The sequence below is a fragment of the Artibeus jamaicensis genome, unplaced genomic scaffold (genome assembly GCF_021234435.1).
Source record: "Artibeus jamaicensis isolate MK-2021 breed Jamaican fruit bat unplaced genomic scaffold, CSHL_Jam_final contig_432, whole genome shotgun sequence".
Lineage (NCBI taxonomy): Eukaryota > Metazoa > Chordata > Mammalia > Chiroptera > Phyllostomidae > Artibeus > Artibeus jamaicensis.
Genome location: NW_026521828.1, coordinates 5647018 through 5765444, shown reverse-complemented (window position 1 = coordinate 5765444; position 118427 = coordinate 5647018). Strand labels below are relative to the sequence as shown.

The 118427-nt window shown below is 49.5% G+C and overlaps 2 protein-coding genes across 5 annotated transcripts; one reads left to right on the top strand and one right to left on the bottom strand.

Moving 5' to 3' along the window:
• Positions 1-56471: 56471 nt before the first annotated feature.
• Positions 56472-59707, top strand: FABP6 (fatty acid binding protein 6). The gene is made up of 4 exons (XM_037128189.2): positions 56472-56538; positions 57618-57793; positions 58292-58381; positions 59654-59707. The coding sequence occupies exons 1-4, from the start codon at positions 56472-56474 to the stop codon at positions 59705-59707; spliced, it is 387 nt and encodes a 128-aa protein (XP_036984084.2).
• A 6726-nt stretch (positions 59708-66433) lies between these two features.
• Positions 66434-114917, bottom strand: CCNJL (cyclin J like). Of its 4 annotated transcripts, none has more exons than XM_037128203.2 (6): positions 114839-114917; positions 113971-114085; positions 88438-88651; positions 71573-71875; positions 69868-70027; positions 66434-68449 (listed from the first exon to the last, which is right to left on the bottom strand). In XM_037128203.2, exons 2-6 carry the CDS (start codon positions 114031-114033, stop codon positions 68026-68028), a joined length of 1164 nt encoding a protein of 387 aa, XP_036984098.2. In that variant the 5' UTR covers positions 114034-114085; positions 114839-114917; the 3' UTR covers positions 66434-68025. The 4 variants fall into 4 exon arrangements, with proteins under 4 accessions (XP_036984098.2, XP_053521921.1, XP_036984097.2 ...); XM_053665946.1 differs by lacking the exon at positions 114839-114917 and adding an exon at positions 114464-114726 and having other exon boundaries at positions 88396-88651; XM_037128202.2 differs by lacking the exon at positions 114839-114917 and adding an exon at positions 114464-114714.
• Between the last annotated feature and the right edge of the window lie 3510 nt (positions 114918-118427).

Sequence of the window (118427 nt, the reverse complement as noted above, 5' to 3'; positions counted from 1 at the left end):
GCGGCTTGATGATTCTTTCAAAGGCGATGGAGGGGAGGGGTAACGAATGCGGGAGGGAAACTGCTTCCCAAGAATCCCTGCGCAGAGGTCCTTAGAATAAATGTTATTTCTAGGCGCGGACGTGCTTGCTGCTCCTTGTGAGCATGACAAGTTTTCTTGGTAAGGACAACTGAAGTTTGAAAATAATTCTACAAACACTTTTTGAAAACAGTTTTTGGTTTCCTTTTATGTCAGCACTGTGTTAGCTGCTGAGGATAAAAAGATGTGCAAGACATTCTCTATAACCTCATGGTAGCCGCTCCAGTCTCACACAAGAAAGGAGTATTTTCTTTGACTTCACTTTCTAGGAAAATGCTAATGAAAAGAGAAGGGACAAAAACACAATGTATTGAACCAAGAATTTTCAACTTTTTTCATCTCATGGCACACACAAACTAATTACTAAAATTCTGAGACACACCAAAAGATATATTTTGCGGCTCTAACAAAAAAAAACTGGTATAATTTTTGATGCACTCCCACCAAATGGCTATTGCTCTGTTGGCTGTTGGCATTTTTTAAAATTTGGCAATCTAAGGGAAAAGAGTGAGTACCTCTGACTGGAACAGTCAGGTGTTGCGTGTTTTAAAATTTCTTGCAGCACGCCAGTTGAAAATCACTCACTGGGGAAAGCTGATCAAAGCTCCAGAGAGCAGTCCGGCCACATCATCCACAATAGCACTACCTGTTCTCTCAAAAATCACTGGGAAACAGCTGCACCTGGTTTCTTCTTTCAGCGATTTTTCTTCCTGGCCCCTCGTATGCCACAGTTACAGAAAGTGCCTCTCTTCAGTGTCGTGAAGCTCCAACTTCTTTATTCTTACTTTAAGTCTCTTGGTTTGTATGTCTGGAAGAAGCTACTGAACTCAGATTGCACCTTAGAGTCAGTGTAATCTCCAGAAGAGGTTGTAGTCATTGAGAATTCCTAACAGGAGGGAGGGGAGAAAAACTGCCAGTATTGAGGAACGTAAAAATAAGATTCTAAAGAATTACAACTAACATGTGAGTACCTACTATGTACCAGGTACTGCACAGACACTTAGGATACATCTCATTTAATCTTTACATCTTTACAGTATTCCTATGAGACAGACTCTATTATTACATACCCATTTTAAAGAAACTGAGGCACAAAGATGGTGCCCAAGCTGACTCAGCTTATAAATTATAGAGTCACAATTTCAGATTGACAATGGAAGGACTGAAAATAGCAAAAAGTAAATATCACCATATGTTCTATTTCAAGCCACAGGACTCAAGAAAAGGCCAGGAGGAAATCCCTGTCAGGGCAGGTTCAGCATCTCCAAGGAAATGAATTTACTGCGTGTCCACTCCGTGCCAGAGATTTTCCCATAAGCTCTCATTTAAAATCCTGTGAGTTAAGTTTTTTTTTCTCTTTTACAGATAAAGAAACTGACCTAAGCCAGGTTAAGGATCTTTTTAAAGGTCACACAGATGGCTAGAACCAAATCCTATCCTAACCCAGGTCTTTCCAAGTGAATGACTGTTTCATTTACTCATTTATTGAAAAGTAATTTATCTCCTGCCAGTCTGAAGTCTACAGTAAACAGACAGGGATCCCACCTTACAGGGTTTTCACCATTGTTACTTTGTATATAGTTCACCATTATCAATTAATTACACATAATATACAGTTTTATGAGACTCCTAGACCCACACTGAGTTCCCACATTGTATAATCTCCAACAGGGAGAAAAATACAGTTCAGATCCTAGGACCTTATTAGCTCTTATAACTGTAATTCATTGCAAGACACTGCAGTGAATTATTTAAAGTAAGGATTTATGGCAAATTGTGGCATACCGAGTCACTCTCCTAAATCATTTCTTCATTCTGCAACTCAAGAGCTTCTCCTAGCCCTCGGTGTACAGATAAAGTGTACCCTCTTCTGCTTGTCTTTCAAGGCCTCCTTGTGTTCTACTCTTTCCAGGTCTGTTTTCTACTACTCTTTGAGCTTCCTATTACTGGAAAGATCTGGTCATAAATTTTTTTCATCCATTTATTCAACAAATAAATATTGAAGGCCTACTGTGTGTCGGTTACTGGGCTAGGGAGGAAGAAGCCGTGCAGAAAAATACCTGAAAGACTTGATACTTGGCCTTCTGGGGCTTATTTTTCTGGTTAGGAAGTTAGAAAATAAGTAAGAAAGAAACAAGATGACTATTGATTGTGAGCAATGCCTTAAAGAAATAAACAGGGTAGGGTGATAGGGAATAGTTGGGGAGGGGAAAAGAATGTCTAGTTTAGATAAGGTGGTCAGAAAAGACTTAACTGAAGACACAACATTTTAGCTAAGATGCAAAAGATAACAGATAAAGAGCCAGCTGCTGACATTGTTTGATGACTATTTGGGTCAAAAGGAATGGCAATTACTGAAGTCCTGAGGCAAAGAGGTCTCATTCCAGGAATGGAAAGGAGACCAGTGTGATTGAAGAAAAACAGCAAGATAAGCAGGTGAGATAAGACTGAAAAGGAAGACAGGAACTAAATAATATTTTTGTACTACAGATACAAAAATAAGAGATGCTGCCCTTCCCCAGCCCCGGGGGGAGTTCTGAATCTAGTGAGAACCAGTTTTCATAAGTGCTGTTGTATCCTGGTCACTTCTGTATTCAGTTTCCACCTGGCCCAGAATCAGCACAGAGAACTTTGGTATTTGTGGCTCGATGGTTAGATGAATGGACGGATAGAGGAGTAGATGGATGGCTAAATGGTGTCTTAATCTGTTCTGGCTGCTAGTACAAAATACCACAGATTTGGTGGTTTATAAACAACAGAAATTAATTTATTTTTTATAAGATTTTATTTATTTAAGCCCTGGCTGGTGTAGCTCAGTGGATTGAGCACGGGCCAGCGAACCAGACAATCGAGGTTCGATTCCCGGTCAGGGCACATTCCTGGGTTGCAGGCCAGTTCCCTGCAGGCCAATTCCCAGCAGGGGACGCACGAAAGGTAACCATACATTGATGTTTCTCTCCCTCTCTCCTTCCTTTTCCCTCTAAAGATAAATAAATAAAATCTTTAAAAAAAGATTTTATTTATTTACTTTTAGAGAGATAGAAATGGAGAAAAAAAGGAGAGAAACATCAGTGTATGAGAGACATACGGATCAGTTGCCTCTCACATGCCCTCAACCAGGGTCCAGCCCACAACCCAGACATGTACCCCAACTGGAATCTGAACTGGCAAACTTTCGGTTCATAGGCCAGTGCTCAGCCCACTGAAACACATCAACCAGGGCAGAAATTTATTTCTTAATGTTCTGGAGGTTGGCAGTGTATGATCAGGGCATCAGCATGGTCAGATGAAGGCCCACTTCCAGGCTGCAGACTTCTCTTTGTATACTCACGTGGCAGAAATGGGAGGAAGCTAGCTAGTTTTCTTGGGTCTCTTTTGGAAAGGTATTAACCTCACTCATGAGGGCCTTGCCCTCATGACCTAATCACCATCCAAGGCCCCTCCTCCTAATACAATTTAGGGGTTAGGATTTCAACATACAAGTTTTGGAGGGACACAAACATTCAGACCATGGCAGATTCCATGGTCGATTGGACAGATCGTTAAAGGGATGGATGGGTGGGTGGGTGGCTGACTGGCTGGCTGGATGGATCGATGGCAGGGAAAAGAAATTCAGCTGACTACTCAAGCACATCCTCAACACTGCAAGCAGACTTTGATCTCAAGCTCTGCAGGCGATGCTACAGTTTGGTGGCTAAAAACTGAGAGAATGGAAATGAATGATCTTGTATGTGACTCCCAGTTGGCCTCTGACATGATCTTAGGCAAGTTGCTTAAACTCAGTTTCCTCATTTATAAAATATCTTAATAATAATAACTAACTTCCTATCAGGTTGGTGGTGGTGTGTGTTTTTAAATTATGTAACATACATAAAGTACTTAACATAGACTCTAAATCATCATAAGTGTAAGTCAATAATTGTTAGTAACCAGATATACAAATTCAGTCTCATCATCCATTGTATCTGGGGTTGATACTCTAGGGCTCTGACTCCCAAAAACCAAATTCATGAAAGACTGAGTAGGCCCTGGCTGGGTAGCTCAATTGGTTAGACAGTTGTCCACATACACCCAGGGTGCAGGTTCAAGCCCCAGTCAGAACACGTAAGAGAATCAACCAATAAACACAGAACTAAGTGGAACAACAAGTTGATGTTTCTCTTTCTCTCCCTTGCTTGTACTCTCTCTCTCTCTCCAGTAAATAAAATGTTTCTTTAAAAAGACTAAGCAAAAGTCCAGGCAATGGGCTGTTGCTTTATAGAGAGGGATAAATATCTCTAATTGTAACTTAGTGAGGTTATGAGGGTTTTTTGCTTTGTTTTGATTTTTAGAGAGAGAGAGAGAGAGGGTCTCTCTGTTTTAAGGCCAGAATCAAGGTGCCAGCAGGGGCTGCAGTCTCACTGAAAGCTTAACTAGAGAAGGGCCCATTTCCAAGCTCAGTCACATGATTCTTGTCAGGATTCCATTCCTTGGTGGCTGTTGGCCAGAGGCTGCCTTCAGCTCCTTGTCACATGTGCCTCACCATAGGACAGTTCACGGGCTGCAGCTTGCTTCAGCAGACCCAGCATGGGAGAAGAGCCAGAGAGAAATAGTGCAAGAAAGAGAGAAGCCACCATCTTTTATAGTCCAATCTCAGAAGGGGTATCCCCTCACTTGCACTGTGTTCTGTTCAGAAACGAGTCACAAGGTCCAGCCCAAACAGAAGGGGAGAACATTATACAAGGGCACAGAGTACCAAGAGATGGGGATAATCACACAGTTAAAGAATGAAAAAATATATAGTTCAGAAATTGCCCCCCAATCCCCACCCCCCACATACTCACCCACAGACTGCTAAATGCCTGATACCTCATACCACCTGCCCCTAGTGACAGATCCTCACTTCAGCCCGGCATGTGGAGAAGGCTATCATATTTCAAAGGTAGATCCCAATATTGAGGACAATCCGTATAAAGAGAGTTGTCACTGATTCAACCCCAGATTAAACCTGATTGGGGTGTTAGATTCTGAACCCCCCTGATTGAACTCACCCCTTCAAACAAATTCTAAGAATGTTTATTTACTTGGTATTCTTCTCAGTTGGGGTCTTCCATCATTTACTTTGGTAGGTATTAGATTATTAGACCCCAAATAAGGACTTTATTTTATTGCTTCCTTAGCATTGTGCTGGGCCAAGTAATAATACCCAATACTGATCAAGCGTTTACTTCATATCATAGAGTATTACATCAATTAAAGCTCACTATATCCCTATGAGGTACATCCCATAATTATCACCAGTACAGATTTAGGAAACTGAGGCACAGAGATGTTAAGCAAGTTGCCCAAGCTCACACAGCAACCAAGTCTAAGTCAGAGAGTAAAACCTATTTGCTCACTGATTACAAAGAGCTCCTGTGACTTCACTGGGAAGACTATCATTTGCTCTGAGAGCATTTAAGTGCAGCCTTCTGAAGAATGGTTGGAAACCTCAGCTAAGGAGATACATGCATTCTGAGAGCCATCCTTGAAAAGCCACACACCCAACATCATTTTGTCAGAGTTGTTTCTGAGTCATCACAGTTCCTCTCTGTTTTGGTTTCCTCATCTGTAACATGGGGATGATAATAACCATCTCTACCTCGAATAGTTGCTGTGGAAGTCACCTTAACTTGGGTCATGACTGTGCAGAAGTAACTATTCTTATCCCACCCAGCAGTCTGGAGGCCTGAATGGGAGCAGGGAGGTGTTCTGGTTCATCCAGTGTAAATTCTGAGCCACAAGCTGAGGTCAGGCACTGGCCTCAGTTTTTACTTCATGGCTGTTCACTTCCAAGTAGGTATTTCACTGCTTTACCCCCAGTTATTTCTCTGACTGCATAGTTGCTACATATGCAAATACAAAAATGACCTGAATATTCACTTGTAAGTTGCTCTGGTTCTTTTTTTTTAAACCAAATTCCTACTTTCTATATTTATATTTGTTCGCTTTAAAAAGAGATTTTTTAAAGAAAGGAATGTGTGTACAGCTATACAAAGAAAGAAGCCCCTTGTTTAATCTTTCTTGTTCGTCACGGGGATCACAGTGCCTGGCATACAGGAGGCCTTCAAAAATGTTTGTAAAATTCATAAGCAAACGACTCAACAAGTGAACAGTTATCTCCAGGGGTTTGGATCACTGCGGGTCTTCTTTTCCCTTTGCCCATCTACATGCCCCAATTTTCCTGATTTTCTCATTTGTGTACAATGAACATGTAGTTCTTAGGGGGAAATGTTTAAATTATTATTATTTTTTTAATTGATTTGAGCCCTGGCTGGTGTAGCTCAGTGGATTGGGCACAGGCCTGTGAATCAAAGGATCGAGGTTCAATTCCCAGTCGGGGCACATGCCTGGGTTGCAGCAGGCCAGTTCCCATCAGGAGACACACGAGAGGCAACCATACACTGATATTTCTCTCCCTCTCTCCTTCCCTTCCCCTCTAAAGATAAATAAAATCTTTTTAAAAAGTTCATTTGAGATTGCATACGCCAGAAACATGGATTTGTTGTTCCACTTATTTGTGCATTTTTTGATTGCTTCTTGTATGTGCCCTGCCCTGAGATCCAACCCTATGGGACTGACGCTGTGACTAACTGAGCTGCCCTACCAGGGCTGTTTAAAGTCTTCATCACATAAATACACAAACAAGTGAATAAAATGGGGCCTGGGTAGTCTTTTTTTTTTTAAGATTTATTAATTAATAAATAAATAGGGGGAGGGGACAGAAAGAGAGAGAGAGAATCATCCATTGATTGCCTCTCTTACACGTCCCACCAGGACCAACGGCAACCCAGGCCTGTGCCCTGACTGGGAAAGGAAAGGGGGACACATCTTTGAGTCACATCTTCTTTGCTGTGGTGTGTTTGCTGGGTGAAGGCAAGCAGCGAGTCCCAGAAGAGTTTTTCAAGGGCTCTAAATGATTCATAAGGAGCTCTTCTCCTGTAGCAGAGGCCAGGGTCCTGGTTTTCTCCATGGCTGGCACGGCATTGGAGGTAGCGCCCCTCCCTCCCCCCCCCCCGCATCATAGTCCCTGAACCCCTACAAATGACCCCCTTCTCTTTGAGTTGGTGCCTCTACCCAAATCCACTCAGCCCACTGCATCCAGGTCTGTGGATGATGATGAAGAAGGAAATAGACAAGGCAATTTACTTGTCGTCCTCTCTTTGTTCCCTTGACCTTGAGGCACTTCACTCAGCAGAGCTCGCTGGTGGGGGAGCCCGGCAGAGTCCCGGAATGAAAGACAAGAGACTTTGGAGGGCTCTGGGAGCCTGCACTCGGCCTCTCCGCTTTGGTCGCCATAGTGACTTCTCTCTGAAGCCTCACCCCTGTGGTTTTTGCTGGATGTTCATTCATAATAAAGCCACCTCTGCGTTTTCCGCCCACTGGGGAACAGAGCACCACATGCATTCACAGTCACGTGGCTGACACACTGGGCCTTTAAAACTGTGCCTGGTGTGTGCACACGTGTTTGTGTGTGTTTGTGGCAAGGCTGGGGGTGGAAATCCTCTGTGGTGCAGAGGGAAAGGTCAGAGCTAGGGAGAAATTGAGATTTCTCTGGTTCTGTTTCCTTGGTTTACAGAGGAGAGGGGTCTTGCCCAAGGTTGCTCAGCCTCTCTAAACGGCAGCCCGACTGGAACACTGGAGCACTCCTGGCCCAGTGCTCACACACCCGACATACAGAGACATGCAGGGCCCACTGATCTTATCCCAGATTTTCTAACATATTGGCCTTTGGTGCTCAGCACTAAAGTCACATTTCCTGGCACTGTCACTCAAGGTTACCAAAATTTATGGTGATCTTGACCTTGACCCCCTAGTGAAAGGCCAGAAGTAGAGCTCCTATAGCAAGACAAAGCACTCCCATTTCTAATACAGATTTGCAAGTAAATTAGCTCATTTAATTCTCAAAATTAGTCTGCAAAGTGACTATTATTCCCTTTTAAACTGAGAAACTGCAGCTTCAGAGTGGTTGAATGCATTGCCTGGGAGTCAAAGGTGAATTTGAGACCTAACTCTACAATTTTCTAATGATAAAGCATGACATATCTCTCATTAGTTTTGGCACTGCCTTCAGATTCAAGGACATCCAGTCTGGTCTGTTTCCCTGCTGTGTGACTTTGGACAAGTTACTTAACTTCTCTGAGTCTCCATTTGTAAAAATAGCATAATAATAGAACCTCTTTCATAGGGTCATTGCAGGGATTAAGTAAAGTAATGTATGTAAATCACTGAGCACTGTGCCTTAATAAGTGGTTTCTATTATTCCAAAATTAGGAGGCATTCTCCTGCTAGGGCTGCTGGTTATCCACAAAAAGAGAAAATCTGCATCCCACTTCCAGTCTGATCCTGAGCCCAAGGCCTTCCTTTGTGTCCGCCTAGGAACTGAGTGCCTGTGGGGGGGGGGGGGGGGAACTGGGGGAGGAGGGGAGACATGCCAAAGAGAGGAAAGTGAATTTCATAGCTTGATTTTGCATTTTTAAAAGATTCAGATTAGGAAAGGGAAGTGTTGTAATCTTTGTCTCTGTAGCTTTGCTGCTCCACCCTCCCAAGCTAGGTGGCCGACAGCCTCCTGCAGTTATTGAACTCGGGAGAGGCACCTGGTCCATATCCAGATGTGTGTAAATATAAAGTGTGCATCAGGCCTTAAAGACTTAGTGGGGGAAAATATTATAAAGTATCTCAATGATCATTTTTATTGGTTACGTGTTGGAATACTTTAAATAAAACACATGATTAGAATTAATGTTTACCCATTAACTTCGATATCTTAAATATAGCTACCAGGAAATTTCCAGGTATGTACGTGGCTCGCCTTGTATATACGAGACTGAACCGGTACAGAACAATCTACTTCCTGCTCGGCTGACCTGTGCATGGCATCTCCCCATGATTCTCTTTCAACTCTCAACAACAATGTTGTTCGGAAGATACTGTTATCTGCATTTTACTCCTGTAGGAGAAGCTTAGCGACACCAGCCCTTCATTTTGCCAAGTAAGGTTGCCAGAAACCACTAATACTATCACTTCATAAAAGTAAGACTGTTTTTAATACTAACAAAATTAAACATTTCAACTAAGTGAAACAGTGCATTGTCCCATACAGCTGTCACCCCATAAAAGCAGCTGGCGTTCCTTTATTTTTTTTAAGATTTTATTTTTTAGAGAGAGGGGAAGCAAGGGAGAAAGAGACAGATGTGCGAGAGAAACATCTATCAGTTACCTCTCCTGTGCCCCAAACTGGGGCCTGGCCCGCAACCCAGGCATGTGCACTGGCTGGGAGGCAAACCGGCGACCCCTTGGCTTTGATGACACCCAACCCACTGAGCCACACCAGTTAGGGCAAGCTGGCATTTTAAGAGCTTATTACTTTTCTAAATCCCATGAGGTTGGTACTATTATGCCCCTATTTAACAGATGAGGAGATTGAGGCTCTAAGAGCCATTTGGCTAATTCAATGGGGGCTATAGGATTTGAACACACATCAGGTGAGGGAAGGAACAAAATTTCCTTTACCCACAAGGTTCTTCTGACTGATAACCAAATAGACATGAGACAGATTAGCAAGAGAAAATAACCAAATGCAATACAGATATATATGTATGGCAACGCCACATACATAAGAGAGTCAGAGACCCCACCTGCAGGGAAAGTTCAGAGGTAGAAAGGGAAATTGAGGTCTATGAGACATCCTGAGCTAGGGATGAGGTAATACACCTTGGGGCTTCAAAGGGTCATGGCAGAATGGTAAGAAGAGCAGATGTTTAGGAAATGAAGTTTGCCCTCCAATACAGTTTAAAAAGTATTGATATCTCTGATAATCTTTTACTGTGGGCAAGATTCCTGATTCAAGGTCCTCTATCAGGGGTGTCCAACCCACTGCTGGCTGCACGCAGCCCAGGATGGCTATGAATGTGGCCCAACACAGAATTGTGAATTTACTTAAAACCTCTTCTTTTGCTCATCAGTTTCCGTTAGTGTTTGTGTATTGAATGTGTGGTCCAAGACAACTCTTCTTTTTCCACTGTGGCCCAGAGATGCCAAAAGGTTGGACACCCCTGCTGGGTAATTAAAGGGAGGGATAGAAGTTTCTCTTGAACCTGAAGCAAAAACTGTCTTTAGCTCAAAGTAGCCTGTATATCACTGAAGCACATCTTGGGGTGGCTCATTCTGGACCCCCATACTGGTAAACTCTAAAGCTTGTTCTGCATCACATCTGCCTCCCCTTAATTGTCGCAGGAAGTGACTGCAGTTTGCATTTGGCTAAAAATTAGATGAGTTTTGAGTTTTTGTGGGGTTCTTTTAAGAATCTCATTATAGATTCATATCCTTTCCTGCCCTGGTCTGTACCTGAATGTGGGAAAAGGTAATCACTGTTGAAGTGACAGGATTACTTAAAAAGAAGCCAAACACATTTGCCTTCATCCTGCAGAAAAATTGAAGAGGAATTTCTATCTAACCAGCCCTTCTCATTTTCCCTTCAAATAGGAAATGTCAGGAAGCTCTGGCTACTCACCCGAGCCCACCAAGAAGGCCCCGGGGCTGCACATCCAGTAAAGGCCAGGCTGTAGTTGGGCTGCCTGCTTCTTCCCCCCTCAGGCCTTCAACTGCATCCTTCCAGGAAGCACCTGAGGCCCTGGGGGACCAGGGACTGCCAGGGGGTTACCACTCCAAGGCAGCCCCTGTACCCCCTGACAGGATTTAGAACCCAGCTCTCCATGCCTGAGTTACAGTTGATTTCGGAGCTCAACCCTTACGGAGGTCTGCCTGACTTGCAAAGCTAAGAGGAAATTGGCTCAGCATTCACCTCCTACTCCAAATTCCAATCCCAAAGTTGCAGATTTGCAGGCCTTGAGGAAGCTGGCATTTTAAAGTCACAAGTATAAGGGGAGGCCATGATAATCCCATCTTTTAGCCAGATTGGGCTTTGTGAATATGAATGTTACTTGCCAGGTGCTTTGCAAACATGCTATCATTTAGTCCTCAAGCAACCTAGAAGGTCATCCATCACACATGTAAGAAAACTGAGGCTACGAGAAGTGAAGTGACTTATTCAACGTCACACAGCTGGTGAAGGCTGAGCTAAAAGCCAACACCAGGACTGTCAGACTCCAAAGCTTAGAACTGTGACCTAGTTTGTTCAAGGTCACATCATAGTAGTAAGTGAGGGAGCCAAAACTCCAATTAAAACAAAAATGAGAAGTCATGCCTTCCCCAGCAAAAACGATGACACCAAACGAGAGCTGAGGGGCGACAGTATGAGCATCCTTTCAGGCACTCAAGCCTCTGCACTTTGATATTTACCTTTTGGAAGCAATTTGATATTACATACAAGGACCTTAGCTTTTTCAATTCTGTTTCTAGGGAAGCAATTTTTTAAAAACTTTATGTATAAAGAAGTTTATCACTACATAATTAAAGGAGAGAAAAAGGAGCAACCTAAATTTCACCAACAGGAATTTGTAAATGGATTTATAATGTGTTCACCCAATGATATATTCTGCAACTTTAAAAAAGTGTTCAACTTTTTAAAAATTTTTATTTGTTTACTTTTAGAGAGAGAGAAGAAGGGAGGGAGAAAGGGAGAGAAACATCAATGTGTGGTTGCCTCTCACGTGGTCCCCACTGGGGGACTTGGCCTGCAACCCAGGCATGTGTCCTGACTGGGAATCAAACTGGCAACCCTTTGGTTCGCAGCCCGCGCTCAATTACTGAGCTACACCAGCCAGGGCTAAAACTGTGTTAAACTTTTGAGAAAAATTTGCATTCACATGAAAAATGTTTATGGCATGCCCTGACTCATGTGACTCAGTGGGTTGAACATCATCTCATAAACCGAAAGGTCACCAGTTTGATTCCCCGTTGGTGCAGGTGCCTGGGTTGCAGGCCAGGTCCCCAGCTGGGGCCTGTGTGAGAGGCAACCAATCAGTGTTTCTCTCCCTCTCTTTCTCCTTCCCTTCCCCTCTCTCTAGAAATAAATAAACAAATAAAGTCTTAAGAAAGAAAGGAAAACGTTTGTAAGTCTAAAAGTGTAGAAAGTACTACAATGGTTAAATGCATATGAAAGTGCATTAATAAAATAATCTCAAATATTAATAAATAATCTCAAATATTAATAATGGTTTTGTTTGAATGTTAGAAATAAAATCCATTGTAGTTTTTCTTCTTTCTATTTTTCTGCAGGATAAAAATTTTCCATAAGGATTTTTTCCCTTTAATGGGTAAATATTGGCCAGTCTAAAGAGTATTCATAAGTGTGTGCTCTGTCTCTGAAAGCTTCTCCAAGAGAAGGAAACCCATAATGAGTAATATCCACATCTTTGGAATAAGAGTAAAGCAGCTCAACGTGGCTAATTTGAGGAGAGAATGACAATTTATCCAGACTCTGCACCTCCCCCTCTCCTATTTACCCCTTCGCCTGTTTCATTTTCTTTTCCCCACCAATTGCTATATGAAATGATAGGTCTTATTTACTTCTCTACTTATGTACTTAATTGCTGTCCAGGGGGTTCCCCTTGCCCCCCATTGTCCATACCCGTGCAGCTAGAACAGTCTCGGGCAGTCAGTGGGCCTCCATAAAGATCTGTAAGAGGAACGAATTCATTCTTGCCGTGACATTCCCCTGAGGCCAAAGTGCTGTTATATTCACTTAAAATCAGCAGCTCAAAGGAGAGGAACTGAGAAGGGAAGGATAGGAAGTTAATTGGACAATATCTCTGATCTAGCTGGCAGCCGGCTTAAGAACTGTTGGCAACTTGCAATGGATCGGGGAGATTCCCATAATAAATCACTCCCATTGCCCACCTTACCAAGAGAACATTCCATTGGTAGCCAAAAGTACTAATAAAAAGAACTATCACATTTGGGGGGTTTACTGCATGCCAAGGGTTTGTGTATTAATATCATTCATCTCCATGATAGCCCTTAGGGTAGATATTCTTTTCTTACTAAAGAAACAGAGTCTCAGAAAGGTTAAAAAACTTGCCCAGATTCACCCAGATGGTTGGTGGTGGAGCCAAGATTCAAAGTGAGAACTCTGTGGTTTTCATTCCTCGCTGCACATGAGAAAATGGAGATTACCAGACCCCACCTCAAGTCACCCCCTCAGGACTTCCCAGAGTGTGGCCCTGGGACATCATGACCTGAACTCCACTAAAAGTTGAAGGCCCGGGCTTAGTTTGGTCTTAACCCAAAACTCACTTTTTTAACCACTCCCTGGTCTTGACTCCAATACTAATCATACTTTGTTACTGCCCCGGAAGGATTTCCTTTTGGTAGAGCCATTCACGGTCTTTGAGAAGGCTTTGGTCCAACGATTAACTTTTAAGATGGGACTTTGCTCTTGAAGTAATGGAAGATGGCAGCACACAGGCTCGGAGGATTCTAAGAGAACAGGTCTCAAAACCCAGATGAGGTACTATCTCCTAGCTCAGGAAAGCCGCCTTTCACTCACCCTGGAGCCCTGTACCCTCCTCCTTGTCTCTGCAGCGTCTCCCTGTTCATCCCTCAGACCACAGTGTCCTGCCTACTCATAGGAACTGGTATCCCCCACACAGCCTTTTCTGTTTATGTGTAGAGTTATCAACTGGTTGTCACCCCTGGCGCTAGCCCAAAAAGAGCAAAGACCAGCCCTTGTTTCACTCATCTCCAAACCTGAGCCCCAGGCCTAGCATGCAGTAAGCACCCAGTAAAAAATACCTCACCTTTGTAGCCCTCCAACTATGTATGGGTCAGGGACTGTGCTGAGCACTTTATATATTTTCACTCACTTAATTCTTAGAACCCTCTAATCCCCATTTCACAGATGAGCAAGCTGAGGTATAGAAAGGTCAAGTGAGCACTTAAGCTTAAAAGGCTCCAATATACCAAGCTAGCCAATAGCAAAGCCCATATTCAAACCCAGGCAGTGGAACTTCAAATTTGAAAGTTTTGATTGAGGGTTTAATTAATAGCCTGTGGAATACACCCCCCCACTGCCACCCACAATTCATCTGTTGGAGACTACAGCTAATGCCTGACCAGATAGGACTGATTGGTGCATCCAGACAGTGTGGCCAGAGCACCAGCCCTGAGAGACGCCAGGTACCCTGGGGAAGAATGGGTTTAGGAGGCTGTCGAGAAGCTGCATTCTGGCTCGCAGTTCTTCCATCTGCTGCGTGGGTTAACCGTTCCTACTGGCAATAGTAATGTGAAGACCCAATGACCTAATGCACACGAAACAACTGGCCCCAATGCATCGTACCTGGCAGTAGGTGTTCCACACATTCGTTTCCTTTCTCTAGTCAGTCTCCCCTTTCTGTCATCAGAGTCTAAAGACGGTTCTAATAAGGCTCTAGCTTTTTCTAAGGAACATTCCCCAGCTGGGATACACAGGCAGCCGCAGCCTTTGCTCACGTGCGCCGGCTCCCTCACCAAGCACTTTCCCCTGCTCTTTCTGGCTCGTCTCTCATCAAAGTCCCTTCGATTTCTCCAGCGTCGCTAGGAGACAGACTTGTGAGGCCTGGCCCTGCATTCCCTGAGGTGGCCAAAGCAGGGCCTTGGAAAGGTGGACACAAGGGGAAGACACAAAGGGCAGAATCAATAGGAAAAAACTGTCCTGAGAATGAGGGCAGAGCTCCTGCCTCTAAAGTTTCCACCCTGCACAGGTTCAAAATTGGAAGATTAATTTTTTAATTGCCAAAATCATTGTAGCTTCCACCACCTCCAAAATAGCTCCCATTATCATCAAATTTGCTATAGTGACCCCCACTCCCACCACATCTGCCACCACCACGACTGTCACCCAAACCACCGCAACCTGGTTCATCCAGGTTACAGCACAGGCTATTATTTGGCAATAAAAAGAAATAAAGCACTGATACCTACTATACCCTGGATTATGCTGACGAAGCCAGTCCCAAAGGACCACATAGTGTATGATTCTGTTTTTGTGAAATGTCCAGGATGGGCGAATGTGCAGAGGCAGCAAGTAGATTGATGGTTGCCTAGGGCTGGGGGGGGGGGGGGAGTGGGAAAGAAATGGTCAGTGACTGCGAATGGGCAGAGATTTCTTTTTGGTATAATGAAAAATATTCTAAAATTGATTTTGGTGATGGTTACTCAGGTCTGTGAAAAGGCACTGAGCTATATACTGTAAATGAATGACTGGTATTTGAATTATATCTCAATAAAACTATTATAAATATAATAAGGTCTGTGCTGCCACATGGCTTCTCAGGGGCTCTGTCAATCACTTAATGAGTATTTATTGAACCCTCCCATGTGCCAGGCACCATTCTGGGCTCTGAGGAGAGTGGTTTACAAGCCAGACAAGGGCCCTGCCTTCATGAGACTAACCATCTAATGAAGGCAGGCAGAAAAAAACAGGCTTTAGAGAGATCATTTCAGATAGTGGTACATGCTTGTAGACAGACTGAATTGGTGGTGGTGGTTTTTTTTTAATCCTCATCCAAATATTTGAGAAAGAGAGGAAGGGAGGGAGACAGAGAAACATCAATGTGAAAGAAATATCAACTGGTTGCCTCCTGTACTTACCCTGACCAGGAATCAAACCAGCAACCTACGTGTGTGCCCTGACCGGGAATCAAACCCGCGATATTTTGGTGTGTGGGATGGTGCGCCAACCAACTGTGCCATCTGGCCAGGGCTTAAACGGATGCTTTAAGTTAGAAAGTGATTGGGTTGAAGGGGGAAGTTAGCTACTTTAAATAAGGTTGCCAAGCAAAGCTTGTGTGCGGAGGTGGCCTTCCGCTGAGTTATTCAGTCATTCATTCATGCATTCATCTATGCAAACAGCCCTTGAGCTTCTGCAGGCACTTTGATAGGAATTCATTTCCCTGCAAACTCAGCTTCAACCAACGCTCTTTCTGAGTGACTAATCTGTTTCCTTGCTCAAGTCAGTGCCCAACTGATTTGTGAGAAATCTCTATGGCATCTTTCCCTTTCTTTGTGGGAGGGAGGAGGTAGCAAAAACTGCTTCCCCTTGGGACGGTAAAGTAAAAATCTTTCAGCAGTTACAGAGAAAATCAGGATATAAAACAAACATTTTCTCAAAGTCAGTGCCACAGACTAAACACATTGGTTTTGTTCAAGCCCCCGGGAATTTCTCCGTATCTTACATAAACCTGGTTGACAAGTGAGAAATGAAGCCCCAGAGGATGAAGCTGTGAGTTGGCCAGGCCATGGCCTTGGCCCGACAATTCCAGTGGGCCCTGGGGTCCAGATTTGGATGGTGCAGACCAGTTCTCTGAGGTTCTTCACAAGCTCGTGGCTTTCCATATGAGACTCTAATCCCAGTCCAGTGATCAGACAGCATTTGATGGCCCAGAGACCCCTGACTCACGAGGGTGCACCACCAATATGAGTGCCACTCAAAGTGGGTATTTCTGAGCTTAACTACAGCAAGCAGCCCCTTTATTGGGATCTGAGGGAGAGGCACAAAAGGCAGACTGACCTCTGGAAACAATGGGAAGAATCTATTGCCCAAATTCTGGCCCTGGTTCTGCCACCAACCAAATCTGTATTTTACTTCAGTCTCATCAGGTCTTTGGGCCTTAGTTTCCCTGTTTCTGAAGCAAGGGGGTCAGACCAGTTCTGGGATGACTAAGACCAGACCTACATTCTGCCATACGTATCCTGTCATGGCAGATGCCACTACCTGATCACGGCACTCTTGGGGAGCAGCCTCGGAATCCTTCTCCACACAGTGTTCTAATCAGGTACTGCCAATGGATCAGAGTTGGCACACGGCTTAGCAGTCGGCAGCCCTGTGCCTGAACTGGGTCATTTCTAAGGGCCCCTCCAGCTCTGATCTCCTGACGCATTTTAGCCTCTAGGCTTGCAATCACAACAGGAGGCCTCCAAGGAATGGTAGGGAAGATATTAGAATCAAAAAGTCCTGGGTTTGAATCCCGGCCATTCTGCTGACTACTTTTGCAATGTTGGGTGACTTAGTTCTCTTTGAAAACAGGATCAGAGTTCCTGACACATAAGGGGTTGTACAAATTAAACGCTTATAAGGTACCTTTTGCTTGCACGTGGGACACAGACACACCAAGCAAATGTGCACACCAAGAAAGAGGTGCGCACTTGCCTTCCATCCTGCTCTGGCTTCCCTCTCTGTCTCACACAACAGACTCGCCCTGACAAGTGGCTTCTGACTTGTGCGGCCTCCCCTCCTCCACAGACTGTCACTTCTGCCAGTGTCAGATTGTTCCCCTCCCTTCCGAAGTTCCCTGGGGCCTGCCCTCATGCCAGGGAACTCAAGCAACCTGGCAGCCCTTTGGATAAGGCAGAAGCTCAAGAGAATCATTAGAGAATGGTGAACTGTAGGCCTCTCCCACCCCATACCTGCTTTCTCCTTCAGCCTCTGCTTAATGACAGCAGCACCAGATGCTGCGTGCAGGTGGGAATGTAGTGTCCTAGAAGCTGGGCTGTTTTTTATGCTCTCGGTATAGGTACCAGGGGCCAGTATGGAGAAAGTTGCTTTATAATTTCTCTAGACCAGAGATGACAAATTCATGGCCCAATTATCACCAACCCCTTCACAGACACCACACCCCATCACTGTGCTGTTGGAGACACTGTAGCCCTCTTCCGCCAAGAGAAAGGCTCAGAGAGAGACCTGGCTGAGCTCACCCCTGCATCCCCTAGCAGCTGGGGAAATGCACAACTCAGTCCTGGAGCCGTAAGCCTGCAGCACCCAGCAGGATCCACCATAAGTGTTCACATAGACATTGCTTTCCTCCTCCCAACCAAGAAGGGGCTTCAGAATTCTCCCCCAGACTGTGCTCCAGCCAGCCATCAGCAATCCTTGAGGACTGGCAGGCGAGAAGAAACATATTTGTCATCTCTAGTCTAAGCTTAATGCGTCATTTTATAGAGTCAGAAACTGAACCCAGAGAAGGAAAGACATTTGCCCAAAGCCACACAGATGAGTTAAAGTCAGAGGCAGGACTAGAATCCTAACCCCTTGACTCTAAAATTGATGCTCTACACTTGTACAGATTTATATTTAAATTAATCAAAGTTAAATAAAACAAACAGCTTAGTTCTTCATTTGCACTTGCCACATCTGAAGTGCTCAATAGCTACATGTGGCTAAGGGTACCACAGATGAATAGCACAGTTTCATCACTGTGGAAAGTTCTACTGGACAGCTCTGGCTTGGACCCACTACTTCATGCTGCCTCTTTATCTTCAACTTCAAAAGTTAGGGCATTGCCTAAACACCTGTACCTCCCTTAGCAACCCATCTGTGGATGGGTGGTGATGGTGAGCAGTGACGTGGGATACGTAAATGTGGATGCTCACAGAAATATCTACAAAGTGCAACCCCCTACTGGGCAACTAGGGACCCAGAGATGGATTCTTCTCCTTAAAAGTCAGTATTTGTAAGGAGAGATGGACACATCGTACTTCGCTTACTCATTCATCCAACAAACCTTTACTGAGTTCAGTCTAGAGCCAGGCACTGAGCTGGGTGCTGGGGACATCAAGGTGAATCAGACACGGTCCTTGCCCTCAGGCTGAACCCCACTGAACTGGGGTTCCGTGGGAGAAACACAAGGTACAGCTTGATGGGGAGCACTCAGCAGGGACCTGAAGAATGTGTGTAATTTCATCAGGTGGCTAAATACTCCAACAACACAAAGGACAAAGAAGGGAGTAGGCACAGGGTGACTCTACCCCCTGGGAGACCTTTGGCAACATCTGCAGACATTTTTGGTTGTCAAAACAAGGGGAATGGAATGCCACTGGCTTCTAGTGGGTAGAGCCCAAGGACACTGCTTGACATCCTATAAGGAACACATGGGACAATTCCCACAGGGTGGAACGGCCCTTCCCAAAATGTCAGTAGAGTCAAGGTGGAGAAACCCTGGGCACTGGAGAGGGGCAGGTCCAGTCTTCAGTCCCACAGGTGTGCGCAGGGAAGATGAACAGGAACACACAGGAAGTAGTGAGCCAGCTGGGAAGACACTGAGGAATCTTAATGCGTTCAGTGTCAGGATTAAATCTGAACGCTAGAAAGGCCCCTTGGTCACTGGGTGAGAAAAGGACTGGAGGGCGCAGAAACTGGGGGAGTCTCGCCAGGCTGTGGGCAGGGTGGCCGCGGAGATGCAGCTGAGAGCTCTGGGGCAGCCGTGGGTCTCAGCGATGGGCTGTAGTAGAAGACACAGCACTTGTCACAACTGTGACTGAGTGACTTGTGTAATCAGCTGCTCACAAATGCTGTTCTTCTCCCCTGACTGTAAACTCCGGAAAGCTAGGGACCACATGTTTTTGGACCCACATCCTGGTCTTGGGCAAATTACTTCTGAGCCTTCCTTTCCGCATCTATAAAGGGCAAATGATACTGATAACCTCCTTCAATTAAATATAAAATTAAATGAAGGATCCAGCAATTCCACTTCTGGGTATTGTTAAAAAAACTAAATGCATCCCAGTAAATTTTAAAGATCTTACCAGCTTTCTTTACTCAATGAATCCGGTGGCAACCAGTCTAGCAGACAGAAGGGGGCTCTGAGAAGTAGTACAAAATGAAAGATTTCTACACGCTGAAGGGAGCGGAAACAAGAAGGCAGTGCGCTGAGCCGGGAGGCAGAGACAGGGTCACTTCGCCTTAGCAGATGGCAGGGGTCTCTAAGGCAGGTGACCTCACTAGTGCTGGTTGCTGATGGGCTGGTGTACGATTCATTCCCAGGAGAGCTAAAACCGTGATTAAGTCCTGGTTTGTGAGATGGGCCTTAACATAAGTGACTCTATTTTGAGCCTGCTGTCTTGTTTTTTAATAATATACACCCCAAATAATTGAAAGCAGAAACCTGGTCAGATATTTGAATCTCCTTGTTCATAGCAACATTGTTCACAAATAGCAAAGAGGTGGAAACAACCCAAAGTCCATCAGTGACAGGAGACAGGCTAGTAAGCCAGGACAAATGGAACAGGGAACCCAAGACAGACAGTTAAATGACAGTTTGCAGCCACCTAGTAAATCCTGTCTTCTCTAAACCAAGGACAGTTAAAAGTAAACCGTTGACACTTCTCCTCCCCAACCAGAGAAGAAATAGCTTAAAATTACCCTACTCAGGGAGAGAGAGGGTGAGAGTGCAGAAATCCAATTAGTGGCATTTGCCAACAACACTCAAGGACAGATGAAGTTAAAGGAATAAATCTCATTGTGGCGCATCAGCATAAAACTGATGAATATTCTACGGAGATCCTCCCCAAGACCTCCCCTAAACCCCTCGGCCCCTGCTCTCTCTCTCAGGAGCCTCGCAGTTCCCTTCCTTCTCCTCTTCCCCCGACAAGGCATGAGTCTCCTAAATTCCGAGGGACCCCAGGAGGCCTGCAACCAGCCAGCAATGGGCAGCAGCAGCTCTTCCCAGGCGAACCCCCGACCCTGCCCCCAAAGCAGCCCAGCCGAGGCTCCTTTCCTCATCTGGTCCCTCTCCTGTCACTTCTTCCAGCCTAGGCCTTTCCTTGTTCCACTGTCCCCAGCTGTAGTAAATGTCCCCTAAAAATCGCCTGGACTCGTACTGTGAAATCTTTCCTGCAGGACTGAGAGCCCACACACTACTGGCCGGCCCTCAGCAGACCTGCTCAGGGCCAGTCAGTCCCCTTTCTGGAAACGGAATGAAGGATCAACAAAATGTGAAGTATACATATAAACAGAATATTATTCAACCTTAACAAGGAAGCACATTTTCGGGCCTGCTACAGTATGGAAAAACCTTGAAAACACCATGCTGAGTGAAATAAGCCAGACACAAAATGACAAATATTGTGTGGTTCTACTCCTATGAGATGCCTAGAATAGCAAATTCATAGAGCTGGAAAATAGAATGGTGGTTACCAGGGGCCACCTGAAAATGGTAAATTTCATGGCTTGTGTAGCTCAGTGGATTTTTTACCACACCAGCAGCAAACAAGGTTACATGAGATCATTGTATAAGGCCTCTTAGCCTAGAGCCCAATGCTCAGTGTTACCACTTTTTTCCTAGCGGTACTTTAAGCAAGAAAGGCACCGAGAGCTAGAGGTGCAGAAGCAGGCAAACCGGCGACTACTGCCTGTGGTCTGCACCGGGGACTGGTTCACAGCTGAGGCAACAACGGCTGAGACTTGGCTGCAGCACCGGAAGGGGGAGCTTGGGGAGGCCACTATGGCAGCGCCTGTGAGCCTGAAACCACCTGGCTACAAATCTCTGGTCGCTGGCGCCACAGGCTTAGCCTGCTTAAACCGAGCTGCAGCTGGGTGGGGTCCACGTGGGTGAGCCCTGCTTTGGAACTGTCTGAGGTCCCATCCTTTGTCCTCACTATCTCTGGGCCTGAGACATTTGCATTTGGTATGCTGACTGCGGACCTGTTCTAGCAGCTGTGAAACCACTGATAGGCTTTCTCTGAAACCCCAGGGGACCCGCAGAGAATAAGTGAGCTTGGCTCTCCCAGCGTTTGTCTAGAGAGAAAATAGCCGGAGCACCTGTTCTTAGAGGCATCGTTGCCATGAGATCGCCTTTGTACTTCCTTTGTATAGATACAATTTTAGAGGAAAGACCTTTAGGAGTCATCTTAGTCTAACCCACTCCAACAAAAGGCCGGGGAAGGAAACAGACTTGGCGTGCAAAGGCTGTGGTTCAAATCTCATCCAGCCACTTCAAAGCTTTGCAACTCAGGCAAGTTATTTAACTTCTGGAAGCCTCGTTCCCTCTCAGTAAAATAAGGATAATAATACATTCCACTTGGAGACCTTCCGAGAATGAAGGCCACAGTGGAGTTGAAACTGGCTGACAGGCCCTGGCCAGGTAGTTCTGTTGGTTAGAGGATCATCCTGATACACCAAGGTTGCGAGTTCGATCCCCAGTCTGGGCACATACAAGAAGCAACCAGTGAATGCATACAGAAGTGGAATAACAAATCCGTGTTTCTCTCTCTTTCTTCCTCCCTCTTTCCCTCTCTTTCTCTCCCATTCTCTATCTCTCTAAAATCAATAAATAAAAAAAAGAAACCGGCTGACAGCTGGCCACCTGAGAGCACTCTCTACACCAGCCTGGTCTCCTCACGCTCCACCCCTTGCCTGGTGCTGTGTTTATCCTCACCGGAGGGTGTTGGCGTGCGGACTTGTGGGTTTCATTCACCCCCTTCCTCCACTAGAGAGTAACTCTGACCTGCTCTGCCAGCAGCTAGGGCTGCACATCACTGATATTTAATAAATGTCTGTAGAATGCATAGCACTCTGGTATCGCTCTGGGCTTAGATCAGGCTTGTTTGTTCAAATGTCACACAACAAATGGCCGCTTTAGGGAAATTACTTCAGTAACTGTTGAGAAGCCATCAGCCTAGGAGAGACATATTTAGCTGTGTGGACGAGAGGTACCCTGTCTCTCCAGGGCCCCGGAGAGTAAATGAAATGAAAGCTTTTTGTACCAGTACCTCCTCTGGTGGAATCCGGGGTCAGGTAGCCCAGGAGAAGTACTAGGGGGCTGAGGGTAAGAGGTAGGAAGAAGGCGGGTGTGAAGTAAGACAGAGAAACAGAGTGGGTGAGGGGAATAAAACTACTCAGAACTGAATTGGCTTTTCTAGGATTTTGAGTTCTTAGAAATTATTGTGTTGAACCAGGGCAGATTAGTAGGCTCTGGGTCCAAACCTATCTTCATCCCTACTGCCTATGTGATCTGGAGTCAGGTTTCTTGCCTCTCTGAGCCTCAGTTTCCTCACCTGTAAAATGGGATGATAATAACACAAGGTACTTTATGAAGTTATCCCATGGTTAAAGGAGAACAATCACATAAAGGTCAGCATAATGCACTGTTGAAATACACTGCTAGGCTCAAGACGGAGCCACTCAGGCAGCGGGGGCCAAGTCAGCAAAACAACACTTAGGTAACTTTCTATCTGAAAATGCTCTGCCTAACTGGAAGTGTAGTATCTCCAGTCAGCCAGTTCCCAAACACCCACCTACCTCTGGGCTCTGTACTTATTTCCTTGTTCCTTATTCATTCTCTCTCTCTTCCTTGCTCCTTATTCTTTACTCTATGACAGTTTCCTTCCTTCCACCCCATTAAAAAATATTTTTTTTGCTGATTTGAGAGAGTGCACGCATGAGAGACAGAGATCAATTGTTTGTTCCACTTATTGATGCATTCATTGGTTGATTCTTTTCTTTTCAAACCCTCACCCAAGGATATGTTTATTGATTTTAGGGAGAGAGGAAGGGAGGGAGGGATGGGGGAAGAGGGAAAGAGAAATATTGATTAGTTGCCTCTTGACCAGGGATTGAACCTGAAACCTAGGTATGTGCCCTGACTGGGGATCAAACCCTCAACCTTCTGGTGTGCAGGGGGCAGACAATGCTCTGACCAATGGCCCCAGGTGGCCAGGGCTCATTGGTTGATTTTTGTATGTGCCCTGCCTGGGGATTGAACCCACAACCTTGTTGTAGTGGGACGATACTCTAACCAACTGAGCTACTCAGCCAGGGCTCCTTCTGCCCCATTTTACAGTCTCTGGATGCTTGAAAATGAAGATTGCTCACTTCATGAAGTATTAAATAGAGATCCTTTATATCACCTAAATTGCCTTCTTTAAGCATTTTTAACAGTGCTCAGCACACGGGAGTGGCTGAATAATTCTTAGCTACACTTTCATCCCAATGAAATACTGAGATCCCGAGTAGAGACAGGACGGCCAGCTGGGGTCAGAGCACAGGCTAGAAGTCATCGCTCTTGGTTCATGCTCCTGGTTCCACTATCTGTTGTGGCTGCTATTTCTTGTCTCCAAGGGCCTCAGGGTCTAAGAGGGGAACCTGAAAGTGTAAAAAATAAACCTCAGGAACATACACGGGTGACCAATGAGGCTTTTGCGCAGTATGGTAGATGACCACTTTGTGACTTCAAGGTCTTCAGAAAGATGCCCTTAACCCAGAATGATGGTGATGAACACAGTTTATGTCTGCAAGACACTGGGTGAATGATTTAAATGAATTATGTCATTTAATCTTCAAAGCAACCCTAGGGAGTAGGTAGGAACTGTCCAGACTCCCATTTTATAGAGATGGAAACTAAGGCCATGAATTTAGTTCAAGGCCATGTTAAGAAAGCTCTAAGCAAAAAAAAAAAGAAAAGAAAAGAAAGAAAGAAAGTTAGTTCTAAGCAGAGCCTTTCTATGCAGCTTCCCCACTCCTTGTCCCACCACAGAATGAAATTCCCATGTTAAAACATCCTGCCTCGGAATCACAGCCTCACCCCCTGCAAAAATTCAAGACTGTATACTAAGCCTTGCCAGCTATGCACACATCAAAATGTGTGAATCTGTTCTCAGTAGTCTCCCAGAGTTGAAAGAACTATGAGCAATAATGAGAGACAATTACTATTGTGTGTTCACTTAACCTTTAAAAAGACCACAAAGTAGGTGCCATTGTTATTCTTGTCTTACATCTGCAGAAACGAGCAGAGAGAGTTTGCGTAGGCGGGCGCGGGAAGGGCACAGCTGATAAATGGGGCAAGGCCTCGAACCGGGGCTGCAGGTAGTCTTGTGAGCCTCACTGCACGGTCCTGCCTTGTGGCTGCCTCCCCTTCCACGTGCTTAATATTGATCTCTCTCCCCAGGCTCAGGTGCTCCTTTTTGAATCTGGAAGAAGCCATAAATACTCTCTCAGACACATAACTGTAATTTTAGGGAGTTCCAAAAGCCTCTGATATTTACCAGAGAACCTCCAAAAGGTCACCTCGACCCAGACTCTCCACCTCTTATCTTCTTCCCTGGACGTCTCCAGCAGTGGCCCTCAGCCTCGCTCAACCATCTTTAAAAGCGGGAGCTTCCTGTCTCCCCAGGCAGCTCGTTCTTCAAACAGCAAGACTCAATAGAAACTTCTTCCCTCCAGGGAGACATCTGCCTCTCGGAGGTCACTGCACAGAGCCTGGAGCCTCAGAGAACAAGTCGGCTCTCAACTCCCAGGCAGCTCTTCAGAGGACAGTGGTTGGTCCATCCCACCCTATCCCACCCGCTGTGATGATCCCATTCCCTCCCTCCTTCCTTCTCGGAAGGCTTCTGAAAGGCAGGGGCCGACCTCTCATCCTGCTGCGGCCTCCTCAGCCAGGGTCTTTTTCTTTTCTTATAAGTTTATTAATTTCAGGAGGGGTGGGGAGAGAGACGTGGATTTGTTGTTCCACTTATTTACGCTGCTTCAGAAAGGATGCCCTGGGCCCCGCCGAGGGCAGGTGTTGCTGAGAGAGCCCGAAGCACAGGTGCAGATACCCGACACTGGACTGTACCTTTCTGGGCCCACACTGTCCTTCTGTAAAATCGGGGGGGATGCAAACCCACAGGCTCACTGGGGCCAAGCCAATGAGAGGAACATCAAGGACTACTCATTCTGCAAAGAGGTAGGTTCTCTTCTGATTTCCTTAAAACCTGCTACCCTCTCAGTCTCTCATTTCCAATTTCTGAAGGCACCATAGAGGCAAGCTAGCCAAAGTAATAAAAATAAAAATGCCAAGGGCGAAGGATAATGGCACTTGGCCTTGATGGAGGAAACCAAAGGGTCCTGTGGCCCCTCCCTGTCCACAGGAGCAGCTAGCTGCAGGATGCCTGCTCTCTGTCTCCCTCGGCGGCTGGGCGGCTGGGCGGCTGACACTCGGCATTGCAGCCAGTGCCATGTGGACAAGCAGGCCGTGTTAACAGATCTTGTGAGCTTTTTAAAGAAGTTGAACACATGAGTTTTTATGTGAAATATCCCAATTTTTAAAATGTTGGCTCAAATTTTTCTTAAACCGTAGGAGGGCCAAATACAACATGTTCTGAACTGTAAGCCGCCAGTCTGCAGTTTCTGGAGTTGGGTGTTCTGAAAGCTCCCTTTCCTCTGGAACACTCTGCAGAAGAAGTGAAGAGGGTAGGAGGAAAGGAGGAAAGGAGGGAAGGAGGGAAGGAAGGGAGGGAGGGAGGGAGGGAGGGAGGGAGGGAGGGAGGGAGGGAGGGAGGGAGGGAGGGAGGAAGGAAGGAAGGAAGGAAGGAAGGAAGGAAGGAAGGAAGGAAGGAAGGAAGGAAGGAAGGAAGGAAGGAAGAAGGCACTACAGGGAAACCTCTCTGAGTCATGAGCCTGCTGGCTGCTCGGTGGGAGACAGGGAGGAAGGCCTGGCCTTTCTGTGCTGTTAGGCTTTGCTTAGGTTAACGACCTCTCCTCTAGCTTCCAGCTTGTACTTGGGAGAAACATAATGGCCCCAGGCCTCAGGAGTGTCTTAGCAGGTCTGAACAGCATGCTCTGGTTTGTGGTTGGAGAGGAGGGGCCTCGCTCCCAGGGCTGGTGGAAGGAGGGACGGGTGGGGAGAGACACTGAATCCCAGGCAGGAGGAGGGCTCTGAGCCCTAGGCTCAGGCCAGGCTGCCCTGCACTCTGGCTTGCTTCTAGCTCCCCGAGGAGCCCCGGATGTTTCCAACTGGGCCTCTGTGTTAAAGAGGGACTGTACGGCCCATGGCTGATGTGGCTGACCGCCAGTCTGGCAGATGGCCAGATCCCAGAGCTCACTGGGAAGGAGTATAAACAAGGCCCCTGGTGGGCAGCTGTGACCCAGGATGTTCCAGCAGAAGAGAAGTGAGGAGAGAGAGGGAACGCCAGAGGGACCCTTCCACATATCCCTCGGGCGGCCCAGGACTCAGGTATCAGTCAGGGACAGGATGGGGCTCCCCAGGGCAACAGGCAAGTAGCTGTCACAAAAAGGGCTGCATGAGCCCACTTTTAAGGAGTCTTTCTGTTCCAGCCTCCTGAGCCTGTGACCCCACAGCACAGCTCTGTGATCCAGCTTTCCTCACACTGGAGACATTCTCTGTACAGAGGACATCTGTGGTTTTCCTTGCTTGGAAGCCACCCTGTTCCTCCTGTCAGCAGCGCCCTAGTTGTCCCTCCTCCACTCTCAGTCCATGAAGTTTGGGTGGGGTTGAGGTTGACCTGGCCTTTCTACCCTCGTCACTCCAGGGTAGGCATGCGTGCCGGGCCTGGCCTGGCTGATCAGCCTGTTTCTCCCCCCGGCCGGGTCCAATAAGACCCAATCTGAGGAATCTTGAAACTTGGGAAAAGAAAAATTGTCAGCTATTGCCTCCGTGCACATCTGGAGGGGCTGGGGACCATCTGGACTCCTCTGACACGGGAGGAGCCTGTTTAAGAATGAAGCCATTGCAGAAGAAGACAGCACAGAAAGGGAGAGAGAGGGGCAGAGAGGGAGGGAGAGGGGAACAGACTAACCCATTCACTGGTGTGCATGAGACGGAGGGACCTGAGACTTGACAAAATGGTTTGAGCCCCTGGATCCAGCTTTAACTGATGAAGTCTTAAATCCCTGGACTTTTGGTGAAGGGGTCCAGAATATGCCACATTGGCATAAAAATTATTTTGAGCAGAAGGCATTTGAATGCCTAATACCTCTTGTCTGCCTAAAAGCACAGACCCCAGAAAGAATTCCTCTGTCATAAACAGAGAGCAGCCGGGGAAGACTGGCAGGCATCGCCATGCGTGACCAGACCTTGTCAAAAAAACATGGTACGTCCACCTCTGCCCCTTAGGGCCCAATTATCTTTCATAGAAGTCTCTTGTTTTCCTGTAAAAGCCCTTCTTCCTCCTCCCCTCCCCCTTTTAATATGGTATATAAACCCCCCAGTTCTAACCACCTTATTGAGTCACATTTTTCTGTAAAATCCTGTATGTATGTGATTAAATCTTTTTGTTTTACTTGTTATTCTGTCTGTTGTTAGTTTAATCCACAGGCCCCCAATTAACAGAACCCAACAGAACAGAGGAAAAGCTTTTCCTCTCTGACATTCGTTTTATAAGGGAAAAATCGCCCCCTGACATCAGCTTCCGTGACTCCAATATTCCACACAAGTCTCTGACTGACTGTATAACTTACCTGGGAACTGAAGGAGCCAGGGAAATGAGGAAGTGATTGTTCTCAATTTTAGCTGCTCGCTCGACCATAAGGACAGGGTGCACTTAAAGGAGGTACAGAGCTGATTGTGTTAAGTCAGCTCCTGGAACGCCAAGGGGGGGCGTAAAAAGACCACAACCACAGCATGAGGTTTAAGAGCCAATCAGCCATACTATCACGAGCTGTCCACAAGCTCTAGTAACCGGTCCTTGGTCAGATCACGCATGGTCAGATCACGCACCTTAGTATAGCCCCTGAGCCAATAGCTAACTGCCACCTTCTGCTTCTGGAAGTTGCTTGCTTGCTCGCCTCTATAAGAACCCTAGCCTGTAAGCGTTAGGCGCGACTCTCATTTGCAGCCATTCTGGCACTCGTGTGTCTCCGGAGGCACCCCGAGAGTTCGCCCCTGCGCAGGTAAAACTTTGAAACTTTGGCCAATAAAACACCTCTGACTACCCAGCAGTCTCCGACCCTTCTTGCTCGCGAGGACGGGATGTAACAGGAACTAAATTCCACTTTACTTTGTATAGGGCAGAGAAGAGCCTCTGAAATCACAGAAATCTGCCCGTGCGGTCTCCAGCCCCTGGCTGTATTCCTGCCCTGCCTGCATCCCCAACATCCCCCTGGGCAGCCCTGGGCAGGGCTCAGCTTGCAAGGGGGACTGCTGCGGGCACTTGTTCCTCTGCTGATTCCACACACAGTTTTGGAGCACCAGCTGTGTTCCAAAAGGAAGTTCTCAGGGTCTGGTGAGAAAAAGAGACCAGTAAAAAGAATGGATTCATGATCTGCTAGCAATAAGCACAGAAAGGGGGCCTGTGGAGACGGGAGGGCAGAGGGATGTCCCTGAAGCTTCCTGAAGGACCACGACTCCTGAGCTGGATTCCACGGGCTGAGAAGCCAGTGGGGTAGAGATTAGAGGAAATGCCTTCCAGGCAGGCAGAAGGAGCAGCATGAGACACAAACTCCAGGCAACAGGAGAGGCTGTGGCCTGTCAGAGGAGCTGGCTGGGGACAGGTACAGGGGCTCCTATCAGGGGACAGGGTGGCTGAGCCACTGTTTGACAAGCTGGCTTTGAGGAGGACTGCTTCCTGTGTGTACAAAAACCTAGATAGCAAGCAACACAGCTCAGCCCTGACCCCGAGGCCAGGAAAAAGCCACAGTCATGCTCCCGGAGAGGAAACAAGCTAAAGGATCCCCAGCCGGGGTCTGGGGTCGGGGGGTAAGACAGAGCCCTTGAGCACAGTATATTGGTAAGCTCCTCGCCCACACAGAAACCTTGGACCTTCCGACTGGAAATGACTGTAGGGCAGTGAAACCAGGGCCCAGTGCGAAGTCTTCCATCTTTTCTCCCGCTCCTGAGTCCTCCCGGAGTGCCCCTTCCCTGTCTGTGTCCTTGAGCTCTCTACAGGGCCTGCGGGGACAGGTACGGCCATGGGTAAAAACTGGTATTTTTGGAGTCAGACAATCCTGGGTGCTAATCCTGACTGGGCCCTTAAGTGTCACCTTCTTATTCAACCTCTCCATCTGTCTCCTTTTCTGCAAAATGAAGCCAACAGCAATACAGATTAAATAGAGTCACACATACATGGCAAAAGCCATTTCATTCCTCTACTTTTCCTTTCTATATTGTCTGCAGGGCATTCCTGTCTTTGGGATCCGCACCATTCTACATGCTCTGTTGAGACTTTCGGTCACAGAGCCTGGGCCTCTTCCTGGCCACAGGGAAGGGACACTGGTTATGCCTAGACAGTCATGATGTTCCCTTCTGGGCAACAGCGATCGGTCTCTAGGATGAGCTCAAGATTCCCGCAGGCAACCAGAGTTTGCCTTGGGAAAGGATCTTTCCTCCACACAGTTACTGAGCTGGAAAAATGTGAGTTTGGAGAAAGCCTGTCTAACTGTGGATTAAGTCATTTCTTACAAGGAAATAGAACCAACATGATGATGGTGACGCTGAAGATGGTGCTGATGATGGTATCACCATGCATCTCTTGAAGCCAAATCCACTCCTGGACTTCCCAGTTCCATGAGCCAATTCAGTAGCATTTTTATCTAAGCCAATTAGTTGGATTTTTTTTTTTGTACAGGCAGCTACAAATCACTTGGCTTGTAAGTCCTGAGCACAGTATCTGTCACCATAGGAAGAGCTCGTGAATAATAACTCCAATAATGAAGAGGGAAAAAATGCTCTTATGTTCCTTCTCCACCAGCTTTTTCCCTCCCAGAAAATACTCTCATCCCTTTCCTTCTAAAGTGGGGACCAGTCTACTGGCTGCCTTAGCTTCCCATTTGCAAAGACGGGCTGAGTGCGGGTGAGGGATACGGTGACAGGCAGGCCAAACTACTCAGTGCCCACTAGCCAGCGTGGAAGCTGCAGCAGCCCCACAGAGGTCCCCAGCCTGCCCCGACTGTGACTTGATTGGCTGCAGGGCAGAGTGGGCATAAACGGGAGTCCCACTGACCAAGTCTGAATCTCACTGCTAAAGCCGAGTGACTGTGGTCGCTTTATCTCTCTGGGCTTCTGTCTCCTCGTCTGTAAAACCAGGATAATGACAACCTCTGTTTCTCATAGAAGTTGCAAAAACTAAATAGAAAAAAAAATAAACCTAATATTAATATTGTGCTTAATATGTTCCAGGCATTGTTCTAAGCATTTACAATGAGTCCAATTAAATTTCCTAATAAGCCAAAGAGATAGGTGCTATTACTCCCGCTTTACAGATGAAGGAACTGAGGCTCAAAGAGGTTAGTAACTTGCTCAGGGTCTCACAATAGTAAGTGGTAGTGCTGGAATCTGCATCCAGGCCGTCTGATCTGAGTCTACATTCTCACCCACATCAGTGTGGTCCAGGCAGGAGCACAAAACCTACACCAGGGAGTTCAAGAGAAGGCATTTAAGATGGGCATGTAGCTAGAGAGGAGCTAGAAGAAATGAAAACCAGGGAAGGGAGTGGGGGGCAAACTAGAGATTAACAACTAGAAAATCACCATTTCCCCAGGGCTGAAGAGACAAAGGGAGGGATCAGTGATGCTGCAGCCCAAGAGCCATGGCTACCTCACGGGAGTTAGGACCCTGGAGGAAGAGTCATCCTCTGGAGTCACTGCCACAGACAACAGAAGTGTTGGTGCATGTGTGTGTGTGTGTGTGTGTGTGTGTGTGTGGGAGTGGGGGTGGGGGCTACATCCTGTCTTCTCCCCAGCCTGTTCCCTAACCTGCCAGTACCTCCTATTTGGCCAAACTTAATAGGAAGTCCGTGGGCAGGGGCATCTGGAAAACATAGTTCAGCCCCCGAGATGCTGAGCCCAACAGGGGACGGGCAGGGAACAGATCTCAGGGCAAAAATGTAAATGACCTGCACACCCACTGTGCTGTACAGCCTCCTTATGAACATGCAGGGCACACGGGGGCGACTGCTAGGAACGGAAATGGAAGACACACGCTGTGGGGGCCAGAATTTAGGTCCCTGACTCCCGGTTCAAGGTCGTGTCCAGCACAAGAGTAGACCCCAGCAGTTACTGGCACCCGGATACCTGAAAAGCAGGGAAGGGCAACTGGGGCTCTTGATGATGCCTCTTGCTCTTGGCCTCTGCCCATCTGGAAGCTTCTGCAGAGAGCTCTGCACAGCTTGGTGCAGATCTGCCACCAGAAGCAAGCTCTGTTTTTCTCTTCAGAGCGAGTAGGAGCAGCCTGAAGCTTCCCAGCAACTGCTTTGGGCTTTGAGAGAAACAGATGCAACTGCTGCCACAAATCAGGAGGCAAGGAAGTGGGGTGAGGCGCCTCCTAGCTTCCCATATCCTCCTTTTAGAAGGGTTATCATCTCTGTCCCTACGAGTCCCCTCAGTCTCCTCTCCCCTGTGAGCCCCTCTATGACCTCGGTGAGTAACTGGGAAGCAGATGCCACCGCTGCACTGGAAGCAGGCAAGACCCCAAAGGTGAGAGCATGAGCATGAGCGAGATCCAGGCCGAACGCAAGAGAAGATGTGGAGTCTGAGCCTGTTTTGCCAGAGTCTAGTAGACGTGGTCTTGGGAACCCTTCCCTTTGAGCTAGCTAGAATTCTGCCTGTAGGAATTTATCACACAGATAATGCTACACAAGGGCACAAAAGGCTTCTGGACAAGGCTACGCACTGCACTGTGCATTGCAATTAGCAGGAGACTGGGGGAAAAAAACAAGTGGGCAATAGGAGGTGGTTTGACTAAGCAAATTATGATGTATTTAAACAAAGGAATGCTCTGTGCTCTTACAAGGAAAGATACCCATCTGTATGTGCTGAAACAGGCTGATCTTCGAGACAAATTAAGTGAAAAATGCAAGAGACAGAACATTGTGTCCAGTATGCTCACACTGTTGGGTGGAAGGGGTGTTTTATGTATAGTTACACAAGCATCTCTTGCGATCCAGATCTATTTGGTTCTTAGTTCTGATAGCGAGGGTTCAGAAAGCAAGGGAGGCGACATAATTGGAATCTTTGATTCCTGCATGTCACCCCAGAGAGCAAAGAACAAGAGTTCAGGAGCAAATGGTTCATCCAAGAGGCCATCAGAATCCATTCTGTTCTGATGTGGAATCGTGTGGGGAGCACTGTGAGGATAGGGATATCTGTGTATGTAAAATCTCACCCCTGGGACCAAACACAGGAAATTGGTTAGTAGCGGTTGCTGCCAGGAGGATAATTCGACCCTAGGGGAATGGGGTGGGAGGGAGACTTATTTTTCAGTTTTAAAACATGGCCCCACGTTCTTTGAGAGGTGGGACCTCTGTCCCCTCCTGCTCGATCTGAGCAGGTCTGCATCTGCTCAGCTCAATAGAGAATGACGCAAGTGATACAATGTGACCTATGTGGCTAAGTCATAAAAGGTTATGCAGGCCCCGGCTGGGTACCTCAGTCGGTTAGTGTCACCCTGATATGCCAAGGCTGCGGGTTCCGATAGGGCACATACAAGAATCAACCAATTAATGCATAACTAAGTGGAGCAACAAACCAATGTTTCTCTCTCTCTCTCAAATCAATAAATAAAAGTTTTAAAAGTCATACAGCTACATCTTGTTTCTTGGTTTGCTTGCTCTGAGACACTTGCTCTCAGATCTGGTGACTGGGAAAAGCCCAAGCCACAGCAAGTAGCCCCATGCAGGCACTGTCGTCCTTGGTCGCATCTGAGCTGCAGCTGACAGCTGACGTCATGTGCCAGCCTTGTGAGTGAGCCATCCTGGGACTCCAGCCCCCGCTGGGCGGGCAAATGACTGTACCTTCAGCTGTCATCCAACCACACCACCACCAGGTGCCCCAGGTGAGAACCACCTGTATAAACAAAGTCAGCACACAAATCTGCAAGAAGTAATAAGACGTTGTAAGCCATTAAGTTTGAGAAAGTTGTATGTGTGTGTGTGTGAATATTAAGTGGAAAGTATATACTATCACATGTATTACCTATCCAAACTTCAGAGTGTCTTCCTTTTTGCTGTTGGTGGCATAGAGAAGGCAACCAATCAATGACTCTCTCTCACAACAATGTTCCTCTCTCTTCTTTCCTCTCTCTTTAAAAGCAGTGAAAAGAATGTCCTTGGGTGAGGATTAAAAACATAATAACAAGGTGGCCCGCGGGGGCTTGGGCTGTCACACAGAGGCTGAAGCAGGCATGGCGGGCCGTCTGGAGCCGCCTGCACTGTGCTCCAGAAAAGCCAGCTCAGAATCGCCCAATCTCTGCATTTTTTAAGAGAAGCAGAAATCAGACTTTTAGCTGCGAATTACTCCTGTTCTAATGTTGGCAACTGCTTCTTTTCTTTCTTTTCTCATCTTTTTTCCTATACTTCATCTTAGTCAAAAGGCTGAGAAGTGATCTTCCCCTCTCCTCCCCACCCCAGACTGAGAAGCAAAACAGAAGCAGCCAATTTGCCTCTCCGGACTAGATGATCTCTACAGAGGCTTTGGCACAGACATCTTGACTTCCAGCAGAAGCTCTCTGGGGAGGCAGCTCACATTCCAATCCCAAGAGGCTCAGATCTGAGAAAGGAGAGGGAGTGTGAAGGCGGAGATGCCCCAGCCTTTCCTGCTCCCCGCCCTGCCCGCAGTGGTGGGGAGGCAGGGCTGCTGGGAAGCCAGGCCTCGGGGAACTGGGCACTGCCGGGGGGCAGCTGAGCCTGTGATGAATCAGCTGCCAGAAGCTGCGGGCCTTCCCAGAGCTGTCAGGCGGCTCCCTGGGACCGACCGGGCAGCCAGGGCACCAGGGGAGACTAGGCCTCTGTTGCAGCGGAAAATACCCCCGCCCGTGCCAGCCATTGTTTCCCCGTCCTCCTGACCCCACTGCTTCTCCAGTGAGAACCCTGCCCCTGCCCCCTCCTCTGACCGACCCTCCTTGGTGGAGGGGCATCATCGATCCAGTCCACAGCGGTCTTTCTGGGCCTTCCCTCCACCCCCAGGGTCTTCGATTCCCCCGAGCCTGGGTCCATTCCATCTTCAGCTGACTTGTCTTCCTCTGAGACACAGCCTGGCAGAGTGCAGTGGTGTGATGGATGAGCTAAGAAGCTCTGGCTGGCGAGTGGGTGGGCAGACAGCCAGAGACACACTCTCACGAGATAGCAGAGCCCCCTGGGGGAGAGCCACAGCTGTCAGAGGGTCCCTGGGGTCCCCCCACTGCTCATCCAGAATGATGTGGTGGCGTTCTGGGCCACTGTACCAACGCCCAAATAACCACATGGGCGTTGGTACAGTACCTGACACACAGCAGTCCCTCAGTCACTGAGAATGCTTCTTTCTTTTCGCACTTTGGAACAGACACAAGGAGATGAAGGTGAACTTCTCAAAGCTGGGAATGTCTGTCATTCAGCCACGCCCCTCATCCAGGTGTTTCTAATCTGCCCATTCACTCATTCATTCATGCAATCGGAGGGCTCGCGGTGGAGACGGGCACTTTGTTGTGATTGCTAGTGCGGTGTGGGATGGCAGGCTGGTTTGAACGCAGGCTTCTATGGCTTCCCAGCTGGGTGACCTTGTGCAGGGCACGTCACCCCTCTAAAGCTGCAGATTCTCTCTCAGGGTTGCCACTGTGAGATTCAGCCAGATAATACGTGTAACCACTATTTAGATAATACAGGTCACAAATGAGGAAACCCAGGGAAGGGTGTGGATTGGTGCAAACTCACACAGCAAGCCAGTGGCAGAGCTAGGGCAAGAGCCCAGACATCCTGACTGCTGGGTCAGCGCCTCTCCCACCCTGTCCCCGCTTCTGGCGGTCCACCTCCTTGCTGCTCCAGCCTTCTGCCTTTGAAGATGTCGGTAGCCAGCAGATGGGAGCAGACAGGAAATGCCCGGGTGCCTTTTACTGGGTGAAGGCATTAAGTTACAGGGGGTGGGCAGATGGGCGGCCATTCGGGAGCTAAGACTGAGTTCCTGTCAGTTCCATTAGTGTCTCTGATTAACCCATTAGCACCCACTGGAAGCAGGGAAAGGGATGAGTCCTGAAGCAGTCAGCTTGGATGAGGCCCGAGGGAGCAGAGCTGGGAAGCCAGAAAAGGAGTCTCTCCTCTGGCCTTGGAAAGTGGGCTTCCTTAGAGAAGGGGTTAGGTAGGCCAGGCATGACAAAGACCCAGCAGGACTCAGAATCAGGGTGACTCAGAGCTCAGTGGAGCCCCTTGAGCTGACCCTTTGTACAGATGGGACGAGTGACCAGCAGAGAAAAGGAATGTGTCTCCGAGTCCATCACAGAGAACCCTGGGTTCCTGCCAATCACACCACTTAACAGGACTCAAGGGTGTTACAGGAACTATGGCCAAAAACGCAGCCAGCCATTATCAGGACACTACTAACTGCTTTACGTACATTATCTTATTTTATTCTCAGGGCAGTCCTGGGAGGGAGCCCGATTTACCCAGCAAAACTGAGGTTCGGAATGTTCGAGTAATTTGCCCCAAATCAGAGAATCCGCAGAACAGCCGAGATTTGGACCCAGGCAGCCAGATCACCAAATCCTCCCCTTTGTCATTCTGCCATCCTGCTGAGCAGCAAAAACAGGCAGAACCACTTTTGACAAACACATCCTACAGAGTCCTTCACATGGACCACACTTTTTATGTCAACCACATGAAGACGATATAATCATGCTATTCCGAGGTGGACAACCCAAGGTCCAGCAAGGCCAAGAAACCCATTTATCACATGTACAAATGCCATAAGAAATAAGAGGCAAACCCTTGTTCATCTCCCTCCAAAGACCAGGCTCTCGGGCCGCCCTCTCTGAGCAAGACGACCCCCATGCTGACCACCGTGTAACCTGGCTACCTCCTCGCAGGCATCCAAACCAATTCTCCTTTGTGCCCATCAGTGCGTTCACTCCTTCCCCACGTACAGTGCTGCGTGCCTGCTGGGTCTGCCAGGCCCTTGCTTATGAGACCGTAAAATCCCGGCGCCCGGCAGCTTATGTTCTCCTTGAGGGACAGGACAGAAAGACAGGCGACTCCAATAGGGAAGGGGTGAGTATGGGGTGTCATGGCATGACCTAGTCCTAGGGGACAGAGAAGGCCAAGCTGAGTCTTATAAGCTGATGAAGACATTGTCCAAGCAAAGAGGACCAGCCTTTGCAGAGGCCTGGATATAGAAGAATTCCAACACAGTTTGCAGGAGGAGTGAACTTTCCTCTACCCTCAGGGTTCTTTTGGCTGGTCTAATAATCAAATAGACATGAGGCAGATTAGCAAGAGGAAATAATTATATTTAATACATGCATGTGAGTAGGAGACCCCACCTGCAGGAGAGGTTCAGAGACAGAAGGTAGGGAGGGGTAAGCTGCCTTGGGGTCTTCAAAGGGTCTTTGCAAAATGATAAGAAGAGCAGAGTCAGTAAATACAAGTTTGCCCTGCCATGTAGGTGGGTCAAACATGTCATCTCTCATAATTTCTTATTATGGGCAAGACCCCTAATTCAGGTTCTTCTAGTTAGTTAAAGGGAGGGGCAGAAGTTTCTTTTGAGCTTGAAGCTAAAATTGCCCTTAGTTCAAAACAATCCATATACCACAGAAGCACATCTTGAGGTGAATGGCTCTGAACCTCAATGCTAGCAACAGATGAAGATAAACAGAGGCAGAACTGGAGATTCAAGAAGTGGTTGGAGCCCTGGCTGGTGTGGCTCAATGGATTGGGCACTGGCCTGCGAACCAAAGGGTCACTGGTTCGATTCCCAGTCGGGGCACGTGCCTGGGTTGTGCGCCAGGTCCCCAGTGTGGGGCATGTGAGAGGCAACCACACTCTGATGTTTCTCTTCCTCTTTCTCTCTCACTTCCTCTCTCTCTAAAAAGAAATAAAATCTTAAAAAAAAAAAAAGAAGTAGTTGGAGGTCTGGCCGGGTAGCTCAGTTGGTTAGAGCACTGTCCTGATAGGCCAAGGTTGCTGGTTAGATCCCTGGCCAGAGCACATGCAAGAATCAACCAGTGAAATCATCAATAAGTGGGACAACAAACTGATGTTTCTCTTTCTCTCCCTTCCTCTCTCTCTCTAAAAATCAATGTAAAAAAGAAGAAGTAAATGGAGTACGGACTTTGCCCCCGACACAGGACAAAGGGGAGCCACAGCGGGAGGGAAGATTTGCATCTAGAAAACTCCTGGTCTGCAGGAAGGAGGTGGTGGGTGGGGTACATGGCTGGAGGCAGCTTGGTGGAGTTTCCAGAGATAAGGAGGGCTTTGGTGATTGACTGGGTCTGGGGTGAGGGGCAGGAATGACAGGCAAATGGCAAGGTGGGGGTTGGGGGTGAGGAGCCAGGGAAGAGAAGTCTGGGGAAGAGGGACCCAGTGCCCTTGAGCTGCTGAGTGTCCGGGGTTGTGTCCAGAACGTGCCTGCACTTACTGGCCTGGACTTCAGGCCTTACTGGCCTTAAGGTTCTGCAGAGAACAGACTGTAGAACTTTTTACACTGTGCCTCAGTTTTCTCCTTTGGAAAATGGGTAATAACGTCACTGCACAGAGTTCTTGTAAAGATTCAATGGATGTGCAATATATAATTGATGCAGAAAGCACTTAACATGACACCAGGCACGTGGGATGGTTAATAAAGGTGAATTGAATAACTACATGAATAGACTATTCCTTGGCTGCAGCTGATAGAAGTTATTTGACAAAAGAGTTGATTTAAAAACCAAAGGACATTTTCTGCTCTCCAATATTCAGGGCGGGGTTGGAGGGTAAGGCAGAAGTACCGTTAACGCCCATGTTACCTGGACAGGACTGAATGGCACCCTGGAGACACACACACACACACACACACTTCTGCTGGGGCTGCATACCAGCTACAGCATGAACAATAATGTCAATGTCATTCATATGGTAGTTCCTCTGTTGCCTGACTCAACCATCAACCATGCTGACTTTTGTATTTTGTCAGAGAAACGGCTGCACAGGCCCCAAGCTCGGAACCCTCTAGGTCTCCTCTTTTCCTTTAACCCACGTCCAATATGCTGGCAGGTTGTTTTGATTCATCCCTGAAAATACATCCCGAATCCACCATCTGGGTGGAGGTGGGGAACAGAGCCACAGTGTTCTTTGTCAGGGGCTACTGCGAGTTTTTAAAAGGCAGATCAGGTCCCGCCACATTCCTGCTTAGAACCTTGTAAGATTTCCTAGACAACTTGGACTAAAATCCAAACTCTTCCCTTGCCCGCAGGGTTCCGTGCCATCCGGCCCATTGCTCTGCCCTGTCCCTCCACTCACACCCTCGTGCCCTGCACTCCAGCCCCCGTGGCTTTCTCTCCATTCCTCCATTTCTCCAGGGCGCCATGTCTCCTGCCCTCACCTGACTTTCTGCACTTCCTGCAGGTCTTCACGGGAGATGGCCCAAGTGACACATCCCCAGCGGGCTTCCCTGGCCGCCCCTGCCTCTGCCCTCCCTCTCTTTCCAGCTGTCGGCCTATGTGATATTCTGCCCACACTGTGTCTCCCACAGCGGAGTGTCAACTCCATTCCAGTGGCAACCTGGCTTGCTTGCTCTCTCCTAAATGCCCTGTGCTCAGCCACATCCAACACATAGTACGTGCTCGACAAATCTGTGACGAGCTAATGACTCACTGTGTCTGGATCCCCGTCCACTCTGTAGGAGATCAGGAACTTGCAACAAAACCATCCAGCCCACATGGAGCCCCACCATGTACCGGCCCTGTGCCAGCCCATGGGGCAGCCACAGAGACAAGCCGAGTCTTGGGCTGCGGGACTCACTGACCAAGGTTGTGTGAGACGTGTACGCACACTGGAAGGCCAGACAAGGTGGACGAGCCCAGGTTCTGCCAAAAGCTGCCTGGGCTCAAAGTAGCTGGAGAAAATGCCATATGGCTCCTGAACCCTGTAAGAAATCTAGGTCCCCTCTGTGTCCCAAGGCTGGGCCTCTCACCCGGGACTCGCCCTGCCTGGACCACTGTCCTCCACTGCACCCCAGCCCTCCCTGACTGTGACTCATCCTGCAGACCCCAGTCTCCACATCACTGCCTCCGGGAGGCCTTCCCTGATCCCTCGTGTCCCACCTGGATGGTATCTTCACTTTCATTGTTGTAGAAAGAGGAAGGGGGAGAGTGAGAGCGAAACACTGATCGGATGCCTCCCGTACATGGCCCGGCCAGTCCCAGCACTCATCACTGGGCAGTGTCGGCCTGCTCCCTGTCTGTGCCTCAGCGCCTCACCCCACTCCACAGGGCTATTTGTTCCAGGGAAGTGAAGACCTTGACCAGTGCTCGGCATAAAGCGGGAACTCAAGAAATATTTGTTTTCCAAGTAAACAAACACGCAGACAGAGGCTTTCCTGGGAAGGCAGAATTTCATCTTTCTGAGGCCAGGACAAGATTCCCTCTATATATATAGTCACAGCCCATTCTTTCATTTTCTTAAATAGGTCTGTGATGGTACACATTTCAGGAAGAACCACATTGTATACATTGATTCGTCTCCCTCCTTCTCCTCCTGGTACACTCCCCTGGGATGCTCTCTCTTTGTTGCACAGGCCCCAGGGCAGGCTTGCACCCTGAGTTTCCAGGCCTCTGGAGCCTCGGAGCCTGCTCCTGCTGGAAGGGAGAGCGTCAGCTCTGGCGTTAGCATCCTCGCCCTGTTGCTGGGTTGAGGCAGAGGCAATGCTGGGGTGAAGGCAGAGGGTACGTGGGCCAGGACGATTCCTTCCAGGCTGGAAGATTCCCAGGCTTCAGGGCAGCTGGGGAACCCCCTGCAGAGGGGAAAGACTGCCTCTGTCCCACATTTCCAGGTCTCTGCCTGCAGGTCCTCCAGGCCAAACTCTGGAGATGTCCCATGGCTTGAGGAAGGGTGGGGGCAGGGGCAGCTCAGGCTCTGAGGTTTAGAGAAGAAAGGATTTGCTCCAGGGGGATGCAGAGAAGGGACATACCCAGTGTGGCTCATTCTGCCAGTTCTAGCTCCAAACCTTCCCCTAGAGTGTCATAAAGACAGTAAAAATATCAACTGTATAGTCCTTCTCTGCCCAAACGTATGAATCCAGGTAATTAGATTAAGGTGAAGGGCAGGAGGGTCCAAAAGGGAATCCCAACAGGGTGCTGCAAAACAGGCGTAGCTGGTTCCCTAATTCTCAGATTCTCTTATGGGGAGCTTGGGGTATAGGAGACTCAAGTCTGTCCTTCCTTCCTTCCTTCTGTGTTTTGTTGCTTGTCATTTTTTTAATTGATTTTGAAAAGAGAGGAAGGGAGAGAAAGAGAGAGGCAGAGACATCAGTTTGCTGTTCCGCTCATCCTTGCATTCACTGGTTGACTCCTGCACGTGCCCTGAGCAGCATCGAACCTGCAACTTTGGCACATGGGGATGATGCTCCAACCAACTGAACATCCTGCCGGGGGTCAAAAGGGGTCAAGTCTTATTTTCAGTTCAGGGTTGACAGCTCCATTTATGAGTCATTACTGAGTTGCAAAGAGTGGGGAGGAGTAAGACATCTCTAGTCAAATCCAATTTCCTATTTCCCATATTTTCGGACAGGGAAGGAACTCACAGCCATTCCCACAGTCCCTTCCCTGCTCTTCACTCATTAATCAAGGTAACTTGTCTGCTAAACAATGCAAGTTCTTGCTCCAGATGACGAGTTTCTGTTGCCCTGCCCTGAAGGTCCTCTGCCTCATGGGAATGGTGTCCCCTGTAGTGTTGCTGGGCACAACCGGTGTAGCCATCCTCGGTGGCCCTGCCAGGGTGCAGAGACAACCTTGGGGGCTCCAGAGGGACGGTGGGGGTGGGGGTGGAGGTGCCTTGGATACTTCTCTGTCCTGCTCCAACCTTAGGAGGTCCTACCTCATCTCTTACACGGTGGACTAAGACTTCATTTGAAACAGGACGTCCCATTGCTCACCACAAGGTCACACCCTGTGAAATCCCTCCAGTAGAAAGGCAGTGGGGGAGGCGCAGGCACTGAGTCTGAATCCCAGGCTCCACGGCTCACTGCCGCTGTGACCCTGGGCCAATGAGAAGACTGAAGGAGGTGGTGCAGGCACGGGGCAGCGCCCTAACGACTGCCTGATAACTGGCTGTGATGCCAGTGGGACCACAAGGAAGAGGACTGTCTTTTCCAGCTCTGCAGGCAGAGCCTGGGCAGGGTCTCCACCACAACACTCTTGACATTTGGGCCAGGTCATTCTTTCCCGAGGGGCTGCCCTGTGCCCCCTGGGGCGTTTGGCAGCCTCCCTGGCTTCCATCCACGAGATGCCAGTCACACTCCCTCCCAATTTAGGACAATCAAAAAGGTCTCCAGATATTGCCACATGCCCCCCAAAAGATGAAAATCACATTGGGTTGAGAACCACAGGTCTTGGGGTGGGGGGCTATCTTGGGTCCTGCAGCTCCTTTGGCCGCAGGCGCAGGAGGACGACTGTGGAAGGTAACAAAGGCTGCCTCCCTGCCCGGGAAAACTCCAGGTCAGTGCCTCTAGAGAGATGGGAGAGCAGTAAAACGAGAGAGAGTGGGAGGGGGAGGGAGGAGGGAGGAAACTGAAGGGGGTGGGGGGAGAGGGAGACAGACTGCAGACAATGGGAAGAGATCAAAACAAGGCTGAAAGAACCTCAGGCTCCCAGGTCCCTAGTCTGGAACACCCTCCAGACTCATCCCTGGGACCTCTGGCAGGGAGTCTAGGGTCTTTTGCTCCTGTCTAAGGGATCGGTGGGCCCCACCCCCAGGCTGAAAGGGGAGTGGAAGAGGAGGGAAAGGCACCCAGCCGGGTCCTGCTCTCCCTGTCCCCTCCCACACACTGCACCCCAGGTCCTGTCCACCACGCCTGTGAGGTGCACCAGAACCTGACTCCTTCTCCCCACCTGGTTCGGTCACCCTCCCTTTGTGTCTGGCCTCCTGACTTCCACCCTCGCTATTCCTACCCTTTATTCTCTACAGAGCAGAGACACGACATATTAAAAATGCAAATCAAATCATGCCATCTTCATGCTCAAAGCCCTCCAAAGGCTTCCCTGGCCCTCGGAATTAAATCCAAACCCCGGGCAGGGACTTCAAGCATATGTGGCTGCCCGCCCCCAGCTTTTACCTGAAGTTCCTCTGTAATCTATACAGATGTCCCTTTATCAGACGGGACTTCTCCGCCCACCCAGTCTGCAAATACTTCTCAGTCACCAATACAGCGTCCTGCTGTGCAACCCTGACAGCAGTTTCGACCACACGAACTGCCTTGTTTCTTTGCTGTCTGGCTCTCCTCGCCAGGAGTCTCAGTTCCTGGAAGGCAGGGGCCTCGTCTATCATTCTCTTCCACGTCCCCAGCACCCTGTGTCTGGCACAAAGTCGGATGTCCCAGGTCACAGTGAGGAAGGCGGTTTGGGGATTTCTTACACCTTTCCTGTGACTCTAATGATGGACAGATCGTGGTTTCAGGAGCCCTTTTCCTCCTTTCAACAGTCTCTGTGTGACTCTTTGTGAGTGCCTCAGTGTTGTTATTATTAAGCTGGCTTCCCTCCCAGGAAGGATACTCTGGGGAGTAGTGGCAGGCCCGAGATGGTAGTGGGGGGAAGGGGACAGCAGAATTCGTCACCAGAGGGCGCTCCAGGTCACGCATCCTGATTAGAAATCCCAGGCAGTCTGGGCTGGGTGTGGCCGGCTGTCCTACCTGCTCGGGAAATGGCTCTGTCTTTCTCTCTGTGGGCCCCTCCCTCCCCATCCTGCCCCGCTTCTACCCGATCTTCACGTAAGCCCCCCCTCTCATCTCCACCGGCAAACCTGCTTTTGGCCCCACCCTGGGGTGGGTCCCAGTGTCAATCACCGGCAGGGAGACGGATGCCCCAATGATGGGGTCCCTGCCCACTTGGGAGTTTGCAGCCTGGTCTGAAAACCCCAGAACTGCCTGGAGGAAGAGGAAGAATGCCAAGGATTCAGGCCTTTCTGTAATAAGTGGAGCTTGCTGTGATCTTCTCCATGGAGGGGCCTACTTCCTTACCCACCCTCCCTACCTGCAGCTGGGCCCTGTTGCTGAGCCCCTCACTACACACTTATGGGCCATGTGACTTTATGAGCTAGAAAGGGCTTAGGCAGAGTCTCCCCGTCTTATCTTACTGAGGGGTAAGCCCTGGTAAGATAGCAGTGAAACATGGTGCTACGCCTGGGTTCAAACCCCGGCTCTGTCCTTTAGGAGCTGGCTGACTTTGGGTAGGTTCCCTAAGCCTTCTGAGCTCAGGCTGCAGAAGGAGTACCACCCTCTTACGGTTGTGGGAGGTAACACACGGAAGGACTTAGCCCCGGGCCTGGTGTGAGCCACTCATCTTTATGAAAGTGGCCAGCCCAAGGCCACTCGTCAAACTGAGGGGGCAGACCTGGGCCCAGAATCCCCATCTGCTAACTCTCAGGACCCCGCTCCTCCCGCACTGGTGGGCCCGGGCTGTCTGGAGCGGAATGCCACATCTGGCTGAGTCTATTTCGGGGAGAGGTCTGTGTTACCAGGTGATGTCATAGGGCTGTCCCCAGGTGCCTTGCCTGTGTTTTCCCGACTTGGGCTTCTCCACCCTTCCTCCCGCCTGGCCACAACTGACCTTTCTTCAAACCCAGCCCGGGGTTGGGGAGGGGCAGGTGGTTTCACACATGCTAGGGGAGTATGCACCCCCATGGCGGGCGAGCTGCCAGCATCCAGGACAGGTTCTGACCCAGCCCTGCTTCAGAGGACTTAATCCTGCAGATGTGACATAAAAGAATGCACGATATTTTCCACTTCAGCTTTGTTTCTTACAGCAAAATTCTGGAAGTAGCCTGAACACTCCTCTAGCAAGTGAGTGGTCAAATACATCACGGCAGCTGGTGGAATGAGATACTAGGCAGTTGCAAAGAAGAATGAGGACCTTTTTGGTATCAATATGGAATATTCTTCCAGCTGTTTTAAATAGATCAAAATGTGATAAAGGGCACACATATACACATAAGTGTGTACATATCTGCGCACATATGCACCATGTGGCTTTAAAGGATACATCGGAAACTGACCCTGTTGTTGTCCGGGCTGGGGGATCAGGGTAGGAGGGGCCTGGGCTGTGAGGGCAGATTTTCTTTCTAGCCCCTGCTGTTACCCTTGATATTGAAACTTAGGAATATATCATCTGTTTTAAAAAATTAATTTTAGGCCCTGGCTGGTGTGGCTCAGTGGATTGAGTGCCGGCCTGAAAACCAAAGGGTGGCGGGTTTGATTCCCAGTCAGGGCACACGCCTGGGCTGCGGGACAGGTCCCCAGTAGGGGTGGGGCGTGTGAGAGGCAACCACATACCGATGTTTCTTTCCCTCTTTCTCCCTCTCTAAAAATAAATAAATAAAATCTTTTTAAAATATTAATTTTAAAATTCTTTTTAATGAAAAGGAAATGGTGGCCAAAAATATATAATAAATATAATATAAATCATATGCTGTAATATATTTGGTTTTGAGGGAACCCAACGGGGGTTCCTGCTCCCCTCTCCATGCTCCTCTTTCTTCCTCCCCCTCCCCCCCTCCTCTTCCTCCCATCCTCGTCCTCCTCCACCTCCTCCTCTTCCTCCTCCCTTCCTTCTGGGAGCTGCCTTCCCTGCACCGGCCCGCACTCACTCATTCCCTTACTCACTGATCCACGTTTCCCGTGTTTGCTCACCACCTGTGCTCTGGGGCAGAAGCAGGGACGCAGGCAGAGACTCTACTTTCTGTTGTCTGGGGAGGGTGGCGAGGAGGGGGACAGATACAGTGAACACACCGCTGCCCAACAATGTAACTGCAATTACAAAAGTGCCCTGAAGAACTTACACAGAAACATAGAAATGGGTGGGCATAGGGTAGGGATGGTGGAGGGAGGGGCTCTAGGCTCTGGGGGTGGGGTGTGGAATAAAAAAAAATCTGCAGGGTCTCCTCCTCCACTGCCAGCAGTGCGGCTAGTGGGGTTATGATAAGGGCTGAGTCTTCTGCCTACCTTGGGACCCAAGGTCTCCCTGTCAAGAACAAGGCCCCAGTAGTAATTAGTTTGTTACCTTGGCCAGGGCTTGCCCTCTTAGTGGGTCTACCCAAGAAGGCCAGGGTGAAGGTAAGTCAACTCCATCAACTTTCCAGACCATGCGAGCACACATGTACAAGACCCTCCTACACACGCAGATACAAGGACACAGATACACACTTTCCACATGTGCATGCAGTTTCTGTGTATACCACAACAGATATAAATGTACCTGGGCAAGGTGTGCTTTTTCATTTTTGTACAAGAGGCACAGAGATACCCATACTGGTCACACCACTATCAACAATGAATTCACCCATTCCTGCCCACAGCCGAGCAGCCACAACACACACCCCTGCAGCTCCGAGGGGCTGGGCCACCTGGCTGCCAGCGGGGTGAGGAGCCCCTGGCAGAGGCAGAACAGCTCCTCCCTGGGACTGACAGCACGCCCTGCAGAGCTAGGAAGGAGGACCTTGCAGACCCAGGGGGCCCAGGAGGCAACAGGTCAACTCCAGGCTGTGATAATTTTGTTTCCACCCTCTGAGGGGAAAGAAACCCTCCCCCTCCTTCCATATTGACACAAAACCCACTTTGCCCACCAAAGAAGCTCTTTTTGTTTTCTCTATAGGCAAACAATTGAATTAGACATCACATTAAAGTGAATTTTCACCATTATTGCCACTGAGCATCTAGGTAGAGAGAAAAGCCTGGGTACAGGCAAGGAGGTACAGAATAGCACAGTGAGTGTGAGCGATTCAATGGTAATGACTTTGCCACAGGGCATGAACCTGAGACTGAAGGTGAGGCTGGGGAGGGGGCAAGGCCACAGTGGGCCCCCGGACTTACCTCTAGACTCCGGTTGCCCTGTCCACTCAAGCCGACCCTGGGGGCCATAGGACTTTGTACTTAGGCCTTTATCTTCCTTCCACTGGTCTTCTCAGTACAAACTCCTAAACCAAATTGACAAATAAGAGATAAGGGAGATAAGGTAGCAATAAGTAAATTCTTTTCTGGCTTGTACATGAGGTTATTTGAGCTTTATTTGCTAAATGACCCTTTTGTACCTCCAAATGACCCTGAGGAGTTATCAAGGATTTTTTTAAATTTTAATTAATTTAAATTATTTTATTGTTGTTCAATTACAGTTGTCTGTATTTTCTCCCCACCCCTCCAAACCCACCCCCCTCCCTTGCTTCCACCCTCCCCCTTGGTTCTGTCCATGTGTCCTTTATAGTAGTTCCTAAAACCCCTTCTTCCCACAGTCCCCTTCCCCCTCCCCTCTAGCTATTGTTATACTGTTATATACCAGCCAGGGCTATACTGTTCTTAATTTCAATGACTCTAGTTATATTTTGTTTGCTTTTTTTCTTTTGTTGATTATGTTCCAGTTAAAGGTGAGATCATGTGGTATTTGTCTTTCACCACCTGGCTTATTTCACTCAGCATAATGCTCTCCATTTCCACCCATGCTGTCACAAAGGGTAGGAGCTCCTTCTTTCTCTCTGCTGCATAGAATTCCATTGTGTAAATGTACCAGAGTTTTTGGATCCACTCATTTGCTGATGGGCACTTATGTTGCTTCCAGCAGTTGGCTATTGTAAATTGTGCTGCTATCAACACTGGGGTGCATAGGTTCGTATCAAGGATATTCTTGTTCAATTAGCTTTTATTTATCCTTTGACAATGTACATGCACCTTTCAGCAATTTCATTTTCCTAAGTTTAATAAAAAGCATTTTCCAAAATAGCACACACAGTGTGTCCCATTTTGAACGTATTTGTGTGTACATTTATCTGCACATACAAGAAGGTCTGGGAGGATGTGTGCAGCAACTGTAAGACATGTCAATTGTAGATCATTCTTATGTACTTTAGGCTTTTCTTTTTCTGAATTTTATGCAAAAAGTACATGTTACTTTTATCACCAGGACAAAATAATTGCAAATTAAAAAATAGTTCAATCTACAGGGCCCAGCAGAAGAAAGGCTTGCTTGAGTGTGGTTGGTAGCGTAACAATATGGGTGTCATAATTTATAGTTTTACTCTGAACATTTCACCTAAAGTATCATATGGTGTGCTTGAGTGTGATATTGTTGTTACAGAATTACATGCATATGATTTTGTAATTTAAAAAGGGCATCATTTGTACTGGATCCTATATTTGTCAGCCAAAAGTATGAAGTTGGTTGTAAGGTGGTGGTAATTAGAAAAACATTTCATGGACCTGTAGGAAAAGGAGACATGAAATCAATTCGTGCAGGAATCTTCCAGGTGTCCTCAGGGGACCTGCCCCACCCTTACCAAGGGAGCCTCATGGCCCATCCTCTGAACCCAGGCCAGTTACACAGGTAAAGAGGACCACAGAAATGGCTCCAACCTCAGGGAAGGTTTGATCCAGGTGGAAGTATGGGTCACGTGTGCATTAAAAGCAAACCAGGCTTAAAGGAGAGGTGAGTGGGAGAGAACTCACCAAGAGGTGGAGAGATAAGGGCTGTTCCCGGTTCCAGCACCCAGCTGACCCTCAGCTGACACAGAAGTCACTTCACCTCTGTGAATCTCATTCTCCTTATCAAGAGCTACAATGACAATCATTGGGATGGTCTGATGATAGGATGAGATAGCCTATCTGTGACTGTTTTGGGAACTCTGAGGTGTGGCAGAGGTCACCTGCCAACCTGCCACAGTGTCTGCAAGGCAAAAGAATACCTCCCTGTGGTGGAAATTCAGACCCAAGCAGTAGGCAAGGGTAGACCATTTGTGGGCAGGGCCGTCTTCAGAGGGGCCTTTAAAACCCCACCCCGAGGGCTGCAGCCCATGAAGCTCTGACAGCACGGCACATACAGTCAGAGAGGGCACTCGCGCCTCAGCTCAAAGACCCTCGAAGCTGGTTCTCCTCTGCACACCCCAGGGAGAAAAAATAAGAACAGCCAATTCCTTCTCCGAATGTCTGACGCTTTCCATAATTTAACTGCCTGCTCTGGATAATTACTTTGCTTCTGCTTACGAGCTTAGAGCAATAGCGGTTCCCAATAACTAGAGAATTAATAAGGCTAAATTATAATGAGTGTCCTGCAGAATTACACACCGCATTAACGCCAAATGAGTTCATTAGAAATTCATTAGGAGTGATTCCTGTGGCCACAGCAGGAATTAATCACAGGTAGCTAGCGGCAGGAGAAGAGGGGATGAATAATGGCAAGAGCGACTGGAGGGAGACCTTCTGGCACCTGACTTTGGCCCGAAGCAGTATTTTTCGGGAATCGGGGGTTGCTCTGGTTCTAAGTTTGGCGGTGCGGTTGCTTGAATGTTGTTGGCGCTACCTCCCACACTTCCTCCTGGTCATGGCCCCAGCTAGGATTAGACGGGCAGACAGACACAGCGGGCGGGCAACCTTCTTCTCCAGTGCTGGGGAGCTGAGGAACCATATGGAAAGACCTACAGTTCTTGCCTGCCTGGCACAAATTTCCCCTTCCTCAGTAAACACTTTCATGTTCCTTCCATGATTCTTAAAGAGCTACTCCTCCTTCTGCTGCACCAGGCTCTTTCTGGGACTGTCAGTCAAGACCCTCCCCCACCCTAGGAACTGATATGTGTCCCTAGCTAGGCCGATTGGACTTTCTCTCCTGGTACTTTTTAATTAACTAACATTGATTAAATATGTGCTAGGTGCCAGGCCCCTAAGTGCCTTTTTTCACATTAGATAACATGTTTATTCTAACATAACTAGAATAAGTATACAAATGCGATATTTGATGTATATTTACAGCTTATCTTGTTCAACACAGTCTCTGATACTTCAGTTCTCTGTAGCATTATTCCTTTTTTGTTTTAATTGAAATTTTCAGTTAACGGTTTACATTCCATATTGTTTTGTGTTACTTTCAGGTATATAGCAGAGTGGTTAGGCAATCATATGCTTTACAAAGAACTTTCCCTGATATCTCTAGTACCCACCCGGCACCATCCATAGCTGTTCAAATATTATTGGCTACATTTCCTATGCTTTACTGTGTATCTACGTACCTTCTCATACATGTCACCTAATCCTCCCATGTCCATAGAAGGAGGGTGTGATTGTTAGCTCCATTGTGCCAGCAAGGGACCCCGAGTGCAGACAGAGGTTCCGTGACCTTTCCAGTAACTGTCCCAGCTGGGAGTCTGAGTCTTGAGTGGAGGGCTGCAGGACGGGGGAGCACTGAAGGTCGCCATCCTCCACTGGCTTATGACTCACCAACAGAGCTTCAGCCCCATACCACTTGTCTCAAATAATACTGTGCATGTTAGTAGTCGTTTTGAGTGATACTTTTGTTTTTTCCATGTTGTGGCATTTCCCACTCGCATGTGCAATTTTTCCTACCTAAACTGACTGCCCAACCGAGGGAACTGGTTAAATATTAGTAGTTGCAATATGTCTATTCAGGAGATTACTCTATGGCCATTAAAGAGATGGCTGGGGGCTGGGATGGGCACTTGGTGGTGGGAGTGATGTAGGGGAGTTGATAAGACTCGTCGATACGGGGAACGGAGCTGGGTACCAGCCAGTGATGAGGGGAAGGACTACAGGCAGAGCTGTTTAAAACCTGGCTAGGGGAGGACCACGAATGCCTGTAGTGGGGTCGGGCCCCACTCCCACCCAGGCTTTGTGCCTTCTCTTGTGGTTGTAGTCAGCAGTCCTGACGATGGAGAAAAGATTTAAAAATGTTATTGTCCAAAGATGGAACCTGGGAAGCCAAGGTGGCCAAAAAACATTGAAGGTCCCAGCAGAGGAAGTGATGTGCCCATGGGCTGGATAGGAAAGGAAGTGAAGCTAAGAGCAGGGGATGAGCTGTGAGGCTGGACCTTCGTCCAGTAGAGGCTGGGGACTGTCTTCCCCTGTGTACCTCCATTCCCTGACACGTAGCCTGGTGCTCAGTAAATACATACTGAGTGAGAGAATGAATGAATGTATGGCTTGTAACTCTGGTACTAGAGATAGGGACTGGCATTCTGTTCCTCACTGCAGTGGTAGCCAAGTACGGCTTCAGGGCAGGGAAAACTGAATTCAAACCCTAGCTTCATCAACAACAAGTTTGTGATCTTGGACACTTAACACACTCTTGCATATTCTGTGCTAAGCTCTGAAAAAAGTGCTTTATAAAAGTTAACTTATTTAATATTCGTAACGACCCTTTAAGGTAGGCACAATTATGTTCCCCTCTGTGCAGATGAGAAAACTGAGACACAAAAAGACAAATAACCTGACCAAGCTCACACGACCAGCAAGTAGCAGAGCCAGGGTTCAAATCTGGGCAGCCTGGCCCCACGGTCCCTATGTCGTCTAATTTTTAGTGGTTTCTAATTGTTGGTAAACGGAGTGCTAGCTGGACCTTCCAAGAGAATACTGAATTTCTGAGCCTGTGATAGAGTGAGAAGAAGAGTGATGGAACCACCTTCAGACGTCCACTTGGCCTGGACATCGCAGGATCAACCCCAGTTAGTATTTCAGATGCTTGGTTGAGGAAAGAAAGAGGAAGGGGGTCTGACTGAGGGATCTGTAACACCAGTCGGTCAGGGACCACACGAAAGGCCCTGCAAGCTGTCCGGGTTAGCTGGCTGCTAGGAGGCCCAGGGCCTCTCCTCCAGTCAGGGACTCAGATGCCCGCCTTTCCCACCCCCTTCACCAGTTACTCTCAGAATTAATGGTGGCTGAGTTGAGGCAGGAGCCAGAGCCCAGATGGGAAGTGGGTGGTCCAGAGGGATTCTCCTTGGGGCACTTCTTTATCTCCGCTGGGGTATAATTGCTCTGTTGGTTCAATTGCCCCCATAAAACCTCACTGTCAGTTCATTTACTCCTCATGAAAGGCTCTTAATGCATGCCTGTGTTAATAGGTGAACCCCAGAAGAGGGAGAGAGACTGGGTGTGGGTGGGAGGAGTGCTGGGGGTCAGATGCACGCACAGACTCCGGTAAAGGGAGTGGAGCTGACTCAGGGGTGCTGGTGCCAATGTTATCCTTTCCACCACTCCCCTCTGCCATTGACTCTGACCTTGGATGAGTAGTTACTAAGGAGAAAACAGTCCTGATGTGCAAAAGAAAGTCAATGAAAGGGTGTTAAATGGGGGCCTGGAGAGCCCATCTGGCCCGCCTGGCCAGCTCTTGCTAAATCCCCCGGCCTGGAGATTCTCAATGTGACTGTATATCACAACCACTGGGGAACCTGTCAAATGCAGATTCCAGGGCACCGCCCAGATCTACCTAATCAAAGTTTCTGGATCAGGGCCCAGGGATTTCCATTTTTCACAAACCCTCCCCTCCTGCACCCTCCACAGTGTATGATGAAGACCATGCTTTGTAGAACACAGCCTCAGAGTCTACTATTCCAGATCAATCCGAACAAATAAAACAAAATGAACAGTATCCCAGTGCCTGCCGGGCACATCCGCTAATGAAGTATGAGACGCACTCTCTCTTAGAAGGAATTACAATGTAATTGGGAGATAAAAGACACACTTTGTGAGGAGTTAAATTAATGCTACAATAAACAGTAATTCAAAATAACAGGCAGATAGGCTGGACAGAATGCCAACGAGTAAGAATAACAGAACATTCAGGGAGCATCTATGAAATCCTAGATTCAAGGCTAAGCACCTTATTTATATACTCTCATTTAATCCTCCTTTAACCTCATGGGAACTCTAGATGACAGTTATTTTTATCCCCATTTAACAGTGAACGAATTAAGGCTCAGGCTCGTTTGTCCATTCCTGTCGGGCCAGCCTTCCCTGACCCCTAGGAGGCGGTGGTCAGGGTGATGTCTCTCTCCGCATCATTATGGATGGCCTTGATCTCATTTATCACACTGTGTCGTCTTTGCCTGCTTACTAGGCTGGGTCTCCCACAAGACTTGAGGACAGACACTTGGTATCTGTCTCGTGCACAGTAGGTGCTCAGATAACACTTGATGAATAAATGAAAAAGGTTGTGTATCTGAAGTTTCAGAGCTCACACATGAAGACTTACACATAAGACTCTTAAAGCCCAGGTGTGCCCCGGGGCCATGACAAGGAGGATGTACACACGAGAGGGATTCCTGTTAGGAACAATCTGTAGGTTAGAGTAATCAAGGAAGGCTCCCTGGAGGGGGTACATTTGTAAGGACAATTACAATTTAGAAAGTCAGGTGAAAAGTGAGCAGTCTTTCCAGATAGGCTGGAGCACAAACGTAGGATTCTCTTTAGCGCATGCTTCCTCCCAGACTAGAGAACCTAACGGATTTCGGGAGGTTGTACCCTGCCCCCTACACCTCTCTAGCTTATTTGCCCATTGCCCCCTTATGTTGAACTTATCACTGGCTATCTCTGTTAAATTATTTTCACCCAAGTTTACAGGAAAATGGCAAATGGTCTATTGTTTCCCCTGCCTAGACCAGGGCAACACAATGTATTCTACTAGTGGATTTCTCCATTTGGAAAGTCCCTTTAAATAATGAATGGAACGGTTTTCAGTTTCCACGAAGAAATAAGGTCCATAACGTTTAAAATACACTGCTGACTGGGGGTGGTAAGACAAGACAAAATAGTATCTTTGGGTTTGAATTTTGTTAAAAAGAACAGAAAAACCCCGGCTGGTGCGGCTCAGTGGATTGAGCACCAGCCTGCAAACCAGAGTCGCCGGTTTAATTCACTGTCAGGGCACATGCCTGGGCTGTGGGCTGCGGGCCAGGTCCCCAGTGGGGGACATGCAAGAGGCAACCACACGTTGAGGTTTCTCTCCCTCTCTTTCTCCCTCCCATCCTCTCTCTAAAAGTAAATAAATAAATAAATAAAAACTTAAAAAAAAAAAAGGACGAGCACGAATATGTTTGTGTGCCTGTGGGAAATGTCTGATAGGCTCAGCAGAACGGCTGCTGCTCAGGAAAATGAGAGGCAGCGGGATGTGGGGCTCTCACCTTTCCCTTACGTTCTCTCGAGCTCTTATCCTTTGTAGACCTGGAGTATGTATTAATTTTACAAGCGGAACACAAGACCCTGTAGTGGGATTACAGGTATCCTTGAGTTTTGCTTTCTCCCAGGTTTCCTGCTATGAACATCTATTACTTTTGTAGTCAGAAAATGTAAACTCTTTCCTCCATAAAGGTTGTTTTAAAACAATAAAGGTATCAGTTCTCAGGATGGCACCACCTGTGATGTTGCTGGGCAGAATGTTTGGGGAAAGTACTAAGGATGTCTAAAATGCTGCGTCCCAAGAAATTTAGCACCCAGGCCAGCTGGGTGTAAACCAACTCAGTCCCAACATGGCAAAACATGTTAGAGCTCTGTGATGTGCCTGATCGCATAACTGTAATCCCAACCTGGGGCTCTAGCTCAATGAAATGCTTTTGAAAAAATCCCCTGCATAGGAAAAAGCTCACTGTGGCCTGGCATTTATGGGGTAAGCTGGGATCCCCCTAAAAGCCAACAAAAAACATTGTGTAGCCATTGCTAACAATCGACATGGTGGTTTTTCAGAAACATGGGGCTGTGTTTACAAACAAATGCTGGGCAAAGAAAAACCGAACGAATATTGTACTTGCATGGAGATTATAACTATTATGTATCTTTTTTACTTAGAGTCGGTGAGAAAGAAAGCAAGGATGAGAGTGAAAGAAAAGAGTGAAAGAGCCTTGGCTGGCGAGGCTCGATGCATTAAGCACCTGTCTGTTAATCAAACAGTCGCTGGTTCTATTTCCACACAGGGCCCATTCCTGGGTTGCAGGCCAGGTGCCCAGTAGGGGGAACTTGAGAGGCAACCACACATTGACGTTTCTCCCCCTCTCTTTCTCCCTCCTGTCCCCTCTCCAAAAATAAATAAATTTTAAAAAGAAAAAGAAAAGAGTGAAAGAGAGAAGAAGAGAATAGGAAAAAAGTTAGTGTTAGGGTAATGGGATTATGGAGAATTTTTGGAAATGTGCTTAAATGATGTTGGAAGTTGTTTCAGTAGTAAATATGAATATACATAGGGCTCCGTGACTTTGGGCAAGTTCCTTAACTTCTCCAAAACTCAGTTTCCTTCTTGGCAAAATGGGGTCAATAACTGTACCTATGTCATAGAGTCATTTTGGAGATTAAATGAAATAATTCATGTGAGACACTCATCATTGTGCCCAATGCATACTAAACAATAAATGTTAGCAATTATTGTTATTGCATCATTATTGTCAACAAGGGGAAAATACTCATATGCTCTAGGAAGGAATGTAAACTGTTAATACATTTCAGAAAGGCAGTAGAGTAATAGATATAAATATTTTATAAAAACCCTTTGTTCCAGGAACTTCATGGTTAGGAATTCATCCTCAGCAAATAATCTTAGTAAATAATCTGCCATGTACACCAAGAGGTGTGAATGAATATGTTTAGCTCAGAGTTATTTATAACAGGAAAAGATTGGAAACAACCTAAACATCCAGAAATAACTATGTAAGTTCTGAAACATACATACAATAAAATACCCTGGAGCTGCTAAGAAGGATATGATATAGTTCTATGTAATGATATAGACATGAGCTGTACCATTACATAAAAAGAAGTTATAGGACAATATAACCTCATTTACATAGGAAAGTATATGTATGCATTTATAAGTCTAGAAGGACAGACACCAAACTGTTATCAAAGGCTGACTCAGCCAGGACTGCCAGTTGCCCTGAGTTATAAGATTTTAACATATATAATTTAGCATCAGAAAATCCATGATGATGATGATGATGATGATGTGTGTGTGTGCTGGAGGATGGTTTAATGTGTGTGTTTATGATTTTTTTCCAATAACACTCCTGGGTTAAGAAATTCCAAGACTGGAGATTGAAGACTGGTAAAATGTGGCAAAGCTGGTTTCATCAGTTTAGAAACTCCAGAGTCCCAGCGCTGGGGGTTAGCAATCGTGGTGAGCTCTGCTTTGGATGGAAATGATGAGGATTCATGGAGAGCTGGCTCTAGAAAAAGAGAGAGACTTGCAAACTTCTCTTCATTAATAACCAGAAGGATGAGAGCCTTCGCAGAGCACTTTACGCTTTGCATCATCAATCTACTGGGTCCAGAGGACAGCCCCGCAGTGCAGGCAGGGCAGGAGTTATCACGGAGGAGATGGAGTTGCCAGATGACAGAAAAGGAACCAGAAGTCGGGGGTCTAAATTCCTAGCCCTCCCAGCACTGAAGCTCGAACAGAGTTCATCAAGCCCATGCCTGCCACAGAGTGGATCTTTACGCACCCTGGCGCCTCTTCCTCAAGGTTGGCTCCTAGGGTCCACAGGCTGCTGCTTTATGCTGCTTGCATTCTCTGCATCCTTCTTGTATCTATTCTTCAAGTGCTCTTTGCTGCAGCCAAACTCATTGTTTCCTTTCCTCCTGCATCACACTGTTCCCTTCTCCTAGTATGTTCTTAGCCTTCTCCAACCTGACTGATTATCCTAACAGCCAAATCCCATTGTGCCTTCAAGACCTGTATCAAATGCCTTCCACACCATGATACTCCAGCCACCTGGACACGGTTGTCCCAGCCCTCAGGCCACACATCTGCATTTCTCTTGGGGCACGCCACACACACTGCTTGCATGAGAGTTTCTGCAGTTGTGTGTTTTGTCTCTGGACTAGCCTAGATGCTGTCTTGGAAAGGATGTGTGTCTCATCCAGTGTTTCCTCTGTGCCCCACGCACAAGGAGCTCCATGTGTTGTGGTCGGTGACTACAGGAGTGAATAAGAGGTGGTAAGCATGGATGAAGGGGAGATGCAGATGAATGGGGGGGGTGGACAGAATGGATGACACCTCAAGCCCTGTGCAGTGCTGGCCCTGGCCCTGCTGGGAAGGGCAGTGGACTGCGGCCGGCACTTCGCCGGGTGAATAACCTTGGGGCTCTTCTCCTCCGGGCCCTTCCCACGTCATAAAACATCAAGCACTTCCTGTTCAGAGGCAGGTGGAGAAGCGGGGTGACTTAGGGGGCTGAGCCTCAGCATCTGGGAGGGTTTATAAGCTGGGGCAGCAGACCCTCAGCACCACAAACCTTCTTCCTCAGCCCTGTGCTCCCTGGCCTCCAGGTCTCCAGGCAGCATGGCCTTCAACGGCAAGTACGAGTTCGAGAGCGAGAAGAATTATGACGAGTTCATGAAGCGCCTTGGTGAGTGGGGTCCTAAGAATACCTTCTCTGGGCTGCTCTGTAAGAACCTGCACTGGTCTGGGAACCCAAATTCCTGGGGTAAAGTGGGACAGGACTTCATTTATTCATTCATTCACTTCCTTAACTGATGGGTACTTCTCTGTTCCAGGCTCTTGGGCTAATAAAAGCCATAAAGACTCTAACTTTAAAACACTTACGGAATATAAGTATAACCAATTACTTAGTGAAAACTTAGGGCCCAGAGAAGCTGAGTTATTAGTTGAAGGTCATAGAGCTAGAGAAACTGGTATAGAGACTTGACTGGTTTATTCATTCAAACATTTATTGAACACCTACTATATGCAAGGGCCAACCCACTGTTACTGAGGGGGCACCTCAGCTCTTACTCAAGGTCACACTGTAAGTCCCTAGAAGGGGATATTAGAACACAGGACTTTATGATGAGACGATGAGCGGTGTCACCACAAACTGCCTTGTAAGAAGTGAGCAAGAAGTCAGCACAGGGACTAGCTTTGACAAGCTACGTACTCATTCAGTCCTTCAACAAAGGCCTCTTACTGAGTTAGGTTCTGTGGGTGGAGAGATCAAAGGCCCCACACCTTTAGCTGTGAGGTCTGCAATACTCATTGTGGGGAACCAATGAGATGGTAGACTCAAGAATCCTGCAAAAACCCTGGTGCTCCATCCACATCTGAGGCAGTGCAGCTGTTTTCTTCTTTGACACGAAAACAGCTTGTGGTCCCTTTCATTCCAGAGCTTTGCAAGCTTGGCAAGTTTCTATTGCATTATGTTACTGTCAGAAGAACAGCTATTATTTATTGTCAACTACACAGCAGGAGCTTTACAAGACACACTTTACTCTTTGCAACAGCCCTGTGAGATGGGCCTTCTTACCCTATTTTGTGGATAGAAACACTGAGGCTTGGAGAGGTATTTGCCCAAGCTGCATGGCTCATGGCAGAGCCGAAATGTGTGCTTTTAACCGTCGGGGTAGCCTGCCCCAGAGGAGGCGAGCACTTTCCCAAAGCCACGGGTGTAAGCAGCTCTTACATGGCCCTTCTGTGTGTCCCCCACACCAGGGCTGCCCAGCGATGCAATTGAAAAGGGCCGTAACTTCAAGATCATCACAGAGGTCCAGCAGGACGGGCAGAACTTCACCTGGTCCCAGCACTACCCAGGAGGCCACTCCATGACCAATAAGTTCACCATAGACAAGGAGTGCGACATGGAGACCATGGGAGGCAAGAAGTTCAAGGTGAGTGGCCACTGGAAATGCTATTTATTTCACATTCCCTCATTGATAGATACTCACCAGTGGATAGCCTAGGTCGGAGATGTAGGTTGTTTACAATTACAAACGATGCTGCAATCAATACCCTTGGACAACATCATCATCTTCCCAACAATGAACGGTCATGACTAAGCCTGCAATTAATAAGGAGGCTCACCACACGCCTAGCACTGCTCTAAGCACTTGACATGTGTCATATTCAGTCACTGAATCCTCACAGTAACTCTATGAAGCAGGTATCGTTACGACGCCCATTTTAGTGGCACACACGGAAGGCACAGCAAGGCTAAGCCAGTCGTGCAGGTGACCTGTGTCTTTGGTTTATGTAATCGTATACCTACAAGGCAAATGAATCCCCAGAGAGGAAGGCTGGGGCTGCAGGCAGGCCCTGCACCCCTGAGAGGCTGGCCTGCATCTGGGGGCCTCTGCTGACTTAGACTCAGGGTTCTGCTTCTCTTCCAGGCCACGGTGCGCATGGAGGGCGGGAAGCTGGTGGTGGATTTCCCCAACTACCACCAGACTTCAGAGATCGTGGGCAACAAGCTGGTGGAGGTGAGTGTCCTGCTCGATCCTGGCAGCACCAATATGTTCTTCTGCCCCCCCGCCATGGCCCCTGAAAGGCAGGCCTCCGGGCAGGTGGCTTTGTAAGAACTCTCTGTGTGTCAGGTCCTGTGCTCTCGTCAAAATTCACAATAACCTTGTAAAGAGGGATTTTTGTCTACATTTTACAGATGAGAAGACTGAGGCATGGGGGGCTAAGTGGCCAGCTGGAGGGCACACAGCTTTTATGACAGTGATGGGATTTGTGACTCTGGCACCCACTCTCAGTGACCCCCAAGGCCCAAGTCTGGAAGCCCAGAGTGTCGGTGAAGGAGAAGTCCAGGAGACCCCCACAGGGCAGCCAACACTCTGCTCTGTGATGAGATTTTGGGCCCTTCCTGCTAGATCTTCTGATTTTTCTAGAAAGGCTAGGAATTTGCACTTCCTTAGCGAAATCTCCAGATTGTTAATGTTGGCAGCTAATTAAACGTTTTTAAAACTCCTGGCAGGGCCAACACACACACACCTGTGGACTGACCCCTCACACACTGGGTGCTCTGTAAACAAGGTTAGGGGTGCTCTCCCCAGGGGGCTCTTCCACGTCCACCACCCCACCCCCAAACCCAGGGCTCTGGAGGGTCCCTCAGGGGAAAGACATGGAGGTGAAGTTAAAAGGAAGAGCTTGCTGCTTGCCTCTGCCGGACATGAGGGCCGACCGACAATAAGTGCACAGGCTGTGACAACATGTCTCGGTGGCCTGGCGCCCAGGGCCCCACACCCAGGGCCCTTCACCGAACCGTTTCCTCTTTTGGCCTCTCCCATAAAACCTTATGCTTCCTGAGGGCAGGGGCCACATCTGCCATCACCGAGCACAGCTGCCCACAAATACCAAATGGGGCGGAGGTTCAGTGTGGCCTTTTGACCTTAGACAGGTTACTTGACTTCTCTGAACTTCAGTTTTCTCACCTGTACAATGGGGACAGCCTCACAGTGTTGATGGGAGGATTCAGTGGGATAATGCAAGGGAAGAGCCTGACCTGATGAACGGAAATGAACAGACGGTGGGGAAGTGACCATGCAAAGAGTCATCTGCTCAGCACTTTCGCTACACTGAGTCTGCGCAGTGATTCGTGTAGGAGATTGGGACACCGAGGCCCAGAGAAGTGGAGCAACGGATTCATTTCTACTCAGGGCTGGGATTGGAGGTCAGTCTTCACCAGCTGTGCCCCATGGTCCCCTCGGAGTCCCAGCACTGACCCCTTCTGTTCTGCCTGCTTCTTTCAGATCTCCACCATCGGAGGTGTGACCTATGAGCGTGTATATAAGAGGCTGGCCTAAGCAACCAGGTGGGGCTCCGAGGGGGCTGCAAAGCCACCAATAAAGCTGGTCCAAGAATGGGCCTTCTGCTCACTCCAGAACCTCTTTGTCTTTGTTTTCTGGTGACTTGGAGGCAGGTTCTGGCTGGGGGAGGGTGGGAAATTTTTGAGGATGGCTACACAGGCCAACCCTGGTCCTGAGATCCCTGTTGGGTCCATGTCATGGCAGAGGGAGCCTTGAATGTGAACTGAATACCCTGAGCCCCTGCAAAAAGGCAAAAGCAGTGGCTCAAGAAGCACTGTGGGCACACTTCTGTGGACCCCACTCTGCCACCCACCACTGTGTGGGTGGACATAATCCTTTAAAGGGAACAATGTCACCTGGGAGGGGAGACACAGTGACTCTAACATGGGCAACAGGACAAGCATAGCAGAATTGACGTGTGAGGGTGGTGAATGACCAGTCCAGGAAAGGCCCCCTGCAGCTGGGCTCCAAGGCTAGGCAGACACTGGGTGGACACCTGGGGCTTAGCTGGGTAGGTGGCCTAGCATGTCCCTGGCTCTGCCACTCATTTCCTATGGCGTCGTTCCTTTGGGCCTCAGTTTACCTACTGGTACCAAGGGGGTGCCAGGGGACCAATGAGGGACTGAGGAAAAATGACAGTCCATAAGGTGGCAACGGGGCAATGAGAGTGACAGGAGGGGATGGGACGGGGGTGTCACAGTTTGCGCTAGTAGGTTAGTCAGGGGGCCTGGGAGAAACTGAGAAAGGCTGCGGATGGTGGGGGGCCAGGAAAGGTGGTCAGAAGGTCACCAGATCCCCTGGTGGGTGCCTGGAGCCCTGGGTCAGGAAAGCTTCTGAGGCAGCACTTGAATTTAGCAGATGCCCCTGCCTGGTTACTGCGCCTGCCCAGGGTTTGGGAGTAGGAACTCTGGGCTGGCCCCTGGCCAGATAATCCAGAACCCAGGGCACTGAGCCGGCCTTTTCTCCTCTCCCACCTCCTGGGAGAGTGACCACATCTGGGTATCACCCCATGTCTTTCTGTATGACAATTCACTTATCTTCACTACAAAGAAGCCTTCACCTGGTTTGTAAGCACGAGAAGTCAATGTTATGTGCCACAAATAAAACATTCACAAAGTTGGAACTGGACCATGTAGACTTCACGCTCAATTCTGTTGCCTGACCAAGGCCCTGAGCCTGAGACCTCCCTTTTCAAAAAGGCTGAGACATGGAACGTGACAGCAGCATCAAATAAGAAACTTCCTCCTTGGCTAATGGCAATCACTGCCAGACCACTGAGAAAGAGAAAGAATACAGTCGTCCCCGGATCCACAGGGAAGATGTTCTGAGACCCCCCTCCCGGGGACTCCTGAAACTGCAGACAGTGCCAAACCCCATATACACTGTTTTTTCCTGTACACACATACATATGATAATGTTTAATTTACAAACAAGGCACAGTAAGAGACTATTAATACAATAGAATGATTATAACAATATACTGAAATACAAGTTTTGCGAACATGGTCTCTTTCTCTCAAACTATCTCACAGCGGCCTGTACTCACCCTTTTTGCGATGATGTGAGATGACGTAACACCGACGTGATGAGATCAGGTTAATGACGGAGGTGGTGACAAAGCGTAGGCTACAACGGACCGCCTGACAATACGGAACAAGCACTGGGCGGCTTCTCGGGGACATATCCAAATTGCCAGCGTCACTACTTTTGCGCTTCCAGGTCATTATGATGTAAAATAAAAATCACTTAACAGAAGCGCGGTGATACCAATACAGACGGTCTGACAACCAAATGGGCGACTGACGGCTGCGTAATGACTGTGGCGCCCTGACGCTGGCTGCGTCCCCCTGACGCTGGCTGCGTCCCGGGCGGGAGCCAGCGGGACTCGCGAGATTTCATCACGCAACTCGGAATGACTCGTAATTTGAAATATGAGTGGTTTATTTCTGAAGTTTTCCATTTACTATATCCGGACTGCGGTTGACCACAGGGTAACCAAAACTGCAGAAAGTGGACCTGCGGATAAGGAACTATTGGAGTAACTCTAAGAGTTGAATTACCTAAATCGCCGTGAATATACGCGTCCCATGCGTTATAAGGCGTAAGAAACAAGGGTCTGTGCACCCAGCAGGTGCTTAGTAAGTGCTGCTTGACCTAAGGTACTTGCAGGCTGTGTAATCTACAGCCTTTCACTCTCCGGGGGCCAGCCTTGGCTGGGACAGAGGGCACAGCTAGACCACTAACAGCAGTTCGCTCCTTGGCTCCTCCCACAGTCTGCCCTGAAGCTTGTTTATCCTTCTAAGAACAGCCCGAGCTTCTACCCTCTCCACCAGCCGCGGCACACAAAGCCAGGACCCCATGAATTCTATCATTTTGCCAAGACTTATTGCTAATTAAGTGAACTAGGTAAGCATTAAATTAAACTAGCAGTGATGCTGTTTCCCCTCCAGACTGAGTAATTATTCATAATGAGCTTGGATAATAAGTCTCTAAATAAGAGCGAGTTAACCGTAATTGGGCTAAAAATTGAGAGAGAGAGAGAGAAAGGGAGAGAGACATTGTTTTTACTTTGGAAACTGATTCAAGAGCAAAGTCAGCCCTGGTTGGTGTGACTCAGTGGATTGAGTGCTGGCCTGTGAACTAAAAGGTCACCAGTTCGGTTCCTGGCCAGGTCCTTGGAGAGGCAACAGAGCAATGTATCTCTCACACACTGATGTTTCTCTCTCTCCCACCCTTCCTATCTCTCTAAAATAAATAAAATCATTAAAAAAATAAATTGTACGAACTTAACTGTATATAACCAAATGCAGAAGAGTCTTGCTCCAACAAAAAAAAGAAAATAAAATAAATTGTTAAAAAAACAAATTCAAATTATTGGCAGGGAAGGCATTCTTAAGTTGGTGTTGGTATGGATTCAGAGACTCATGGAATAGCAGGATCTCAGAACTCACCTCGTTTAAAGTCTGTATTTTACAGCTATGGCAACCAAGGCTCAGAGAGGGAAAGACATTAATGTAAGGTCACACAGCAGCGACGAGTCTCTGGGAGTAATGTGCAGTGGGCATCTCTGGCTGATGGAGTCTAGTTGCTCATCCAGCTCATGAGGGTGAATGGGAATGAGGTGAATTAGAGTCAAGTGTCTGTTTTGCTCACATCTTGGGAGAGAGGTTTCCCCAGCCAGTAAAAGGGACAGTGGGTAAGGTAAAAGCATGGACTCTGGAGTCACATTGCTAGGGTCTGAATCCCTGTTTGACCCCCCCAGAAGCTGAGTCACCTTTAGGTAAGTTCATCCATTACTTTGAGCCTCGGTTTCCTCACCTGTAAGTGGGGATAGTCGCTGTACTTACCTAACCGAGTAGGCATGCCACAAACACACTCAATAGTAGCGGCTGCCACAGGGCCACCATCACCTCCATGATCACCACCATCATTGATTCTCAAGCCAGTGTGATGAAAGGCTGAGGAGTGCCTCTTCCATGAACTTTTGAGGCACCAGAGCAAGCCACAGGGTCGCTCAGAGTCCTATCTCGTCCACAGGTAATATGGACTACGCAGACCTCCCCTTGGGTCACAGAGGAGTTGCAAGTATAAAGGGTAAAAGTCCGCATTGGTGGCTTTGAAAGTTAGAGGAGCTGCATCGTTCTGCTGTGACATTCAAGTTGCTGCAGTCACTCCCCACTCAGTGCAGGTGCCCTTTACCCAGGCTCTTCATGACCTTCACACCCTGACCCTTGAGAGGCAGCTCTTCCACTCTGCCAGGGCAAGCACATCCCTCCTGATCAGCTTGTCTGGTGAAATGGGAGCTTTACAAACCACCACCAGGTGGCACTCTCCCCCCCCCCACTACAGTCAATGAAATGTGACTGTGTGTTGGGAAGGGCAGGGTAAGGGGTTCAGGCCATAAAATCCTGAATGATTGGACCTTGGTACTAGTGTCATTTAGGGTGACAAGGCATTGGAGGCCACGTGGCTCCTCAAGTCAGGCATATGCAAGTGTGAAAGCCTCTCCCACCACTTGCCCGTGGTGAGATGAGCTTCCCTGAACCTCAGTATCCTCATCTGGAAAACGATGACGACTCCAGCTCATGGGGGTGTTGTGAGGGCAAAATAAGAGCAGGAGGAATAAGAGAGCATGAGCAACGTGTCAAATACAGGACCTGGAACATAGTATGTGCTCAGTGAACAGCTCTTAAGGGCCCTTCTTGGTTGGCTCTCTGAGAATGGGCACACACAGGGTCAGAGCTTTCAGAGCAGGGAGAGCTACCCAAGCCTGGCAGTGCACCGTCATCACCTGGGGGTCCTGCTAAAAGGGCAGCCCGAGCCATAGCCCAGACCTGCTGGATGAAGCTCTTCAGATGCAAAGACCAGGGAGTTGTCATTGTGAAGGGCTCCCCAGCCAGGCATGACAGAGACGGTTCCACTCCCAATCCTTCCATTTTGCAGATGGAAAAACTGAGATCTAGAAAGGGGAAATGACCTACCTGGGTCCACACAGCTATGGAGTAGTAGGCCTGACTCCCTGTACATCCTGCCTGTAGTGTCTCTGGCAAGGGCAGGGCCCTGAGCACCGGTCAGAGCTGGCCCAGCAGAAGACACCTGATCACTTGCGTTCTTCCTATTTTAAACCAGAGCTGGGTTGGAGGGAGGTGAAGCTCAGAGGCTCACCCAAGCCCCCAAAGGAAGAAACCCATTCATTTACAATATTCCTCCTAGGACTCACTGTTGAATAATGATGCCATATATTCCATGCTTTCTTACCATAAACCTGAAGTGAAGGCTGATCACCATCCTGACTTACCAAGGAGGAGAGAGAGGGGCAGAGTGGAGAGCTGGCATTTCTCATGGTCACCTGGCTCAGGGCAGACAAACTCAGACCTCCCACTTCTCAGGCCCAACACTCTTGCACTAGAAGTTGCAAGCTTGCAGCCCAAGGGCCATTCTAACCTACAGTGTATTAACTGGCCTTCTGTTGTGTTAACATGTCTAAAAATTTTTAAAGTAAATGAGAAATAGATTTCCTAGAAAAGTGTAGCTTTCCAGTCTTTCTGGAAATCTGAAGGTTTGGCAACAAAGAGCTCACATCCCTGGATGGTGTTACTGGCCAGAGCTGAGCAGAAGCTGATTCCTCAGACGGACACTGGCTCCAGCGGTCCCCACTGCCAGCTGGATTCACTGTCGTGACCTATCTGTGCCTGGTGGGTCCCTGGACTAGAGACACCTGTCAAATGCTATGGCCTTTCTGCTGCAATTCAAGTCACGGGGTCTTCCCTGCAGAACAGAGAATGCGGTAATGAGGGCTGGTTAAGATTCTCTCCTAGGCATTTGGTGCAGGGATGGCCCAGAGGTGGGGTCCCTTCAGGGGGTGCTCCAGGGGAGCCCAGGCCTGTTCCAGAGCTCGGCCTTTGTGGGTGGGGCACGGGAAACCCCTCCCCATTCAGAGCCTACGTGGGTGGAATGGGGAAAGGGGGGCGGCAGGCAGACAGATGGAGCTGTCAAGCACGTTAGCCCGTGGCAGATGTGCAAGAAGCTATGTTTCTGTAGTTGTCTGCTGGTGAGCACGCTGTGTGTGAGAATGCCTGCCACTCTGTAAGCCAGAAGCGCAGATGCCAGGCAACTCTTTTATGAACCCACATCCATTACTCTGTCCAGTCTTCCCACTGGGTGAGAGGGACAGCTAGGAGCCTTCCACTCATTCCAAACCCTGGAGACACCACTGGCTGGCAGGGCAGCTCCAGACTGCTGGGGATTGAATTACAGCTCCTTCCTTCCCCACTGGTTCCTTGGGTGAGTAACCTCTGCGTGCCCCGCTTCCTGACCTGTAAAATACAGCTGAGAAAGTTCCAGCCTTGTAGGGTTCCGAGGGTGATGATGGGAAATGCCAGCAGAGTCCTTAGCGTGGTGCTTTTGTACACAGTGAATGATGCTCAGTAACACCGGCTGCTATGATGGGTGCTCTCACCACCAGGCAATGACATTCTCGATGTTCTGCTGGGGGTAGATAGTTTAGGACACATCAAACCAAGTAAACCAATTAACAGGAGCATTTCCAAAGCTTTTAACCATTGCAAGGAAAATAAAAGGAGGTTATGGCAGAATAATTAGGGGTGTTACAAGAGCCCACTTTGGGAAGTAACATGTGAGTTGATGTCTCTCAGCCTTGGCACTACTGTCATTTTGAGCCAAGTAATTCTTCACCGTGGGCGCTGTTCTGTGCATCGCAAGATGCCGAGCAGTGTCCCTGGCCTCTACGTGCTAAATGCCAGCTCCTCCCCTCCTCCACTGTGACAACCAAACATGTCTCCAGACGTTGACACGTGTCCTGGGGAGCAAAAGTGAGCCCTACTGAGAATCATGGAAACAAAAGAGAATTCAGATGTGAGAACAGGTGGTGGAGAGATGGACTTTGAACTGGAGGACATAAGGAAGCCTTGACTCTGATTCTAATCTAGGCATCTGCAAGGCTGAGCCAATTCCTGGAAATAAATCTTTCTCACTAAATATGTAATAGATTCTGTTTCCCTGGAGAACCCTGACTGAGTCAGTGGGAGAGCTGGGATGTCCAGCCTTAGCCCGGCTGCCCGTGGCCCCAGAGACCCAGCCCCACAGGAGCCAGTTCTTCGACCACCCACTCCCCCCAAACTCCCAGGAGTGAGACCCTTGGGCTGATGTGGAAGGGAGTGGGGTGCAGCTGGCTTAGAGGACTAGGAGGAGAACTCAGAGACCTACAGCCGGTGACATGTTTATTAAGGGACACCTTTTACTGGGGGCCCCTCACAAGCCCCCAGCCACAGAACAAGCAGACACAATAACATGAAATCCAAAGCAGTTGTATATAAATAGGAGGTGAGCAAAGGAAAAAGAGAAAAACAAACGAACGTGCAGTTTCCTATGTGAGTGTGACCCAGTGGCAGTGCCGTACCCACACCCAGTCTCTTCTGCTCCCACGCGGGGACTTTCTCCTGCGGGGACTGTCACCGTCAGGCCCGACTCAGTAGCATGCCACTGCTGCAGGCAGCCATCCGCCGGTCTCCCGGACAGGCAAGTGAGTCAACAAAACCAACGTGGGTTCTTCTTAAAAAATAAGCATAGGGAAAAATGCTTTCGTGGATCTTTGCACCTCTCAGTTTTGTGGGTGAATGTGTCCCCAATCCAACCAAAAAAAACACACACTTGAGCACAGGCCGCGAGTCGGGATAAGAACATATTGCACATGGCCCCCCAAGTGGTCCTGAGAGCCCCCTCGCTGCAGAAACCCAAATACTGGCTTTTGATCCGAACGATTGCTTGCCTGTCGCTGGTGGTGGCATATACACTATACACCCACCTCCCCAAATCCAACGGGCCTTAGGCACACATTCCACATGATTACCCTTTGCTAGCAGCCAAACTCAACACGGAGCCTGGCTTTAAACTCAAGCACTAGAAGCAGGCAGAGGAGGCAGAACCTCTCTCTACCCTTCAACAACCTTTTACCTCTGGTCCTACAGGTGAACACAGCATCCAAAATGTGGAATCTTCTGGAATCCAGGGACTGGAAAGTGGTTCTCCCCAACTGCACGCTTTTGAAAAGGGAGCTGTGACCCCACTGGTCAGTCACAAGCCGGGATACAAACCTACAGCCCGCGCATGGGACAGGCAGGCTGGCAACCAACATCGTTTTTCTCCAAAGGAGCTTTCAAGTATCACGAAATCCCTGATACAGTATGTAAACAAGACTTCCTACTGAACAGAGGGCTAGGTCACTTCGGGAAGCAGCAGCACGTGAAACGTCTAAGGGGGGGGGTCGACAGTAAAGGCAACACAGCTGTCCACTGGGCCTCAGAGGGCAGACGTGCAGGCCCCACCCGCACAGGCCCCCACCCTATCCATCGAGGTCCTGAGAACACGTCCGGATGCCCCTTGCTCTTCAGTGGTGTAGCTGCCATGCGCAAAGAATAAAGGGAGTCTTTGATGCTGAACACCGGACGTGAGTCTGCAGACGGCGTCTGCATCAGCTCCCAGTCTCCTGGCCTCTCACCAGGTGTTTCTCGATTCTCCAGGCCCCTGCCCCAGGGGACGGCCACCAGGCCATCCCCCTGCACCACAGGCATGTGTGGAAGAAGTTTTCCAGAGGGATGCTCTTGGGTGAGGTATCTCACTGACTGTTTTGCTCCGGGTCCGTTTTATTTAAAAAGAACACAGACCCTCTCCACTCCAGGGCAATGAGGCTCTGCAGGGATGGTCTCCCAGTCGCCTTGTTCTGCTGAGCCCCCCTCGTCAGCATCCTCTTCCTCTGCCTGGGTCCCCAAGGCCTCCCCAGGTGGGCCAACAGGGCCCTATCTGTCAAAACAGCCCGCAGGGAACGTGTGACTCCCGCTGAAGTAGCTGCTTCTGTAGGTGGTGGCGAGGCAGTGCCGGGGCTCGGCTGCAATGGCCATCTGCATGCTGAGGGACGTGGGGAGGGGCACGGGGCACATGTCCAGGGGCTGGAGGGAGGGATACGGGGTGTGGACGGATGAGCCCGTGCCTCCTGAGAGCAGGCTCCCCGAACAGTGGGCCTGCAGTGAGTCCCGATAGGCCAGACACAGGTCCTGCACGGGGCTCTGGAATTGTCCCAGGGCCGCCGGCGTTGGCTGGCTGAGGGTGGGGTAGGTGGGTGGCTGGAACAGCATCTGGGTGGGGGCTGGGGACGTGCCGGGCACCATCGCCAAAGCCTGGCTCTTGACTGTGACGGCATCCTTGAGGACATTGTCATAAGCTCTGAAAGGAAAGGACCTGGGTGAGACTCAGAGGCAAAAGGCTGACACCTGAGAGCACCTCCACCTGCCCTGCTAAGTGGGGTCTGTGCGCTGTCACTGCCAGACTTTGCCCAGCCTGTGCTCAGAGACAGTAACTGCTCATAGGCAATAACTGCCTCCCGCCTGGCCTCAGTTACTGTCCCACAAACCTCAGGCCTGGGATCTCCGCTTGGGTCCAAGTCCTGTAAAGACCTCTTCTGACTCCTCAAGACTAGCCTCGCTGTTTTGCAGTCACTCCGCCCACCCCCCTCACAGTCAACACCCTCGGTCATAACTTCCAGGTTACTGCCTGGCCCCACGCCGTGCGGAGTGTGAGCTCCGACGAGGAGGACCCCGTCTGCTTCTGTGCACTGCTGTGTCCCCACACCTGGCACAGCGCCTGCCCACAGGGCAGACCTCCGGGCACTCAGATAAGCCCCACCTCCACCTTCAAGGCACTTCCAGCATCTCTATCCCAGTTGGGTCACTCCTGAGCTAGAGGATCTCAAGCAAGGTGCCCACGGAGCCTCAGTTTCTCTATCTGAGAAACTCTCTAACTGAAGGGGAACATAAGATAGGGGCCCATGGAGCTGCGGCAGGCCTGGGAAGGGGCTGTGCCAGCACGGCAGCCAGGAAGAGGCAGGGCTGGTGGCCGAGAATCCCAGGCCCCTGTCAGCAGCCCAACCAGGCCAAGTTCTCTGGCTTTGGGTAGTTTCTCAAAGGCACGAGTTTGAAGACAAAGCCCAGGAAGCGGGACTGAGACTTCAGGTAAGTGAGACGAGGGCAGCTACATCTGGAGGCGAAGAGGTGGCTCTTTAGGGAACTAGGCCCGTGTTCAGTGGGGCCAAACATCTAGGAAATGCTGCCACCTGTCACGTGGAAGAGGGACTGGGTGTGACCAGGCAGGATCTTTCTGTCCTATCCATCCTCCTCCCTGAGGTCACCACTGACCTCTTTCACCTCTGACATCAGTCTCATGGTGTTGGGTCTATGAAGCCTTGAAGCATCTTCTCTGATACACTGAATGTTTCCTCCCCAAGATTCCCAAGGAAGCTGTGGCCCCGTAAGTTAAACCACCCTTAGCTGGCTAAGAGGTCAGCTTTGTGGCCACACCTGAAAAAACAGCTTGTAATGAGAGTCCCTCAATGCAACCCTCTGTGGACTGATTGATACGCTGGGACTCAGATCCAAGAGCCAGATGCGCAGAAGGTTGTGCACATAACCCCTCTCTCCCTGACCCTAAAACTGTAAACCCAAAGCTGCCCAAAACAGGAAGGACCAACTCCCCACACCCCAGTACTAGTGAGAGTCCCCATGACCCACGAGATGTGAGACTCCAGCTGGGGGATCCACCATAAGCCTCAGACTTCAGGAAATCGCCTGAACTGGAGACGGACTTACACCAGCAGGATCTCGATGCAGGTGCTGAGATGTTCCAGGGAGTAGTTTGAGATCCTCTGCAGGTCTCTGGTCCAGTAGGGAGAAAGCTGAAGGCAAATTCTAGAGGCTCCAACGCAGGCCGCAGCGACCACAGAAGGCTGGAATTTGTAGAAAATATGATCTGAAAGGGAATCAGAGGGAGTCAGCATCGTAACGCTTTGCCTCCTGGTGCCCTGCCTGCGTGGTGCCCCCTAGAACTGGCAGACGAAACGATTAGGTTCACAGCTGTTCACTGCTGCGCTGCGCCACCCCCACCAGGCCACACACATGATGAGAGAGTGCCAATGGCCGCATGTGCAGTTCCTGCATCTTAAACACCTTGGCTCAGTCCGGGGATTCTGATGTCGGCCTAGGGCAGTGACTCTCACAATACGGTCCACAGCTTCTGGGGGCCGCACGGGGCTGCTGACAGGCTGCAAGGGGACCACAGAACACCTGTCCTTTCTTTGGTTGTTAGGAGTGAATGACAAGCCATTTCAGAGGCTACTTATTAAACAGTAATGAAGCCTGGACCACAGTAGGCACTGCATGAAAACCTGTTGAATCAATGCATATAAAAATGAATGACTACATTGAATGAATGCATTTTGAGATCTGTAACTAGAATTGGCACTTGACTTACATTTACTGAAGAATCCTCCCCTGCTTTACCTGAGTGACAAATAAAAACTGCCCGAGTAAAGAAGATGCACAGTGTGAGGTTTTGAAACATGTACACGCTGTGAAATTATCTGAGAAACCTTCATGTCCCACACTAAGCTACCTTACAATTTGGCAAAGCTGGCGCTACTGATGAGCAATTTTCCTGAAGGGCACCTGGTTATTAGTACATTGCCATGCTGTCTTAAATTGTTTATGATTTTTGATGACTTCGACCCTTGCCTGTTAAAGTAAGAAATCGGTCAGGGTGGCAGTAAGCTGACAGGCACAGCCCCAGGGTTGGACTTGGCAGGTTCAAATTTTAGCAATGACCTGCAGTCTGTTCCTCCTGAGCATCAATTAAGGAAACTGACTGGTACAACGAGAATAGCAGAAACGATCTTTAGGTGGAGTCGTTGGAAGGTTCAAATGACGTAATGGATGCAAAGCACTAAAAGTGTCCGGTACACAGTAAGCACCCAATTAATACTTGATAGCACAACTGTTGACACTGTTAACACATGACCATTTCGGTTTGTGCTTTGCATCAAACTGAGTGGTTGGTCGGTCGATTCAGTGGAGTCAACTGGGTGGGTGGTCGACTCAACTGTATCTCTGACCCAGTATTTCACCTACCACCTAGATTTTAAGATACTGGGAAGAGTGAGATTCACAGACAAGTCCCCAAACAGGGTGACTTCATTGCTAAAGCAGATGCAAACATAACCCCCCACCCCCCCGACCTGTATGACAACAGCTCTTCCAGACTGAGTGACCTGTCCTATTCAGATCTGCAGTGTTGTGGGCTACCATAAAAAATTACCAGGTGACCACTGTTTAAAGGATACCGGTGGCCTGTATTAAGCTGCTGGGTCTCTTTTACACATGATCAGTAACACAGTGGGTGACTCCTTGTTTATCCCTTGCAAAGTGAGAGTGACAGGTGCATGGGCTGCAGTCCGTAAGGACTCCTCGGAATGGACATGCATGCCCTTGGCGCCACGCAATCCCAGCCCCTGGGCCCCACCTTGCAGGGTGACCTCCAGGAAGTAGTGGGCGTACTCCTTGAGGCACTCTTTGGTCTTGCGGGGGCAGGTGGTGGGCCAGCTGTGGCAGTGCTGGTCCTTCTGGCTGACGGAGGCCAAGAGGTAGTAGTCCAGGAAGTGGGCAGGTGTGGGCAGGCAGAGGTTCCAGCTGAAGGCCTCCAGGAGCAGCAGCTCCGTGCTCAGGAGCTCCTTCTTGGTGAGGGTGAAGTTCTGGCTGCTCAGGATCCTCGTACTGTTTATCTGCTCCAGCTTGGGTACGTGGTCTTCCCTATCCTCAAATTTACCTGTGGGAGAAGCAGAGGTTACTGGGAGTCAGCACTGGCCTGCACCCGGGAATTTAGTAAAGGGCCACCTGAATGTTCCTGGATGGTGCTGGCAGGGAGGCCAGGAGGCCAAGAAGGCCCCACTACCAAGGGAGGAGGAGCACACACACGGGATCTGTCACACCTGAGCTCGAGCCCCCAAGCGCTCACATCCGCGGTGTGATCTCGCACAGGTATCTCGCTCTCTCTGGGCCTCAGTTCTCTCATCTGTAAAATGGAACTTGGACCTCATAAGGCTTTTGCCAGACGCAATGACAGAGTACACACCCAATGTTCGGCCCAGCATGTGGAACACAGAAGGTTTTCGAGAGTTGTCGTCGCCCACAGTGAGGGCTTGGGGGGTGCGGGGGATGGCTTTCCTGTCTGGTCATGACTAATTCTGGACCCCAGGACAGCTCAGAGGGGCAGGTCGTAGTCAGAATGACACTACAAATCTGACCCTGTCCCCCCAGATGTGGAAAGCCCTTCCATAGCTCCCCACTACCGGAGTGCTGAGTTTGAGCTCCACTGGTGGGTTTTTAATCCAGGTCCTCTCGGAAACAGAGTCCTCGGAAAGACTGGGAGGTGGGAGAAGACAGGAGAGGGGAGGAAGCCCAGAGGTGTACTCGATCCAGTGTGTCACCACCGCGGACAACTAATGGAGCCCGTCCCTACGAGAAACAAGATCGAACATGAGCCTCGGTCAAGGGAACCGAGGCTCTGACAGACCAACCCCCGACATCGTCCTCAGCACAGAGAAGCAGCCAGCGGCAGCGGGTGTCAGGGTCACGGAGGGTGCAGGTTCTGGGGCTACGGGCGGGAAGTGGCAGCCTCCACGGTGGGAGGCTCTGCAGCTGTACACCCCTCGCCGTGGGGAAACCACGCACACCTGGCAGGGGCCTCCGTCACCACAGTTCAGGAGGCATCGCGCTCTCCTGGCTTCCTCTACACAGCGCCTCTGTCTGGGGCGCCCTTCCCCACCCACCCCCTCTTCACTGGGCCATCCTCGCCTTGTTCTCTACCTTCAGAGTCACCGCGCCTCGGAAGCCTTCCCTGACCACAGTCCCCATGCACTGCCCGACCCCACCTCAGCCGGCCGGCCCCAAGTCCTGGCCTCACTCTGGTCACCTGTGGCCTCCAAGCCCAACCTCACTGGGTGCAGAGCAGCTGCGGCACGAGCGCCAGCAGAGGCAGCTGTGCTCAGAGCACACGTCTGTGCCAGGGCAGGGAACGGCCAACAAAGCGTCCCCACACCTGTGCACAACCGCCAGCGCTTCCGGCCCAGTTCTCACCAGGCTCTCAGGGTTCGAAGGAGGGAGGAGAAGGGAACCAGCACAGGCTGCCCTCCCGCAGACCCAGCGGAGTCTGCAGGAAGGCGTCACTGAGAAACGAAACGCCCGCGCTGGGAAGCCCGTGGTCCATCTTCTCAGCGAGCCTGACGACGCCCACTAGGTGGATGGAGGTGGCAGGACATGAACCTCTGGTCTTGGACAGGGAGGGGCTGAGCGAGTGGGAATGGACAACACAGCGAGGAGCAGAGACAATGGCCAACCTGTTCCTATGCAGCGCACGCCCAGCCCCATCTCCTTTTGGAGCCCCATCCCTCAGGCACCACCTCCAAAACACACACCTTCCCTCGTCATCACACTCGGGAGCGACGCAGGCAGGGAAAGGCGAGGTCAATGCTGCCCAGGGGGAAGAGCTTCTTGTACAGCTGAAGTCCTGGGCTGGGGCCTGGCTGACCAGGCTTAGCCTCGTAACCTCCAATGGCCTCCACCCCCAAGCGTAGGACCCAGCCCCATGGAATTCGGACCCTCTCCAGTGTCGGTCCCCTCACCCACCTACTATGTGTCCCCCAGAGCTCAGAGGCCACTGGATGTCATCAAGGTGCTTCTGGCACTGAGACTGCTTGTTTAATACTGAGTATCAATATTCCCAGCCAGCAGGCCATGAACAGGTCTAAACCCCATGAGGACAGGAAGGAACCATGTCCCACCCATTGGCTGCTGTGCCCTCGTGTCCCAGCAGTCCCTGGCACATAGCAGGTGCCCAATGAATGTTCCTTCAGAGAAGGAATCGTTCTCTCTGGACAGTGAAATTTCAGGCCATTTGAACTGTCCTCATGATCTCAGATCATCTGTGTGCCCTAACTTTTTTCTGTTGATCATGTATTCGTTGTGCAATTTTCACAGGTACTGGATAGATATACGCTCTTCCCAGGAGCAGATGGTGTCTCGGTGAAGGTCACAGTCCCGGCAGAAACGTGCATCGTGCTGGGGGGCGGGAGGGCAGTGAGAGCCTTTCACAGCAACCCACTCCGACCAGCAGATGTGCTGCTCAGTCAGCTGCTTTTCTCCCTGCTTTTGGTGCCTTTCAAATCTTCCAGAGGTCTCCTTTCCCTCCAACCACCAGGCCCAAGAGGACTGTTACCCTGACGTGGAAGCAGCCATGGTGACTGAGTCTGAATTCACCTGTAGCTTCTCAGGGACCCACTAAGCTACAGGCCAGAGCCAGGCAGGGGGGGTGATTCCTCAGTGTGTTGTCTCTGAACCTGACAGCACTGAACTGACGGGCCTCTCCTTCCCCACCTAGGAAGATGATGCCCCGGGGCAAGAAGAAATGGCCACGCAGAACGGAAAGGGCTCCTGTGGCCGGCACGCAGGGCTGGACGCACACTGATCCTCCCAGGCAGGTTCTATTCAGGCGCCCAGAGACTCAGAGAAAAGGCTCTGAGAACTCAGCTCCACCCTTAGGAGCAACCCACAGCTTCTGCTTTTAACTGCTGGCCAGACACTCCCAGCTTAGTGGCTATTCCCCAGCACAAAACATTTCACAGCCAGAAAAGATTTTATGAGTTTCCTGGTGTTGCACGTGCCTGGCAGACATTTCCTCCCCTCCTCCCGTGACCGTGAGGGGGGCCAGTCCTTTGTCCCCAGCGCTGCCACCACCAAGCGCTGCCACTCAGCTGCCTGCTTCTTATCGACAAGACAAACGGCACAGACGACAGATGCCTGGGAGTCTTCAAAGCAGACGCACCCCCCACAGGAGCGTCCCCCCAGGGAACCCCCCAGGGAAGCAGGGGGCAGAAGTCCAAGTCTTTCCTAGCCAGAGAAGAGCCACAGACTTTCTTCAACTTGTTCCATGTATCTAGAAATTTTTCAAAGCCACAGAAAAGATGAATGAATTGAGATGACCCTTCACCCAGATTCACTAATTGCTTCACCCACGTTTGGGGGGTGTGTGTGCACAAGCGTGTATGTCAATGTGGGTTCTGCTCAATCATTTCTAGCAAAGTTGTGGCTGGGATGTGCCCCTACACTTGTGCGTCAGCATCTATCCCGGAGGCCACTTTCCTCCATAATCACCAGGCCGCCAGCAATCCTGAGCACGTCAGCATTAATGCAAGAACACTGTCTAATATTCAATCCATATTTGACTTTCTGCAAGGATCCCAAAAATGTCTTTTCTAACCTTTTTTCTTTCTTAAGATACAGGATCCATCAAGGCTCACATATGGTATCTGTTATGCCTCTCTTTAGTCCCATTGTTTCTTTGTTTTTCATGACACTGGCTCTTTGGATGAATTTAGGGCAGTTGTCTTATTATAAAAGAAAGAGAGAGAGAAAGAAAGAGAGAGACTGGAAGGCTGGCCTCCTATTCTGGACAGTCTGATGGCTTCCTCATAATCAAACAGTTTGGGCCAGAAAACGACAGAGATGTTGTTTTGTGTTTCTTACTGAATCACACCAGGAACTGTGGAATGTCAGTCTGTCCCAGAAACAGCCATGCTGCGTTTGATCGATGGGTTAAGGTCATGCCACCAGGTCTCTCCCTTTTAAAGGGACCGTTTTCCTGTGAAATTAATGAGCAGTCTGGGAGGTGTCACCTTGGGACTCTGTGAATATCCTGTTTCTCAAAAACCTTCAATAGTTTGACATTCACAGATGATCTGCGCTCTCCTGAGTAAATTATTACATTGATGCCGTCATTCCATCTATACTTTTCTTTTTGGATGATCACTCAACTGGCACCTTTTCAGAACCTCTGGCCACCAGCCCCGCCCCCAGGGCACCTGGGTGATGCTAGGCAGGTAGCACAATGAGTGGACCAGAACTTTCTTTCTTCCTTGCATTTCAGGAGAGTCTTTTCGGTAATTTCAAATTCTGACCAAATATAGTACGTTAAGAAAAATTAAATACATCAAGTTTATTTATTATCAGGCATTTTTAAAACAATTTTCCTTTTCTGTCTATATTCAGGAAATAACAAAAATAAACTTATTCCTGGCTGGCGTAGCTCAGTGGATTGAGCGCGGGCCTGCGAACCAGAGTATCGCGGTTCCATTCCCAGTCAGGGCACATGCCTGGGTTGCAGGCCAGTTCCCAGCAGGGGATGCATGAGAGGCAACCATACATTGATATTTCTCTCCCACTCTTTCTCCTTCTCTCTCATAAAATAAATTTAAAAAATATTTAAAAAAATAAAAAATAAATAAACTTATTTTTTCATATCTAGGCTCAGAGTTCTAGGATATTCCTAAAAAATAAAAAATAATGTAACGGAAATTAAAAAATGTTAAGATGGTTCAAAGTAACAAAACTGTAACTGACAGTGCTAATGGGCACCTTCCTAAAGCTTACATGTTAAAGGTTTCCCTCAATGAGTACATCTCAATTTTGGGGGGGTTGTTGTTAACAGCAGCCCATTTACCTGAAACACACCCAAGGACTTCATTATATTCAAGAAAAGAGCCTAAAATGTTTGGGCCTAAACTCTCAACCACACACTCAGCCACGGTGGTGAGACACTGTGCCCCCCCAGGCCCAGGAGGGGAAATGCCTCCACTGGCTCTCACCCCCTTCACCTGTCTAGTTCAGCGGCATTAAGCACATTCACACTGCTGTGCAACTACTCTCCAGAACTCTCTTCATCTGGCCAAACAAACTGTAGATCCATGCGACAATCATGCTGTCCCCCCCTCCGTCCCTGACACCGGGTAACCACCATTCTATTTTCTGTCTCTCTGAATCGGCTACTCTGAACCCTGGCTTTGCCTCTTCCACCTACCGTCCCAGTGATCAAGCCTTATTCGGACCAAACAGGATGTCCTGACTTGTCTGAATTAGGTCCAAGAAAAACAATACTCTTAATTGCTTAAATGAGACAAACAAAAACAGGCCTTATGTTGGAAAAAATTAAATATACCAAAAAAAAAGAGAGAGAAAATATTATAAGGATTGCTCATGGATGCATTTCCACCCCGCTCTAATTACAATCATCTGCATTTACATCTTTTTTATTTATTATTGAGTTCAGAAAAGACAGGGAAGTAGGGGGTAGGAAGGGAGGGAGAGGGAGAGACACAGAGAAAGATACATCAATTTGTTGTTCCACTTATTCCTGCATTTATTGGTTGATTCTTACATGTGACCAGGGATTAAACCCGCAAACTTGGCATATCAGGACGATGCTCTAATCAGCTGAGCTAACCAGCCAGGGCAGAACTAGCTTTTAAGGCAACATATGGCTATTTTTCTTCCTTCAAAAAAGTGTGATGCCTTTAAAAACAGGCAAAGCTACTGACCAGGCTCTGCTGGACACCCGGGGTAGATGCTACAGTGCCTCCAGCCTCCTCCCCCTAGACTGTAACCTTGAACTCCACCCTCCTGCTGGTGGTTCCAAGGTTCCCAGGGAAGGAGATAAAGGAGAGCATGGGGTGCAAAGCCTTTCCCACTTGGACCCTCCCCACTGGGGTGGGACTTCCCAAGGTCGCACAGCTAATTAGCAAGAGGCAGAGAACTTGAACATCAGGATGTGAGCTCCAGAGGGCTGGGCAGCTGCAGCCAGGGTTCCCTGTGCTCCCCTGAAGCCCCGCAGGCTCCTGAAACCCCAGGCTGCCCCCAGGGAGGTCCAGCCTCTGAGGACCTGCTTGTTGTGTCCTACACAAGCTACTCTGTTCATTCTGAAAACAACCAGAAGGCAGGAGGCAGGGAGTGTTTTCCACATTAATTAGAAGCTCAGAAAGGTGGAGCCACCCCATCATCCAGCTAGCTGGTGAGAGACAAAGCAAAATGCAGAGTCTGGTTGTGTGCTTCATGAGCATGGGACCCCATCTGTTGAAGAGCATTACGCATCTCCGGCACCTGGCACAGCATCTGGCATAACAATGGTAACAGTTAGACAGATACGTGACTCCATGAAGGCCAGAGCTTTCTAAAGTGCAAGTGGGAAATCTCCAGTGTAGTCACGAGGGTCCCTGAAATCCCGGCCTCTCCATAATGAGTGTTTCTATCTGGGTGCAGAATTCCCGTGGGTGAGGGGGTCCGGCCAGTTGCAGCCCCACCCCCATGCGACTGCCCCATTCTCCACAAACACTGGTCTTCAGCTTCCCCTCTGCTCACGCTGTGGAGTCGCTCGGTCCCAGAGCCTGTCCTCGAAGGCGTTGTGCAATCGACAGGGCACCGTTTTTTCTTCCAATGATGGAAATGAAGTTGAAGAGAGAGTCTCTACTGGTGTGCTTCCTACAGTGAAGGACCAGCCAGCTTTTCATTAAAAAACAAAGAACTCTTTGGCTTCTTAGTAGTTATCAGAGGCTACAAGGGTGCTTCCTGCCTATTCCCCAAAGGTGCATGCTCATAGGTCCAGCAGACAAAGGCCCTTCCAAGGAACCAGGAGTCCGATTTTGAGCAAGCTGACAGAGAAGGCAGGAAAGGACTCTGAGGCCAGCACCCCCAAAAGGCCGTTTCACTTCCTGATGCGGCACCAAAGGGCAGAGCACATGGAGGATGGCCCTCCTGGGCTCTGGGAGGCTGGGCCACTCACTGGCTGTGTGGTCTGAGGCGAGTCTGGGGCCTATGCACTGTGACTGACAGAGGGAGACAGAACCTGGTGACGATGGCACAGGACTCGGCGTGCTGAGAAGGGTGCCCGGTGCTCCGCGAACACTGGAATGCACTCTTGCTTTGTACACCTCTGCGCAATTCAGGACCAACCGAGCAATCCCCGTCACAGGTTCAAGGACAGATCCGTTTCTTGGTAGGATTTCACGAAGAGGAGAGAGCAAGGGAGAGCCAGAGCAAGCAAACCCTCCAGCTCTAACACAGTGTTTTCAGGGAAGAGAGGGAGCTGTGGGACCACGGGGTAGGGCAGGGGGAGCCAGGAGAGACCCGGCTGCTCTACCTTTGAACACCTGCTGCAGGCTCGGCCGACATCTCGGCTACCCCAGGGACCCGGAGGTTACAGAATGTCCTGGAGAAACAGGCTCCAATCTCAGCCATGCCTGGCTTCAGGGGCCCACTGGGTGGGTCTGGTGCCTTCCCAGGCTGAGCTCACTGCCCTCCTCGGGAAACAACAAGCGCCCTTCCCGAACCCCGCTCCTTCCTCTTTAAAGCAAGGCTGCATCTCTCTGGTCTCTGGGACAGAGTAGCCCTCGACAGATGCTGAAAGAATGAATGAACACACGTTTAGGACAGGCTGAGTCAATTCCTGAGTACAACTTTAGAAATAAGCTAGAGACGAGACTGGGCCATTTTTTTTCTTTCAAGAGGAAACTGAAAATGCCTCCCCAGTCAGAGGTGGCATCCAGCCAGCTGGGTCACACACTGGCTTCCCTTCTGCCTGCGAGGACTTCCCTGTCTCAGGCTGCAGGAACTGGTGCAGTGACTTCACGTGGTGGCCTCAGCAAATCTGGCTCCTCCTCTGTGCTCCTCTTCACAAGGGACCCAAATAATTTCACTGTCTAAAAGCAGGGACCATGGGGCAGGCACGATAATATGTCATATAGATAGCTGACATCTGGAGCCAGGGTCGAGCAAAGGGCTTTGCACAGAGAAGCGGAGTTGTCTCCTGCAACAAAAGTCACTGCCAAGCAGAACGTTCACACCTAGCTGGCAGCGGCTGCTCTGGACCAGGCCTCGTGAGGCCGTGGTTTCAGGAAGGGCAGAACGTGAGGGCAGTGCCAAAGGCATGGGCATCACGGGACCTGGGTAGTTTGTTCCAACCTCTGCCCGGAGCAGCAGGGCAAGGAGAGGCACTTGTGGCCACCTCTGTCCAGGTTAGAAGGGGAGCCGCTTCCAGACACCAGACCCACTCCTGAGGGCGAAAGTTCTCACCCAGGCCAGCTAATGTGGCTCAGAAGGCAAGAGCTGGGGTCTCTCAGCAACCTCTCCATTGCTGGCCAAGGCTTCCTGCTGCAGCTACAAAAGGAAGTGAAATCTCTAGGACAAAGGCCACTGATGTGATTAGTAGCTGAGAACAAAGACTCAGGGACAGCCAGGCTGGGTCCCCATCCTAGCCATGTACCCTGAGGCCAGTTACTTAACTTACTTGGCCTCAGTTTCCTCCTCTGTCAACCAGGGAAAATACTGCTGCCTACCATGGGGTTGGCCAAAATTCCATTATGTTTTTCCCATAAAATAAAAGACACATCTTCTGTTTTCACCAATAACTTGACTGATCTGGATATTTTGACTAGTTGGCTGTCTCCCACTATTGGCTTCCAGTGGCTAGGGGCCAGGGGCTCTGCTAAACATCTTCCAATGCATAAGACCGGCCACAGCAAAGAATTCCTTGGCCAAAATGTCACTAGTAGCAAGAAATTTCCAAACCACTTTTGACATGTTTGATCAGTCACAGCGCCTTCTCCATACATTGCACAAATCTTTTTTTTTTTGCATTTCAGTTGTTTTTACCTTTCCTGAAATAATAAAGCAGAATACACCAAAAATGTTGCTTGTTTTCTTCCACCTTCAATATTAAAATGGCTGCACAGAAATTCACCAATTTTGATAAGTTTTTTTTAAAATGCACAATACAATCGAACGAATGACGATAAGGACAACTAGGCACTATTAGAGCCATCATATGGAAAAAGCCAACCTAATTTTTAAGCCAATCCAATCCACAGAATTGTTCTGAGGAGTAAATGAGTAAACCCATGCAAAGAACTCAGACCACTGATTAAACATTATCCATTCCATGATCACTAAGGCCGGAATCTCTACCCCACCCTCGAATTCTGAGTATATCTAAAAAAAAAAAATGTACTGAGTTTGCAACTAACTTTTATTCTTTATATTTTTTTCTACACTCTAATTTTCTGCAAGAAACAAATATTACTCTCTTGCTGAGGAAAAACAGCTTCAAGTTCACAGAAGACAAGACACCACGGATGGGACCCTTGAAGCCAGAACTGGAAGGTAATAAATGCCAAAAATGGTTCCAGAACATGGGTCTGCCCTAGTCCAAGACTAGCCTGCCATAAATCTGCTTTACAAGTGCCCACAGGTCAGCAGGTATCAGACTTTCCTAGAAGCGTTCCAGAAACCCAGCATGTCAGTGACAAAGAAGAGACTTCCTGTCTAGACACTGAGACACTTATAATTAAAATGAAGACTTCGGAAGCAGAGAGAGAGGCACGTTCCCTGAAGGCAGTCTCAGAAATTTAGGCAAACACAACCACCATAAAAACAATCTCTCCTCTCACCACCTGACGTGTAACAGGCTGGTGTATTTCCTTCGGGTCTGAAATTGGGTTAAAAACCAGCCGAAGCTGCCTCGCTGGTACCAGCGCCGACTGGGCAGTGGGGAGCCCAGAAAAGGCAGGCTGTTGTGATCCTGGCAGTAAACTCTCCACCCCATGGAGCCCCCTGGGCGAGGCAAGGACGAGCTACAATCCCAGGGCCAAGGGACCTAATGAATAAAGGACTCCAGTGCCTGCTTCCACGTCAGCAATAGCAGGAGATGGGCATGTTGCAATCCTGGCTGTGAACAGGGGGCACGGTACTACCAGACACATGTACTCACTGCAGGAAGGGCTCAAGGTTATAGCAAATAAGCAGTAAAAACAAACGCCTGGCTCCAGCAGCCGCACCGCACACAGCATGGAGAGCGGATGGGGGCACCCGACGTCACCGTCCAGGTTGCTTTCCCGCTCACTGTGTGGGCCAGGCTGTTCTCCCAACAGGAAGGGCACTCGGGTTTTTCTCAGAAGGGCAATTAGCTTATTTTTGGCATGCACCCAGAGTCCGCTGGCAGAGCCTGGACTGAAGGCTGCTTCTTTAGGACAGGGACTTGGTCTGTGTTGTGCTCCAGGCTCAGCACACAGTTAGGTACATGTGTGCGAAATGAATTATCTTCAATGACAGAGACTGTACGCATTCCTTACACTTACCACCATCTCCCCAGGGCTGAACACAGCGTCTGGCATAGAGCAGAAGTAAAACAGACGTTTTTGAATGATTTACTTGTGTGGGGTCAAGGGCTCCTGAGCACGACACGTTACATTAACTCATGCCTCCACAAAACAAACAAACAAACAAACACCCACCCTCAGAGCCCAGAACCCCAGTCCCTGCACAAACAGGCCTGTGCAGTAGACTTGCTAAGACAAACTGTACCACTTCCCGCCCAGCCAGCTGTCTGATGGGGCTGGAAACCCTCCCTGTGAAAGAGCACTAACCTGCCAGTCTGCAGAGCCGTCAACGGGAATTGGAGCATCACCCTGTTCTCACCCCCTGTAGCCCTGCGCCTGGATTTGCACACAGTGTGGCCCTAAGGGTACAGACCCCCTTTTCCGTCCACCCTGTGCTGGGGTGGCCTCCAGGGCTCTGCCACCAACGAGAAGGTTTTCCCATCCTGTTGCAGCAGCTTTCGGAGGGCACAATCAATGATGGTCACTTCACGGCACATACCCTACATAAGCCCGTCCTACCTTCAGAAACGTGGAACCGTGGCTGGGAAGAAATGCCATATTCCTCCCGGGCACTGCTGCATGAGATGGAAAGAGCTGTTAAATGATCACTTGCGTGGCACCAGCTATGTTTCCTTGCACATTTAGGTTTACTCCTGTAAGTAAACCTCACACTCTGTCCAAAATACACCCCTGAAAAAGGCCGCCTGGAAAAATTGCCTCCCCTTTGCAGGTGCTGCTTACACCTGCCCGGAGGCATCTCAAGCATCTCCAGTGTGGAGAGCAGGTGGGCTTCACCTTCCCGGGGATGGGAGACAGCGCCATCCTTCATACTTTCTGAGAAGAGGGAGTAAAGTAAGACGGCTTTCAGGTTTCCAAACTCTCCAGCGGGTGGCCCCATCCTGCCCCACTGCGTGCCGTCAGGGAAGCTGCTTCTCAGAATCAGCAGTTACCAAATGATCAAACCAGGCAGGAGGGGAAAGGAGGATGCAGGGGTGAGTGCTGGGGCGTGCAGGTGGTTTGCTGAGAGAAAGGCCTCTTCTAGAATCCCCAAGGCCCACCACCAAATACCTGGTGGGCACTGGTACCTGTGCTATGAGATGTGCCTAATGATTTCTGGCTTTAGGAGCCTTCGAAGCAGTTGGTGTGGGAACTCATTCCTCACCTGGACATCCGGGCAGGACCCGGCAGAGAGGCAGAGCGCAAATGCACTCCCTGCGGAGAGCCCAGAAGAAAAGCCACAGTGGACACTTAGCGAGGGGCCAGGGTGGGGAAGGGACATCGCTCCTGTTCTGATAGTTTGTTATTTAGGTGGAAGGCAGGGTTCCAAAGACTCCCACAAATTAAGTTCAGTTTAAGGGAAAAAGGGACCTCATCAGGGTTGCTTTTACTGAAACCTCTGCGAGGTAATTTAGCACTTGCTATCAAAACTTTAAATGCACATACCCTTTGACCCAAACAACACCTCTGGGAATGTATCTTTGAGACACTCACTCCAGTGTGCAAAGATACAGGGAAAAGGACAGTCGTCATATTGTGTATAGTAGTAAAAAAAAAAGAACGTCAGTCTAACTAGCCATTGACAGGGAGGTCAGTGTGTATGTATATCACGGAACACGGCTGTCAATAAGAGGAAGACAACTGCACAGTCTGATGGGAAAGATCTCCCCTGATATACTACGAAGCAAGCACCTTAGGTGTGAGCCCAGCTGTGTGACATACAGTCGATTCTGGTTGTTCGAAATAATTCCAGCAAAGTTACTATAACACTGAGCTAGTGAACAATGAACCACATTCCTGGGGGAGACACAGGGTGGGTCACCACAACTGATCGGTGCATAACCTTGTTTTGTGTATTTCCATGTAATATTTTGTTGATTCATTATCACGGACCTCATAGCCAAGAGCACTGTAATTCCTGCCCCAATGAAGCTTGTCTAACATACAAATTTTCCCCCAAAAGGTGCACACCATGGCCGTCTTACGCTTAGGACCCCTGGACAGCTTTTAAACAGCAAAACCACCTATGAGCAGACAAGTGAGACAACGTGGCACTAAACACTGAGAAAAGGACTTGCTTTAAGTGAGAGAGCTGAGAGGAAGGAGAAGGCAGGGCGCTGCCCCGCTCCGTCTCAGCTGGGCACACGCAGGCAGAACTCACACTCTTTGGGGGCTCTGCACGTGTCCGTGAATGGCCGCAGAAGTTCTGCGAGTACCGATTTGGGGGTTAAAAATAAATTTCAGCGAGCAGGCGAATTCACAGGTACGGAATCTTGGAATCATGAGGATCGACTGTGTGTTTGTACATGCTCAGCACATTTCTAGAAAACGCACTGGACCAGTCTGGAACGAGACACAAGAACCAGCTGCTCCCAGAAGTTACCTGTGGAGACTGGGATGGGCAACAGACGGAGAGAAAAAGAAGAGAAAGGGAGGAAGGAAGAGAATCTGGCGCTCCTGCTCACGGGGCAGGCCCTCTGATTCATCCCGCTATCCCCGCCTCGGAAATGAAAACAGATTTTCCCAATTACGAAAACATACAAGTAAACCTCGGGATGGAAGAATACACTGCAAACTGTGGGGATGGGACTATGGTTTCGGGAGAGAACTAATTTTTTACGTACACTAGGTGGGTTCTTCATCTTTTGGAATTTTTACAATAAAAATGTATCTCATACTTAAAAAAATTTTGTTAACCCTCGCCCAAGGATCTGTTTATTGATTTTAGAAAGAGAGGGAAACATCAGTTTGTTGTCCCACTTATTTCTGCATTCACTGGTTGACGGTTGTACGCGCCCTGACCAGGGACTGAACCCACACCTTAGGGTGTCCAGATGATGCTCTAACTGGGCTGTGCCCCACAGACAAGAAGGTCTTCCGTTCAAGGTCATGCTACCCTAGCACCAAGGCTGCTGGTTCCGACTCTTGCCCTCTGGCTTTCTCCTTCCTCTCTCCGTTCTCTTGCTGCTCCGTGCCCTGGGCTAAGGACTCAAGGCACCCGGTCACCTCCCAGGCAAAAGCAACAACCAGGCAAAAGCAAAACGCCAAGTTTACTCTGCAGGTGCAACATAGAATTACCATTTATTTGACCAGCCCTTGATTAGGTTTATATCTCCAAGAAGTGAAAACAGCTGTTCAGACAAAACCAGTTCCTAACTGTCCGTGGCCCAAGGGTGAAAATGACGCAAGTGCGTATCAACAGACAAAGGAATAAACGGAGGAGGTACATCCATAAAACGGAATAGCGCTCAGGCATCAGGGGGAGGGAAGTACTGGTCCATGCTACAGTGCGGACAACCTTGAAAACGTCAAGTGAAAGGAGCCAGGCACAAAAGGCTGCATGTTACAGAATTCCTTTTACAGGAAATACCCAGAACAGGCAAATCTGGGTGGACAGAAATGGGGTTAGTGTTTGCCAGGGGCTGGGCGTGGGGAGGAATGAGAGGTGACTGATAATGAGTACCAGGGCTCCTCTGTGGGGGATGGGCATGTGTTGGGGCCAGACAGAGGTGGCGGCTGCCAACACTGCGCTTGTACTAAAAAAAAAAGCCACAGAACTGTACACTTAAAAATGATTAAAATGGTGAATTTTATGTTGTGGTATGAGTCTGACCTTCATTAAAAGGGATAAAAATAAAACCCTGAGCTGTGTGACGCTGGGCAAGTTATTTGACCTCTCTGAACCTGCGGAACGAGCAGATGGCAGCACGGCCACAGAGGCTGCTTGTGGAGGTTCCACGTGACGTGCGTGTGAAGTGACTGGCACAGGGCTGGGTAGGGGGAAAAGGACCGGGAAGCGACACAGCTGCCGTTGGCCAGAATGACGGATATTGATGTCACACTGTCCCAGTCAACTCACCTGAAAGCCAACTCCCCTGAAAGTTGCGGGGTTTCTGTATTTTCCAGTTACTCTTTTAATGAAATAATAACAAAAGGGCAGTTGGGGTTGGGGTACTACATGAAAGATGAAAAGAGAGGTCTCCTCAATTTATGGCATATTTTTAGCTAGACTATTTTTAGTCCGTCCTGTGTTAAGCAGGAAACCCAGACGACGAACTTGGTCACAGGGAGACGACAGGATGGCTTTGCCACTGGTCCGCCTTGGAAAGACCTATGAGCTGTTCTGTTCCCACCTCCCTCCACAGGCCTACAGACACGGGTCCAGGACGGACTCGTTTTTATGGGGGGCAGAAGGGCCCGTATACAGGCAGACAGGCTCCATCTGTGCAAAGGCCCTTATCTGGAAGCAGCTCTCAAAACCTAAGCACTGACAGGTGGGGCAAGAAGAACCGCGGCTCTTCTTATCTGGGAATTATCTGGTATAGAATTAGCCGAACTTCAAAGTCCTGAGGCAAGGTGACCCCCCTCGTAGCGGACAGTCCGAACAGGGAGAGGGGAGGGACGAATGAATAGGATTTCAGGCTGTCATGGAAACTTTTCTTTCCTTGGGCCTCTGAGCATATGGCAGGTGTCCTGAAAACTCCCGTCCCGCCGCCCGAGGCTGGCTGCTGCCCTCAGACATGTGGGTGGGGGCGTCTGCCTCTCTGTCTGCAGGGCCCCCTCCCTCAGCCTCGGCCCCAGCAGCACAAAGGAGTCTCCAGTGTGCGCCTCACATCCCAGCTCCCCAGACAGACGCTGGGGGAGAAATCTAAGTCCCCTGCCCCCAGCGGGCCTCGATGCAGCCCGCAGATCACAGCCAGCAGCGGGCCAAAGGCCACAGCGCAAGCTCCTCCTGGGCCGCCTGAAATGCGATGCCCGTTCTGCCCCCGCTGACAAGGACGGCTTGCAAGCCCCTCATCTCTTCCCAAGACCAAAGAGCTGCAGGTTGCTTTCGGACTTGAAGTAGCAACCTGGGTGGACGCAGCCAGGCTGGCTCCTCTGGGTCACCCGGGAAATGAAGCTGGCTCAAGGTAGAGAAAATCACAAACCGGGAGGCTGGGAAGCCAGAGCAGCCGAAGGGATTATAAATAACGGCAGGTGGAAGGTGCCAGGGTGGAGAACAACACAGAATTCTGAAAAGCCTAAAGCTCCTGGAACTGGGTGACAGTGCTCGTGGCAGCCCGGGGCCGTGTGCCAGAAGCAGACAAAGCCACAGGGGGCGGGTACTGCTCTTCTCGGCATCGGTGGGACTCAAGGGTGGGGGAGTCCGCCCACACCACAAAACAGGACAGTCACACATTGTGGTGGAGACTGTAAAATCTGATCAAATTTTAAGAAGAAAATACCAGATGTCAAGGAAATGTCGCGATGGCTGGGCCACCTTGGGGTACCCGCTCCACTGCATTAAGGGTGACCTGGGGCAGTGTGGACATCCAGGTCCAAAGAAACCCTCACTCCATTCATTTCATTTATCCCATAAATAGTATTACCGTGAGGTCTTACTCTGCACCAGCCTCCTCCTCCCTGAAACTCAACTGCTTAGTGGGGAGATGGGCGTTGATTAAAGGTGCGCAATGCCACCCTGGCCAGTGTGGCTCAGGTGGTTAGAGTGTCCTCCCGTAAACCAAAAGGTCACGGGTTCAATTCCCAGTCGGGGTACATACTTAGGCTGCAGGTTCAGTCACTGGTCAGGGCATGTAGGAGAGGCAGCCACTCAGTGTTTCTCTCACACATTGATGTTTCTCTCCCTCTTTCTCCCTCCCCTCTCCTCTCTCTAAAAATCAATGAGCATGTCCTCAGGTGAAGATAATAAGCAAGCAAACAAATAAACAAACATGGTTCCCTGAGACCTCACTTGCCCAGGGCAGGGGGGCAAGGCTTTCTCGGGGGTGCCAGCGTGAGTGACATTAACCGGAGGAGGGAACAGGAAGCTGCTCGGGCAGAGGGAACAGCATGGGCAAAGTTCTGGGGGGGCCTGCCGACTATCTGCTGACTACATAACAGGTCCAGCTTGGGCCCCCCCCAAGCAGTCACATTTCTGAACACCTCCGGGAGCAGCGGTTGCTAAGGTTCCGGTCCCCCATACCAGGAAGCAGGTGACACAGGGTTGACGGCAAAGGTTCTGGCACTGCGCTTTGGGGCTCAAATCTTGTCTGCTATATACAAACTGGGTGACCCAAGGCAAGTTTCCTAACCTCTCTGTGCTTTGGTAAAATGGGATACTAAAAGTGTCTGTCTCCGGGGTCACTGTGTGGACTCCTTAAGATCAAGAGGCTAAAATTACCCTTCTCGCTTAGCCTGGTACATTACATATGCTAAAGAAAATGTCGATGGTTATTATTAATAATATTAGTTCCCACTCAGCTAAGGATGAACACAGAAGATGTGCACCAACCATGGAGATACTCCAAGATCTGGGAGCACCCAGGCTCACCGAGGAGGAGGCAGCCCAGGGGAGGAAGCGGGTTCCACGTACTTGCGAGCAGGAGGCAGGAGACCGCGGCGGCGTACAGCTGCTTGGAGCTGGTGATGTTGTAGCGATCCAGGAAGTGGTCCAGCAGGTAGACGGCCAGGTGCCGGGCCGCGGGGCAGAGCTGGCAGTGGCTGCTCAGCAGGGTCAAGATGTCCACAAAGAACCGGCGGCTCTTCAGGAGCGGCGAGTGGGCTCGGAAGGTTGGCAGCTTCAGTTCCTGGAAAAGGCAGGGCAGAAGGGGCGGGTCAGGACTGCCTCTCGAGAGCCTCGGATGCCCCAGAAAATCGAGGGGTGGGAGCCCGCCTGCTGGTTGCTTAGGGGGCACCGATTCCTTCCATACCCTGTTGCTTTTCTTCGAGTCCCAGGATGACAGCTCCTTCATTCATCCCAGGAACTCCCGGGCCCGGTCCCATCCACTCTCACCCAGCACAGGCTCGGAAAGTGCCGGGGACCTTCACAATGACAGGGCCAGGTGAAGGAGACAATCGGCTCCATTCCCAGGGAGAGGCTGGCTACCAGAGACCCGCAGGCCACAGCAGAACACAGGGGACCCACATCCAAATTCGGGTTCTGCTACTCAACCAAGCGGTGCCCCTGGTCACCCGCCTTCACCCATTTCCTCCTCAGCAGCTGAGGATAAAATGAAAAACGAACATGAAGCACCTAGCACACAGTACCCTCTCGCAGCCCACGGCTTAACTCCCTCTGCGGCTGGGACCCTGAGAGGCAGCTTACAAAAAATTCAGTGTAAAAAAGCTGTTAGTTGTTATTCATTTATTTAGAAAATGTCTTAGCAACATTTTGGGAAAGAGGGAAAGCAAAGAGATGCAAAAATGAATAAAAACAGGAAAGGAGGAGCTGGCAGTTTTATCCAGGCATGAACAACAAGCTCTGGGACCAGGAGATATCTGTGCATTCACTCATTTGTTCACTTATTCATTCGTTCAAGAGACAGTAATTCATTCACTTCACTAAGTAAGTTTCAAGTACCTTCTGTACATCAGGCCACACTGCTAGGCACTGGGAATACAATGTGGAATAAGACAGGCACAGAACCGAATATAAGATTAACACTATAAACCCTTGGAAGAAAACAGAAGCAAAATTGTATGACTTTAGACAATGACTTCTTCGCTATGTCATCAAAAGCAGAAGCAACGAAAGACCAAAACAGCGAAGTTGGACTTCAAAATTAAAGTCTTTCAAAGACACCGTCGAGAAGGTGGAAAGATGGAATGGGAGAGAATGGTTGGAAGTCATATACCAGTAAAGAGACCAGAATAGCCCTGCCTGGTATAGCTCAGTGGATTGAGCGCGGGCCTGCAAACTGGACAATTGCGGTTTGATTCCCAGTCAGGGCACATGCCTGGGTTGCAGGCCAGTTCCCCGCAGGCCAGTTCCCAGCAGGGGACGCATGAAAAGCAACCACACATTGATGTTTCTCCTCCTCTCTCCTTCCCTTCCCCTCTAAAGATAAATAAATAAATAAAAAATTTGGAAAAAAAAAAAAAAGAGACCAGAATATATAAAGAACTCTTACAATTCAATAATAAAGATAAACAATCTAACTTAAAATCGGGCAAAGGACTGAAGAGATATTTCCCCAAATACACAGAAATGGCCAATAAGCACATGAAAAGATGCTCAATCATGGGGAAAAGGCAGCTTGAAACCACAGTGAGATCCATCGCACGCGCATTAGGGTGACTGTCAGAAAAACACAGACACTCTCACTGAGGATGTGAGAAACTGGGACCCTCATTCTGTTGCTGGGAAAGCAACACGGTGCAGCCACTGTGGGAAACCATGTGTCAAAATGTGAGACTCCCCCCAGACCCAGAAATTCGGGTCCTTGGTGCACACCCAAGAAAGAGGAACACATGTGTCCACACAAAACCACGGCTATGCACACTCACAGCCGCATTTCGGGAGTAACAGTGAAATGGAAGTAACCCAAATGCCCATCCAGCGATGAATGGATAAACAAAATATACCATACCCATACAATGGAAGGTTATTAGGCCCCCAAAATGAAATAAGTACTGATACATGATGGTAAGTGGGGAAAAAAAGCCAGTTATAAAAGGCCACGTACTGCCCTGGCTGGTACAGCTCAGTGGATTGAGCGCGGGCCTGTGAACCAGACAATCGCGGTTCGATTCCCAGTCAGGGCACATACCGGGGTTGCAGGCTGGTTCCCTGCAGGACAGTTCCCAGCAGGGGACGCATGAAAGGCAACCATACATTGATATTTCTCTCCCTCTCTCCTTCCTTTCCCCTCTAAAGATAAATAAATAAAATATTTAAAAAATAAAAAAAAATAAAAGGCCACGTACTGCATGATTCCACATACAGGAAATGTATGGCACAGGCAAATCCACACAGACAGAAAGCAGATTAGTGGTCACTGAGGGCTAGGCATGGAGGTCAACGGAAGGGGGAGATTAACTACTAAAGGATATGGAAGTTTTCTTTGGGGATTATGAAAATTTCTGAAATTAGATAGTGTTGATTTTTCACAACTCTACATATACGAAAAGTCATCGAACTGGACACTTTAAAAGAGTGAATTTTATGGTACATGAATTATAAAGATCAATAAAGCTGTTAGGAAAAGTAAAATGGACACGTCGCCCTCTCGCAAGGAGTTCACAGCCCAGTGGGAGCGATGGTGATCAGGTAACAAGACAAGCACAGAATTCCAAACCGATCAACACGAGGAAGGAAATCTATGGCCACAGCACGAGCCCTCACCCCACCACTGCCCGGTCTTCCTGGAGGAAGCTGAAAGGGAGACGTTCCCACGAAAGGGAAGGGGACTGCGGTTTCATGCTGGAATCTCCTCTCCTGGCTGCTTCCCCGGAGAGCCTGTGGCCAGGACACAGCTCTCAGGAAGCCCAGGACTTTGCTACTTTTGCCAGGGAAAGTGCTCCAAGCCTGAATGTATTAGTTCCTTTCTTCTATTTGTTTACGCAGGAAGAAACTTGCGTTTGAAACAGTCCTGTAACAACACCCCAGCCGGCTTTACTCCACCTGCAAAAGATCTGAGTCTGGAGGTCTTGCGGTGTACCCTCCCCCCGCCCCAACCTTTTATTTATTCTGTAATGGCGGAGAAGAGCTTTTCCCCCAGTAAGACTTCTTGACATATGATTTCCAAACATTTCTCCCACTCTGTGGAGTGAATTCTTTGTGTATTTTTCATCCTTCTCTGCATTATTTGATGAATTAATTTATCTGGCAACCATGGGACTTCCAACACTTGGAGGGCAGGGTCTCATCCTTATTTTCCCATCACCCCTGTGTGACTAAAACACAGTCAGCTGCCAGAACACTAATCGATGAAGAAATGGAAGGAGGGAGGGGGAGAGGAAGTGTGGAGAGGAGGACTCTTCGGGCCTTGGCAAGAACAGAGTGTCCTGGGACCTCGGGGGGAAGGCATGATCTGAAGAGAGGAGCAGGTCCATGGGGCCTTCAGGGAAAAGAGATCAATGCAGCCAAGCTTTGGAAGGACGTCCAGGGCTTGACCTATTGAAGCCTGCTGAAAGGAATGCTCAGCAGGAAAAACCGCACCTGCCAAGCCACACAGGTGGTACACCTGAGTGTTTGGAACAAGCAGACAGAGGGGCAGGCCTGGACAAAGCATGCTGGGTGGGTGGGCAGGGTCCCAGCTTGTATGCCCTGCTAAGACATCTGGCCTGTCCTGAGGGCAATAGGGAGCCACTGCAGGATTTAGAGCAGAGCACCCACAGGGGCAGAGTGGTCAGGCGTTGTGATCTCCTGGCCAGCCAACCCCCGAGTTACGGCCAGAGAGCTGGTAGCAGCAGCCGATGGGAGGCTGCAGCTCTCCCCAACAGCAGTCCACCTCCCCACCCTCCAGCAGCCCCAGGAGGTTGAAGGCTACTCGTGAATCTCCTCTAAGCCCTAGGGCTTTCAGGCTCTGGACGAGAAGCAACCACACAGATCCCTGGCTTTTGTATAGGAGCAGCCGCTGGAAACCAGCCGAGTGAACTTTGGCTCAAGCAGCACAGCCATCTTCACGGCAGTTCAAAGCCCCAACACACAAGTCAGATAGGCAACATCCTGACCTCCCTCCCTGCTCAACTCAGCAAGCTTAACTCCCTGTGGACTTTCCTTTGTGCCAACTGGGAGCACGGAGCTCAGAGCAACACACCGCAGATCTTACCCCTGTTCGAGTCCCTGGGGAAACAGTCCACTGGTTTGGGCAGGTTCTCACAGGAAGTGACTGGTGCATAAAAGAAAAAGTTACGGACCTCTGCTGTGGGCACCAATGCATGTCAAGAAGGAGTTAGCAGGTCGGGCTTCCTAGAAGAGGCTCGTCTCAAGGGAAGCAGGATTCTGAGAGCCACATAGCTGCTGGTGACACTGTCGATCCCCATGTTGGCTCGTCCCTCGGGTCCTGGTTTAAATGTCCTTCCTAAGAGAGGCTTTCTCGACCCCTCCCCATTCCAACTCAGGGTCCCTTGTTCTTTTAGCACGCTGGTCCCTAGGGTCATGTATGTACTTATGAGTGCATCTCTCCCTGCTAAACTAGTTCTGGAAAGCAGGGGCCATGTCCATGTGGCCTACCCCATTGCCCAGTGCCCAGGATGTGCCTGGCACGCAGGCAGGTGCTCAAACAATACAGGGGAAAAATGATGCCACAGAAAAGGCAGAAAGGAAACTTAAATGCATATGACTAAGTGGGCAATAGGGAGCCGCTGCAGGGTTTTTTCAAATGCATATGAAAAAAAAGTCAAAAAAGGCATAAGAAGAGCTTACGCACTGTGCGATCCCAATGACAGGACATTCTAAGGAAGGCAAAACCCTGGAGAAAGTAAAAAGATCAGTGGGTGGCAGGGGTTGGGGGAGCGGGAGGGATGAATAAGCAGAGCACGGAGGATTTGTAGGGAGTGAAACGTCTGTGAATGACACCGCAACAGGGGACACACGTCATTATGTCATTTGTCCAGACCCACAGAATGTACACCACCGGAAGCAAACCCTGTCGTAAACAATGGATTCTGAGGGGGGTCCGTGATGTGTCGGCGTAGCTTCACCGACGGTAACAAAGGTGCCGCTCTGGTGGGGGATGTTGATGATGGGGGAGGGTTTGCAGGTGTGGAGGAGGGTCTATGGAAAATCTCTGTATCTTCTGCTCGATACTGCTGTGAACCTGAAACTGCATAAAAACCTAAGTCTACTAGAAAAATGAATACAGGACATCCCTCCCTGTACCAAATACACTCCTCCCTTGGCAGAGTGTGTCGAGTCAGGCAGTTCTGGGGTGGGATCTCAAGTCCGCCACTCACTAACCGTGGGCATGTGACTGCTGAACCCCTGGGCCCTCATCTGGAAAATGGGGGTCATGCGGCCATAAATCTGTAAAGTACCTGGTAGCACTCAGCAAGCATTAGTGGCCTCTCTCTCAAGCTGAGCCATCCAGCCTCAGATGCACTGAGCCTTTAGCCTCTGTCCTGGTCTCAGAGGAACCAGCTTTGTCCAGCAGAGCAAACCTTCCCGTCTGCACGAGGGCTTAAGGCCGGGCCTGGGGACCTCTGCAGGAAGGGAGCCCCGCCCACTCCCTCCACAGCGCTTCCAGCCAAATGGCATTCGGAGCTGGAGCCTCAGCTTCTCCCCCCCAGCACTCAGAGAAGGGCGATTCTTTGGCAAATGGACAACAATGTGGGACTCTGGCATGCTGGCCCTGGTCAGTTTGAGAATCCAAACTGATTACTTCCCTAACCCAATTAGGGGGAAAGGCATTCATCACAAGGGCTTTGCTCTGAGGATCTGCATTCCCCTCCCAAAGCACTCTTGACCTGAGTCAGCTTGAAGGCCACAGCAGCCGGGCTTGTGAAGCTGCCCCCTCTGCTGAGCAGCCTGGATTCTGGAAACAAAAGAACGGCCTGCAAAGCTCTCTGGTGGATTAGGCAGGCACTTGGCAGGCAAGCTGGCAGCAGCCAGCGGGGGGTGGGGGAAGGGGCCCAGGAACCAGGCCAGGCAGGGCGACCTTCCTCTCAGCAGGGCCTGGGACAGCTTCAGGGTGGCCAGCAGAGAGGCTGCGGGGAGGGCACGGATGAAAAGGGGTGGAGGGGCGGGCAGACTCTCCCTCCCAGGCGGCTGGCTTTTTATCACCTGAGTCACACAGGTACCTCTACACAAGAGCAGATGACCAGGTGCCACACAGGGACAGGAGACCCTGATGGAGTTCCCAGGCAAAAAAAAAACAAACCCCAAAACCCACAAAACAAAAGACCCCACAAAAAAGCCCACGAGCCCATCTTATAAAAACCTGCTTTTGTTATCTCAGTAGGTTTTTTATTTTATTTTTTAAAATAGTAGCAATGGGCTAGAAAGAACTGTGAGATAACACTGGAGTGTCAGCTGGTTATCTCTGAGGGCTGGGACCTCACATGGTTTTCTATTCTCATGCTTTTCAACACTGGATTGTAAAACAACATTCACTGGATTGACCACTTTAATGTTTCAACTACCATGTTTCCAGTTTGAAAGAAAAACTGGAGAGAGTGGGACCAGATACTCACGGTATGAAGGCCCGGTTCAAAGTGTAACCCTGGGATGCCCTTGATCACTTTGACAGAATTAACCCTTTAATAATAGTAACATCCCCAGGCCAGCACTGTGCTAACTATCCCGCGTCATCCACCCAGCATGGGAAGCCCCACCGAGGTCCTGCCCAGAAATAGTCTTTTTCTTGTTGCAAAATATAAAGTACGTGTTCGCCGGCAAATTTTCAAAAGTAGTAACGAGTAACAAGTATCACTTACAATCCCTCACAGAGAGGGACGCACTGTCGGGTTTTATGTGGACCCCTCAGGTGTTTCTCTGCGCGGATGTTCCCAGGCCGGGATGGGTCTACCTGGGAGTCCCACGTGCCGTCAGACGCACCGGGAACGGTGTTGTCCGCGCGCGGCTGCCTAGCCTTTCGCCGTCAGTTGGGCCGTGAACCCATTTTGGACACCTGGGCCCTTTCTCTGCTTTCCGGTCTCCATTCAGGCCACTCCTCAGCACCCCATGTGGCCCCACAGCCAGAGTTACTGTTGATGGATGTGTCTGCTTATTTATGAAACTGGCGTGTGGGGGAAAACTGAGTCCCCCGCCCCGCTCCCCCAGAATGTGACCTCCGCCCCGCTCCCCCAGAATGTGACCTCCGTGAGAAAGGGGGCCACTTCTCGACTCTCCCAGTTCTGGCTGCACTGGGCTCACAGCTGGGGCTACTGACTATCTGTTGAATGGAGTGTTTTGCGTGATGAATGGGGGTGTGGCCCGAGTCAGCGCCAACTGGGGGTTGCTCCCTCTGCCTGTGGCCTGATCTGCCCTCTCCCCCCAGGCACCCCTCACCTAGCCCTGCATCCTTCCCGGGGGTGTAGCCAGCAGGGTTGGGGGAAGTGCGCCCCTGAAAGAGAAACCGTGGCACTCCTGGGACTAGAGGAGCGATTCTAGGGGGCAAGGGAGGTGGTGGGAGCCACGTTAGGCTGGAGTCCTCTAGAAACCAACCACTCTTCTTGCTGCCCAAGATCTCGTCTTGGGAGTCCCGGGATAGAAAGAGGACGATGATCTGAGAGGCACAGCATTCCGAGAAAGGCCAAGGACAAGAGAATCGAGACGTACAAGAAACCCCAAACCAAACTGCAGACAGAGTGGGTGGGGCTGCCTGGACAGCCTTCTGGAGATCAACGCCCTCCCCCACACCCAGCTGACCTTGGCAGAGGTGGCACACACTCCACACCTGTGCCGGGCTCAGATATGCATGGAAGTCTGGGCCAGGCCAGCCCAAGGGCGGTTAACAAGACCCCAAGCCCACCGCCGGCACTGTGGGGCAGGGCCCCCCACCTGTCTCTGCTGAAGGACACGGGAAATTCAGTGTGTGCTCTTCACACACAGGCTCTGCAGGCTTTTTGAAACTAACCTCAGAGGAGTTTGAAGGTCACGAGCACTGTAAAAGTTCAGCCAGTCACCCCTGGTTTCTCAGACCAGGGGTGGAAGGGAAGGCTTCATTTTAACCCTTGCTGTCCTGCACTGTTGCTTTCTAACGGCCTCACAATTAAGCCACTCTTCCTTCAGATGGCAACTGAAAAGTCACTTCTGAAAAGTCTCCTGGCCATGCCCCTGTCGGATACCCCCAGGCATCTAGGACTTCCATCCAGCCACCCACCCGCCCACTCCACTGTTCTTCTCCCCCGGACAATAACCATCGCAAGGGGAGGGACAGGGTTCATCTTGTTCAGCTCTGTGACCCCAATACCTGGCACAAAAGAAGCCCGATAATGACCAGAACCTCCAAATTTGGGGGATGGCAAGTACTTCAAAAATTAAGAAAAAATTATTTGTTCCTAATCTTGGGTAGACTAAAACTATTAGTCATAAGGAGCAATTCTGCATTCTCGTGAAGACCAGAGGGGAGGTAAGGGGAGCTTGGGATGTTGAATTCCAGGGGAAAGCAAAAGCTCTGCCCTTGCCCTGGGGTGGCGTGTGCCTCAGTCTACCCAGTAGCAAGAGGGTTACCCAGGAGGAAGCAGGCCAGTGCTTGCAGAGGACTAGGCGCTGTGAGAATTACCAATTGCCCTGCCTGGTGTGGCTTGGTGGATTGAGCACGGGCTGCAAACCAAAAGGTCGCTGGTTCAATTTCCAGTCAGGACACATGCCTGGGCTGTGGGCCAGGTCCCCAGAAGGAGGAATGTGAGAGGCAACAATACATTGATGTTTCTCTCCCTCTCTTTCTCCTTCCCTTCCCCTCTCTCTAGAAATAAATAAATAAAATCTTTAAAAAAAGAATGATCATTATGTATCTTATACTCAGTCATTTAAAAGGCAATGTCTCCCAATGTGTGTTCCACGATACCCCCAGTCCCGAGACCCACTCCCTAAAGAAGAGGGTTCCATGGGCCACTAGTTTGGGAAACACAGCGTACAATGTTGCTCCTTCCTAAATGAAATCACGCATTAGTCCATTAAAAGGCCCCTGAAACATTTGTTTGGGAACCACTCATATTGTTTGGGGAAACTCTAGGTTAAATTTATTCATCCTTGGACGATGACCGCCCCCCCACCCCCTTTTGGGAAGACAGAGCAGCGCCCCCCCCATCCCAAGCCTGTCCTAGGAAACGGCGCTTTCGGGTGCTGGCGGCTGCGCACTGGTGTGCCGGAGAAAACAGCCCCCGTTCGTCCACGTGGCAAAACCCTGGCAAAAATCCCTGGCTCGATGCCTAATAGTCTGATCATCCTAAAACAGAGATTTACCGAAAAGCTCACCGAGATTAAAAACCACAGCTTCCGCCTGCAGAGCTGCCCTGGTAAGAATGTTGGGATGTCCACAAGAACCTTCTGGTTTGCAGGCTAGTGCTCAATCTGCTGAGCCACACCACCAGCCAGGGCACGGATAATTCTTGCAGCGCCCAGTTCTCCGCAAACACTGGCCTGCTTCCTCCTGGGTGACCCTCTGTTGCTACTGGGTAGACTGAGGCACACGCCACCCCAGGGCAAGGGCAGAACTTTTGCTTTCCCCTGGAATTCAACATCCCAAGCTCCCTGAAGCTCCCCTCTGGTCTTCATGAGTATCTGGAATGCTCATTATGATGAAAAGGTTTGCACAACCCTCTATTTTATACATATGTATTACATACGTATAATTTGTGTACATAAATGTGTGTGTATATATGTCTATACAAAAATTTGCCAGACACTGTGCTCCATGCATTTTGTCTCCTCACCCCCCACCAGACCCACAAGGTGGGGATTATCAGCGCCCCAGTCTCCCAGACAGGGACGGCTCAGAGAGGCTAAGCGACCTGCTCATGGGCACCCAGTTAATAGATGACAGATCTGAATCTGGGTTTGACTCTGTGCTCTTAACGCTGTACTTTGAGGCCCCCCACACGATAGTTTAGGTTTCTGTTTTCCTTCCCAAAAGCGTTACGTTGAACCCATTATAAAATATCTGATCACTACAGAAATTTCAGAAAACACAGATGAGTACAAAGAACATAAATATCACCAGCCATCCCATCAGCTGGAGTTAACTTCCAGTATGAACATGCGTCAGACGACGCCCTTCCAGTCTTGATTCTCTGCACACGCACCCCCCTCCTCCTCCCTCTCATGGGACCGCCACCCCTGATGGCTGTGACTTGAGTGAGGATCTCCACCCGACGCCCACCCTCCAGAGGTGGGCCCAGGCAGCGCAGCATTAGCACCCAAGGAACAGAAGTGCAACGGCCAAGGCCATGTTGCAGGTGGTGGCGAATCCTGGACTTGGACATTGGAGGAGCCGGCCAGGCCTGCGCTGTGACACTGCCTGGAGTGTGACAACTGCTTCCTAAACAGCCCAGGGCACAAGGCACAGCTGAGTTGCTCTCCCACAGTGGCCACTAGAAGAAAATCCCTCTTGTGTCCTGTGTGTGTCCACCAGGGCCAGTGCGCCACACTCATCCTCACTGCTGCCCACTGCTGCCACCTCTGGAGGGAGCCGGGGCCTCCAGGCACTGGGCCGGCCGCTTGGGAAACAGCTCCAGGGGCTGAGTCTGCCTGAGAACAGAGTAGCAAGACGTGAAGAAACCCCACAGGCAGCCGGGTAACTGGCAACCGAGGTGACCAACAGGAAGCAAAGACTTGCAAATTGAAAGGGAAAAAGACAGGGGAGGGGTGAGTGGGTTCTTCAGAGGCTATAGGAACACACATCACTGCCCTGGGGGGCCCTGGGAGGCCGGAGGATCACCCCACTTCCCCTCTGCCTCCGTTGCTTCATAAACCCAAGGAAGCATTTTCGGTAAAGAACCAACATGTCCGCGGAACCCTATTTCAACACTCTGCAAAGGGTGGCCTGTAGCCCAGGAAGCTGAAATGCTAGTGACACCCCTCCTGCTGTCATGCAGCCTGGAGCTTCCTTTTAGTAGAGAGAAAGGCCACCCCCAGCCACCAACCACAACTCTCCCAGCCCCCTGAACTCGGCAAATGCAGAAGGGCTCCAGACACACCTCCTCTTTCCCAGGTTCAGAGCCATCGCCAGGCATCCAACTGCGGCCAAAGGCATGTCTGCCTCCCTCAGGGTGGTCCCCCTCCCACCCACACCACTGAGCCCCTCCAACACCCCCAGGGACAACACCCGCAGCCTTTTTATAACCCCACCCACCCAAGTCCTTCACTTTCACCCAATGAGAATGCGTCCCACACGCCTTCTTGGGTGGGTGTGCCCCTCATTCTCCCTGTTACTGAGTGCAGGGGTCACCCTTTCCCTAGAACAGGCCCAGTATCTTTGGGTCTTTCCTCCTGGGTCCTCCTGTGGCCTCGAGAACTCTCTATTCCACACTTCCAACCCCCACCTCCAGTTTCCAGATCCCTTCTGATGGAATCACCGTGCCGCTAACATGCAGCCCCGAACAGGTCAGGAGAGTAACCTCCACCCCCGCCCGCTCATCACTTCAGCTGGGACTCTGCTCCCCTGCTGATCTGTGGTCCAGGGTTCCTGCATCTGTCGTTGGCTGACCACAGGCCCTGGAATTTCCTGGGGATCTATTGAAAAATGGAAGCTTCCTCCTGTACTGAATTGGACAATTTCTCCCCCCCCACACACACAAAAATTTATGTCTACCAGAATCTCAGAATGTCACCTCATCTGGAAATAGAAACTTTACATATAGGATCAAGTTTAAATGAGGCCCTAGTGGGTTAGAATGGGCCCTCACCCAATGACTGGTGTCCCTATAAAAAGAGAAACAGAGACACAGACGTGCAGAGGAAAGACAAGGCAAGGACGGACACAGGGACAAAGCCACAGGGAAATGGAGGCAGGGGATGGAGTGATGCAGCTATAAGCCGAGGACACCAAGGTTTGCCAGCAACCACCGGATGCTGCAAGAGGCAAGGACGAACCCTCTCCAGAGCCTCTGAAGGGAGCATGGCCCTGACTTTGAACTTCTAGCCTCCAGAACTGTGACAGAATCAACTCTGGTTATTTTAAGCAACCCAATCTGAGGCAATCTGAGGAATCCACGACACTCCCTATTTCCTGATTGACAGAATCAGACCTTCTGGCCAGGGAGCTCTGACCCTGTCTGTACTTTGCAAGCCTGAGGCTGGGCCTGTGAGTTCCATGAAGGCAGAGAGCTGTTCAGTCGTCACTGACAGTTAGGCATCGCTTAACGATGAGGTATGTTCTGGAAATGCGTTGTTCTGTCAGTTTGCACACCGCAGAGTGCACCTACAGGAACCTGGACGGCAGAGGCCACTCCACACCTAGACTCCAGGTACAGCCCATCGCTCCTAGGCTACGAGTCTGTGCAGCAAGTTACTGCACCAAATACTGCAAGCACCTGTAACGCAATGGTAAGTGTTTGTGGACCTAAAGATACCTAAGCAGAGAAAAGGCACAGAAAAAAGATGGTTAAAAAATCTAAAAAATGGCGCTTGCTATGAACGGAGCCTGCAGGACGGGAGGGTGCTCTGGGTGAGGTACTGAGTGAGAGTGAAGGCCTAGGGCACTGCTGGACACCACTGCAGAGTCTGTAAACACTGTCCCCCCCAGGCTCTTCCCAGCTTCTTCCCACAGGGTCAGAAGTAGGACAAAGAAGTGGTCCGTGCTGCCCCGTGACTAGTGATACGGGCTGGACTGATTAGAAATTCATGGGAACGCGAGGAGAAGCTGGCTGGACAAAGCACAGATCCCGACGGTCCCTTGTCAGGAGGGAGCAAAAGGGGGTCTGAGCATCAGTAGGAATAAGGGTGAAGATGGAGCGCTGAAGGAGCAAGGCAGAGTTTGGCTGCTGCGTGCTGGCGCTGTGGTCAGGTTAAGGAGTTCGGTGGCATATTCGTAAATGAGAGGGTGTTTAACGTGGAGAGGGGAGAACAAAGAACTCAGTATTTTGTCTTCGGAAATCTGTTTTTGGTTCCACTGACCCTGTCTGGCACAAAGGGTTCTCTCTGGCATTGAACTGATAGAAGAAATAAAACTTGTCTATGCTTTACATCATTATGACTGACAACATGCCCCAAGTCCAGGAACGGGCTGGCTCCACACGCCCACAGAAAGCTTCGACCAGTGTGGCCACGACACTGAACACTCATGAAGGAGGCTCCCGTGGACCTGTGTCCTGGTGCAGGACCTAGGGTCCTCCGCAGAGAATTCACAGCAATGTGCTCTGAAGACAGTCAAACTAGACCTGGGAGGGCTGCCCTCTGAATACACAGTGCAGGGGGGGGGGTGGCTCCTCCGTGTGAAAAAGGTCAGTGGCTTCCCAGTTCGGATGGAGTCCATGCACTCAAAACTACGGTGCTGTGGGTGGGAGGGAATCTCCCGCCAAACCCCAAGACACTGTTCCCGGCAGAGAAGGAAAAACCTCTTCCTCAACAACATATCTTTCCAGCTCTCACAGGGAAGTCAGCTCCTGTATAGTGTTATGGGTTCACGGTTGTTTATAAGGTCCGTCGTTAACCAAATTTCCTTTATGCAGCATAGGACACGACATCCCTGGTGGCTGGCAGTGCCCGGCAGGTGGTCAGCTGCTAAAAAACGGTCACTGAATGCAAGAATGAATGTGCATTTGGTCAGGACATTTACCTTTATTTAAAGCAACTTTAATAATCAAAAGTTGCTTCGAATATGTACATCAAGCATTTAATGGTGTCTGGCATACTGTGGGTGCCCAATGAATATCAACTCCCTTAATTTAGAGGGAATCTTTAAAGGTTACACAGAAACCAGCAATTGCCAGAAGAAGCTTTCTGAGAACAATGGGCAGTGTGACAAAGGCCCATCACGGTCAGCAACAGAAGATTACTTTATTTCAACCAGTAAGAAACCTGCAATCTTTCACTCCTTTTGTTGGCTGGTCCTTTGTATCCTAGTTCCTAAAACTCACGAGGGTCTCTAAGTCCTGCCCTGGTTCAGATGTCATCCCTTGGAATCACTGCCAACACCCAGTCTCCAAGGCCAAGGTCATCTCCCAGTGACCCAGCATTCCCTACTCACACCCCTCCCTGTGCTCTGAGGACAAGAGCAGACATCCAGGGAGATCCCTGTCCCCAGAGCCAACGCTCCTGGTCCATCTCCCTGTCTTGGCTACTCACCAGAGTACCACCTGAAGGTCACTGACGTGTGACCTTCAGAAGCTGCCCTGAGCCCCAGTAGATGAACTTCCTCCACACCTCTCTCTGCCTAGCACACTTCTGCTTATCCTTTGAACCCAGCTCACACAGCACCTCCTCTCTGAAGCTTTTCATACTTCCCCAGGGAACTGGATGTCACTGTTGGTACGCTGGTTAATAGCTGAGCTTGAATCCTGACCTCACCCTCGGCTAGCTGTATGGCTTCGTGTGCATTATTTATTTATTTATTTGAATTTTAAGAAGTGTTTATTTGTGCTGAACTGATGACATGTATGGGGAGCAAGATCTCAAATGCCCCAGAGAGGAACAGTTTTTCAACTTCTTTTATGCATTTGAAATTGAGGAAGGTGCTTAAAGAAGATACACAGAGGTGGGAGAAAACAAGTGGGGACCCGGGTACAGGACAGTTAAGACTGAGTGCTCTCTTGGGGTGTGCTAACCTACATACACAGAAACAATGGGGTGTGACTACACCCCACGACCTGCCCAGTCATTTATGATCAGCTCACCCTGTGAGGCTAGTAAATGATTTCATTCTCCCAACTTGAGCGTGTCCCATCTGTAACATGGTGACAGTTACAGTGCCTGCTAGAGTAGACCGTCTGAGGACTTCATCAGCGGAAGGGGATGTATGTCAAGTGAGCACCCATTAAAGTGGACAGTCACTTCCAACACTGAGGCCCCGGGGCCTGGCTGGCAGAGCCTCCCACGTACTTGGGGCTTGATAAATAACTGCTGGATAAAGAGGCTTTCTGCCAACTAAGCCACAGAGAAGGTCCAAGGCAATGGGCCAGAACTCTGCCTTCCCCAGACTCACGGCCAGCACAGGCTACTCACACCCGCAATGGGCCAGAACTCTGCCTTCCCCAGACTCACGGCCAGCACAGGCTACTCACACCCGCTAGACTTCCTCCTTCCTGCCCAGAAGGCTGCATCCTCCCCTCCCCCCAGAGAGGCCTCCGGACACCTGGGAAGATGTCAGTAGGGGTTTGTCCAAAACGCCCCCAGAAATCACTTCATGGCCCATCTTCAGAGTGGCCAGGCAATAGGAACCCTGAAGTATTAAGGGATCAGGGGGTACGTCTGCAACTTAGTTCCAGGGGAAATACATATAAAGATAGAGAAAGAGAATGGTAAAGACGATGGGTCCGAAGGTTCGCAATTGTGAACTGTGCTGGCAACCCTTCTGTAAGTCTGAAACTACTTCAAAACAGAAAGTGAATGCACAGGAGAGACCAGCAAGAGATTGCAACTCAGAGTCAACAGTCCAACGTTACTCCCCCGCCCCCGCCCCCCGCCCCCGCGGGCCTTCTCACCTCCTGAGGTGCCCAGTGTCAGCCCCTCCGAAGCAGAAGTTCATGTTACACCATCACTGATTTGAAGGCCAGCCCGGTTGCAACTCCTCAGCTTGTTGAAAGTCAGACTCTAGAGAGCAGGTTGCCAAGTTTTACGGCTCTAGTTCTCCCACCCAAGAGAGGGACCCTGGCCAAGTCCTTGAGCCCTTGGAGGCCGTTTCTCTAGCAGAAGGATGGTGTTATTGGCAGCTAATCCCCCTACCCCGCACGCAGGACTATTTCAACAGTGAAGTCCAGGAAGGGGATGTGTGGGCTGAAAGGCACAGACCTCAGATAAGGTGACCGTGATGTGCACAGACTGATCCCCAGGGGGGTGCTTAGACCTGAGGAGACGCGGTGTCTGCCTGCCCCTCAAGGGCCTGGGAAGCTGGATCCAAACGAAATAATCACATTTATAAGTGCGTAATTTCAAGCTGTGCTGAGTGCAAAGGAATAACCAGGGTGGTCTGAGAACACATACCAAGGGACCCAGCCCTGACCTTGTCTGGGTCTCAGGGAAGGCACCCGAGGAAGTGAGGTTTGGGCTGACAGAGAGAGAACAAGCAGATTGACATCCCACAAGAGCACAGAAGCGTATAAACCACTCGTTAGTAGTGAACTCCCGTTAAACAATGCCGTGGGGAAATTAATAGGCCAAATCAAGGATAGAGGACCTTCATCAGGACAAATAACCTGGTTTTCCCAAAAATCAATGGCATGAAAAAGTTTTGTTGTTTTTTTTTTAACAGTGATGGGAGGCAGGGAGACCATTAGAATATAAAAGACTTAAGAATACATTTTAAAATATGGAATTCATGGACCTCATCTGGACCATGACTTGAACAAACCAACTACAAAGCCATTTCTGAGTCAGCTAGGGGAAACTAAATATGAACTAGACGATATGAGGTATTAATGAACTGCTATTCGTTTTGCTAGGTGTAATGATGGCAGAGTCGTTACATGACAAGAGCCTTTATCTGTTAGATGTTCATCGGTGAAGTGTTTTCACTCTCTGGGACTGAGGTAGGGTGGAAGGTACGCAGAGATCCATTCTACTGTTCTCTCCGTTTTGGTGTACCTTTTAATTTTTCTAAAATAAAAAGTTTAAAAAAAAAAAAACGTGGCTCACGCCAAAGGGTCGGAAATGCTCTGAACTGCTTGGATTTTTTGCAATGACCAGAAAAATTATTTGTCACACAGCCCAAAGCTGTCTGCCATGCAAGACACACTGAATTGTACTTCAATGTGTAATAATATTTCGGTGAATGGATGCATCGCAGTGGAACCAATTTCCTTCTGACGGCGCCTCGGTCCTTTCCGACTTTCCCTTCCACTCACCGAGTCTCTCCAATTCCTGATGCTCCCGAGCCGATGAACCTGCTGCCCTCTCCTGTCTCCCCCAACCCACCCGCCCAAATCACTGCGCGATCGTTTCCAGACTAAGTCTCTTGTGGTACTGGTGTGGATGTCCACGTCACAAAGAAGGCTTAGGCTCTGGCACCATCTGCTCCAGGGACCTGCAAGGGACCCCAGTAACTGCCACGTGGGTGTAGAGGGCAGCACACACTGTATGATGGGGCCGAGAGGGAGTTTCCTGGCCGGGAGTGGGGAAGGTCACTTCAACAGCCCTCACCCGGCCTGATACAGGTCTCAGGCTGGTTCCTGCTGCAGATAGGATGCTCTGCGTCCTGGGAAGTGTTCAGAGTTCCCGACCCCTTCCCTCCAACCTCCCGTGCTTGTCTCACTCTGGGTTCTGCTCCTTCTGGAGCCAAGAGACTCCACTTTGACCTACCCAAAGGGCGCTGATTTTTTTTAAAGGATAATATCCAGGGTTAGCAACATGCTGGGAAGCACGCATTCTCCCACAGCCCCCACAGAAGTGCAAACTGGCCCAACCTTCTGAGACTTTATTAGCTGGTGACACACAAAGTTCTGAAAGCCATGCCCTGTGACTGGCAGTTTCTGTTCAGGAAACTGAGCCACACTCACAGACAGAAGCCCAAGATCACCTCCCCCTCACTGTGTAAAACCAGTGACATGCTACAGATGCCCCACAAGACCACAGAGAGGAGAGTGAGGGAACACCCTGCATTATAATCACACCATGGAATACCACTCAGCAATAAAAAGGAATAAACTCAACATATTAATGATGTGGATGAATCTCAAACACATTACATTAAGAAAAAAAAGGATACAGAAAAGCGTACCGACGCGTAACTCTATTATATGAAACTCTAGGAAGGACGAACTTCGTCTACAGAGACACAAAGCAGATCTGGACAGCCTGGGGTTGGAAGCAGGGCCGGGTGAGTGACGATGGAGAAGGGGCACCGGGCAATCCCGCAGGCTGGGGGCAAGATTCTCTATCAGGGTTATGATAGCAGTTACATGAGGGTATATATATGTCAAAACTCACTATAAACTCTGAACTCATGCACACCGAAGATCTGTACGTTGCAGTGTATCTAAATTATACTTCAATTTGTAGTAACAAGCAGCTCCATCTAAATAACCAACTAGGAGACTAGTTAATCCAATCACAATGTACCTCCACACTTAAATGTTATGCACGACACTGTAGGAAAATAGTTAATGACATAGAAAGTTACTCAGTACATACAGTAAAGGAAAAAATTAAGTCACAGAAGTGTAATATACTACGATGCACATTTGTAAAATAAAATATATGCATTTGGATAGGAAACGAGGAAAAAGAAATATTCCAGCCATTCCTTAAATGCAAACATATTGAATATCTACTGTATACCTTTATTGTTACAATGAGCAGAAAAGATTTTTTTTTAAATCCCTCTGGTCATGGAGCTGCTATTTGGTGGTTTCATAGAACATATTTAAATGATTAAAATGCAAACATTAAAAAAGTCCAGCGGTAAAAGGAAAGAGTGTGAATTATATCACCCCCCGTGGTGGACACACACTTGTGCTTGTTCACATACAGAATAACTAAAGGATTTGCAGGAAACTGGGGGACCTTTCAGGGAGGGAAACCAGGCCAACGGAACTGGGTGGGGGGCCAGGAAGACTATTTACATCCCATCCTTCACAGAACTTGGCTATTTTTCTTTTACCACCTTCTTGTACTCTGTGTTCTAAACAAACACAATCAATAGTTTCTAATTCTATGCTCCTGTCTGATCACCAGGAATTGGGTGGAGAAGAAAGATACAAGAATGTGTGCATGGTGTACTGTTAAATAAACAAAGTGTTCTGAGCAAGACACTTTCAGGTTTTACTGAAAAAAAAAAAAAAAAAGTCCAAGTAAAAAATGCACTGTGATCACACACATGCAAAAGAAGCAGCACCAAAAGGCCAACTTCCAGGTGGGGGGCCTGGGGTGGCGGATGGGGGTCGGGGGAGGGGAGGATTCAGCCTTCCTCTCTGTGCTGATACTCGCTGTTGCAGTTTTCTAAACAAACAAGCAAGAAAACACACCCAGTGCATGTGTAATACCTTAAAATGGGAAACAAAGAGAAAAGTGCAGAATCACAGTGTCACCCACTTCTGCCAGGTGCTCAGACACACGAGAGAATGGTTGGCTGCGGTTCCCTTACGCAAAGGGCTGTGGTTTAGGAAGACAAAGAACAAGTCAAGGGCAAGGGCACAGGGCCAGCTCAAAGACTGTAATGGCGTGCCCTCACTCAAAGAGCACACGGGCCAACCAGAGGGCCCAGAGAGCCCCTTCCCCACGTCACAACCCACAGGCGCCAGAAGCTGACCAGTGCTCCCACACTCGCTTTCTCCTGAGACACCAGGAGGCCCGTGGGGCAGGTGTCACTCCAGGCTTACAGATGAAAGGAAGCCTATGACATACTTTGCCGCTTCTATAGAGAAGATGCGCTGAGACCAAGTCTCGGCTGAGTGTTGAAGACACACTGAGCGTTTTGCTACCTAAGGCACGAAGGACCCAAGAGAGGACGCCAAGTTCTGTCCTCGGCTTCCTACAGAATACAGGTAGGGCGCTGGAACTGGGGAGTCTCCAAGCTGGACATCACCTCGAATGGCATCTCTTCCAGCCCCCGACCCCATTTCTCACCAACCTCCCGTCCTCTGTTTGTGCCCACCTCGGGGGGCTGCCCAGATCATCGCTGCAGGCTGGGCAGCAAGAAACTCCTCCTTATACTAACAGCCTCACCCTCATCTCCAGGAAGGGACCCAAGGGCCACTTGCTTAGGGTCCGAACATAAGGCAGCCTTGCCAGTAGGTAAGAGCTTGTGAAAGCCAGCATTTGGGTCCATTCCTGGAACTAAGTTGGGCAGGCCCGTGCCACTGCCCATGTCTGGAATACTTTCTTATGAGAAGAGCTGGGTGAGTCTCATGGTTTGGGAAGAACTGACCCCGGGGTGGGGGTTTGTGCAGAAGTCCAAGGAGGGGAAGGGAAGAGAAAGATCAGTGAAGGGCGACCTAGCTAAATCACTGGGCACGAACCTGGGTCACCGCCTCCTGTAAGGGGACAGATGTTCAGCCTTTGCAATGAAGAAATTCAGGGAATTTCAGGGGAGGCCTGAGAAGAAAAAATTAATGTTGGGAGAAGTGAAAAGATGCACAAGCTTTAGAAGTCACCAGGAAATGATGTAGTTTTAACTCAGGGGCAAGGGACGGAGCGGGAATGAGATTCCAGCTGTCGAACGTTCGGGCAGGACAGGGGGGCCCGGGGTGTCCCTCTTACTCTAATAGCGCCCCACCCCCGCCCACCACCACCACAAGGACAGGCGATAGCAAAGGCCCAATCACCGCAAAGTGAGACGCAGCACACACAGGTGAGGCACCAGGACCCGCAATCAGACCTCCCCAATGTCCAGACCAAGGCCCGAGCCCGCAGCTGGCAGCTTCCTGGCGTGGCTTCTTAAGCCCCCGGCTCTGGCTAGGCCATTGTACAAAACACAAACTACAACTCAGACTGCATGGTGCAACCAGCGGCAGGGCCTCAGCTGTTTCCTGCCTCGTGCTTCTACTCTTTGCTAAAATGGATGTTCTTTTAAATAAACTTTGGCTCAAACTCACACCCTCAGAGTCTTGAAGTTTCCTACGGATAAAACGGAGTTGGTTCCGGCACTGGGGCAGACATTCCTGTGCTCGGCATCCTGTCCGAAACACAAGTAAATGCTCAATAAACAGTGGCCACTCGCATCGTCATCACTAAAGGTCCTTTTGGAAAATCTTTGTATAAATTCAGTCACAAATCAGTAAAAAAATGTCCCGTATCTGCTCGTTCAAGAAGCATGGTCTCACACGCCAAAGTCCTCTATGCGTGCAACGAACCACACTTCGGGAGTGGGAAAACCAAGTTTGGCTCTGCAGATCTCAAGTCCGGGGCAGGGTGAGAAGACCCCCCCAAGGTCTCTCGTGACTCCAATCCCAGGAAAAGACAAACACCCGAAGGAGTAAGAGGAGCCTGTGGCCCACGAAGATAAACCTACCAGGTCATGCCCAGTAGAGCCTGTCACAGGGCTTTGGGAGGGTGGGATTTTCCCCCCAAGTATTCCCAAATCCCCATATTCAGAAAGTCCATATACCATAGAAGCCTTAAACCACGGCATAAGGGTCCTTGAACCTTTCCTTTGCTTACTAACATAACCACTTCCTACTAACCAGAGTGAAAACTGTGTCAGATGGATGTAAATCAAAAAGAGACCAGACCGAGTTCTATCTATTCTGTTGTTCTTTAGGAGATAACTATTTGAGGAGAATGATGGAACCTCTTAGCAGAAGTATGGAGGTGATGACCTAGGTTCAGCCAATAGTTCTTAGTCTAAGATCCTTACTCTGCACTTTGGTCCATGCCAATAAACTGCTTCTGTGGAGAATTCTACTTCTAACCCCTCCCCCATTCCTCTCCTCCCTGTCACCCCCGTATTATCTGAGGGGAGAAGATGCAAGTCTGTAGGAAGCTGGGAGGCAGCCTCCACCTGGTCTTGTGCCTGGCACCACGGCCATTCGCACAGACCACACAGCCAGGCCAAGGGCATCTCCTGGCACATGCCAAAGCCCCACCTAGGACCCCTGGGAAGCACTCGTGCAAATCCATTCGTTGTGCCCCAGGAGAGTGCCCCTGAGTCTGTCCTTCCCTTCTGTGCTCTCCCAGCGCTGTGCCTGGGCAACCGAGGCAGCGGACACCCCTCGGCCTGCTCCACGCCGGACACTGCTCCGGGTGTGCTGAGAAGCCAGACATTCCTCATGCTTGCAAGGAACTCACAGTTGAGTGAGGACAAATTACTACACAGGGTGACAAGGACCATGAGAGAAATAAACTTGAGGCTGGGGCTAGGAACCACGCTGGAGGGGAGAGAGGCCTGAAGGACAACGGAAGGTGGCCCTCCCCCTCTTGTTGGTCCAATGGAATCACAATGTCTTTCTTCTGAGGACTGCCTGTCAGGACTGTGGACCGCCCGAGGGTGGTCACAAACCCCAAGCCTTACCCTGGCCACACAGACGCCCATCATAAGTGGGAAGACAGGACGCCTGCCCCGTCCCTGCCATGTGTCGCTCTCACACAGCTGGTAGGTTCTTCCACCCACTCCTAACAGCCCATAAAACACTTCCTCCAACTTGCCAACAAGGAAATTGGAAGAGTCAATCTTCTCATCATGCCACACAGTTCGGGGAGGTCCTGTTCTAGGCACTGAGGCCTGGCACCGAACAAGGCGCACACAGGCCTATTCCTGTGGAGCCTGTATTCGGGGGGAAGGTCAGTAAAACAGAAAATAATTCCAGATGTCGGCAAATGCCATAAAGAAAGCTAAATAGGATGACTTGATTGGACTGACACAGAAGAACAGTAGCAGAGAAAAGCAGATTCCAAATACAAGGAAGAGCCAGTGCAAAGGCCCTGAGGCAGGAAGGAGCTCGACTTACTCAAGGAAGAGAAAGGGGGTCAGTGTGGGAGGGGGTAGGGGACAAGGTAGAAGGACAGACCAGGGACCAGCTGTGTCAGGTATTACAGGTGGTGGTGAGGATGGGGAATTTTATTGCCAACACAGCACGGGGCCGTGGGAAGGTCCTTAAAGCAGGGAAGTGACACAGTCTAAGTTCTGGCTATTGCAGAAGAAGGAATGACGGCAGCCAGGTTGAAAGAGGTTTGGAGAAGTTTAAGCGAGCAGCTCAGATTTTACCGCCCTCAGATATTATCGCGCACATCCAACCCCAAGGACCGTTTCCATGGCGTCACATTTTACACACTGCAGTATCGTGTTCCACAGGAACAGCGCATCTGACAAAGTGGGGCTCCCACAACCTCTGTGGTCCCAGCCTCCGTCCCGCATCAGTCAAGTGGGGACAGCTGCTCGTGGCTGTGTGGCAACGATTCAGCAGCAAATGAAGTAACGTGCTTTGTACTCAACTGGCCGCATTCAACGAACAGTGAGTGTCTACTGTGTGCCAGACGCTCGTACAGTTGTTAGAAATGACTTATCAGAGTACCGTATTTCTCAGACTATGAGACACTTTCCCCCCATATTTGGGGGGGTGCATCTTATAGTCCGAATGTAGTGTGCCTGGCTCACTGTGGGGGTGTGTGGCCTATGTTACTTATGTTATTAAATATTTTACCACATTTTTTGTTTCAAAAAATTTCCCTCTATATTCCCCCTCTAAAACCTAGGTGCGTCTTGCGGTCTGGTACATCTTACAGTCAGAAAAATTAAGCAGATGTTTAATGCAAAAAATTAGTCTGGGAAAAATCAAGAGCCAGTCCCCACTCCTGGAGGAAGGTGAGGCTGGTGTGGGTACGGGGTTCCCCTTAGTCTATGCTTTTCTCTCCATTAAGCCAAATTTTCTCGAGAAGCATCTTTTTTGAACAGGGTCTGATATTTCTGCTCCCTAGCAGAAAAGAAATAAAGGAGAAAAAAGTCAACATACTGGGAAGGTAAGACATTATAACCAAAGGAACCCAGGATTTACCCTATCAGACCAGCTTCAAATCACAGGTGACCTTGACCATCACCCTGAGTGAGTTTTCTATTTTTAACCTGTAAAACCTGCACAAACCTGTCCTCCCTCAATGCAGTGAACTAATCTGGCACTATGGCATGGGTGAGGCACAATTAATGGGACCTGCCTGCCCTGTTCTTTTGAGTGGGTAAAAGAGAGATTAGAACACACATTATGAAAGACGGGATTCTCAGGTAACTGAGCTGTTTGAGTTTAAACAGTTCTTAGAAATCTTTCCTGCTGGAAAGGGGCAAATGAGGTCAAAGTCATTCCTCTCAAGCTTCCAGCAGAACTGCCAACCACCTGAGCCTATGATAAGCAAGGCAGCCCAACTTCCGTGACAGCGCTCACTAACTCATTTAGCCACCACCTCCAGAAGAGAATCAAGCCTGCCTGGTCTACTATCCCATGGCCCCTGATTTTTTTTTTTTAAGATTCTACTTATTTATTGAGAGAGGAGAAAGGAGGGAGAAAGAGAGGGAAAGGAACATAGATGTGGGAGAGATACATCAATCGGTTGCCTCTCACATGCCCCCACCTGGGAACCTGGCCTGCAACCCAGGCATGTGCCCTGACTGGGAATCAAACCAGTGACCTTTCAGTTCACAAGCCAGTGCTCAATCCACTGAGCCATGCCAGCCAGAGCTGCTTTTTAATTAAACCACTGAGACAGGATTTCTTCTCCAGATGCCCAGAACATGCTGCACCTTGACCGTTCTGCTGCAGGGAGAAGACCAAGGGAAGCAGAGAAAGTCACAGCCGGGCTAGCAACACAGGACAGAGATGGACCAGTAGGTACAGAAAAAAGGAAAACATAAGTTGGCCAAAAGACAGCTACTCCCAGGTGAGGAAGAAACCCTGATTAGCTGGTAACTTCTGAATCAGAATTCCGTGGACACCGGGTGTCCACGTCTGTGTGGGGAACCGGGGAACCCACTGAGAAGACCTCTCCATTCCTGTACAGGGTTGAACAGTGTCCCCCAAGTTCATGTCGACCTGGAACCTCAGAATGTGGCCTTATGTGCTAATAGAGTCTTCTCAGAAGTACGATAATTAGTTAAATTAAGACCAGGTCATGCTGGATTAAAGCAGACCCTGTTCCAATGACTGGCGTCCTCATAGGAGAGAAAAAAAAAACACAGACGGAATGCCATGTGGCAACAGAGTCAGGCTGCAATGGAACGTCTACGAAGCCAAGGAGTCCTGGCCCTTGGACTTCTAGCCTGTCATGTTCAGTTCTCTCACCTGTGGTACTTTGTCAGGGCAGCCCCAGGAAACCAATTCGCTCTATTTCACACCTGCACCCCAAACCACCTGACTGTCCCAGTCCCATCCTAGGGGTGGGAAGCAACACACACACACACACACACACACACACACACACACACACACACACAGGCAGTGCCTCCAGCCCACCTGCACTTTTCCACCTTGTCAATGCCCAAGAGCACTCCTGCCTTGGAGGTGAGGGGAGTACAGGGATCGCATTTCAGCTGCCCCCCACCGTCTGCCACCAGAGGCAAACTGGCAGGGGAGTGTTTGTTTTTCTCCTGGCATCCTCCTTACTCGGAGGGGCTCCTCACCGAGATTCGTATTTCTTAAATTTTATTTTGTCCCATCCTAGAGATACTGGGGGGAGGGAGTATAACTGTGATACCTTACACTATCCTTTACCTAATAGTTTTTATATTGAAGCACTACTTTTACTTAACTTTCCTTTAAGAGGAACTGCTACATGGTGACAGTAAATGGAAAATCAGCATCCTTTATCCCATGCAAAACTTGTTAGATACACGTTCTTAAGTTGCACATTATTTTTAAGCCCATTCATTCACCTTTTTAAATAATCTAGGGTGGCAATACTATGGAAAATACCACCTTAAAGAGTACAGTGATTGTCTCGGTTTAGCTGGCCGGGTGCTCCGGGCGCCTAATCAGAAAAACCAACTTAAACTCTCCAATCTCATTTCTCCTCCGGATCCTCCGAGAGAAGAGGCTCAGGGCTGGAGCAAAGAATGGCACCGGGAGTTCCCAGGTCCCCCGCGGGGCGACCCAAGCAAACAGGGTGAGAGCGAAAGAGACATTAAATATTCAGCCAAGAGAGCGACAAGGGAGGGGACGAACTGACCTTCTCGCGCAGGGTGCAGTGGACGTCCGAGGCGACGCGCCCTTCCCACCAAGGCTCATCCATCACCGCGTCTGCAGCGCCGCGATCCGAGGCTACCGGGCTCTCAGGGCGCACCCTGCGTGGACATGGGCTACCTCAGCGGCCGCAGCGCGCTCCCCGCTCCAACCCCCTGCATCTCTATCCTCGCTCCTCCGGGATGGGAGACCCTCCAGCCCACCTCAGGAGAGCTGGTGGTCGCCTCCCGTCCCAGGAAGGTGGCGGTGTCCCCTCCCCTCTGTCCGTGGGACCTAGGGAAAGACCTGGAGCGCTGCAACAACTCGCAGAATTTTTATCTTCCCTTTCGCAAAAGTTGCAGAGAAAGTTGCCGACTTCGTTAGATTGCCCGAGGCTGCGGCTCTGGCAAAGGCCACCAGCTCGCCGTCCCAACTCCTCCCCCGCCGCCCAGCCTTTGTCCTGCTCCCACATCCTGCCCTCGAGCCGGAGCGAAACTCACTCATTCCTCTCCGGGCGTGGGGGGCTGTGGGCACCTAGCCTCTCCCAGAACCGAGGCGGGCCCTCGGGTGCACGCACGCTGCTGAGCCCTCGCGCCCTGCGCTCCACGCTACCGACGGCAGCCTCCGCAGCCGGGCTCGCCCCCGCGCCGCCGCGCCCCAGAATGCGCTCGGGTGCCGCCACGGCTCGCTGCCTCCGGGCCGCCGGGGGCCTCCCCCTCTCGCTAAGGGAATTGGGGGCCGGGCCTCGCGCATGCGCTGCCAGCCCCCGCACCCCGCGGGGCGGGGGGCTGGGAATTGGAGTCTTTCTTTCGCCAGCTCTGGCTTCGCTTCCTGCCCGCCCTCCTCCCCCGCCTGTGTGGAAAGCTTCCTCTCACCTTGGTGGAGACTCCTGGTGGCCTCCTGGGCACCCCGCGGGCCTACACGGGGAGCGGGGGAGCTCTGGGACCGCGCCGCCACCTGCGCGCACCACGCGCGAAACGCGCGGGCAGGATGTCCCCCAAAGTTCTGTCTCCTGCATGCGCTGCCCTAGCAAACCTTAACGTCGGTTCCTCCTGTCCTTTTCTTTCATTTTTTTAACTTTTCTATTTCCTTCCTCCCTTCTTCCTTTTCTCCCTTCCTTGCTTTCTTTCTCTTTCCTTCCCTGCCTTCTTGCTTTCTTTTTGGAACCTGTCCTGCGATGGGGAGGTAGATTTCGAAACGGACAGTTCCCACGAAAGCTGCAGAAAGACCGCTCTTGATTATTCACGAGTCTCTACTTCCAAAAGAGGCTCAGTAAGTCAATTGGTGTTTATTGTGCTACTGCAAAGTACAGATCTTCCCATACACTGAAGGAAAAACAGGCTTTTTGGAGGGTCTGGTGGGTGGAAGGCATTATCTTTCCAATTTAGTTGGTTTCGAAAAGGCGCTCCTTTGAGTCCCCAGATCTGATAGCACAGCGTTGGCTGTCCTCTCGGCTGACTGTTGTTGTGAGACTTACAGAGATTCAGACTTCCAGACCAACAGACCTATTGCAAATCCACCTGCCAGTTGGATGATTTTTGCCTAGTTCCTCACGCTGTCGAAGCCTGGGAACCCTCACGGCTAAAATGGGAATAAGAATTGCACCAACCTGTTGGAGATACAATCACTAAATAAAACAATTCGTATCAAGGGATAATGGCCATGCTGAGTGTAAAACGGACGCAATACACAGCTGTTACTAAAGAGCCTTTAGTTTCTGACTGGCTTCCTGCACGCAAATGCTCACCTGGAAAAAATTTTAAAGTCAGCTTTGATAAGCTTCAATTGGAGCTTGCAGAGCCGTTTGAATGTAAAGAAAGAAAAATTATGAACTCTTGTAAAAGCGTCAAATACCCAGGAATAAACCTGCTCTAAAGTACAGACTCTTAATGGTTGAAACAAGAAAGGCTTGAAGAAATGAAGGTGAAAATATCAACTTCACCCACGTTAACTCTTTTAATAAAATTGTAATGGCCGTGGGTGGATGGGCAAGGGATGACATAGCTTTCTAATACTTAAAGAGAAGAATACCTATGAAAAAATGCTAAGATATTTTAAAATGGGGGATAGACTTATATTACCAAATCCTAAAACATACTGCAAAGCTATCACTGAAATAGTGTGATGTTGATACACGAAGAGATGAATAAGCAGCATCAGTGGAATAATTGAAAGCTTAGAAACATAGGCAACATACATTAAAATTAAACACAGGCCCTGGCTGGCGTAGCTCAGTGGATTAAGTGTGGGCTGCGAACCAAAAGGTCGCCAGTTCGATCCCCAGTCAGGGCACATGCCTGGGTTGCAAGCCAGGTCCCCAGTGGGGGGCCATGTAAGAGGCAACCACACATCGATATTTTTCCCCCTCTCTTTCTCCCTCCCTCCTTTCTGTCTATAAAAATAAATTAATTAAATCTTTTTAAAAAATTAAACATAGAGTAAATGGGACATTTCACTTTGGTGGGGAAAAGGATAAATTCCTGAATAAATTAAGCCAGGGACATTAATTTGGGGGAGAAACATACAACTAAGAATCTATTTAAACCATCACTAAAATCAATATAAGAAGCTGTCGAATGATGAAACGAAAAGAAGTTAGTACCGATTTTAATGTTTTTTGTTCCAGGGAAAACGTTCCGTGGGCTGGGGAGAACCGCACCTCACAAACAACAGCGCTCTCTGCCCGCGGGATCTGGGGCGGGAGCCAGTTTCATCGGGACAACACGGAAACAAGGCAACGGGGCGTGGCTGTGTAGGAGGGTGGGATGTCCTTCCACGGCTATTTTCTCGGTAAGGTAAGCTGGTGAGAGCCGAGTTGGAAGTCTGTGATTGGTGTCTGCTCAAGCTGACTTAGGCTTCCATCTGTGACAAGGTGGGGCCCCTGGGGCCGCCTCTACTTTGTGGGTCCCAGTACAGTAGTCCCCCCTTATCCCTGGTTTCACTTCCCACAGTTCCCGTTTCGCACAAGCCAAAATAGTCTATGGGAAAACTCCAGAAATAAACGATTCATAAGTTGTCCATTGCTCACTGTCCTGAGCAATGGGACAGAATTTCACACCATCCCACTCCGCCCTGCCCGGCACGGGAATCATCCCTTTGTCCAGGGAAGCCACCTTGTGTGTTCGGGATACTAAGATGCTTGGAGAGAGAGACCACATTCACGTCACTGCTATCGCGGTACACTATTATAATTATTCTATTATTAGTTATTATTTTCCTCTTTCCCTGGGCCTAATTTATAAGTTGAACTTTGTCATAAGTATGTATGGATAAGAAAAAATGTCGTCTGTGTAGGGTGCAGGACTTACTATCTGTGGTTTCTGGTGTCTGCTGGGGGTCCTGGAGTGTATCCCCTGTGGCTAAGGGCTCACTCCTGTCCAGGAATTAACGTTATCAAACCCAAAGGACTGAACAACGAAAACATCACAAGACAATTAAAGGAAAATAGAGGTGAATTATTTCAGAGGAGAAGGCCCAGATATTAAGGCATAGGAAGAAATCACAGGCAGGATATATACAATATGCAAGGCTTATCGAATATCATCAAATGGGCAAATGACAAACTGAAGATGTTTTTTAAAAATGTGACAAAGGGCGATCTCACTATAGAAATCTTATAAATCAGTGCTTAAAACGCTAACACCCCAAATGCAGATATGGATGAATTCTGTGTAGAAAGACTGGGGTACATCTCTATGAAGGGGCTCTAAAATCATAGTATGCGGGGTTGACCAGTGGCCAGTGTTGCTGTGAATACAAATTAATAGCATCTTCCTGAAAAACAATATAACTCAAAAAGTGAAAAAATGTGCCATTTGCTCCAACTGTTTCATGTCTGGAAGTTTAAAAAAAAACCAAGAAGATGAAAAGATGAGTACGAGGGTGTATTTACAGGGGTTTTTTAAAAGATTTTATTTATTTATGTTTAGAGAGAAGACAAGGGAAGAAGAGAGGGAGAGGAACATCAGTGTGTGGTTGCCTCTCTGGAGCACCCTACTAGGGACCTGGCCTGCAACCCAGGCATGTGCCTTGACTGGGAATCAAACCAGTGACCCTTTGGTTTGCAGGCCAGCACTCAATCCACTGAGCTACACCAGCCAGGGCTATTTACAGGGGTTTTGTCACAATACTTTTTTATTATAGTAAATTACTAAAACAGGAATTAATTAAATAATGATTTAGCTCTTAAAAATATTTTTAAAGAGAATGAGTAAAGACAGGAAACGTTCAGAATATATTAGGTGAAAAAGTTCAAGTATGACCCCACCCATACCCCACTCAGATACACACACGAGAGACTGAAGAATACCCATGCAATCACTAACTGTGAGATCAGAGTAGTAGGGTTGTGGGAAATTTCATTTTAATTTTTATTCTAGCATATCTCAGTATTCTAAAATTTTTCTATAAGAAACGTGTGTTACTTCCATAATCAGAAAAAACGGATGAATGTGATTTTAAAAT

Coding starts and splice junctions, on each gene's coding strand:
- FABP6 (XM_037128189.2), top strand. CDS start 56,472: ATGGCCTTCAACGGCAAGTACGAGTTCGAGAGCGAGAAGAATTATGAC. Junction 57,794..58,291: donor TGGGAGGCAAGAAGTTCAAG/GTGAGTGGCCAC, acceptor CTTCTCTTCCAG/GCCACGGTGCGCATGGAGGG. Junction 58,382..59,653: donor TGGGCAACAAGCTGGTGGAG/GTGAGTGTCCTG, acceptor TGCTTCTTTCAG/ATCTCCACCATCGGAGGTGT.
- CCNJL (XM_053665946.1), bottom strand. CDS start 114,033: ATGGATGAGCCTTGGTGGGAAGGGCGCGTCGCCTCGGACGTCCACTGC. Junction 88,652..113,970: donor ACTGCACCCTGCGCGAGAAG/GTCAGTTCGTCC, acceptor TGCCTTTTCCAG/GAACTGAAGCTGCCAACCTT. Junction 71,876..88,395: donor CCTGGGCTGCCTCCTCCTCG/GTGAGCCTGGGT, acceptor CTTCTCCCACAG/GTAAATTTGAGGATAGGGAA.